Source organism: Zalophus californianus, chromosome 11, assembly GCF_009762305.2.
Source record: "Zalophus californianus isolate mZalCal1 chromosome 11, mZalCal1.pri.v2, whole genome shotgun sequence".
Taxonomy (NCBI): domain Eukaryota; kingdom Metazoa; phylum Chordata; class Mammalia; order Carnivora; family Otariidae; genus Zalophus; species Zalophus californianus.
Window position 1 is genome coordinate 88,557,198 of NC_045605.1, and position 144,179 is coordinate 88,701,376.

The 144,179-nt window shown below is 41.1% G+C and overlaps 4 protein-coding genes across 8 annotated transcripts; 3 read left to right on the plus strand and 1 right to left on the minus strand.

Annotated features, from left to right (window-relative positions):
• Positions 1-182: 182 nt before the first annotated feature.
• RAG1 (recombination activating 1) lies at positions 183-3,314 on the plus strand. The gene has a single exon (XM_027581138.1). It carries the CDS (start codon positions 183-185, stop codon positions 3,312-3,314), a length of 3,132 nt encoding a protein of 1,043 aa, XP_027436939.1.
• An 11,994-nt stretch (positions 3,315-15,308) lies between these two features.
• RAG2 (recombination activating 2) lies at positions 15,309-16,892 on the minus strand. The gene has a single exon (XM_027581310.1). It carries the CDS (start codon positions 16,890-16,892, stop codon positions 15,309-15,311), a length of 1,584 nt encoding a protein of 527 aa, XP_027437111.1.
• Positions 16,893-17,209: 317 nt separating this feature from the next.
• On the plus strand, positions 17,210-85,799 carry IFTAP (intraflagellar transport associated protein). Of its 4 annotated transcripts, none has more exons than XM_027581392.1 (7): positions 17,210-17,337; positions 33,766-33,921; positions 62,246-62,403; positions 64,012-64,083; positions 65,456-65,522; positions 76,779-76,918; positions 85,561-85,799. In XM_027581392.1, exons 2-7 carry the CDS (start codon positions 33,789-33,791, stop codon positions 85,723-85,725), a joined length of 735 nt encoding a protein of 244 aa, XP_027437193.1. In that variant the 5' UTR covers positions 17,210-17,337; positions 33,766-33,788; the 3' UTR covers positions 85,726-85,799. The 4 variants fall into 4 exon arrangements, with proteins under 4 accessions (XP_027437193.1, XP_027437196.1, XP_027437197.1 ...); XM_027581393.1 differs by lacking the exon at positions 17,210-17,337 and adding an exon at positions 17,453-17,584; XM_027581395.1 differs by lacking the exon at positions 64,012-64,083.
• Positions 85,800-120,215: 34,416 nt separating this feature from the next.
• On the plus strand, positions 120,216-136,764 carry LOC113914968 (developmental pluripotency-associated 5 protein-like). Of its 2 annotated transcripts, none has more exons than XM_027580596.2 (2): positions 120,216-120,337; positions 135,770-136,764. In XM_027580596.2, exon 2 carries the CDS (start codon positions 135,791-135,793, stop codon positions 136,310-136,312), a length of 522 nt encoding a protein of 173 aa, XP_027436397.1. In that variant the 5' UTR covers positions 120,216-120,337; positions 135,770-135,790; the 3' UTR covers positions 136,313-136,764. The 2 variants fall into 2 exon arrangements, with proteins under 2 accessions (XP_027436397.1, XP_027436396.1); XM_027580595.2 differs by lacking the exon at positions 120,216-120,337 and adding an exon at positions 129,765-130,053.
• Positions 136,765-144,179: the final 7,415 nt, after the last annotated feature.

Below are 144,179 nucleotides of genomic sequence, written 5' to 3' on the forward strand. Positions count from 1 at the left end.
TGTATGCTCAGCACCTAACAGAGTATATTAAAATAGGAGGTTTAATAAGTAACTTTTTGGATCAATGAATGAATGAATAATTGAATGTATTAATATGTATTCCTTCCAAGATGCATCCGTGGGCTATTAAATGTTTTTCTTAATCTGACTTGTTTTCATTGTTCTCAGGCATCTCAATCAGCATGGCTGTCTCTTTGCCACCCACCCTGGGACTCACTTCTGCCCCAGATGAAATTCAGCACCCACATATTAAATTTTCAGAATGGAAATTTAAACTGTTCAGGGTACGATCTTTTGAAAAGGCACCCGAAGAAGCTCAAGTAGAAAAGAAAGTTTCCTCTGAGGGGAAACCCTCTCTGGAGCAATCTCCAGCTGTCCTGGACAAGGCTGATGGTCAGAAGCCGGCTCTGAGTCAACCAGCATTAAATGCTCACCCTAAGTTTCTGAAGAAATCCCATGATGATGGGAAAGCAAGAGACAAAGCAATCCACCAAGCCAACCTTCGACATCTCTGCCGTATCTGTGGGAATTCTTTTAAAACTGACGGGCACAATAGGAGATATCCAGTCCACGGGCCTGTGGATGGTAAAACCCAAGTCCTTTTACGAAAGAAGGAAAAGAGAGCCACTTCCTGGCCAGACCTCATTGCCAAGGTCTTCCGGATCGATGTGAAAGCAGATGTTGACTCAGTCCACCCCACTGAGTTCTGCCATAACTGCTGGCGCATCCTGTACAGGAAGTTTAGCGGTGCCCCATGTGAGGTTTACTTCCCAAGGAATGCAACCATGGAGTGGCACCCCCACACACCATCCTGTGACATCTGCCACACTGCCCGCCAGGGACTCAAGAGGAAGAGTCGTCAGCCAAACGGGCAGCTCAGCAAAAAACTCAAAACTGTGGTTGACCGAGCGAGAAGAGCCCATTGGCACAAGAGAAGAGCTCCGGCAAGGATTAGCAGCGAGGAAGTGATGCAGAAGATTTCCAACTGCAGTAATATACATCTTAGTACCAAGCTTCTTGCAGTGGACTTCCCAGCACATTTTGTGAAATCCATCTCCTGCCAGATTTGCAAACACATTCTGGCTGACCCTGTGGAGACCACCTGTAAGCATGTATTTTGCAGGATCTGCATTCTCAGATGCCTCAAAGTCATAGGCAGCAACTGTCCCTGTTGCCAATATCCCTGCTTCCCTACCAACCTGGAGAGTCCAGTGAAGTCCTTTCTGAGCATCTTGAATTCCCTGATGGTGAAATGTCCAGCCAAGGAGTGCAACGAGGAGGTAAGCCTAGAAAAATATAATCACCACGTCTCAAGCCACAAGGAATCCAAAGAGACTTTTGTGCATATTAACAAAGGGGGTCGGCCCCGTCAGCATCTCCTGTCCTTGACCCGAAGGGCTCAGAAGCACCGCCTGAGGGAGCTCAAGCTGCAAGTCAAGGCTTTTGCCGACAGAGAAGAAGGTGGAGATGTGAAATCCGTGTGTCTGACCTTGTTCCTGCTGGCGCTGAGGGCAAGGAATGAGCACAGACAAGCGGACGAGCTGGAGGCCATCATGCAGGGACGGGGCTCTGGCCTGCAGCCAGCTGTGTGCTTGGCCATCCGTGTCAACACCTTCCTCAGCTGCAGTCAGTACCACAAGATGTACAGGACTGTGAAAGCCATCACCGGGAGGCAGATTTTTCAGCCTTTGCATGCCCTTCGGAATGCTGAGAAGGTCCTCCTGCCAGGCTACCACCCCTTTGAGTGGCAGCCCCCTCTGAAGAACGTGTCCTCCAGCACCGACGTGGGCATTATTGATGGCCTGTCCGGCCTGTCCTCCTCGGTGGATGACTACACTGTGGATACCATTGCGAAGCGCTTCCGCTACGATTCGGCTTTGGTATCTGCTCTGATGGACATGGAAGAAGACATCTTGGAAGGCGTGAGAGCCCAAGACCTTGATGACTACCTGAATGGCCCCTTCACCGTCGTGGTGAAGGAGTCTTGTGACGGAATGGGAGATGTGAGCGAGAAGCACGGGAGCGGGCCAGCCGTTCCAGAAAAGGCAGTTCGGTTTTCGTTCACGGTCATGAAAATTACTATAGCCCATGGCTCAGAAAATGTGAAGGTGTTTGAAGAAGTCAAACCCAACTCTGAACTGTGTTGTAAGCCCCTGTGTCTCATGCTGGCAGATGAGTCTGACCACGAGACCCTGACGGCCATCCTGAGTCCTCTCATTGCCGAGAGGGAGGCCATGAAGAGCAGCCAATTAATGCTTGAGATGGGAGGCATCCTTCGGACTTTCAAGTTCATCTTCAGGGGCACCGGATATGATGAGAAACTCATCCGGGAAGTCGAAGGCCTCGAGGCTTCTGGCTCAGTCTACATTTGTACCCTTTGTGACACCACCCGCCTAGAAGCCTCTCAAAATCTTGTCTTCCACTCCATCACCAGAAGCCACTCTGAGAACCTGGAGCGCTATGAGGTCTGGCGTTCCAACCCATACCACGAGTCAGTGGAAGAACTGCGGGATCGGGTGAAAGGGGTCTCATCGAAACCTTTCATCGAGACTGTCCCTTCCATAGATGCACTCCACTGTGACATTGGCAATGCAGCTGAGTTCTACAAGATTTTCCAGCTAGAGATAGGGGAGGTGTATAGGAATCCCAATGCTTCCAAAGAGGAAAGGAAAAGATGGCAGGCTACATTGGACAAGCATCTCCGGAAGAAGATGAACCTGAAACCCATCATGAGGATGAATGGCAACTTTGCCAGGAAGCTCATGACCAAAGAGACAGTTGAAGCAGTTTGTGAATTAATTCCCTCTGAGGAGAGGCATGAAGCTCTGAGGGAGCTGATGGACCTTTACCTGAAGATGAAGCCTGTATGGCGATCAACGTGTCCCGCAAAAGAGTGCCCAGAATCCCTCTGCCAGTATAGCTTCAATTCACAGCGTTTTGCTGAGCTCCTTTCTACCAAGTTCAAGTATAGATATGAGGGCAAAATCACCAATTATTTTCACAAAACCCTGGCACACGTCCCTGAAATTATTGAGAGAGATGGCTCCATTGGGGCATGGGCAAGCGAGGGAAATGAGTCTGGCAACAAACTGTTCAGGCGCTTCCGAAAAATGAATGCCAGACAGTCCAAATGCTATGAGATGGAAGATGTCTTGAAACACCACTGGCTGTATACCTCCAAATACCTGCAGAAGTTTATGAATGCTCATAATGCGTATAAAAACTCTGGGTTTACCTTAAGCTCGCAGTCAGGCGTAGGGGACCCATTAGGCCCGGAGGACTCTCTGGAAACTCAAGATTCAATGGAATTTTAAGAAGGGCAGCCACTTTTGAGCTGGTTTTGCAAATAAGTTTTCCTCTGGGTTGCACTGAGGCCTTCTCCTCGCGCACCCTTCACTCCTGTGTGTGGGGTTTCGCCACCCAAACAGTGGCAGATGGGAGAGGCCCACGGTGCTGAATCCATGTCAGGAATGGATAACTGATGAGCTGATTGCTGGAGCCGTTTCGGGAGTTCAGAAAAGCAACAGGAGAAATCAGTTATTTGAAAGCTCAATAACTCAGAACAGGAGTAACTGCAGGGGACCAGAGATGAACAAAGATGTGCATTGTGTGTAACTGAGTGACATGGAAAATCAAAGCCAAGGTTGTCAAAGAACAGCCCTGGAAGCCAGGAAAGGAATTTGTCTTGTGGTTTTCATTCCCCACCCCTTCAGTTTATTATACTTTGTATTGAGATATACATGTTTTTTTTTTTATACCATTTCTGTAGAATTCTTTATTTTGTAAATTTCACAGATCTGGGCTCATGCCATATGATTCAAAAATCTTTAAAAGCTTTTCAGATTTCTCTAATAATAACATCTTACACACTTGTATGGCATGATGACCTTCACAGAGTGCTCTCAATGCATTTTCTCACTTGGTACATTTATGCAGAAATACCCTACTTCCAGGAAAATTTTGGAAAATCAGCCCTCTTCTGGGTTTCAATGATGTCACCATGGAGTGACCTTGAGAATTTAGAAGGTCATCGGTGACTATGAATTTTTCAGTAATAAAGTTGGAAGAATAAAACTGTTATCTACAGTTATTTATTAAGTCTTCTGATAATACATTTTTACTTAGCTATCAGTAGCCAAGTATGATTTTTATTTTTACTTTTTAATTTCAATTAATTTAGTGTCTCCAATGCTTTTCTATAGAATCTTGAAGCCACAGAGGCTTTTAAGATCTGGGTTTACTCACTGTGTAAAAACAGATTTAATGTCTTAATGAAAATTTCTGTGAGCTTTTCTCCATATGAAACCTGGGTCAATTTTACTAAATCCAGATTTCATGGAGTCTTTCTCTCTGTAAGATGTTACTCTTTCTATTAAGATCAGTTTATTTTCAGTGTTTTCAGATTTTTGTAGCAGGATATGTATTCAGATTTTTGTAGCAGGATACCTTTGTAATTTTCTCACCTGCTAAGTTTAGATGAAGCCTGTTCATAGCGCAGAAGAAGAGTTAACATTTGTAGAGTGTTTTTTTTCCCCCATTTTAAAATATTTTCACATTCATTTTGCCTCATTTCTCCTCACAACAACTCTGTGAGGGTAGACGTTGTTACTATTCCCACTTGATGGAGGGTTAAATAATCTGCCCAAAGTTACAGTAATAATAAATGTCTAATCTGGAATTCGAACTCAGGTCTTTTGTCTCCAAATTCCATATTCTTTCTACCAAAAAATTTAACCACCATCTTTTTTTTTTTTATAAGGCAGTATCATAATTTGTTTAGAATCTCAAACTAATCACTGCAGTTTATAATTCTTGGGAGCAGGCATGGGTGGGTTTTGTAAGTCATTATTGTGTTTTGGGCCCTTTGATAGAAGAAAGTAATGGTAAAGCTCCCAAGAGCCCCCCAAAATCTCCGGTGGCTCCAGTTATTTGGAAACTATTGTCTTCATCTTTACGAATTTGGGAATTGCCAATTGCTGGCAATTTAGAGCAGGCATAGAATTTCATATGCTAGTGAGTCATAATGATATGTTAGTGTTAATTAGTTTTTTTCTTTCTTTGATTTTATTGGCCATAATTGCCACTGTTCATACACAGTATATCAGAGAACTGTGTAATTTAGTTGTCAAACATGTGTCAGTGACATTATCCTAAATGATATGCATTTGGTGCTTTCGCAGGGATCGAGCCCCGTATTTTCCATTAAAAAATACAGCAGTTTTTCCTTGCTTTTTATATACAACATATATAGAAATTACAAAGACATTTGTAATTTAATTGTCAAAAATATATACACATTTTAATTGTATTTTTTTCTTGGAAATGTCGAGTTTTGTATTTTGCAAATTAATGGGCTTCTGTGTCACCCCTTCCCTTCCTCTTATTTAATCCTTACAGCATGCCTCCGCACTAATAAACAGCTAAATTCATGTAATCATTCATTTCTGGAAACATGCTGGTGCTGGTTATTTGTAGATTTTCCTCCCCCTCCTCCCCATTTCCACTCTGTTACTCGATTGGTGGCACTGTAAATACTTTACAATATTAAATTCCCCTTTTCTAGCATTGTAGGGACTATTTTGAATGCATGTGATGAACAGCATGATTTATAACACAACCTTCCCAATAATCTTAATCAGATCCCATTTTGATAAGCCCCAGGAACATCTGGCTGCGGACATTTCAGTACGTAGAAATTCTGCCTATGGTTATGTTAGCCCTCATTGTTGAGATTGCAATATCCAAGGCCTGGTTTTATTCTCGAGTTTTATTTTTGACAATGCCCATTGTGAATATGGTCACATACTCTAGGGAAATTCACCACACTGAATGCATCTTTTTTTTTGGAGTATAGACTTCAGAAGGGCAATGTATTTTCCTCCCATGAAACCTGATTCTACAAGTTTTCCTGCCAACCCACGGAGGCACACTGCAGGGACCAGTGATAATAGCTGATGAAAACTGAGGAATGGGCCAGGGAAGGTCAAAAAGTGCTTTGGGATTCATAAACATGCACTGAGAAACAAGAGCAGGAGAAAAGATGTCTTTTCCTTCCAGGTGAGCTGGAATTTAGTTTTGCCTCAATTTGTTTTCACAAAATATAGATGAAGATAAAGATTTTGTTGATTGAGTATGTAGGTCTCACATGACATCAAACAGAATTCAAATTCCACACAACCAGGAGGCAGGATTTGTAAGCACCAGTGGTGTTTGGGAGGAACGAATCATCGTGTGATGCAAATAATTTTTGAGTGCAGATTTGTATGTGTCTTTAGTTTTTGTATGAGAGATGGTCCATTTTTTAATGTTAAGAGATTTTAAGTAAGGGTGGATATTTTGTTCTATTTTATTTTCTTCTCTTGAACTATAGTAATCTACATAAATAAACCCTGGAAATCATTTTTGGTAAGATTTTTGTGCAGAACTGCACTTCACTTTGTTTTCTTAACAAATAATCATAAAGTTTGTTAATGACTCCCAAGAGCCTTATTTTTTGTGTTTTAGGGAAAGTTCAGGTCCCAGGATGCAATGGAATTTATTTGATGCAGATGACCTATGTTTCCACGTCCAACGTTTTGAGATGAAACAAAGTATGTGTTTCAGTACTTACTTTTACATTTTAATATTTTCACTTCTTATTAATATTGTGGTTATTGTTAACAAGTTTATGTTTAAGTGTTTGAAATAAAAGTTTAAAATTTGGAAAAGAACATGTATTGTGTGATTATTGTGATAATCCTATTGAGTGCAACATTTGAAAAAATGAAGTAACACATATTTCTTGAGGGAAATACAGAATAAATTTGGTGGCCTTTAGAATAAAGGGCAACAGAATAGTGATTAATAGGTATCATTTACCCTAATATCAGCTGAGACCATTTGTTTCTGGATATTTGAGGTGAATAGTAAACCTTTTGAAAATGTAGAATTTGAAAATCAGTAGTTTTTGTTTTGTTTTGTTTTTAAAGATTTTATTTATTGGGGCACGTGGGTGCCTCAGTGGTTAAGTGTCTGCCTTCGGCTCAGGTCATGATCCCGGGGTCCTGGAACTGAGTCCCGCATGGGACTCCTTGCTCAGCAGGGAGCCTGCTTCTCCTGCCTCTGCCTGCCACTCCCCCTCCTTGTGCGCTCTCTCTCTCTCTTTCTGACAAATAAATAAATAAAATCTTAAAAAAAAAAATCCTAGGATCATGACCTGAGCCGAAGACAGACGCTTAACCAACTCAACTACCCAGATACCTGAAAATCAGTAGTTTTTTACTCTTTTTGAGAATCTGATAAAAATACAGGTCTGTTCCCCAGAAAACTCACATTTTGATATACTCAGAATTTTGATCGGAGTGGTTGACTTGTCCATGGTCACAGAGATAATGGCAGCACTGAGCTGGATGCCAGGTTCTCTTGTCTAGGGCAGTTCCTGATGGTGATGATCACAGTGATAATAGTATTACTACTAAACCAGCAACACCTGCCACTTAGCAAACAAGGTGGAAGGAACTGCCCATGGCTTTCTCACTGGGTCCTTTCGGAGTGGGTACCGCTATTACCTCCGTGTTGTGAGTCTGGTCACTGAAGCTTAGCTCAGCCAGCGAAGGGCAGAGGCACTGCTCCACAACTTCCCCATTCGGCCCTCACATGACTGGGTGGCCTCCTTTTCATCCATGAATTTTCAAGCATCTCAGCACCACCTTTGCTAGAGAGCTCTCAGCTCCCTTCTGCTCAGAGCAGAGATTCAGCCTGGTGCTTCTGTGCAACCGTACCGGTTTTTTAAATACTGAAATATGTTTGTACTTGTAGGCAAATAGCTTGTGTCCTGAAGGCCCCAGGACCCTTTCCATTCTGGCAGCCTGCCCCATCCTCCAGGAACTCATGATCCAGCAAGTAACAGGTTAATTCCCAGCACCTCAAGGAGCCTTAAGGACTGCCCCCACACCATTGGTTTGATTTCTTTTTTAACTGTTACCCTACCTTGTTTTATTGTTTTCCAACTTCATTGAGATAAAATTGACAAACAGAATTGTCTATCAAGTGTACCACATAATGATTTGATATACATTGTAAAATATTTACCATAATCCAATTAACACATCCATCATCTCACATCCTTACCTTTTATTTTGGTAAATAAAAGGACGTAGCCTGTGGGAAGACTGAGGTGGAGAGTGATTGCTGGAATCTAAGAACAGAAGGAAGGTCCCTCTGGCAGGAACAGATTGAGTGAAGTCAGGAAAGGGTTGTGTGTGTCTGGAGAATCAGGCAGAGGCCTCATTATGCAGGACGTGGTGGGCTGGGTAAAGACTTTGAGCCCTACCCCAGTGCAAATGGAAATCTCTGAAGAAGAGTTTTAAGCAGACAATGGATGCCATCCATGCCAAGTCGGGGGTGTGAGAAATACTTTCAGAAGGTATAAATGTGAGGGGATTTGTTCAAGATAGAGAAGGGTCACACATATATATTTAAATGACAGAGTAGCAATTTCAAGCATTTTTTGATGTCAGTTATACAGGGCCTACTAATTCACGTCTCACTCCCTCAGACAACTGTGGCCAACCCTAGGCAGGAGGACAGGAAGGGAGGTTCGGCTGTAGCATCATCTTCTCATAAATTTAGCATTTCTTCCCATGAAGAAGTTTCCCTTTCTCATGGGAAGTTCCTTTTCTCCTTGGCTTCTATATAATCCTTTTTTCCCCTCCTCATAGTGACAATGTATCTCTGCCTTTACCAAATACACACTGAGTTAGTTGCAGGCCAAGTATGCGTATTTTTATCCTGAAGTCTGATCAAGGTCTAAATAAATACCTAGCGCTCCGTTAGGCATCTTTCCATTTTTGTCTTCAAGAAGTTCATTGAAAAGGTTTTCCCCACAGTGATCAATTCTCCAGCTCTCTAATATCAACTGGATGTCCCATAAGTCCATTCAATTCTGACATTAACTATTCAAAGTTAGCCCAGACTCCACAGGCGAATGGCTCAGTCCCATAAGACTCCCCCACCCCAACACCAGCCATAAATGAGGTGCCCAGGCTGCCCACACTTCTGCCTGGTCGGCTATAAATCTGGGGGTCCCACAACCCTCATTCCCAAGGTTGATAATTCATAGGAATGGCCCACAGAACACAGGAAGTCACTTTTTTTACATTTACTGGTTTATTATAAGGGATGCAAATAAACAGCCAGATGAGAAGGTCTGGAGGTGTCCTCAGTGCGGGAGCTGCAGTCCCCATGGAATTGGGGTGCACTATCCTCCCACTCCAGAAGACTTCTGAACCCTGTTGTTTAGGGGCTTTTATGGAAGTTTCATTATGTAGGCATGATTTATTAAATCACTGGCAGAAGTTGGGAAATTTGGGGGGTGGGGCTGAAAGTTTGAAGCTTCTCATCAAGGCTTGGTCTTTCTGATGACCAGCCCACACCCTGAAGCCATCTAGGGCTGTCAAGAGTGGCCTCATTAGAACAAAAGACTCTCAGGGTGCCTGGGTGGCTCAGTCGGTTAAGCGTCTGCCTTCAGCTCAGATCATGATCCTGGGGTCCTGGGATGCAGCCCCACATTGGGCTCCCTGCTCAGGGGGGAGTCTGTTTCTCCCTCTCCCTCTGCCCTTCCCTCTGTTCCTGCTCTCTCTCTCTCTCAAATAAATAAATAAAATCTTTAAAAACAACAAAAAAAGAACAAAAGTCTCTCCTATCACCCTTATCACTCAAAAAATTCCAAGAGTTTGGAGGGTATTATGCTGAGCGAAGTAAGTCAATCAGAGAAAGACATATATCATATGACCTCACTGATATGAGGAATTTTTTTTTTTAGATTTTATTTATTTATTTGAGAGAGAGAGAGAGAATGAGAGAGAGAGAAAGCACATGAGAGGGGGGTAGGGTCAGAGGGAGAAGCAGACTCCCTGCAGAGCAGGGAGCCTGATGCGGAACTCGATCCAGGGACTCCAGGATCATGACCTGAGCCAAGGTCATGACCTGAGCTTAACCAACTGAGCCACCCAGGTGCCCATGAGGAATTCTTAATCTCAGGAAACAAACTGAGGGTTGCTGGAGTGGTGGGGGGTGGGAGGGGTGGGGTGGCTGGGTGATAGACATTGGGGAGGGTATGTGCTATGGTGAGCGCTGTGAATTGTGTAAGACTGTTGAATCACAGACCTGTACCTCTGAAACAAATAATACGTTATATGTTAAAAAAAAAAAAAAGAAAAAGAAGAAGCTAGCAGGAGGGGAAGAATGAAGGGGGGGAATTGGAGGGGGAGACGAACCATGAGAGACTATGGACTCTGAGAAACAAACTGAGGGTTCTAGAGGGGAGGGGGGTGGGGGGATGGGTTAACCTGGTGATGGGTATTAAGGAGGGCACGTTCTGCATGGAGCACTGGGTGTTATACGCAAACAATGAATCATGGAACACTACATCAAAAACTAAAGATGTAATGTATGGTAATTAACATAACATAATAATAATAAGAAGAAAAGAAATTCCAAGAGTTTTAGGAGCTTTGGTATGCCAGAACCAGGGACAAAGTCCAAATATCTTTCTCTGACACTACATTCATGTTTTTTAATGGTTCAAAACTGGTGATTTGGTCATCTTTTACATACACACCCAAATCCCTCCTCTTGTGAGTTATCACTCTACATTTTGCATGGCACTTCAAGCCATCTTTTTTACATTTTACAGTTGTCTTGGACACAACATCTCTTCAGCAAACGTCAGTATAATGAAGGAAACGTAGAGATATTTTAGTCCAATTTCTTAATTTTACCAATATCTTCCAGGTTAAAATAAGAGAGGTAAACTGTTATTGCAGGGATAGCTTGCACTACACTATTTCAAATTTGTCACCAACTGCTTTAAGTGTACGATTTCACTTTCTGTAAGTCTCCTGCCCTGACCCTGGCCCCATTCCACAGTAAGACAGTAAGTTCCCCGAAGAGGGGGCTCTTCTTTGTTCTTTTTCAGGTCCCATAATATTTATTGTGGATCTTGGACTTTCAATCAATGTTTACTGATGGGTACCCTGAAGAGGCCCACTAATAGAGGAAGTAAGCCAGAGATTTGAGGGATCTTTATCCTTAAGCTATAATTACTCATCAGCCTTTTTTTTTTTCAGTACAGGCAGGGTGGAGGAGACCAGGGAAAGGGAGAAGCACACTCCCCGCTGAGCCCAGATCCTGATGCGGAGCTCGATCTTGCTACTCCAGGATCATAACCTGAGCCGAAGGCAGATGCTTAACCAACTGAGCCACCCAGGCGACCCTCATCAGCCTTTTAAAAGGGGGGTTATTGACAACTTTCCTTCTTATTCTAAAAATTATAATGTAAATGAATACACATTTACTGGATTAATATCTAAAGACAGAATGAGGTATTAGCTCTCTTAGTAATAAATGTACTTTATTAGATGTTTTCTGACAGAACTAGGTTTGGGGAAATATGGTATCATTTATGTTAAATTCCAAGTCAAAAGGCAATATTCTATGCTAGAGTGGAATTTGGTGGCATATATATAATGTGGAATTCTTGTCACTGTATATTAGAATGGCTGCTTATTCAATCTAAATTTACCATGAAATGCTCAAGAGTGGTGCAGAAACAGACAAGTTGTAGGTGGCCTCACAGAGAGAACTGTGGCCACGGTCGGAGAGGAAGGGCCTGAATGATCTCCTCCTCACCATGTGAGAGCCCACTAGGGACCCAAAAGCAGCTGAGAGAGAGCTAGATCTAATGATGTCTTGTAGTTAAGGCTGAGATACAACTCAGGAGTCATTAAGCTGATAACCTCAGGCCCCGTGGGAGCGTGGATGCTGTAGCAGAAGCTAGTGAGAAGGAATGATGACCTTAAGAACCAGATGCTTCACTCCCACTCACTCCTACTCCTGGCAACTCAGCATTATGTTTCTCCCTGGAATTTGGATAAAAAGTTGGGTGAAGAGGGAGGACCCTAAATCTATCAAAATTAAATTTCCAACACACAGTAAAAAGGATGCATAATACAATGTGAGTTATTGAAAAATACAGTTTTGTTTCTTGTACTTCTGAGTATATATGCAGAGATTTGTAAGTGCTATAGCCATCAAGGAGGGGATGGGGTTCAGAGCAGTCTTCCCGGGGGGAGCAGGTATCTGAACTGAGATGTAGAGTGGATAGGAATGGGCCAGATGGACGAGGTTATTAGCAAGAGTGATAAAGCACAAGAGGAAAGCTATGCCCAGCAGAAAGGATGAGCTCATGAAAAGCCCTGAGTACGGAGACAATTAGGGGTTCTCGCTAGAAATATTATCATTTTAGCATTTCTAGAAATTGAGCACTACGTGTGAAAGGAGTAGTGAAACAGGCTTTAGAGGGGACAGGGCAAATAGTAGGGACGAAGTTGTATGTGACTTTGTTTTACTAATGAAGACCACAGGGCGCCGGCCCCTGCTTATCTCTTTAGGCTCCTGACATTCCATACTCCTCTTGTTTCCTGTGCTTTAGCCAGATTACCTTTCAGTTCCTCAAAGATGATAAGCTTCATCTCACCCCAGGGACTTTAGACTATTCCTTTTCCTTACACTTCCCTTCCTCCTGACACATTAAATGCACTCGTACTTGTAGACTAAAATGATCACCTTGGGAAGCCATATACTTATTTATTGATATTATTCGGTGTAAACAGTTTCCAGACTTATCCTTAGAACCTACTTATGAACCCTATCAGAAAGCCCATCTTGTAGCTTGTACCCAGACTTCCTTTTTTTACCTAAGTGGTGATATAACACAGAGCATTATACCCTACCAGGCTTTGGTTGATGTTTGTCTGTTTCCAGAAACCAACTCTATCTCTGATGGTGGAAGAGGGACAGTTGTTAAGTTTCTTCAGAGAAATGAACCATAGGCCCTGAAGGTGACTGAAATGTGAGTCATAGAAATATTTTAAGCATGGAGCACCTGGGTCGCTCAGTTGGTTAAGCGCAACTTGGTTGAACTTGGTTGAACTCTTGGTTTCGGCTCAGGTCATGATCTCACGGCGGTCGTGGAATGGAGCCCCACATTGGGCTCTGCGCTCAGTGTGGACTCTGCTTCAGATTCTTTCTCTCTCCCCCTCTGCCCCTCCCACTCACTCTCACTCGCGTGCTCTTTCTCTCTCAAAGAAATAAATAAAATCCTAAAAAAAAGAGAAATGTTTTAAGCAAAAGCAGTATATCATTGGAGTGAGTACTCTTCTAATGTGGTTCATTTGAATGTTTGCATATGCTTATTAGAACAGAAGCCTCATTATCTTTAATGTCATGTCTGATGGACTCACTGGTGAGGTGACTTAAAAAGACCTATTTACTCGAGTATGTGGTGAGCAAAACCAAAATACTTGCTTTTGTAACACACACTCATATACCACACACACGTACACACCACAAAAATAGCTATGCTGGTGGGATTCGAGTTTAACTATAGAACCCAGTGAGTTCAGAATTAAATCACTTAGACTATCATATCTTAATCTCACTGACTACAAGACAAATGTGGTAATAATTCTTTAGCCACTCAGTCACAATAAACAAGTAAAGATAAGGGAATGTATCTACCTCTTGAGGAAATAACTCTTTTGAATTCTATGAAGGATATTTCAGTTTTAACGTATACCACTTCCTGTTAACAGAAAAAAAGAAATCAAAGTAAAATGATCCTGAGAAAATTAAATAGTAGGGCGCCTGGGTGGCTCAGATGGTTAAGTGTCTGCCTTCAGCTCAGGTCATGATCCCAGAGTCCTGGGATCGAGTCCCGCATCGGGCTCCCTGCTCCTTGGGAGCCTGCTTCTCCCTCTGCCTCTCTCTCTCACTGTCTCTCATGAATAAATAAATAAAATCTTAAAAAAAAAAAGAAAATTAAATAGTAAAATTTTGTCCCTAATTGGGGCAATTAATAATTGGAGGAAATCAATATCAACAGAAGACATTTTAATGTTTTATTAGTTTTACATACGTGACAAAAACAACAGAGCAGTGGTACAGTAAATTGTTCAAACGGAATATTCATTAAGCAACATTACTGAAATGAACTGAACATGATTTAATTCATCCAAGTTACTTTTAGTATCTAAGACATGGAACTGGTGCAGACGAGCTTGTGTTCCAGGGCTTTATCTCCTGTATAGTCACATTTCCCCTAAATCTGGCCATAGTAGTTCACACACTGTGGACTCTCAGTGAAAACTGATGGATAAGAAGCTATGGCTTAAGCTCTTAGGATAAGGCGAGATGCTTTGCCAGAAAAATATTCCAAAAGGAAAGACATTTCTCTAAGGTCATCTTATTATCAGTTGATGTCTTAAAGCCTCAAAATTAACAGTATTTTTAACTTTCTTTCTAGAAAGTATCTAAATGAACCTTTGCAATCTCATTGATTTTATAATTTTCATTGGCAGCAAACTCCATGTATCAACTAGATGCATACACGCACAAATTTATTTTTCCCCATTTAAAATCTTCTACCTATTAACTTTAGAAAATCCTTTGAACTTTTTTTATTTGGGGGAAATAATACTGTTGTTCTTTATGAGATTTAATCGGTGGTCCTTTCTTAGTGTGCTCTCACTTATCCTCTTTCCCCAGAATGCTAAGTAGCAGTGGACTTCAGTTTTCATTAAATTTCTCAAAGAACTGGTTCAAGTGAGTGGACTTGGTTCATCATCCATGAACTAGACGGTGGGGGGATCCTCTGAAGAAAGTTCATGCAGGTAACTTGATAAAATACAACAAACTTGATGTAGATTCCTTTTCTTTTCCTTCATGTCAATGGAGACTGTCTTATGGTTTAAATAAGCTATAGGGAACTTTTTCTGTTCGCAGGCATAACCAAGAGGCCAGTTTAGAGTTAGAGGTGTACAAAGAGCACTAGCATGGGGTACAAGTGATCTAGGTTTTAACTTTTGGTCAATCACCAAGTTGTTATATTGTGCAAAAATAATTCATTCAATTCCTTTGGGTGTTAGTTTCTTTATCAGTTTAACTTTGTCTTAAGTAGCTTATTTGTAACCAAAAATCATATGAAAGATATAAGTATATCTTGATTATTTTTACTGCTTCTGTATTTAAGATTCCTTGAATGAAAAAATTCAGGTCAGAAATTCTCATTTAAGATACCTTTGAGTAAAAGATTTTCAAGTATTTAGCATTGTATTATGAGCACTTTTCCTTGGCACTTAATTCATAAGATTAAAAGAAAACATAGACATTTTCAATAAAAAATAGGAATACAATTTTCATCATTGTTATGATTCTTTAAAACAGGTTTAAAAATCTGATGCACTTGAATTTGAAAGGCTTTTGTGAAACTAATCAAACAACCTTCTAAGAAAAGATTTCTTGGCAGGAGTAAAAATTTTCCCAGAACCTTTTTTGTGGAGGGATTTCAGAGGAGGCTTTTTTAAGGGTAGGACTCTTTTGGGGGTTTGCAGTGCTCTTGCTATCTTCACATGTTCATTGCAGTAATATTTGTTGCTTCCTTCTGACAGATGAATGAGCGTGTCTTCTGCCAGATCCATGCACTGAGCATGGACCCAGTGCCCGTCTCCATGAGAACAGTAGATCATGGCAGGTTTGTTGAGCTCAGTTGAATAAAATGGTACCCAAGTGTTGATATCCACATCACAAGTGGGGCAGCATGTAATCCAGTAGCCTGTCTCAGACTCATCTTCCTCATCATCTTCGTTATAGGTGTCAAATTCATCATCACCATCAAAGCTATATGCTTCTGCACTGAAACAAAATTCTTCTGAGTCTTCAAAGGGAGTGGAGTCCCCTGGGTCTTCTGTTGATGTCTGACTATTTGTGAGCGTTTTCTGATCTTCATTCACATTGTCTTCAGCACATTTCAACATATAGAAATAGAAGGCGTCTGAAGTAGCCTGTTTATTGTCTCCTGGTATGCCAAGGAGTACAGTTCCATTTCCCATGTTGCTCCCAAACCAGATCTTGCTGTGCTTAAGATCTGGGGTCCAATCTGGGGTCTCCATCTCACGAATTTCTATCTTATTGTCCTCTAAAGAGACGATGTTACAGACCATTCTCTTTTGATTTTCAAGCTGATAGCCACCAACAATAACAAACTCATCATTGTTTGTTTGCGTCAGGATTGCACTGGAGACAGAGATCCCTCCTGGCAAGACTGTGCAATTCACAGCTGGGCTACCCAGTGGGAGATCAACCTTTATTCTGTATAGGTTGGCAGGGCGGGTGTTATTGGCAAGTGAATGTCCTCCTAAAATATAAATGGTATCATTTCTGGCAATAGAGACATGAAAAGATAGCCCATCCTGAAGTTCTGGAAGTATGTATGATGTAGAGCACCCAAATTCAAAATCCACCAAGAAAACATGGGGCAGACAGTCAGCTACACTATTCCATTTTTCTGTGGTTCTTTGGGAAGAAGGAATGTATGACCGTCCTCCAAAGAGAACACCTATACTTTTCCCTCGACTATACACCACATCAATGGAATGACCATATCTGGCTTCGGGAACATCTCCTACCAAGTCTTTCTCCGTGCAGCGAAAAGTAACTTTTTTGCTGTTCTTGCCAGCAATAGACATGACATAAATCTTATCTGAAAGCTCATTGTTTGGTGTTTTCCCTCCATGGATGATGTATTGATGTTTTTCAGACTCTAAGCTGCTTCTGAATATGCAAGTGGCCGGGTAACGAAGAGGAGGAAGGTAGCAGGAATCCTTAGAGAAAAGTGCGGGCTTCAGTTTGAGATGGTTATGCTTTACATCAAAATGGAAAACTCCAGTGGGGCAGGACCTCTTTGGCCAGCCTTTCTGGCCAAAGAAGAAAACTTGCCCATCAAAATTCATCAGTGAGAAGCCTGGTTGAATTAAGGCTATGTTATTACTGACTGTTATCATCTGTAGTGACATATTTTCTGATCCTGTGTAGATCTTTTATCTGAAAGAATTTAAAAAAATAACATATAACTCTTCACATAAATCACTTCACAGGTAAAAATCTTGTTAAAAAAAAAGTTCTTCCACAAGCTTGTAGTGGAACTGAATTAGCAAAATCCAGGCAGCTACGTTAGCGACGAGCCACAGAACTTTCCTTCCCAGTAGGATCAAGCAACTGGGACATGTTTTAGACAAGGACTATCCTCCCTTAGATTTCTGGGAATTGTAGTCCTTTTCTCCTCCCAGATTCACCGCTTGTCGGCGGAAAGAACTACGTTTCCCAGGAATCCGTTCTCTATGTGTGGCTCATGTTTTTCTGGTACAGGAGAGGAGACTCCTAGGATGCCTCGCTGAATAAAGACGCTCAAAGTGCGAAGTGACTAGATGGGAGCCAAGGCGGAAAACTAGGAAATGGGAGGTGAGAGTGGCTGACGCAGACCCAACATCCGGGTTACGGGAAGGCCGCAGCACCAAGAGGGGCGTCAGGCGACCCGCTGGGGACTCTTAAATAGGTGACCCAGTAGGAAGCACAACTGCTTCTGGACCTAGTGGGGTTGCCTGGAAACCGCAGCCTAAAGGGACGTCCCGGTCGAGAAGTCGTTGCAGACTCCTTCCGCCCGGACGCTTTGGGGGACTGGATTCAGTTGCACCTCTGCAAACCCTAGGTTGCTGGGACGGGACGGGACGGGACGGGGCGGGGGGGGGAGGGAACACCAAGGTCGCAAAAGCTGTGACTATTTGACTATTTTACGGAAGCCAGAGATCGGTCTCTGAATACCTGGAGTAGAGGGAAGAAATTATCTGATAATGATTTAGTAGTGGAAACACTGTAATTAGATCTTAGAAAGTGTCACGTCAAAGGCCCCCTGTTTTCCTCGATCGCTCTTGCTCACGTTTTTAGGGTTCTTTTAGGGAGGCAGAGAAGATTCCTAAACACCTCCCTGCCTCCTCCACTCTCTTTTTCTTCTCCTGCCCCTCCCTTCTCTCTCCCTCTCTAGGAAAAATACAGTTAGTGGCTGTTTTTCAGATCTCTCTTTCCAGCCCAAGACATTTGAAATAATTCCTTAGTAACTCTGTAGTAAGCAGACGCTAAGCAAAGAGGGGCCAGAATTATTCAGGATTTAATCCTAGTATTATATACTTTTTTAAAAAAGTTATTTACTAGATGAAGTAAGCTTGATCAAATTTTATTATCATTACTTACCTTAGATTCCAGGAGCCTTAATAATGTACTCCCTGTTTGTAGACTGAAGTCCTAGGCACCAAACGTTAAAGGAAACAAAGTAGTACAGATTCCTGACTGTTAAGAGTAAATTGTTAATATGCTTCAAAAACAGTTTGAAACAGTGTCTCTGAATATGACTCTCAGTTCTTCAGAGTCTGGGCTCTGAGGGCTGAAGGGCTGTATTCAAATCCTGTCTCTGTCACCTACTAACTCTATGAATTTGTAATTTAATATCTCACTGTCTCAATTTCCTCATCTGTAAAAATGTAATTACCTACTTCCTTGGTCAATGTTAGTTATGATTAGTAAATTAATAAATGTAAAGCACTCAGAACAGGGCTTTGTACACTGTGATAGTTTTTATAATTATGCTCGACCTTATCAAAAGTAGGGTTGTTAGTACACAATTACCTGCCAGTCACGGCAGATGATATTTATAACATTGGAGATGGTGAGATAGGATTTAGGATCTGGGATCTGATCAGTGGGTATAGATTGGTTAACTTTTTAGACTAATGAGAATTGGAAAAGCATATCAATGGAGGTGGTGAGTTCATTTTAAATAACAGGAAATAATTCATTTATTCTTCTGTTTCCCTTTCTCTAAACCCTCATTAAATATGCAGATTTTGAAGTCTGAGTCCAGGTCTGGGCTCTGAAACTTAGTTGCTGTGTAACCATCTTGGGCAAGCTATTTTTATTCTGTTCTTTTCTGGAAAATGGGAATCGTTTTAGTACCTATTCATTGGGTTGCTTTGAAGGATAAATGGGATAACACATACAAGTCACAAAGCACAGTGCCTGGCATATAATGAGCATTTAATAAATGTTTGTTGACACTATATTTTTATTCTCCCTGCAAAGATTCCCTGGACCATTTAGAATCTATGGTCAGTCTAATGAGATGTTGGGCGGGGGGGAGCGTTTTGCCTTGAAGCGCTTCTGTAGATCAGGTGTAATTAATTGCTAAATGTTCTCTTCTTAGTTTTAGTTTACTTGGGAGATTCCTTAAGGGGTGATATTTTAATAATCATCTTGTGGGTTATTAAACCAAGTGAGGACATAGTGAATGAGAAGCATTATTACTGAAGTTATGAAGGCAAGCCTGTCACTTCTTCAGACCATGGTGGTTTGTAGGTTCAGCAACTTGCCCTACTTATGAAATAACATGGGTGTTTTCTTTATTCATGGCCTATCGAAATATACATAAAAGAAGGCTTATGGGAACTAAGAAAATGCTCTCCATAGGAATTAAAAGGAAATACTGCTAACCCTCAATTCAATAAATGAAAACCGTAAATGATTACACTCAGCATGATATGTGGTGATTGTCAGAAAGTTGTCCATTTTTGGGTGGAGGGAGCACTAAAGCCAAAGTCTGTTTGTTTTAAAAACCTCTGGAGACTGTTACTGGGATGTAGAGCAAGCCATACAGGGGTAATGGATTCCAGATCCCAAGGGATGAACATATACCAACAACACTTGCTTTTAAACAGCAAGCTTTTTTTTTTTTTTTTTTAAGTTTTCATTGTAGCCTGTTGGCTTCATTTTAAGGTTTTCATAGGGAATTTGGCTTCTCATAAGTGAAAACATGATTACTATAGATTAGCAGACACATATTCTTAGGCAAGGCATAAGGAATACTACCCATTTTTTGTAGCTTAGTTTGGGTCCCTAAAGACTTCTTACCTGTCCTCCCTTTGATGCCCTGCTCTTGGTACACCTCATGATTGCAGGGTCCTAAAAACAGTGGTGAGGTTTATTACTGTTGGGATGAATTAGCTCATCTTGTAATACAGTTCCAGTATTTGTGCATTTAATTTTTAGAATACCCATTTTAAACCATGACCAGATGACTTAATGTATTTAAAGAATAAACAGGAACATTGAAAATGTTTTCACAAATTTTGCCATATTTATTTAGTTTTTGAAATTTGCTTTATTAACTTAAATATGTTTTCACTGGAGTAGGCTATTGTATACTTTTCATGGTCTTAATATGCTTATATTAGTCACATCTTGATTTTTAAGAGTTTTTGAAAGGTTATACTAGAACTAAAATAATCTACTTTCTTTAAATAGGCTGGATAAAAAAGGCAAATTTTGAAAAAGAAGACACTGTTCTTCAACCGGAGGAAGTTTCAAAGTCAACACATTAAAGATTCTTTTTAAAAGATAGAAATAGAGGACCAATAAATTTATACAATTTTCCCAACCCCATGGTGACATTCCTCAGCAGGGAGGTTTTCATTTATTCACTGTGAAGCTAGGACATAGCTGAGAATCAAAAGAAGACTAATGGTGTGAGGTCTGGGTTTGTAGTTTCCTGTGTCTGAACTCTTTTCCACCCAAAGAAAGGTACTATACTCTGAGGCATTAAATCTTACTGATCAGTGTTGCTCATGTTTTCCTGATTGCTCCAAAATAGCAGGTAACCTCATGTAATTGCAGTCATTCCATGCATGAATTAATGCTATCTTGCACAGCTAATCAGGTTCGAGGCATACATTATTTGATTTTTTTTTTTTTTTTTTTTGCTGGCACTGAAGCCAGGATTAGGTCTTTTTTCTGACACTTATGCCAGAGAAGCATTTATATACTAAGATTAACACATGGGCTCTGATGCCACAGGAATTAAATCCTTGCAGCAGCCTGACACAAGAAAGCCCTATAGTTTCCAAATTTTATAGCATCCCCTCCCCATCCGGACACCCAATCCATCTGTAACTAACACACTGCTAAAGGGGAGCATCACCTTTCCCTGAAAGTTGACAAACGTGGGTGCCCATCTTTTAGCTTTGGTAGAAATGAAGGTATTGGACCTACCTGAAGGCCAGAGGGGCTGCTCACCCCTCTCTGAATCTTTGCTGCTAAACCAGGTATTAAATGTCAGCACTTGGGGAAGATTCACTGACTGCCCACTCTGACCGTGGCAAGCGGAAGGCTCACAGTAAACAGAGTGTGTATATGCGCCTACAGATGTTCCAGTGAACACTGATCTAACGGGAGTAACTGACTGTGACCTTTTTTTTTTTCTTGTCTTTAGATGGTTGAGGGAGATATCCACCAGGGTATACACTCAAGATTTAACTATTTCCTTACCAATCAACAATAGAAACACAATCCACTATTTGTAAAGACCAAAAAAAAAAAAAATCTGGCTGAAACTTGATTTATATATTTATTAAAAACATTTTAGAAAAATATAGAAGAAAATGAATATAATTGCTATGACTTAAATACTACTATTAAGAATCCAATGGTAAAGTATTTTTGCTAAAGCAGAGACCACTAATACCAATGCCAGTCATTTTGATCTTGAATTGCTCTTCAATAGTCTCATTTTCTTTTTTTTTTTTTTTTAAGATTTTATCTATTTATTTGATAGAGAGAGACACAGGGAGAGAGGGAACACAAGCAGGGGGAGAGGGAGAGGGAGAAGCAGGCGCTCCCCTGAGCAGGGAGCCCGATGCAGGGCTCGATCCCAGGACCCTGGGATCATGACCTGAGGTGAAGGCAGATGCTTAACGACTGAGCCACCCAGGCGCCCCATGGGTCTCATTTTCTTTAACGCAACTCTCAAAAGTCATTCTAATTATTGGAGGCCTCCTACCAACTTGATATCAGGAGCTGCGGTGTAATACCACACAGCAGCATGATTAAGAAAATGGGCTTTGGAGTCAAACTGACCTGGTTTTCTTTGCCAGGTCTGCCATTTACCAGTGGAGTTATCTTAATCTCTAAGCCTCTGTTTCTCTCTCTCTGAAATGGGGATAATAGAAGTCATCACCTCAAAAGATTATTGCAAAATGATTAAGTCAGATAATATCTTTAAAGTGCTCAGTGCCCAGTAAAAGTAATGAATGAGAGTTCCTGTTGCTGCACATCCTTGTCAGCATTTGGTGTTTGTCAGTGTTCTGGATTCTGGTCATTCTAACAGCTGTGTAGTGGTAGCTCACTGTTGTTTTAGTTTGCATTTCCCTGATGACATATGATGTGGAGCGTCTCTTCACGTGCTTTTTTTGTCATCTGTATATCTTCTTTGGTCAGGTGTCTGTTAAAGCTTTAGCTCATTTTTTTAATCAGGTTGTTTGTTTTCTTATTGTTGAATTTTAAGAATTCTTTGCATATTTTGGTTAACAGTCCTTTATCAGATGGGTCTCTGGCAAATATTTTCTCCCAGTCTATGGCTTTTCTTTTTATTCTCTTGTCAGTGTCTTTGGCAGAGCAGAAGTTTTTAATTTTAGTAAGGCCATCTTATCAATTATTTCTTTGATGGATTGTGCCTTTGGTGTTATATCTAAAAAGTTGTTGCCATTCCCATGAACTGTGAACTTTATGGTTTTGTAATTTTTTGTTTAGGTCTGTGATCCACTTGAGCTAATTCTTATGAAGGGTGTAGGTCTGTGGCTAGATTCATTTCTTACCTATGGAGATCCAGTTGTTCCAGAATTTTTGTTGAAAAGACTGTCTGCTGTACTGTCTTGCCTTTGCTCCTTTGTGAAAGATCAGTTGATTGTATTTATGTGGGTCTATTTCAGTGCTCTCAGTTCTGTTCTATTGATCTGTTTGTCTGTTCTTTCACTAATGCCACACTGTCTTGATTACTATAGCTGATTTAATTTTAAAACAATTCATTAAAAACATTTGCTTCAGGAAAAATACATACCACTCATGAGCCCATCACCCAAGCATAAAATTTTTTATTGATCTGGCTCTATTACAGTGTTTATCCAAATATATACACATTTTACCTGGTTATAATTTAAATGCATTTAAATTTTGTTTTATCTTTTTAATATAACATTTCATATACACTATAAAATGTATATTTTATTTTTACCTTTGTAATTTTTAATAACTTCCTAAAATTCCATTAAGTAAATGTAACATAATTTATCTGACCATCCACCACTGTTGTTCATTTAATCAATTTCCATGTGGCTTAGATGATAGAATGCACGATCAAAGGTAGACAGGTCTGGATTTGAGTCTCAGTTCTGCCACTTACTAGCTAAATGATCCTTTTGAGCTTCAGTTTCCTTATCTCTGAAACAGAGATGATACCTGCCTTATTGTAAGGATTAATGGATATAAAATGTCTGGTATAGAAGAGTGTACTCAGTAAATCTTGTCTGATGATGATGCTACTATAAATATATTTGTACAAGTGACTATTTTAATTCTTTGCAAAATTTTAGGATATATTTTCAGGGTTGACTTTTTAAAAACTGTTGAGTAGCTCTGTTGTTTGGCTGGTTTTCATCATTTGAAGTGTTGGCCCATCCTTTAAAAAAGCATCATCATCTCTTCTAGTTACTTCCATGATGATTTTTTTCTTCATCTGCAAAAGAGTATTGGATTATTTCCCTAACCTGTTTATGGTGTTATATAATGATTATAGTACTTGAAATTCCAGCATCAGTGACAGCTCTCATAAAGTTGACATATTGGATATCTCCACAGTAAATGCAAAATAAGAAATGTGACATAGAAACCATGGGTATGTTTAGGCAAGTATTTTCGTCTTTGTATTTTACTACTAACATCAGAAAACAGGCAGTTTTTTGCTGAATGGGTTATTTGTTTCCTGAAGCAGTTGGAAATTAGCAACACATTTGGAAATGGGTTTTAAAGCCCTCAGCCTTTGCCACACCATTAGGAGGGCATTGAACTTGCAGTGATCTCAGTCAAGATCCTAGTCTGCTAAAGTGCTCAGCATAGAAACTAAATGTGAAGTAATCAACAGTATTTACTGATCATCCACTATGTTCAGAGGCATTGGAGAATTAGAAAAATTATCACAGACACAGGGCTTGCTTTTAAGGAACATACATGGTAATAGGACGAAGCAACTTTACATGCTTCTTACACTCACCCTTAAAATTCTTAAAAGTTCACTAAGAAATAATTGTAGGTTGCTCAGCCCATTCTTAAACCTTGAGGCAGAATCAGATTCAAACTTCCACTGAAATATGTTGATTTCTCCTACCTTACATCCAAAAACAGTGGATAATTAAAGAATGCAAGTCAGTGCAATTCCAGAAGAAAATAATTTTTATTTAGCAGCCGGAGATGAAAGTATCAGGCTGTCCTGACATAGTAATTGAACAATTAGGAAGCATAATTGGAGAAAAACAGAATGCCAGTGATGGTAGACAGCTTCAAATCCAGTCCCTTTAGTTTTACATTCAAACAGCTTAAGGCCAGAGAAGTTAAACCGCATGACAAGGGTAACACAGCTGTGGGGGTGTGTATACATGGTGGGTTGAGGGGAGGCAGGAGAGAAGCAGTCTTGTGTGAACCCATGACTGTTTTTGTTCCTCTCAAGCATTTCCATCCCCATTTTATAAATGGAGAAACAAATTACATGGTTGCTTAATGAATTAATAAGTGTTAGTGACAATTTTTCATAGCATTCTGATAGGAATAGACAGTTTTTACTTTTTAAATAAGTGGCTAATTTTTAAGGAAATAATATAAATAGCATAGGAAAAGGAGATATTTGACTTGAGTGAATCCCCTAATGGGAGCTACAACTGAAACTGGCAAAGAGGGGAAAAGAGGAAGGAAGAGGAAATATATAGAAGGAAGCAATCTACAGTTAGTATGATGGATTGTCAAGAGAAGAACATGACAAATGACTTGTCACTTTTTATTTAGGGCAATTAATTAAATATGGTGACCTGACTGGGATGACTGGTATTTTCCTATGTTTCATTGTTCTGTGATTTAAGGTGGACTCTTTGCCGTAAAATAAAATGGAGAAAAATTTCAGAGGTGATTTACAATGTTGTACTAGAAAAAAAATTCACTTCAAAAAATTTCCCCTATAGGAGGGATTTGGTGTTTCTTAGTTACTATCTTTGGATATAGAAGCCACGTTGGTGTATATATGTTATGTTGTATACATTGAGGCAGAGTTGCAAATGAAATGCTGAGATTAATTGGAAGCTGGGAAAGCACTGTACTGGCTCTTAAAGCTCATTTATTATTCCACAGTCATAGGAATTTAGAATAAAAAATAGTTGGGAAATGCATCTTTAAAATCCTATTTCTTTTAAGCGAATGTCAAATGAAAAGGTCGATTTTATTAGCAAGATCTGGCATTTTGAAACACTTAGAAATGAATTTCTGCAGAGTTGATTTAGTTGGGTTTGTCTACACCTGCTCCTAACTAGCTGTGTGGATTTTGCTTTAAAGCAAGCTTTCTGGTGTTGTAACAGTGCTGTGCACTGTGCAGGTGGCTGACAGGCTCAGGAAGCTGGAGAGAAGGGGATAACTCTAATTAAGAGCGAATGCCTTTGTGTTACAGTTGTTCTGCAGTAGAGAAAACATAAGCATTAATAGGACATTGCATCCCAAGTGAAGGTGGGATTACAATTGAGCTAAAAAATCTCTTATGATTGAAATATTGTTGCATGATTATAGAGCTATAAAGTTGACTCAAACTCTACTGCCTCTACTGGATTCACAACTTTATTAGGGTCCTTGAAAAAAAAAGTTCCATCAGAGACTTAACTGTTACCATCTGTAACTCACTGATGTAGTTGATTACATTTCTGAAGATGGGAGATCAGTTTTGAATGTGGTTGAAAGACGTGTATTGACATGTATTTTTTTTTTAAACACAATCTTTTTTTTTTAAAGATTTTATTTATTTATTTGACAGAGAGAGACACAGCGAGAGAGGGAACACAAGCAGGGGGAGCAGGAGAGGGAGAAGCAGGCCTCCCGCAGAGCAGGGAACCCAACATGGGCTCAATCCCAGGACCCCAGGATCACGACCTGAGGCGAAGGCAGACGCTTAACGACTGAGCCACCCAGGCGCCCCATGTATTGAACATTTTTCTTGATAAATGTACTAGTCTAGAGTTAATGTACTTGTAGGAGCTTTATGTACTTGTAGGGGGTGAAGGTAGGGTATTCACTTGTGATCATCCATAACTTGAACTTTCCCCACAAAGGGGATAAACAAAAGTGGTAGAGAAAAAGAAGTCTGATTTCCAAAATAGTAGATTTTCTGAAATTTGTCTTGTGGGTATATCCTCCAGATTCCATGTCCACTGGCAATCTGCTTTTTAAAAAGCAATAGGTAGTGAGTGGGGAGAGGAAGTTTGAATGCTTAACTGTTTGCATTTTCTTTGTTTAATGGAATTAATAACTGTGTAATTGAAAACAGTCTAATACTCAGTTGACCTGCCTCGGTAAGTCAATGCAGACATTTCTGGATTGACTTAAACAGCTTGAAGGAAGAGTATATTTTGGGGAAATAAAATTGATTTTAAACAATCTGCTGATGAACGGCAAGGCTTAATGAATGATAGCCTCAAGAAACCTCATTACAGTAACTTGGATGGATGAGTCGGAAAGGGAAGCAAATTTTTCAAGAGGAAAGTTTCTGCTTAAACATGTAATTTTATAGATTAGTGTTATTCCCATCCCCCCAGAGCTTTCTGCGGGGGAGGGAAACAATCAACATGCATGAGTTCCAACATTCTTGGTAAACTTTTAGTGATAATTTTCTTTTCTTAAATCTTTTTTGCCTTAATTGGTTTAGCCTTCTTTTCCTGTTCTTTTTTCCCCCGCTTCTAAACTTTTAACTTTGAAATAATTATAATAGATCACAGGATAGACTTAAGTAAAGTTGCAAAAAAAAAAAAAATGTATAGGGAGATTTTATGCACCCTTGTTCCAGCCTTTTGCAGTGTTAACGTCTTGTATATCTGTAGTACAATATAAAAATTAGGAAACTGATATTGGTGCAATCCACAGAACATATTCAGATTTCACCAGTTACATATACACTGATGTGTGTGTGTGTGTGTGTGTGTGTGTAGTTCAACTGTATCACATGTGTAGCCTTGTATAACCACCACCACAGTCAAGATACTCAGCTGTACCACCACTGCAAGACTCATGGTCTATTTATATCCGAATCCACCTCTCCTCCATCCCTAATCCCAGCAACCATTAGTCTGTTGTCCATCTTTACAATTACGTTGTTTCATGAATGTTACATAAATGGAATCATGCAGTATGTATGTAGCTTTTTGAGACTGGCTTTTTTCACTAAGCACAGTTTCTTTGAAGTTCATCCAAGTTATTGCATAAATTAATAGTTTTTCTTTTTTATTGCTGAGTAGTATTCCATGATATGAATGTACCATGGTTTGCTTGACTATTCACCCGTTAAAGGACTTTTGGGTAGTTTCCTGTTTTTGGCTGTTATGAATAAAGCTTCTGTGAACATTCATATACAAGTTTTTGCATGAGAATAAGACTTTATTTCTCTGGGATAAATACCCAAGAGTAAGGTTGTTAGTGTGTATTGTAAGTCCATTTTTAGTTTTGAAAGGAACTGCCAAATTACTGTCCAGAGTGGCCGAATCACAGCAGTGTATGAGTTACCCAGTTTTTCTGCATCCTTGCCAGCATTTCATGTTCGTACAATTTTTTCTGATGATTTTTCTCACCTGCTCTGAGGAGTGTGTAGGGATAGCTCATTGTGGTTTTAATATCTATTTCTTTAATGGCTAATGATATTGAATATCTTTTCATGAGATTATTTGTCATTTATATACCCTCTTTGGTAAAATGTCTGTTGATGTCTTTAGTTTTTTTTAATTTGGATTTTTCTTTAATACTGGGTTTTGAGAGTTCTTTATGTTTTATGTGCTAGTCCTGTGTTGTATGTGTAATTTAAACATTTTCTCCCAGTCTGATTTTTCTTTTCCTCTTCTTAACAAGATCTTAACGAGATCTCTTCTTAACAAGATCTTTCACAAAACAAAGTTTTGAATTTTGATGTGGTTTAATTTATCACTTTTTTTTTTCTTATAGAGCATGCTTTTGGTGTCAAGTCTAAGAACTCTTTCCCTGGTCTTATGTCCTAAAGATTGTCTATATTTTTTTGTGCTTCTTTTATAAAATGCACTATTTTGCCTTGAGATGTTTTTATTGTTCTTACTCCTATCACAGCCTTCATTTAAAAATACTTTCACCCTATTCCATATTGCTCTATTTTAAAAAAATAATCACCACACGGGTCATCAGAGTCATTCCTGTTCCAAAAATGGAGTCCTATATAAAATGCATAGATTATAATCCTCTTTAGGAAAGGAACTAGATCTGTTTCTCTTAAGGCAGCTTTTGTGGTATCTGTATTCATGGTAAGCATGTACTTAGCCCACATTTTTAATTAGATGCAGTTTTTAGAATGGGTGTCTCCTTTTTTTCTTTTCCTCACGGTGAGATTTTGTCAAGGAAAAAAATATAGCTGAGACATGCCTACTACTAAGACCTTTGCGTGGTTGACAATACAGCTTCTGCCTTTGTAAGCTCTGTAGTCAATAGTAATCCCCAAGCTTTTCCCAACTCTAAGGGTTTCCTTTAAAATTCACTGCAGAAGTGTACCTAGAGGAGGTGTTTGTTGTTGTTGTTTTCAGAGTGGGAGGGAGAGAGAGAGAGAAGGGAGAGAGGAAGTCTGGAGGGACAGAGGGAGAAGGAGAGAGAGAATCTTAAGTGGGCCTCAATCTCATAACCCTGAAATCATGACCTGAGCCGAAATCAAGAGTTGGACAATTAACTGACTGAGCCACCCAGCTGCCCTGGGGAAGTCTTTATGTAGAGGTCTAGGTGCTTATACCATCAACATTTTGGTGATAATGAAGAGTTTTGTGCCTTTAAGTGTTAGGAAAGGTTCACTGGGAGAAGTTTATAACTTGAAGTGCAGTGTATTCTTTGACGCTAGAATTGTATGTGTTTTTCTTTTAAGATTTTTATTTATTTGACAGAGAGAAAGACAGCCAGAGAGGGAACACAAGCAGAGAGAGTGGGAGAGGGAGAAGCAGGCTTCCTGCTGAGCAGGGAGCCCGATGCGGGGCTCAATCCCAGGACCCTGGGATCATGACCTGAGCCTAAGGCAGCTGCTTAATGACTGAGCCACCCAGGCACCCCTAGAATTGTATGTTTTTTTCTCATCCTGATAAAACACAGTAGAAGAGTTACTGCGCGCACACACACACACACACACACACACACACACACACTTTGCCTTGCTTTGCCTCAGGGTGTTTTGTATGTTACGGGGTACAGAGTGTAGTTGGACGCCTGGGTATACCCATCTGGGTGAGATTGCTGCCTTTTCCTTAATTTCCTGCTGACTTCATGTATGCCTTGAAATTCATAATCAAAAGCATGTCTTTACTACTTTTGGTATGAGAACCACATTACTGTTCCTCATCAGTAGTCATTACTTGACAAAAACCTACCTAAAGTGTCTTTCCCACATTTATTCATTTATTCTCTATCACTGGACTAGATGACCTTCAGTTTTCTCTCAACCCTGAGAATCTGTGACAATTTCAGTCATTGGATTTCTTTCTTTCTTTTTAGTATGATCTAAAAGACATGAAAGATATTAGAGGATGCAAAATCGGTGTAGTTCAGTCAAGGAAGAGGAAATCAGTTCATACTGAGTCTCTTCTATCACATAAGTAAATCTGTACACTTACCATGTAATTTGGTCTTTTTGAGATTTGCCCATTTTCCAAAATATAAAAGGAGACCCATCCTGTGAAATACCAAGGTTGATGGTTTCATTTCCGGAGGCAAGGTGAATTCTTTTGATAATATTCCGTCTTACCATTCAGCATAGCAGGAGATTCTTGTTGAGCAGAACTATGAAAAATTGAGAAAGTGGATTTTGACAGCCTCTGCACAACTCTTTAAAAATGTGTTAGTTATTATTTTAGAATATCAGCAGTAAACCTCACAGTTTAAAAAAAGACAACTCTATTTTTACCAACACACAACTCTCTGTGCTGTTAAAAAGCAGGTTACACACTTTGAGAGACTAGCTCATGGTGACTTGTTTCCGAAGATTTAACTACTCTTGCCTCTGAAAGTTGCATTTTGTTTAGGTAGGTTGCATTAAGCAGAGATCTGAAGATAAACATCAAAGATGTGCTAAATCAATGGTGAGAATTCCACATGCCATATTTCATAATAATATCCTTTCAGAGAGCACAGAACAGTAACTGGTTTGGGTGTTTGTTTCATTATTTGGTGGTAGAAAACAGGACTCCAGGAAGGTTATATGATTTTTCTCTCCATTTCTTAGTGACTAGAGAGGAAGAGAACCAAGCCTGTGGTCTTCCTGTGAAATTTAGTAGTCCAAGCAGAGCAAAACATCCTCCCTGTGTTTCCTCCTAGCAGCTGTGATTGTGGAAGTGTTGTGTGTGATTTACTGGTCAGTATTTCTGCACGTTTACTTATTGTCACAATGTGTTCTAGGTCTTTCATGCAGAGCTCTAAGCCTTAAAACAGAAAAACCAAACCAAAACAACCCTATTATGGGCAAGTGTCTCTCTCTCTCTCCCTTTTTTTCTTTTAGAAAAAATACTTCTTGATAAAAACACAAATGTACATGAATTGCAACTGAAAAAGCATTGCTTCCTTCCAGAAAACCACTAGGATTTGCATAAACCACTTGACTGGTAAATGATTATCTGCTCTGTCAGTCCCTGGGGACTTTTAACATTAGGTTATTTGTATTTTTATAGATAAGGTAAGTTCTGAATTTGCAGGTGGGTATTTGTTAAACTCTTCAAATAATGACAGTTTAAGAAACTGGATTTTCCAAAAGTCTTTTTTTAAAAAGTCAATGAAAACATTTCCTCTCCTGGGTTGTGATAACCCCATGAATAAAATTAAAGGCCTTGAAGGAGTTTGAATTTATGCTGTGCATAGCCTGTTAATTATTTCCCTTTGGTAAAACTGAGATGTGTTAAGGCTAAAACCTCAAAATATACCACTTTGAGAATTGGAAAGGAAGTTTAAAAGAATTTCTATTATCACTTTTAAAGCATCCACAAGGAGACATTTACAGCAATATAAAACACAACCTGGCTGCTTCTGTTTGGTATTTGCTCGCTGAAGTAGATTACCCAGGATGGTTTGAGGAAGAGATTGATGTCATTCAGAGCTGGAATTTTGCTGGGGTCCAATTCTGGAAAAGCAGATTGACATGAACATTCTGGTAATTAAGTACATGTCCTACTGACAGTGAAATAATAGCCACCTTTGAATTTATTTATTTTATCTAGCAACTGCAGCATAATTTATTAAACTTTGGCTCGCCGAAGCCTGGCAGTGTTACAGGTAAATTTGCATAAACCCCAACTGATGCTTTTTCCTATATTTAATTTTCAGGTACAAATAGTTTGAAACAGTTTCTTTCATTTTGAGTTCATCTACAGCTACATTGAAAATTTTCATTTTATTTCCATTTTATTTCTTGTGGTTTTCGGTCTTCTACAACCCTTGTTTTTATCTAGGGGTGTAAAGCATGAGGGCTTATCTTGTTTATCTTTAGGTGACATCAGTGCCTTCAGAGTCAGAGGGGTCACTGTCAAAGCAGGTCTTTGTGTAGGCAAAAGACAGAATACTAAGGCTGATCTGTTACCATCACGATCATCATGGCTGCCATTTCTGAGGGGCCATGTGTGTCCATTTGATTCTCAGCGATCCTGTGAGGTGTGTGTAGATTCACAGTTCCTTATTAAAAACGCTTAGGGTCAGATGTGTTTCAGAATTCAGAATTTTTTGGAGTTTAGAAAGGTAATCAGGGATAATCCCACGTATGACAAAATCTCCAGTGGGGTCTGGGAAAGCACCTCAAAAGCAAGCCCGTTAATATTTCTTCAGGGAAATGTATGAGTAGTCACACTGAGTAGAATAAATAAAAGCCATAAATACTTTCATGTTAATTCAGATCAGGTCTTGCCCCCAAATGAGGTTGGGCATCGTCTTATGAAAACATTTTTGTGTCTTTCCAAACTTTTGATAAATACCAAATAAATAAAGTTAATAACAGGTAACAAAATATTACTCTTGTTTTGGAAAAATAGAAGAAGCTTGGTGCTTTCTCTTCCTGCTGTACACTGTTGGAGAACCCCCTTCTTTTTTGTTATCCCCCACAAATTATACTGACTACTTAGGCAGTAATTACTCTTCTGCTCTCTGTAGATAGTAAATTTCTCAAAGCTATGCAAGAATGGTATTTCCTACAGAATGAATGGAATTTAACAAGATGAAATATCACAAGGAAAAACAAAGTTCAAACTGCAAGGATGGAGGCATTGTGTCTTAGCTGACAGGCAGTTAGCAGTCTGTTAAATGAACTGACAGTGTGAAGAGGCTACCAGCAATGTGAATGCACTTCAGCTACACAGCAGGAGTGCCATATTTAGGATGTAAGAGTCCGTCCAGTCTCACTGGATCCAGACCATATCTGGGGTCTTGGCTTTGTTTTTGGATGGCATATTTTAAAGGGGGATGCAGGCAGTGTGAAACCTTTTCCAGGTAGTTTGAGCAGGAGGGTGGAAACACTTGAAGCTATGTCATGTAAGGCACAGGTGAAATAAGTGGGCAAGTTTGGTTGAAAGTTTTGCCAGCTTCTAGCAGTGTTGGACTACTGTACCTGCTCAAATGAGCAATTTCAGCTTCGTATCGATTGGCTGCCAGCTGTATATGCCACATCCTAAGCTGTTAAACATTTGGGATACAAAGATGAAAGGACGGGGGCCCTGCCTTTCATGGGCTTCGTGTCTACCAGGACACAGAAGTGTATGCAGCTATTTCCAGTACAATCTGTTAGGTGGGACAGTAACCACAGTACAAGGGGCAGCACAGAGAAATTACAGTCAGCTCCCTGTGGTGATGGGAGATGGAAGGCTGAAGCCTTCAGAGAGAAACTGAATTCTGAGCTGGGTTTTGTAAAAGAAATTTAAGTGAGTGAAATAAAATTGAGACGGGACAGCATAGGCTTGTTCAAATATTTGGAAAGATGTCCTGTATACGAAGGATTGAAATGATTCAGTATGATCTCAGGGGCTCAGGGACCAGTTGGGGAAGTGTACAGGTAGAGCTATTTAAAAGAGGTCTTGGATAGAGCTGTCCAAAGGTTTCTTTGGAATGTTCGGAGTTCCTAGTCCCTGTATATACTTAAGCACAGACAAGTCAATTGTTTGGCTACAATAGTACATGGTGGGGGCAGAGTGTCATGCAATGGATAGAGTGAAAAACATAGTGAAGTGCTTAAGGGCATGGGTTCTAAGGATCCGGCTCTAGAACCTGTTACTTGTACCAACTAGCGCTCTGACCTGAGCTCAGATTGTTATGAAGTTAACATTAGCATGCTCAGAACAGCCCTTGATACATAGTAAGTGCCAAATAAGTAGCTGATAAATATTAGCTATTATCGGGGCGCCTGGGTGGCTCAGTTGTTAAGCGGCTGCCTTCGGCTCAGGTCATGATCCCAGTGTCCTGGGATCGAGCCCCGCATCGGGCTCCCTGCTCTGCGGGAAGTCTGCTTCTCCCTCTCCCACTCCCCCTGCTTGTGTTGCCTCTCTTGCTGTGTCTCTCTCTGTCAAATAAGTAAATAAAATCTTTAAAAAAATATATTAGCTATTATCATTGTCATTGGATGGGTGCTTGACATACCCTTTGAAGCCCATCTCACCTTGAAAGACTGAATTTCTGCAGATTTCTGCAGCATTTTCAAGGAGGCTGGCATTGCACAACTCTCCCTAGCTCCTGTTTTTCTTTGTCTCTTAGATAAAGTGGCCTCCTGAATAGGAATGCCTGCCCAAATATCAGAATTGGAGATCATGGATGAAGATCAGTTAATTGAAGAAGTCTTGGATAAGTTTGTTAATTGCCATGAACAAACATATGAAGAATTTCTGAGCACTTTTACTCATCTTTCAAAAGGTAAAATGGAGAAGTAAACTTTCTACAGCAGTAGAGATAAAGAATTTTATTATGATTTTATGTCTTTGCTGCCTTTTCAAAAAGACTGTGCAATAAGCATCCATTCATTTCTTTCTTTTGATCAGCTAATCAGGTGTTCGAGACCAACGCATGTAAATACCAACATTTTTATATGACCAAGAGTTGTATTATGGAGTCAGAGCCATTGCTTTTGAGAATTAAAAGTGACCTGAGAAACCATTTTGTATAATTCTTTTATTTTTGAAGAACTGTAAATGCAAAGAGTGGAGGTTTTTTAAAGCATATTTAAAACTTTCAAGAAATATAGCATAGTATAGGCTATGGAGTCTCACTGCATCCATTTGGATCCTGCCATTGCCACTTTTTGGGGTAGGTGGTCTTGGGGGAGGGGTTTGAGTAAAGGGGAGTAATAATAGTACCTTAAAGGTTGATGAAGGTTAATTGAGGTAATCCAAGTCAAACTCTGAGCATAGTGGCTAACACATAAATACTTAATGAATGCTAGGTATTGTGTTGTTGTCATTGTTATGACGATGATGCTAGAATTTCTGTAGAATGAAAACAACCCTTCAGATGGAAGTGATAAACTATAAAGCCTAAAGGCCAGGCCCATGTTGTGTGTTTCGTTATGTGTCATGTGTTTTTTCAATTGAGCCAACATTTAAAAGTTGGGAAATTTTACATAAAAATATTGACTTTTTTTTTTCTTCTGATTAAGAGAGAAGACCTGTTACTTCTTATTTCCCTGATGGCAATAGCAGCTAGAGCTCGGGAGCCCTTGCCCTGTGAGCCCCCTGTTTGTCACACCGTATGGCACTCACACATTCTAAAAATGTGTGCATATACCTTGCCTGCTTCATTCACCCAAGTGGCTCCTGTAGGCATTTGAGTTTGTAATCTTTGTTCTGGGTTCTGCTTCAGATGGCCTGCCGCTGGCTTGCTCTCAATTTGGTCCTTTGTGGGTCATTGATCCACATTTGTGAGGCAGTTGGTTCTCCACCTTACTGCACTTTGGACTCATGGAGGGTATTTTAGAGCATGGTGATTCTGGGGCCCCCCTCTGAATCTTAGCTGGGGCCCAGGAGTCCATATTTTGTAAAAATTCCTCTGGTGGTTCTAATGTGTACCCAATTAAGAACAGGGAGTTTCATAATCTCCCGGGGTGATGACACTTGTCAAGATACTTGACTTCATGATTTTAAGTCATGACTCATGTGTCCTTAACAAATGTGTAATAAGGGTATTTAGAATGAAGAAAAGGAAAAGTGATTCTACCCTGTTTCTCTTGCAAGATAGTTGGAATATCGATATTTGTTTTGTTTACACTTTTAAACTGTGGACTGTTTTTGTTTAGACTTGTTTTTTTTTTTTAAAGATTTTTAATTTTTTATTTGACAGAGAGAGTACAAGTAGCGGGGAGTGGCAGGCAGAGGCAGAGGGAGAGGGAGAAACAGACTCCCAGCTGAGCAGGGAGCCCGATGAGGGGCTCAATCCCAGGTTCCCGGGATCATGACCCGAGCCGAAGGCAGATGCTTAACTGTCTGAGCCACTCAGTGTTTTTGTTTACACTTAATGGAAAAATATTTAGTGGAAATATTTAATGGAAAAATATTTAATATTTCCATTAAAATGGAAATAGCTAGTTTACTTTGGGGCTGTGAATGATCTATTTTGACAGGATATGTGGATCAAATTAATCTTGATTAATGACCAAATCATCTTTTGGTCTATGAACTTGGGTTTGGGAAGATGTTTGCCTTCTCTGAGCCTAATGATTTTGTTCCATGCTCTCTGTACGTAACAGAGCAGTGTGAATGGTTGGGGTGGGGTGCTGGAAACAAGGCTAAAACTAGCAGGATTAATACATTCTGGCATTTTGATAATCCAGATTATTTTGGAAATTACTTGTAAAGCTGACTTTGTTTGCATACTCTGAAAAAGTAAGAACTTCTTGCAAGCACTTGGATATTTTAAAGAGGTTCTGATAGGTTTTTTTGAGGGTAAGGGGGATATTCTGTTTTCAGATTTCTGTAAGGTCACTGCATGCTGAGAAAGAAACTGTTGCAGATGTGATGACTTCATTGCGAGTTCAGTGTTGGGCCCCAAATTGAGCTGAAATGATAATGCAAGTCACATAAACTGCATGTCCAAGCACACTTTTTTTTTCTCCTTTCAAAATATCCCTAGGCGCCAGTTCACATTATAAACTAATGACCTGAAAAAATTCCTCTTAAAGCACAAAGAACTGTGAGTGCAAAAAATGTGTCTTAAATCAGTAAGCATCCTTGGGTCCCCCCTCCCCCTCCTGAAACATTTAAGTACTTTCTGAAAAACCAAACAGCACTTAGGGACAGCCTAGGCATTGAGTGATAGCCCCCAGAACTGATCAAAGTGAATGTTGTTAGCTCTGTTTTACAGAAGACATGAAGGCTGTTTCTTCAAATTTTTCCCCTTCTTTCCAGCCCTTCATTTGTCTTGGTGGGCTCAGTTGTTTTGCTGATGCATAGAATCTTCTCTCTGTGAAAGTGGTTATCACCACGCATGCTCATGTACATTTCTTGAGTGAGTTTGGTTTCTCAAGTCTATTAAAATTTCCCCAATCGATTGTTCTATTTATTTTTATAATAGTTATATGCCAGAATGCTTATAGGATTCATTTTCTTTCCAAGAGTGTTAAAAGGGTCAGTACTCCTATTAATATTTCCCTGGAAAAAATTAAACTACAGCCTGATTGAAAGAAATTCACATCACTGCTATAGACTGTTAGAAAATCGTTGGAAACTGTAAATATTGTAGCAAAATTCTCGCTCCAGTACACTGATGTTGATCAATTGTTGCTGTTTTTTTTTAAAGCAACTCTGTTTTTTTTAATCATGATACACACTTGATAATAAATACATACTTGATAATAAATACAATGTTCTATCAAAATGTTTAAAGAGACAAATTAATTATTTGTTTTAAACAGACAGTTATAATTGAATTCTCAGTAGTGTCATCAGTTCAAGAGAGTAAGATCAAGTCATGAGATTTGTATTAGAAAATCAGTGTGCAGATTTTGGTTTTATTCATTATTTGGTGAAGATGTTATTATATTGTTGATATTATTGTGGGTAAAGATAAGAGGCTAAGTTTCAGTCTTTGGCATTTCAGTTTCTTTGTGAAGGTGATTAATTTACAGGTCTTTCTAAACTATCCATCTAAAGGAAAAACATGCTTTTCTCTCCTTGTCTGACATATTTCTATCATGCTTAAGTTATAAAGACACAGATGTGAAAACATATTTGATTTTCTGTTAATGGATTTATTCATTTATTCGTTCATTAATTCTGTGTCTCCTAATGGTCTGTGTATTGTTTTAGGTGATCAGGATCCAAAAATAAGATATAGCTTGTGTTTTCAAGCTCATAGTCCAGGAGGAAAGATAAATAAGTTAACAAAAACTTACTAGCGTATGATAAGTACTGTAATGGAGGAAAGCACAGTTCTGTGAGAGCTCATAGGAGGGCCATACAGCCCCTACTTGGTTGGGGAGGGCAATAAAATCTACCCATTGGAGAAGATGTCTGCGGTGAGTCTGTGGTAGCCACTGAACCAAAACTTGCCTTGGGTCCTAAGACATAAATAAAATAGAGTGCAGGAAGTTTTGACAGATAAGAGCCAAATTGAAAGATGTTAAAAATGCCTCCATTGTTGATTGTCCTTTGGATCATGTTTCCATTTGTTTTTTAGTACTAATACATATATTCTTTAAAATAATATATGGTGGAGATGGAAATGTAACCTTGTTTTAGTAAGGGTGAGAGTTATTTCTAATTTCCTTCCACACCAAGATTACCACATGATCTGATTTGGGAGCCATCTGCTCCCATTTTTTAGGGTGTTAGTTACTGCTCATATTGCTGTCACACAGAAATTATATATTTAAGAAGCCAGTGACTTAGAAATGGACATTCGATCTTTTCAAGTCCATTTCGTTACATATAGTAGAAACTCTAGCGGGTGGTTATAGTAGTTATACGCAATTCTCAATCTCTCTCTCTCTCTCTCTCTCTCTCTCACACACACACACACACACACACACACACACACACACACACACACACACACACACACACACACACACACACTGTTATTCTGATTTTGTTCTTCAGGCTACACGATTAATTTTCATTAAAGTTACCCATTTTACCAACTGTTTAACTTAAAATAGTTTAGAAATTGAAATGAATCTACTGAGGGGCGCCTGGGTGGCTCAGTCATTGAGTGTCTGACTTTGGATCGGGTCATGATCCTAGGGTGCTGGGATCAAGCCCCGCAGCGGGCTCCCTGCTCAGTGGGGCCTGCTTCTCCCTCTCCTACTCCCTCTGCTTGTGTTCCCTCTCTCGCTGTGTCTCTCTCTGTCAAATAAATAAATGAAATCTTTTTTTAAAAAAAGAATCTGTGATTTTATGATTAACTGTTAGATAAGTCTTTGGTTTTCATTCTTTTCTTTTAATCTTAAAACACGTAAGATCCAGTTCCCAAGTGATTCTACTGGTTTTTATATTACCACATAACAGCTTTCTATGCACTGCTATATTTATCTACTTTAACCTGTTTTCTTATATCTAGATCAAAGATTTTAGTTTCTGATTTTGATGTGTGAGTTCGTTTCTAGTTCTCTTTATGCTATTCTCATTTCATTTGCAATACTTTGTGCTTTTAGTGTTTTATTATTCGTTCAACATGTCTTTGAAAAAAAATCCCATCAACTCAACCTCCCTCTCCCTTCATACTTGTTAATATAAGAATTAAATTCCCCCTGAGGTAGAACATTCAGGACAAATAACCAATGCCTGTGGCTTTATAAACTGGTGGTGGAGATTATTCCAAACTCTTAGAGTTTCAAAACCTCTACATAGGTTTCAATTTTTCTTAGATTTTAGTAATCTTATGTAATCATAAGAGAGCTTAATCCATATTTTTTACTTCATTCACATTTAGTTCTTTAAGGAACTACGCCAATGCTTTATCACCATTGCAAATTTCAGGAATGTACAGTTACCAGATGATGTGATCATTAGGTCTGCATTGTCCAATTTGGAGCCATTAGCCCATGTGGCAGGCAGTTGAGTACTTGACTTGTGGCTAGTGCAGCCCACTGAGTTTTAAATTTCACTTAATTTTAATTAGTTTAAGCTTAAATAAAAATATTGCTACTCAGTTCAGTTATTGGAAAACTTTTTTAAAAAAATTTTTTATTATGTTAATCACCATACATTACATCATTAGTTTTTGATGTAGTGTTCCATGATTCATTGTTTGTGCATAACATCCAGTGCTCTACGCAGAATGTGCCCTCTTTAATACCCATCACCAGGCTAACCCATCCCCCCAGCCCCCTCCCCTCTAGAACCCTCAGTTTGTTTTTCAGAGTCCATCATCTCTCATGGTTCGTCTCCCCCTCCGACTTACTCCCCTTCATTCTTCCCCTCCTGCTATCTTCTTCTTCTTTTTTTTTCTTAACATATATTGCATTATTTGTTTCAGAAGTACAGATCTGTGATTCAACAGTCTTGCACAATTCACAGCGCTCACCATAGCACATACCCTCCCCAGTGTCTATCACCCAGCCACCCCATCCCTCCCACCCCCCACCACTCCAGCAACCCTCAGTTTGTTTCCTGAGATTAAGAATTCCTCATATCAGTGAGGTCATATGATACATGTCTTTCTCTGATTGACTTATTTCACTCAGCATAACACCCTCCAGTTCCCTCCACGTTGTTGCAAATGGTAAAATCTCATTCCTTTTGATGCCTGCATAAGATTCCATTGTGTATATATACCACATCTTCTTTATCCATTCATCTGTCAATGGACATCTTGGCTCTTTCCACAGTTTGGCTATTGTGGACATTGCTGCTATAAACATTGGGGTGCACGTACCCCTTCAGATCCCTACATTTGTTATCTTTGTGGTAAATACCCAGTAGTGCAATTGCTGGATCGTATGGTAGCTCTATTTTCAACTGTTTCAGGAACCTCCATACTGTTTTCCAGAGTGGTTGCACCAGCTTGCATTCCCACCAACGGTGTAGGAGGGTTCCCCTTTCTCCGCATCCCCGCCAACATCTGTCCTTTCCTGACTTGTTAATTTTAGCCATTCTGACTGGTGTGAGGTGGTATCTCATTGAGGTTTTGATTTGGATTTCCCTGATGCTGAGCGATGTTGAGCACTTTTTCATGTCTGTTGGCCATTTGGATGTCTTCTTTGGAAAAATGTCTGTTCATGTCTTCTGCCCATTTCTTGATTGGATCATTTGTTCTTTGGGTGTTGAGTTTGATAAGTTCTTTATAGATTTTAGATACTAGCCCTTTATCTGATACGTCATTTGCAAATATTTTCTCCCATTCTGTCGGTTGTCTTTTGGTTTTGTGGACTGTTTCTTTTGCTGTGCAAAAGCTTTTTATCTTGATGAAATCCCAATAGTTCCTTTTTGCCCTTGCTTCCCTTGCCTTTGGTGATGTTTCTAGGAAGAAGTTGCTGCGGCTGAGGTCGAAAAGGTTGCTACCTGTGTTCTCCTTTAGGATTTTGATGGACTCCTGTCTCCCGTTTAGGTCTTTCAACCATTTGGAGTCTATTTTTGTGTGTGGTGTAAGGAAATGGTCCAGTTTCATTCTTCTGCATGTGGCTGTCCAATTTTCCCAACACCATTTGTTGAAGAGACTGTCTTTTTTCCATTGGACAGTCTTTCCTGTTTTGTCAAAGATTAGTTGACCACAGAGTTGAGGGTCCATTTCTGGGCTCTGTATTCTGTTCCATTGATCTATGTGTCTGTTTTTGTGCCAGTACCATACTGTCTTGATGATGACAGCTTTGTAATACAGCTGGAAGTCCGGAATTGTGATGCCACCAGCTTTGCTTTTCTTTTTCAATATTCCTCTGGCTATTCGGGATCTCTTCTGGTTCCATACAAATTTTAGGATTATTTGTTCCATTTCTTTGAAAAAAGTGGATGGTATTTTGATGAGGATTGCATTGAATGTGTAGATTGCTCTAGGTAGCATTGACATCTTCACAATGTTCTTCCAATCCATGAGCATGGAACATTTTTCCATTTCTTTGTGTCTTCTTCAGGTTCTTTCATGAGTATTTTATAGTTTTCTGAGTACAGATCCTTTGCCTCTTTGGTTAAATTTATTCCTAGGTATCTTATGGTTTTGGGTGCAATTGTAAATGGGATCGACTCCTTGATTTGTCTCTCTTCTGTCTTGTTGTTGGTGTATAGGAATGCCACTGATTTGTGTGCATTGATTTTATATCCTGCCACTTTACTGAATTCCTGAATGAGTTCTAGCAGCAGTTTTGGGGTGGAGTCTGTTGGGTTTTCCACATAAAGTATCATATCATCTGCAAAGAGTGAGAGTTTGACTTCTTCTTTGCCAATTCGGATGCCTTTTATTTCTTTTTGTCTGATTGCTGTGGCTAGGACTTCTAATACTATGTTGAATAGGAGTGGTGATAGTGGACATCCCTGTTGCGTTCCTGACCTTAGGGGGAAAGCTCTCAGCTTTTCCCCATTGAGAATGATATTCGCTGTAGGTTTTTCATAGATGGCTTTTATGATATTGAGGTATGTACCCTCTATCCCTATACTCTGAAGAGTTTCGATCAAGAAAGGATGCTGTACTTTGTCAAATGCTTTTTCTGCATCTATTGAGAGAATCATATGGTTCTTGTTCTTTCTTTTGTTAATGTATTGTATCACGTTGATTGATTTGCGGATGTTGAACCAACCTTGCAGCCCAGGGATAAATCCGACTTGGTCATGGTGAATAATCCTTTTAATGTGCTGTTGGATCCTATTGGCTAGTATTTTGGTGAGAATTTTTGCATCCATGTTCATCAGGGATATTGGTCTGTGATTCTCCTTTTTGATGGGGTCTTTGTCTGGTTTTGGGATCAAGGTAATGGTGGCCTCATAAAACGAGTTTGGAAGTTTTCCTTCCATTTCTATTTTTTGGAACAGTTTCAGGAGAATAGGTATTAACTCTTCTTTAAATGTTTGGTAGAATTCCCCTGGGAAGCCGTCTGGCCCTGGGCTTTTGTTTGTTGGGAGATTTTTGATGACTGCTTCCATTTCCTTAGGGGTTATAGGTCTGTTCAGGTTTTCTATTTCTTCCTGGTTTAATTTTGGTAGTTGATACCTCTCTAGGAATGCACCCATTTCTTCCAGGTTATCTAATTTGCTGGCATAGAGTTGCTCATAATATGTTCTTATAATTGTTTGTATTTCTTTGGTGTTGGTTGTGATCTCTCCTCTTTCATTCATGATTTTGTTGATTTGGGTCATTTCTCTTTTCTTTTTGATAAGTCTGGCCAGGAGTTTATCAATCTTGTTAATTCTTTCAAAGAACCAGCTCCTAAGTTCATTGATCTGTTCTACTGTTCTTTTGGTTTCTATTTCATTGATTTCTGCTCTGATCTTTATTATTTCTCTTCTCCTGCTGGGTTTAGGCTTTATTTGCTGTTCTTTCTCCAGCTGCTTTAGGTGTAGGGTTAGGTTGTGTATTTGAGACCTTTCTTGTTTCTTGAGAAAGGCTTGTATTACTGTATACTTTCCTCTCAGGACTGCCTTTGATCCCAAAGATTTTGAACAGTTGTGTTTTCATTTTCATTGGTTTCCATGAATTTTTTAAATTCTTCTTTAATTTCCTGGTTGACCCATTCATTCTTTAGCAGGATGCTCTTTAGCCTCCATGTATTTGAGTTCTTTCCGACTTTCCTCTTGTGATTGAGTTCTAGTTTCAAAGCATTGTGGTCTGAAAATATGCAGGGAATGATCCCAATATTTTGGTACCAGTTGAGACCTGATTTGTGACGTAGGATGTGATCAGTTCTGGAGAATGTTCCATGGGCACTAGAGAAGAATGTGTATTCCATTGCTTTGGGATGGAATGTTCTGAATGTATCTGTGAAGTCCATTTGGTCCAGTGTGTCATTTAAAGTCTTTATTTCCTTGTTGATCTTTTGATTAGATGATCTGTCCATTTCAGTCAGGGGGGTGTTAAAGTCCTCCACTATTATTGTATTGTTGTCAATGTGTTTCTTTGCTTTTGTTATTAATTGCCTTATATAATTGGCTGCTCCCATGTTAGGGGCATAGATATTTACAGTTGTTAGATCTTGTTGGATAGACCCTTTAAGTAGGATATAGTGTCCTTCTTCATCTCTTATTACAGTCTTTGTTTTAAAATCTAATTTGTCTGATATAAGGATTGCCACCCCAGCTTTCTTTTGGTGTCCATTAGCATGGTAAATGGTTTTCCACCCCCTCACTTTCAATCTGGGGGTGTCTTTGGGTCTAAAATGAGTCTCTTGCAGACAGCATATTGATGGGTCTTGTTTTTTAATCCAATCTGATAGCCTGTGTCTTTTGATTGAGGCATTTAGCCCATTTACATTCAGGGTAACTGTTGAAAGATATGAATTTAGTGCTATTGTATTGCCTGTAAGGTGACTGTTACTGTATATTGTCTGTGTTCCTTTCTGATCTATGCTGCTTTTAGGGTCTCTCTTTGCTTAGAGGACCCCTTTCAATATTTCTTGGAGGGCTGGTTTTGTGTTTGCAAATTCCTTTAGTTTTTGTTTGTCCTGGAAGCTTTTTATCTCTCCTTCAATTTTCAATGAGAGCCTAGCTGGATATAGTATTCTTGGCTGCATATTTTTCTCGTTTAGTGCTCTGAAGATATCATGCCAGTCCTTTCTGGCCTGCCAGGTCTCTGTGGATAGGTCTGTTGCCAATCTAATGTTTCTACCATTGTAGGTTACATATCTCTTCTCCCGAGCTGCTTTCAGGATTTTCTCTTTGTCTCTGAGACTCATAAGTTTTACTATTAGATGTCGGGGTGTTCATCTATTTTTATTGATTTTGAGAGGGGTTCTCTGTGCCTCCTGGATTTTGATGCCTGTTTCCTTCCCCACATTAGGGAAGTTCTCTGCTATAATTTGCTCCAATATACCTTCTGCCCCTCTCTCTCTTTCTTCTTCTTCTGGGATCCCAATTATTCTAATGTTGTTTCGTCTTATTGTATCACTTATCTCTCGAATTCTGCCCTCGTGATCCTATAGTTGTTTCTCTCTCTTTTTCTCAGCCTCTTTATTTTCCATCATTTGGTCTTCTATATCGCTGATTTTCTCTTCTGCCTCATTTATCCTAGCAGTTAGTGCCCCCATTTTTGATTGCATCTCATCAATAGCCTTTTTGATTTCGACTTGGTTAGATTTTAGTTCTTTTATTTCTCCAGAAAGGGTTTCTCTAATAACTTCCACGCTTTTTTCAAGCCCAGCTAGTATCTTTAAAGTCATGATTCTGAACTCTAGGTCCGACATTGTACTAATGTCCGTATTGAGTAGGTCCCTGGCAGACGGTACTACTTCTTGTTCTTTTTGCTGAGGTGATTTTTCTCGTCTTGTCATTTTGTCCAGAGGAGAATAGATTAATGAGAGAACAAAATGCTAACAGGTTAACAACGTCCCCAGCAAATCTACTCTATACAAATCAGAAAAGACCTGAAACCAGGGGAAAAGAAAGAGAAAGAAAGAAAAAAGAAAAAGGAAAAAAAAAAGAAAAAAGAGAAAAACAAACAAAAACAGAACAAAACAAAAAAAACAGAATATGATCAAATATGTTCAGACTAGTGCATAGATCAGTGCCACACACTAGATTTTGGGCATATTTTGGTCTGTTAGAAGAATGTGCCTCCTAAAATTTTAAAGGGAGAAAGACTTATATATGTACAAAATAAGGTTTGATACAATGAAGGGATGGAAGATGACTGTAAAGATGAAAATTATAAAAGATTTTATAAAGGAATTGATAAGATGAGAAGTTGTTTGAAAAAAGAAAGAAGAAGATTTAAAAAAAAAGAAAAGGAAAAAAAAAGGGAAGGAATGTGATCAGGCAGGAGACTAGAACAAAGCCGTACACTAGTGATTTAGGGTATATTTTGATCTGTTAGAAGAAACTGTATCTCAAAATTTTAAAGAGAGAACAACTTATATATATATGCCAAAAATAAGGGTAATTACTATGAAGGGATAAAGTGTGACTCTAAAAATGAAAAATAAAAAATATTTTTTTAAAAAAAGGGATTGATAAGATGTTGGTTGAAAAAGGGAAAAAGAAAAATTCAAAAAAAAACCAGCTAAAAAAATATTAACTTTGAAAAACTAATGAATCATGGTAAAAAACCATGAATTCTATGTGCAGTATTCCCCTAGCGCTGGAGTTCTCCCGTTCTCCTTGATCGGTAAACTTGGTCTTGGCTTGCGGGCTGTTGTGTTGATCTTCTGGGGGAGGGGCCTGTTGCCGTGGTTCCCAAATGTCTTTGCCAGAGGCGGAATTGCCCCGCCCTTGTTTGTCTGGGCTAAGCAATCTGCTCGGGTTTGCTCTCAGGAGCTTTTGTTCCCTGCAAGCTCTCGGTACAGCTTTGGAGGACTAGAGTGAAAATGGTGGCCTCCCATTCTCTGCCCGGAGGAGCTGAGAACTCGGGGCCCCGCTCCTCAGTGCACCCCCAGAGAAAAGCTGTCAGTCACTCCTGTGTCCCCGGTCTCCGGCCGCACTCCACGCTCACCCGGCCTGTGACCGAGTGTTTCTATCTCTGGCACCCAACCCCGTGTGGAGTCTCCAAACTCAGCAGATCCCTGCGGTGGGCTCCTTCGCCACTCCTCCCGGGGGAGGAAGGGGAGTCTCCCCAGCTCTGCTGCTTGTTGGGTCCCTGCTGGAGGAGCAGTGGCCTGACTGGGCCGCGGATCACAGTTTATGGCAACCCCGAACTGAGAGCCCGCGCCTTGGCTCCGTCTCTGCAGCCGGCTTCCCTGCTCTGATCCCTGGGAGCTCTGCCGCACTCAGGCACCCCCGGTCTTTCTGTGACCCCGAGGGTCCTGAGACCACACTGCCCCACGAGGGTTCCACCCTCAGCTTAGCCACTGGAGCGACGTCCCTCAGCGGAGCCGACTTCTAAAAGTTCCGATTTTGTGCTCCGCGGCTCTATCACTTGCCAGAAGCGGCCGACGGAGGTCCCCTCCCCCGCCGTCTATCCTCATGATTATCACCTCGGATTCACTTCTCCGCACATCCTACCTTCCAGTAAGTGGTCGCTTTTCTGTTCAGAGAGTTGTTGCTATTCTTCTCTTCAATCTCCTGTTGAGTTCGTAGGTGTTCAAAATGGTTTGATCCCTATTCAGCTGAATTCCTGAAACCAGATGAAATCCAGGTCTCCTACTCCTCCGCCATCTTTGCAGTTATTGGAAAACTTTTAAATGTGTTTGGGACAACTTGGGTATGTGAATCAGTTTTTTCAAATGTAAATTTTATGAAATACAGAGTAGTCCCCCCCAACCCCCACCATTCGTGGTTTCACTTTCCGTGGTTTCAGTTACCTGTGGTCAACCAGGATTTGGAAGCAGATGGTCTTCCTTCTGAATTATCATCAGAAGGTCATAGTAGGCCAATGCTAAATCACAATTCCTGCCTCATTCACATCACTCCTTCTCTTCCAATAGGCATTTTATCATTTCACATCATCACAAGAAGAAAAAGGCTGAATACGGTATAGTAAGATATTTTAGAGAGACCACATTCACATAACTTTTATTATAGTATGTTGTTATAATTATTCTACTTTGCTATTATTCTTGTTAATCTCTTACTGTACCTAAATTTATAAATCAAACTTTATCATAGGTATGTGTGTACTGGAAAAAACCAGTATAGATAGTGTTTGGTACTGTCTGCGGTTTCAGGCATCCACTGAAGGTCTTGGAACAAATTCCTCATGGAAGAGGTGGTGACTACTACAAATACAAAGCAAGTATTTCTGATTAAAAATTCACATCTGAATTGAGATAAGCTCTAAGTGCAAAATATGCACAGGATTTTGAAGACTTAGTATGAGAACAGAACGTAAAATATCTCAATAATAGTTTTATTTTTATCTACATCTGAAATGACAATATCTTGGAAAATTGGCTTAAGGAAAATATGTTATTAAAATTAACTTCACTTTCTAAAATTTTAGAAAATGTGGTTGCTTGAAAATTTAAAACCACATCTGTGGCTTATGTTATATTTCAACTGGGGAGCACTGCTGCAGACCAGTAGTTCTTAAGCTTGGCTGAATATCAGAAAAACTTTTATAATGTCAACCTTGTATAAGACTAAAGATTTCCAGACACTATCCTGGGCTTATTAAAAGAGAGGCTCTATAGTGCGGGGTCTAGGAAATTTTACATTCATAAAGCTCTTAACTAATAATTTGGATGTACCAGTAGTTTTGAGAACTGCTGGTTTAGACTACAATTCTGATAATGCAGTCCCCTACACAGAGAAGCAGACATTTTTGAAAGTCAGAGGCAAAGGAGGGGAGAAACAGTCAGGACCCTGAACAGAAATACCTCTGTAGGGGTATGGCCCAGGGCCGGGGAGGGGGACACAGAAAGCAGGGAAGGCTAATGAGACCCTGAGGGCACTTGGCAACCTGTGAGTGACAGAGGATGAGGGAGAAGAAAAAGTCAAAGATGAGTCGCATGGGGCGCCTGGGTGGCTCAGACGGTTAAGCGTCTGCCTCCAGCTCAGGTCATGATCCCAGCATCCTGGGATCGAACCCCGCATCAGGCTCCCTGCTTAGCTGGAAGCCTGCTTCTCCCTCTCCTACTCCCCCTGCTTGTGTTCCCTCTCTCTCTGTCTCTATGTCAAATAAATAAAATTAAAAAAAAATCTTTTAAAAATAAAAAAAACAAAGATGAGTCGCAGATGTCTTGCCTGGGAGAGGCCGAGGCCCACAGAGGCTGAGGGACTTGTTCAAAGGTACACGGTTCTCGTTTCAGGAGGCTTTTGCTTCTTTCCTTATTGAGTGCCTGTTCTGTCAAGAGCTTAGAATCCTGGGCTTGGATTTGCTTTACACTTCCAGACTGGTAAGTTTTGAGTCGTCAGTTCAGCCAAAGGAATAGCACTACTCGTACTTGACAACTTCTAGAAAATGTAATTAAAAATGAAAGTGGTGACAGCGCATAAAACAACATACTTCCGAAGTTGACATATCATTTTGGTCCCCAAAGCTGTTTTGAATTGGAACGTTAGAAAAGCACATCTTTAAACTTCCGTAGGGGTACAGAGAGTCTTTTCCCAATCTGAAGGATGCGTTTAAGATCTGCTGTCGAAAAATACCGCAGAGAAAAGAATAGCGAAAGCAGCTAGCCCTCTCACCAGTCTCAGAGCAGGAAAGGAATGTCAGTGGAGCATAAAAACAGCTTTCTCTCATAAAAGAAAATACCGCAACAAAAAATAATCCTTGCTGTGTAGCTTTTTGCGGTTGTTTTCAGTCGAGTATTAGACGGAGACCGGTGGGCTTAACGTTGTTTTGATACCCTTGCAACTGGCAGATTGCCTGCCAGAGGAAGCTGGAAACGAACGGCCCGGCTTTCTGCTTCCAGGTGGCACTCAGCTCCATTTTCGGCACACTTGTTATCAGGCACTTTAATTCCCTACTGAATATTGAGTGGTGTTTTTATTTCACAGGCCATTTGCAGTGTCTTTCTGTTACTCCTTTTTCTTTTTCTTTTTTTTCCCGTTACCTACACTGAGGGGAAAAAAAAGGCAGCTTGGGAGCACGTTTGCAAATGTAAGTTTTAACAGTGAAGTGCAAGGTGGAAAACAGCCCAGCAAATAGCACTAACCTTCCTTGGACTTAAGACATAGGCCATTGGGATGTTAATCTCAAGAGAAAGTTGTAAGAGGCATCCTAGGAGGACTTGCTAATGAAAGCAACCAGGCCATTAAAAAAACCCCCGTTAATTAGTCTGGCATCCCAAGGGAGAGAATAAGGAAGCCCTGTCAAGGCTTTTCATTTTTTTTTTTTTAATTGCTGGGAAGAGTAAAAAAAAGAAAAATGTTCATGGTTTTATATTGATTTATATTGGTTTTATATCAGTAGCCATATGTATGTGACTTCTTTGTCAAAACAGTACCAAATATCACCTGGAAGGCTGAAGGAGGAAAAAGTGTTGAACCAAGTGAAATCATATCTAGCAGAGCCCGGTGGAAGAAACAGCCCCAGCAGCATTACCCTATTCTTTCTCTTTGGGGGAACACCTGTAAATTGTAATTAAGCAATTTTCATTTGTTTCTCTATTCCTTTTGTCATCACTAAATCACTACATTTAGGGAACAAATTGACAAGTTAGGAAACAGAAATCTGCTGGTTCAGTGGTGGAAGGAAATTTCCTCCCTCAAATTATGATGCATTTTGAGCTGATTAAGCTATTTTGTTTTAGATATATAAGCGTAAATGTTCCACTGCAGTTGTTACAATTCATATTCTACCCATGAATATTTGGTCCATGGATAATCGTTTGTTTTCTGTGCCTGCTGTAGTTCAGGTGTAATTGGATAAAGGAGAGAAAATGTGTTTATGTATTTACAACATTTTGAGTTATAACCATTAAATTTATTTTTGGCAGTGTTTTTGATGCATAGTATTTTGTTGCAATAAGTTTATTTCTCAGTGAAATAAAATATGAGCTTTTTAATTTGGTGTACAAATAAATAATTTTCTTCAAATCTCTTTATATGTTTTGAGCATGTATATGTTATATATATTTCGTGTGTGGATATAAATGAGAGAGGTGAATTTTCTTAGGCAAATGGAATCTTGAACTTTTACGAAATGTAAGCAGAAAACTGCTAGTGGCCAAATAAACTTTTAAGATGGTCACGGTCACCTTTAAGTGGCTGAAAACTTTTAAGATGGTCACAGTCACCTTTAAGTGGCTGATGAAAACAATATTGAGTGAGTGCACAGTTGTTTTGTATGCATTTGACTTTAACTTGAGACGTTATTTTTACTAGTCATTGTTAAATGTACTATTATACTTGAAGAGAAAGAGTAAATTACGTAGCTTGAAACTGAGGTGTTCTTAAGACTGCGTCCTTTGATTCAGTTGAATGGGTCTGTATTCAAATCTGGGTGGCTTTCAAAATCTGGAACCTTTCAGCCATAGAACAATAATATTTTCTTTGAAATGGTCAGCTAAACCCAAAGGAATACAAACAGGAAACTTTATCGCACTCAAACTCATATCTTCTTTATATGAAAATCAAACCACAGTCTGTCTAGTTTGAGATTGTTAGTGTCTTTTTTTTTCCCCCTACTTGGATTCCCTCCAGATGAGATAGATTTAAGTGGCACCAGTTAGCTCATTCTCCTTGAAGCCCACTACTTCTTTAGCACAGAGAAGAATCATACCATTTTCATGTGTTTTTTGGGCTTAGCCCGCCTTTGCCTTAGGTTTTATAGTGTATGGATTGCTGATTAGAAAAAAGGGATTGTGGATCAAGTGCCACATTTTCCTCCTCTTATCCATCAATTATGCTTTGTGTACTTGTAGCCAGTCATCTAATTTCTGAGTATTAGGCTTAGTCCCCAATTAAAGTGTTGGTGCAGTTCTTCTTGCAAATGTTGAGATCATGTCAGTATTGACTATGTTCCTGCTATATTTTAGGCATTGAGCTAAAATCTGGGAATATAAGATGAATGAGACAGAGTCCCTCATCTGATATGTCATTCTTACTTATTTCGGTGTGCTGTGTTTCACATGCTCTAGATGTGTGAAGGCACCTGAGCAATCAAACAGACTGTATAGTTAGAGGTCAGTTGGTAAGCTAATACTGACTACTCTTTACAGAGTGCTGATATAACAATATGCAGACTATTGCCTTTGGTCTGGGGGACTCAGTTTTAGATTAGAATAAACCCTCTGTATGAGTAGAAAAGAGCAATCAGAATGATTAGAACAGTGGATTTTTCAGACCGCTTTATCTCCTTTTTTGACTTCAAGCCTTTTTTTTTTTAAATTTTTTTATGAGGGATGCCCTGAAGTGCCCTGAAAAAAAAAAATGAGGGAATGTGAAAGAGATGTACAATTTAAGTGTGTTCTTGTGTTGCTCTAATGCTTTGTGCCAATGAGTGAGTCCTGGATTATTACAGATCTGTGCAGAAGATGTTATTCCACTTCATAAAGTTTGAAAACTCCTAAAAAGCATTTATTTGTAAAGGGATAGAAAAAAAATCACTTTCCCTGACTTTCTCCAACCTGTGTAAATAAAAGACAACGACTTGTCTTAAGTCGTTGCATCGTTGTATAGGCAGGCAAAGGAGGGCATGACTGATCTCAGGGTGAAGGAAAATTTTTTAGGTTGATGGGATTTAGTTTTATGAGTTTAGTGTGCTACCCTTATATTTCTCACTTTGTCGCGAGCAGGGCCAGTGTAATGGAAAGGGTTCTATTCAAGTTTAGGATTCAGAAGACCCGGTCTAGGCATTTATTAATTCTTTGACACTGCAGGCCTTCCACTTAATCTCTCTGAATCTGTAAAGCAGGGATAATTCTGCCTGCTCAGTGTGTCTCATATGGTTGTTATGTGAATCCGATGAAATTACATGAAGGTACTTTGTAGGTTTTAAAGATGTACCCCAGTGTAGTTTTATTTATGGGGACTAATTATGATTTAAAAGAGAAATATCAAAGTTAAGTATTAAAGAAATCTTGAATCTACAATATAAAAAAGGTAAAATATTGTTTATGGTGTTAGCTGTCCACATCCTGTCCCTTGATGGAGTCAAAACCAGCCCTGTATGGTATATATTGTGTAGTGTCTATGTATAGTGTAAGACTACACAGTTCAGGGCATAATGCTACACTGGCCTCTGGTGGATAGATTAAATAGTATGTTTACACAGAACCTTTAAGCAAAGGTATTTATATACTTGGACAAAGATATCAGATACTACATCTTTTTTTTTTTAATTGAAGTATAATTGACACACAGTGTTACATTAGTTTCAGGTATACAACATAGTGATTCAACAACTCAGTACATTGTAGTATGCTCACCACATGTGTAGCTACCATCTGTCACCATACAACACTGTTAAAATTCCACTGACTCTATTCCTCGTGCTGTACCTTTCATCCCTGTGACTTACTCATTCCATAACGAGAAGCCTGTACCTCCCTCTCTTTTTAAGTCTCAATTTTTACGTTCTACTCCAAGGAATCTTTACTTGGGAGTCTTACCTTAAGTATCACCGGGGAGGTGCTTATTAAAATGTGAATTCTTGGGGAATCAGTCCCCAAATTTTGGTTCAGCAGTGCTAGTGTACGGACCAGGAGCCTTGACTTCTGGACCAACTTTCAGAAATATGCCCTAAATGAGGAGGACATCTGCCCTAAATGGGGAGGTGTGTGTATTCCATAAAATTCTCTGCTTTTGTATATATTGCATTTTCCTAGGAATAAGGTCCACAGCTTTCATGAAATTGTCTATACCCCCTGCCCAGAGGGTAAGAACCATTATTTTTCTTTAACCATAATTTTTTTGTTTAATGTCACCATTTTATATTATTTAAAAGGCACTTTGTAAAAAAAAGAACAGTGGGTTACAGGAAAATTTTACTGTGATCTTGCTGATCTCTGATACAGTGGCTAGGGTATGCTTGCTTACAGAATTTTAGGGTGGGCTTTGGTTCAGCATACATTCTGTCCCAAGTCTGAAGGATTATGTACAGGCCAGAGTTAACTTCATCACAGGGAAATGTGGCTCCTTGTGTTATTGCCAGAAGAACTGTGTTCTTTATGAGCATTTCGCGATTGGCAAGTGCACAGGCAAGAGTCTTGGGAGACCACATGGGCATAGAGGCATCTTGTCATCTGTACTTCTAGGAAATGCGCCTCCAATAATTTTGGTGGCTTTGGTACCTTTTTTGCTGTATATTTTATATATGAAGGTACTTTTAGAGACTTATTCAAGTGTAAAATTTTATGATTAGGTAACTAGGATTTAAAAGAGGGACGTCAAAGTTGAATATTAAAATAATCTTGAGTCTATGATATAAAAAATGTAAATGTGAAATATTATGTATTCACATGTATTTTTTCCTTAGTATTTCTAGGAACGACTTTTTAAGAAGGAAGGAGATACATATAGGTATTCTCCCTAGATTACAGTTTAGAAGAGACTTGGTTAGATAAAATGCTTTTTGCCTCTATAGATAAGTTTATTTTTTTGTTCACGTAGGAAAGTTAGAAAATACAGAGGCATGAACACACACACACACACACACACACACACACACACACATACACACACACACACTTCGGGAAAACGAAAAATACACTCTTTCTGTAGCAGTAACATTTTTAGCTGCTCCATGGTCCCTCAGAATAAAGATGACATTTCCCAGCCTCCTTGCAGCTGGGTATAGTAGCTGTTTTCCTAAGTTTGTGCCAGTAAGACGTGAGGGGAACTGATATGTGTAACTTCTGGGTGATATCTTTAAGAAACATGTCCTAGACTCTTTTAATCCTTTTTCCCCGGCTGGAAATAGGCAATTGTCAGAGTGGTTCTTAGATACAGAGATGGAAGCCATGTGCCGAGGATGGCAGAACATCCTGCCAGCCTGGATCCCTGGACCATCTCATGGAACAGAGCCTGCCCACTTGCCCTAAACTGTTACATGAGAGAGAAATAAAATTCTTGTTTGAGCTGCTCTATTTTGGTGCCTCCTTGATATAATAGCTTAAATCATGCCTTCACTAACGACAGAAGGGAACAGAGGTACACACTTTCCTCTCTTTTTTTATCCTCTTGCCTGGAGCAAGAATATGTTGTGCACCATCGTGGACCATGTTGGAGAAGGGTGGTGCCCTAGGGATGGCAGAGCAGAAAGGAAGAAGGAGCCTGGGATCTACAATGATTCCGTGAAGCAGAATTACCATATTATTATGGATTATCTGCATCTCTATTAGTGCATGAGAGAGAAATAAACTTCCATCCCATTTAAGCCATGCTTACTTAAGGTGTCTGTTTCATACAGCTGAAGCTATATCCTTAAAGTTAACTAATTAATAAAACTGTAATCCTATGTCTTAGAGATAAACCATGGGTGTATACCTCCTTGCTGTATTGTTCTGTTTTATTAGTTTGTGTATAGATACAATTATTAGCGACGAACATAGGACTTAGAGACAGCCAGGATTTGAATCTGAGCTCTGCTGCTTCCTAACGAGGTGGTCTGGGAAAGTTTTTAAAATCTCTGAGTTTCAGTATTATCATCTGTAAAATGGATATAATAACCTCTATCTCACAGATGTGTTATTAGGATTAAATAATTATATATACAAAAACTACAAATACATATTTATGTTTATTTATATTAACAGACCTAAATTAATAGTAAGGGCTCAACCTAATATTTTCATTCATGTATATATTCAGCAAATTTATTATAATTATTTTATAAAAGTGATATCATACTATAATACTTTTTGTAACTTGCTTTTTCACATAATGTATTATGAACTTCCCAGTTAATAAATATGATTATTTAACAAAATTCTTAAAGACTGCATGGTATTCAGTTGTGTGGATTTGCTATAATTTCACCATTCTCTTTTTTGTTGGGCATTTAATTATTTCCAATTTTTGGCTATTATAAATGATGTTACATTGCACATCCTCATTCATTCAATAAATGTTTATTAAACACCTACTGTATGCCAAGTACTGCTCACATAAGTGAATGAAAGAGACAAAGGTCATTACTTTCAGGGAATTTGCATCCTAGAAGGGGGAGAGAGCAGCAAACAGTAAACATAATATATAATATAATATGTAAGAAAAATATTTGTGTTAGAAGATTGTAACTGCTCTGTTAAAGAAAAAAAATACACAGAGCAGGATATGGGGATCATGAGTGCTGGTGGGGGATATAGGGTTGCATTTTTATGTAGAGTGATGTGGTTAGGCCTCCTTGGGAAGGTAAAATGTGAATGAAGATGGGAAGGAGCTGATGGAGGAAAGCCTGTGGATTCTTAAAGGAAAGGTATTTGAGGCCAAGGGAATAACCAGTGTGGAGGCCTGGTGACGGCAGCTGGGTCCTGTTGAGGAGCAGTGAGGAGGTCAGTGTGGCTGAAGTGGCAGGAGCGAGGGTGAGAGGGGGAGCTGAGGTAAGAGGTACGGAGGTGGTGAGGCAGACGAGGCGTGGCTGTGGATAGCCTCCTAGGTCCTCGTAATGCCTTTGGCCTTATTTATTTATTCTTTCAGGAGCTACATCTTTGTACCCTTCTTATTTATGGCCTTTGGGTACATTTTTACACATGGAAATTCAAAGATATGCAAAAATTTAAGGCCTCGATTCAGTAAAAGTTTCCAAGGGAATAGATAGACATTTTTGACTTTGTAGTGAAATCTTTGCCCACATACCTAATTATTTCTTTTGGATAAATTCTTAGACATGGAAATGCTAGCTGAAAGATATGCAAAATGTTGTGCCTTTGAGTGAGTAAAAGTTTTAAGAGAATGAATTATATGTTTCTCACAGGCAGAGGCCATGTCTTATAACTTTCTTAACTCCTCCTCGAGTCTTCCAGCTCAGCATGCGGTGAACTCACTGGTTGAAGGGTTGAGCATCACTGTACGTTCACTCTTAAATGTTACATGCCCTTTGGAGTGGAGAATGAATATTTTCCCTTTCAGGAACTGTGAGTAATTTCCTGACAGAGAGGTCCCTGCTTTCTTTAGGCTTACATTTTAGTGGGAAGAGGTAGGCAATGAACAACAAGAGAGGTAGTTTTAGTGATTTCAGATAAATTTGAAGAAAACAGGACCACGTAATAGAGTGGCCTCATGCTAAGGCTGTGACCATGTGAGGAGATAAGATGATCAGAGAGTTTTAGCCTCAGTAAGTATGTGCATTCTTCCCATTGTCTGGGTGTGGAGGGAAGCTAGAACTCTGTTCTTGTCTTTTGCTTTGGTTTCATCCTGTTGTGGCACTGCACGGAATTGGGTTAGCAATGGTGGTCCTTGGATCAAACTCAACATCAGAATCAAGGGGGTACAAGATGTGGAAATCACCCAAATGTCCATTCACTGGTGAATGGAAAAACAAAATGGGAGCTATCCAGACAATGGCTAAAAAGGAGCGAAGTAATGAAGCTCAAAGATGTTGTGGTAAGTGAAGAAGTCAGGCACAAAGCTCACATATTGTATGATTACATTTATATGGAATGTCTAGAAAAGGCAGATCTATAGCCATAAAAAATAGATTGGTGGTGTGGTTAGCCTGCACTCAGACGTAGGAACAGGGAATGACTACAAATGAGCACCAGAGACCTTTTTGGGGTGATGGAAAGGACCTAAAAATTTAATTGTGGTGATGGTTGCACAACTCTGTGTTGACTAAAAATCATTGAATTGTGCATTTAAAGTTAAGTGAATTTTGTAAATTATACCTCAGTAATGGAGAAGTAGAGCTACTATTCATGGATACATAGATTTTTATCGTATGTTCTTCACTGGATGAGTATACAGTACAGCCTTGTGACTGGATTTGGCTCAAGAACGAGGAGAGTCCTGTTTGTCTCTCTTAATATTTCCTACTAAGAAAATAAATTGTATGTGCATAGACTTGAAAGTTTTAAGTAGGTAAGGACTGTGATACAAAAAGAAAGGAACTTCTTGGATGCAACAAGATCTACCTTGTGTAGACAGTGTCAGCAGCAGGTGTCACCCTTTTAAGGGTTCTGGGAGCTAAGGAAAGCTGTGCTCAAATGTGCTCTATCTGCTGCTACTGTGGGCCACCTCCCTTCTGTGGCCTTGGCTAAATCTGTTGGGAAGGTGAGCTTATCTTACGGGGTGACATGTGTAGCCTCTGCACCAAAGTGTAATCCATTTCACAGGTTGCAAGCGTGCTGTATTATCTACTTCCATCTTCACAGAGATTGTTAAAAAAAAAAGAAAAGGGAAGTTAACAGGGCATGCCAAATTAAATTAAAAGAATAGTACAGATTGCAGTGGGAAGATAAGGTGAATATTCTGAGTTATCTAGAGGGAGGAAATATAACCACTTGGACATAGTGTCTTCATTTCTGTTTTAGAGACAAAAAAAGAACTCCCTTTGTGAGCTCTTTTCTCCTTCCTTAAATCCTTTGCTGAGGGTTCCTTTAGTTCCTACCTGGATTACTACCTCTACTTTCTACAGCTAGCTCCAGTGTCTGGTCTACTCTGCTCCATTCTACCCATTTCCTCTCCTTAGAGCGCACCTCTAGTTGTGACTCCCAAGGGCCTAGGTAAACTATAGAGTTTTTGTCAGGCCCTCCAAATATCAGCCCTTCCACATGTCACTGAACGTACGCTCCCATCTTCCTGGAATACTCTTGTGACTCTTCCTCAGGGGCTTTGCTCATGCCGTTTTCCTTCTGTGGGATAACCTCAACAGTGCTCACCTTTTGAAATTGTCACTGCCTTCCAAAGCCCAGCTCAGATGCTCCATGCCTATGTGAAGCCTTTTATGATTCTCCCAAACCTATTGTGATTTTGCCGTTCTCTTACTTTGGACTCCCTTCCATTGTCTGCCATAGTTGTGTTCTCTTTTGGTGGTTGGCATACCGGGCTTAACTTCTTAGTTTGTCAACTCTGTAAGGGCAGGGACTGGGTCTTGCCCATCTTTGTTGCCTTGCATATCGTTGATGCCTGGAATATAACTTTTCAGATTGAATGGATTGCATAGCTCAACTGCCACTTGGATTTTCTTCCCGTAAATCAACTTTCAGCTACTTTACTCTCTCTTCATATTTTTTTCTCTGTGAGTACCTAAAACTGGATGTTTCAAAAATTTCAACTTATTGCTGTTGTGTCCCTCATCTTGGGCTTTGACACACGTTTTTTTCTGGGCCAGGGTTGTACATTTGTGTCTTGGCAGCTTGAGAGCTATGACTGTGAATAATGAGTCAATTATCATCCAGCCTCGGGGAAAGCACAATTATTCCTGACTGGCCAGGCTGAGGTAATCCTCTCCTCCCTGTGCCCTTTCAAATGAAGAACATAAAACAGTTGGAATTCAGAGCACTGCAAAGGGAATTTAGACAAAACATTTGTCTGCTGAATTTAGCTTCTTTGGATTTATTCTGATGTATGATTGATTGGTTTTTAAATTGCTTATTTAATCCTAATGACTGTCGCTCCAGGGGAGGCCAGATACCAAGGAGCATGTGATCAAGAAGCAGTGGAGTGAAGTAGTTTTAGCTGGACAAATCAAGAACAAATATTATTGTCCAGAGAAACATTGCTCTAGGCTAGGAATATAATGTGAAAATCACCCCCTGACTTTCAAACTACCCAGCCTTGTTACAAGCATGATTGCTTATCCCCTATTCTCTTTGCAGAAGGCTTTTTGCAACTACCCAGGGTTGTACAGAATTTCCCCCCGTGAATTTTTCTTTCCTTCTAGCAACAAGTCAATATCTCTTCTCGACTGAGAACATGCTCTTGATTTATATTGCCATTGACCATGGTGCAGAAGTACAGACACTTGAGGTTGTTGTCAAGATTTGGTCATGAATTCTGATGTTGGTTGTGTTGATCTGTGAAAACTCTCCTGCCAGTGTGGTGATACTTCTCAGCACAAGGGGTGTAGTCTCCTCTGGCTTTTATGTGGACGATTTGAATTTGTAAAACATTTTTTTCAAAATGGAGTTCTCTGAAAGCGATCACTTTCATCCGGATGATGTACAATCAGAATGTGATTAATGTTTAATTTATTGAGGCATCTGTGGTTTCCACCTTTTCAAGGAGTGAAATATTTTTCTTTGACCTGAAATTAGACATGGTAGGTCTAGTGAGTGGCTTTGTAAGGGAGATCTGTTGGAAGCTTGTCTATTTGGTATCAAAAGAAAATTGAAATTCCATTGCTTCAGAATAATGCAACCTTTAGGAGAAAAACAACAACAACAACAACAGTAAAAAGCCTTTGTTTCATCTGTATTGAAGTTTTGACTCAGAAATGTCCAAAGAAACTCTCTTTCGGGTCTCAGTAATCTACTTGTGCTCTGAAATATTGCTGCTAGATTTCTAAAGTGTGTTATGTCTGACACGTATTTCAAAGCAAGAAACGTTAGGGATGAGATGAAAGGGGGAAAAGGACTCGATGGAACACAGAAACAGAAGGAGATGAGACAGACACTTGGGTGGCACGTTTGGCTTGCCACTAGGATAACTCTGGGAGGCTTTAGGTTACTTTGGATTCTGGGCTGTGCCAACATCTGTCATTTTGACATTATCATATTGAAAAAAGAACTTTTTTCCTATCTTATTCTGCCAAGAGATTTACTTTTTGCTGCTTTTTCAAAAAATGATAAAAGCCTTTATGAGAAGCACTTCTGGGTCTTTGGAGTGACAGAGTATATATTCTTGTGAAACTACTTTCAAGGTTCAGGAAGAAGGCCTAAACAGTAGGTTCCATCAGAGAGAGAACAAGTTCTTTTCTGAATCTTCTGGTATTCATTTCATAAATGAAAGGAAGTTTTAAAAGGATGAACAAGATATTTTGTTCAATTTGAGACCCCAACAATAGCTCAACATCAGATCAGAACCTGGGACTTTGTTATATATTGCTTTTTAGTTTGAAGGAGTTTCATCTGGTTACCTGTCAGATCACCTGGCGTGTGATTGGAAATGGCAGAGGCATACATTGAGTGATTATGAGAATAAATAGAACTTGTCCTTACAGAGCATCAGTTCTTCCCAAACATCACTGTGCTTTTGAGGTTTTTAAGTCAATAGACTACTACAATAGTGTGCCGGGACATAGTATTTTCTCAGTCAATACTAGATTTACATTGTGCTAGTCTTAAAGGATAAGCAGGGAGAAGGGAAACTGTTCCACCTCCTGTTAGAACAGTGCACTGAAGAATGACAGGTAGTCACAGGAAGTTTTCTTGCCTCTAACTTTGACAGAGTTTGAGGAACTGTTTCATTCCTCACATAACTTCTGTGTCCAAGCATTTCTATGTGTATCTCACTCTACCCTGCTACCATTGCTTATTTTTGCCCTAGGACTGATTTAGGACCCTTCTGGGGGCGGTGAAAGGGGAGGAAGTCCAGGAGGAGACGTCCTAAGACCATCTTTACCTCACTTACCTGATCTTTCATAGTGCTGGTTGGTTACTCCAGCAGTATTCTTGGCAACCCTCCCACTACCTGACTCATTCTCCCCCCTCCCCGCCTCCCTGCCCACCATGCCAGCTACCAAGGCTAATGCTTTAAATCAAAGTTTCTTCTCTCCCCGTGGAAGCTAGTTAGGAGCCACAGATGCTGGTGTAGAAGTCAGCAGGAAGAGCTGGCCTGAACTTGTGTTATTTATTAATACAACCCTTTTAAAGAGAAAGTGATACAGTACTTGCATTTTCCCGCTCTGGCTTCTTGGGTATTAATAACATGTTATAGACTAGGTTACCTTATCTCTCTGCTCCAACAGTAATCCTGTGTTAATGTCCTATAGATACCCCTACAAGTCTTAACTCTGCCAATGATAGGGTAGAAGGAAGCAAAGAAAGGACTCTGGAGTTGCAGCTGACTGTGAAAAAGAATCTCATTGACTCTGATGCAACTAATAGCTCAAGAGAAACAAAGCATGGCCACCACTGGGCTGGGTTAGGCTGTCTCGTAACCCCTTTAGTTAGATACCTGCCTACAAAGCTCACAGGTCAGACAGTCCTTGTGACTCTGGAGCCTTTTCATGGCGGAGCACCATAAGGGGATGGAACAGGGTTCTCCAATCTGCCTGATTTCTGCCCTTGGCCTCTTTTGAATCTCTTTGTCACTCTTCTGTTGATCACTACATAGATTCCTGCATTTGCTATTGTCATTTGCAGCAAGTCACTTCTGGTTTTGGAATGTACTGTGCACCCTTGGTTCTTCTTGTGCTATTGTAAACTTTTCTTCTTTGTCTCTTTTCTGGGATTTTTTTTTTCTTTTTTCTGCTTCATTCTTCTGTTCTCTAAGGACGTGTTGCCTTCATTTGCTATATTACTCTAAGTGGCATAGCACTGTGGTTGGGAGTGTGGATTCTGAGTCAAAAGGCCTGGGTTCAAATCCCCACTGTGCTGTTTACCAGCTGTGTAACTTTGAACAAGTTACTCAATCTCTTTGTAGGCCTTGGTTTCCTCATCTGTAAAATGGGGATACTAATGGTACCTACCTCTAGGGTTGTTGTGGGCTTTAAATGAGATTTATGAGATGCTCATAAAAGAGTATCTGACACTCAATAAATGTTAACCCTAATTATTAATTCTAATATAGAAAGCAATTTTATGGCTTAAACGATTATCCCAGTGTAATTTTTACCAGATACTTACCTATTGCTGCGATATCTCTCCCGCATTTTAGCCTACACGTGCAGCTGCCTCTGGGACATTTCCCTCACAATTTCTACTGACACCTCAAATGAACATGATCAAAGCTTAATTCATTATCTCTCATCCAAATTTATCCCCCACATTTCTGTTAATGGCATCATGTTATCATTATCTTCTCAACCTCTTAATTTAGGATTAATCTTAGGCTTTCCTTATCCTAAGAAGATAATCATGAATGTGCATAGATTTAGTACAAAGGTATTGTTGATAGTTTTAAAGATTTTATTTTATTTTATTTATTTATTTTTTAAAGATTTTATTTATTCATTTTGACAGAGAGAGAGAGACAGCGAGAGAGAGGGAACACAAGCAGGTGGAGTGGGAGAGGGAGAAGCAGACTTCCCGCAGAGCAGCGAGCCCAACGTGGGGCTTGATCCCAGGAGCCCGGGATCATGACCCACGCCAAAGGCAGATGCCTAACGACTGAGCCACCCAGGCGCCCCTTGTTTATAGTTTTAAATTGTCAAGAATAGTCAAACATTGCTTTTTAGAAGTATATGGATTCACAGATAAAATATGAGAAAAATAGCCATTGAAAACAATTGTTACAGCTTTTCTGTTTTATAAGATTATGAGTGATTTTCTAATTTTAATTTTTTCTCTTACAAATTTTCCAAAATCACCCATATGTTGCTTCCATATAAGGAAAACCTCCCCTTAAATTTAGAAAAAAAAGAGATAGTTAATGTCTAAGAGTTTTGCAAATACTGTACTTTATTGACCTTTTAGCAATGGCTGAGAACAGAGCTGGGTATATAGTAAGCACTTAATAAGTATTTGTTGAAAAGTGAATGAAACAGTGTTATCTTTGTGTGCATTTTTAGAAATAATTTTATAAAATTCAGAGTGCTCAGTACCTCAATTCAGTTTGTAGATTTTGAAGAACAGTTTTTGTTGTTGTTGTTGTTGTTGTTGTTATTTGGAAGAAAGACTCTCAGGAAATGCAAAATAAACTAGACTGGGTGTGGCATATGTTTTCTAATATGTAACTTATCATTTCAGAGGATAATGTGACCAAAAGAGGAGCATTTGAAACCGATTCTTCAGAAAACATATTTCCTTCAATAAAATTTGCTCGTGAAAATGAACCAAGTGATCATCATCATAGAAATAAAGCCATCTTTCTTCGTACTTCATCACAATGTTCAGAAGAGGAACAGGTAATACCATAGGACATTTATAGAAACAGGAAAAAAAGCATTCTTTATGAATTAAAAAGAGAAAGAAACTGTAAAAAATGTAAGAAACATTGGACAGTTATTGGATCAGTAACTCAGACTCTTAATTCTAGAAGGAGTGCCATTGGGAAACTTTATTAAGAATCATCATTACATTTCTTTCTCTCTGTCTTTTTTAAAGATTTATTTATTTGAGAGAGAGAGAGAGTGTGTGAGTGTGAGAGTTGGGGGAGGCAGACTTCCCACTGAGCGCAGAGCCCAATACAGAGCCCCGCCCCAGGACCCATGAGATCATGACCTGAGCCAAACCCAAGAGTCAGACGCTTAACTGATTGAGCCACCCAGGCACCCCAAAAATCATCATTACGTTTCATGATTTCAGCAGCCAATGTTTATGATGGTAACTTGGTTAGCCCCAAATTTTTAAGTTCCTTTAAGGAACTGCCATCTAAAAATTCTTGAAATTATTTACATATTTTAGCTTGTCCTCTTATTTGGGACAAAAGAATTCCTTTTTATAGTTCTGTGTGTAAAATGGGAGTTTCTTTTATCTGCTCTGGATTCATCTCTTAAAGTAAAATCTGTTATCTTGTTTTTTCCAAGATTTAGTCATTAAATATTGGATGCACTGTTCCTAATCTTTAAGACTTAATAGACAATATTCATATTCTCCATAGCTATGGTTTTTAACTCTCAAGGAACTGTAGGGGAAGCTGTTCTACTTTTTACAACATTTGAATTTCTACTTTCTAGCTCATCATGTCTTCCTTGTGTTATTGTGGACAAAACTGTATATTAGATTGTGGTTTCAAATGAGGGAACAAAATTCTCTGTGTTAGGAAAGTGTTTATATACGGCAGAGGCCTACAATTCTTTAAATCCAGAACTTGCTTCCAATGAGATGATTATGGGACCAGAACTTTTTTTTTTTAAGATTTTATTTATTTATTTGACAGAGAGAGAGAGCATAAGCAGGGGGGAGCAGCAGAGGGAGAGGGAGAAGCAGCTTCTCTTCTGAGCAGGGAGCCTGATGTGGGGCTCGATCCCAGGACCCTGGGATTATGACCTGAGCCTAAGACAGACGCTTAACAACTCTGCCACCAGGCACCCCCAGAACATTTTTCCCCCCTTGAGGATTCACTTTCTACTGGCAATCACTAGCTATTGGAATTATATTTTCTACTGAGTCTTTAACCAGCATGTGGAGAGGCATGATCAATGATACTGTTTCCTAATAATTTAAAAATGTTGTATTAGCACTCTCGGGTTTGTCCTTGAGAGGTTCATTGGGTTGGGATGGGAGGTGGGGTAATGAGGTGGGGAGTGTTCCTATTTTACACATGAGAAAACTGAGGTTAAGTAATTTACTCTAGGTTATTCTGTGGATGAGTCTAGAGGCACAAGTAGAAGTCAGACCTCCTGAGAACTATTCCCTGACCACTTCTATGGCTTAGTGGATCTGGTCCATCATGCATAGCTAATTAACAAAAACCGGAAGGGGAGTTTTATTGCCTGAAGGGCTACAAGATCAGCTCCTTTATTTTTGGTAGTTTCATTTTCTCATCAAGATGCCCCCACTGTTTTTTTCAGATAGTGATAGATGAAGGCCAAAAAGTTGGCAGTTCCTTTCAAGGTGATCTGAATCGGGCAGGAAAGGTGAAGGTAAGGCATGATTCAATTTCTTCCATAGCAAAAAATACGAAAAAGTAAAAACAAAGCAAAAAAATCCCAAAGGACCCATTTGCTGTCTCTCATACAAAATTGGAGAATTCAGCAGATTTGGTCCATATATATACATATATATATATATTTTTTTTTTTTAAACTGGAGTTTAAATATCTTAAGGCTGGGTTCTAGATCTTTCTTCCTCAAAGCTTAGCAAATGAATGGGTGCTTCAGTAGAGAAACATGACTCTAGTCCCCCTGAACAATCACCATTAAGAGAAATGACAATATAACAGCTTTAGTACTGAAACCATCGTGGGAAGATAAATTTTTGCTGTCACTTGGATGCCAGGAAAGAACTGCAGTTATGTACTTACAAACAATGGAAGCTACCATTTTTAATTCACACATAAAAGCCATGGTCTGGGACGTAGAGCTAGGGGAAGAAAGACCCAGGCTATGTTTTGAATTCCACTTATGAGATCTAAATTTGTAATTTTATGTTACTTTGTCATGAACATGTTTTAGGTCATGAACGTAAAAGGCATTTCGACATTATGCCTTTACTCTACGAGGTCTCCTTTGTGCCAGTGGTGAAATCATTTTCTTATTTACACTCTTTGATATTCACCTGAGATGAATTAGTTCGTGTCTGAAATGTTACCATTTTGTTAATCTGAAATGTCTCATTGTCAGCTTGCTGTGGAAAGCAGTATTCCATGTGGAATAGTCTTTCATTGAAATGCTGCTATTGTGTCTGTAAAGGTCATTTGCTCTGCTTTTTACCTTTGAAGTAATTTTCGGTTTTATTTGCTCGAAAGAGAGAACACTTGATTTTTGGCCCTGCTCACCTCTCTTGTGATTTACCTGGGGCAGGATGATTTTGTTTCGAATGAACCTTTCTCTTTTGCTTTCTTTAGTTTCTTCTTTCTGGCTCTTTAGAGGGAAAGACCATTATGGTAATAGCCAGACCTACCACCATCATTTACTTGAGAAGCAAAAGCAATAAAACAAAAACAAATAACAGAGACACTGTTTTGGACTGTCACGGTGGTGGTATATATCCTGGGAGAGAATCTGGGAACAAAGTCCCTTTTCAAAAACTCCTCAGACTGTTCTTTCCCTTTCAGTATAGAGATCTTACTATGGCGCCTACAAAATCCAGGCCAACTTCCAAATTTACCGTTTCTTTCAGATGTCTCTGGGAAAGCACAGTGAACACAAAGACCTTTAGCTGGGACTCAAAAGTTAATTAGAAAAGTGGATTCAGTTGCTCACTTTGAATGCTGTGGAAGTGGATTCATTGATTCTTGATTGCAGTTTTTCATTAGGTCTAATATACATAACAATGATGTTAATCCTTTTCTAGGTAGACAATTTCCTAGATTTAGAAGATTTGGATGTGGATGAAGAGACTCAGCCCCAAAAGAGCAAGGGTATGCTTTCTATTTCCCCTCTATACTGCCTGATCTCTTCCCAGAAACTACAAATAAGACTTTAGACAGCTTTTTTTTTTTTTTTTTTGGCAAGCCCTACTTGCACCTTCCCTGACTTAGGGAAAACTATAGTCCTGCAATTTCTTTTTCAGTAACAAAGATTTCAGCCGAAAGGTCAAAGCCTGTTGAAGGTTGTAAAGTCTTTGGTCTAAAATGAAATAAAGGTGCCCTCCCCCACATCCCCATATGGTTGAATTTTGGATAATTTTCTCAAGTAGAGCCATTTGAGTCAAACCCCTGTTTCTTAGAAGCACCATGTAAATTGAGTTATTTTTGAGTGATACATAACATATCAATTGATCATAAAAATAGCAGAATTTATCATAAAATAAAAAATAAAATCAAAATTTTTACTTTCATAAATATTTATTAAATATGTAAGCCAAACACTTAAGACTAAAGACATATTGTAAATGTTTCTTTGGGGCATTTTTCCAATTGAGCTGGGCTGGGAAAGGCTTAATGCTAGTCCAGTGATGTTTATGCAGATGAGGCCTTTTCCCTTCCTGCTTAACATTACTGTGTAAACATAGGTATCCTTTGTTGCTCAAAAGACCTTTGAAATATGTTCAAAATTAGAGTTGTTTGTTTTGAAAATTCTCATTCCTAATTTAATATGCAAGAGTATCTCAAAGTTGATACTGAATGTTAGGGAAGGGGCTGTTTCCTTGGGGGTTTGGTTGCTGGTGTTGAATTGTTGTTTACAGTCTTTAGGTATCCATAAACATGGGTGATGGTCTGATTGTTGGGGAAGGTGATTTGTTTATAATCACAAAAAGTGACAGTGCTGGATGTTGTCTCCGTTTGGGGGTGGCTCTGGCTTCTCTGGTTGCCCGAATTTGAGAGGCTTTGGTAATTCGAAGCAATTAACATTTTTATTTGGCTTCCAGACATCACAGTACTCCATCGAAGGGGTTGTTTCTCACGCACTGTATTAACCAGTAGACTTTGCGTGGATTTTTTCCTTACTTACTTGGTTCAAGTGAGATCAGAGATCTAAAGGAATCACATGCTCCAGGGAGAGGTTCTCTTAACTTTAAAATCCCAGGCATCTCTGAGTTTCTCTATGTGAGCAGCTTAGGGGGTCCGATTGGATCAGAAGGGGTAGCTAAGGACTTATCAGGAAGCCGGGTCTGTAGAGCAAGCACACTATTTTGGGGGAAAAGGAGATTTGAAAATGCAGGTTCCTGGGTCCTATTCCTTTTTCTTTTTTTAAAAGATTTTATTTATTTATTTGACAGAGAGAGACACAGCGAGAGAGGGAACACAAGCAGGGGGAGTGGGAGAGGGAGAAGCAGGCTTCCCGCGGAGCAGGGAGCCCGATGCGGGGCTCGATCCCAGCACCCTGGGATCATGACCTGAGCCGAAGGCAGCCGCTGAACGACGGAGCCACCCAGGCGCCCCTCCTGGATCCCGTTCCTAAGAGAGAGTCTAATTCAGAAGGTCTTTGGTGACAGCATTTTTCACCACTATCTCAGGGGATTCTGATATAGTTGTCTGTGGAAGACACTTGGAGACAAATGGTTCTGGTCTGCATGCAGTACATTGGCAGTATAAATTTAATTTTATAGGAAGGCACAAAAGTGTACGGGTTGGACATTTTTTCATGGCTTACATTTCTTGCTTCCTGCCATTAGCGAGAAAGTCTGTATACTGGCATAAACCTACATAGGTAACAAATCTGATTATGGTTATATCAGTCTTTCAAATTAACCTTTTTACCTTTTCCATTATTTTCACATTGTTTTCTTTAAATATTTTTCCAAGTTGTGGTTTTTTTTATTACCAGATCTATTTCTTTAGTTAAAAAAATAGCATAAAAACATCTCACTACTATGATTTTTTCCAGCAATCAGATAACAGGCAGTGTTGCATTTGTAAGAGGTTGCTGAGGCGGAACCAGGTCTCCGCAGACTTGAATGAGCTAGTCAAGCCCATCCCACGTGTAAAATAAGGTGGACAGACCGGGCTGGAAAGCAACCGAGGCTTCAGTGATCTATTCCAGTTACTGAAAAGACCGCCAGGGCTTCACAATTTTTATAATGTAAGATCTGGGTCATTTGAAAGGAAAAAAAATACTAGTTTGTGCCAAGGTGAATTTTAGTTTGGGCCTAATTTGTATTATACTGTAGGAATGTGAGCAGACAGCAGATATTTGTATCAGATGGGAAATGTGACATTTTAAACAGGCAAGTTGCTTGTATAATTTTGGCAGCTGAGAGGTTTACTGATTAGATCCTGTTGTTATTGTTTAAGCAACAGATTTGCCCAGGGCAACAAGGAAGAGAGCCATGTATTGTTTCTCTATCACTGATTTTATTTGTTCACGTATTTGCTTTCATAAATATTCTCCAAGATTCAGGAGCATGATTCTTTCCCAGGATTCAGCTTATCATTTTGGCGGCCCAGGCAGAGACAAATTTTCAGAGGAGCCAACGCCATGCAGCTGAATCAAGCAGTTGTCTGAGGGTAACATTTGCCACGAAGTTTGGTGCCCTGTGTTTATTTGACATCAAGTTAACCACTTTTTCCTCCTTTGAATTCAAGATAGGGTGGTTAACCTGATGGTTACTGTCAGGCCCCAGACTCTTATCCAGAAAAATGATTATTTGGAATAGGTATTAGTTATGCTGAGGCCTTAGAGCAGGAAGAAACTTCTGGTTGTCTTTATTTATGTTTTCCCCTCAGTTGGCGGAGCCTGTGCTCTGGCTGAGTGCAGTTGACTGAAGAGAGTCTTTTGAGGTCTTAGTCTCAGAATCATACCGTCTCATACAGGTCTCTTGACTGGTGGTGGGTGTGCTTACGCTGTGGTTGATTGTGTTGGGTGAGAACAGGCAACTGACACCTGTGTGAAGATTAGCAACCTTATTTGATTTTCATTTTCAAGCTGTCCAGTACTCCCAATTCTAACAAAAGCATCAGTCACCTCTTTCTTAAAAAATTCTTTCCTTATTTGCAACTTTAAGCAGCTTTTTGCAGCCAATGAATGGCCTGGGACTCTTATTCAAGAGACGTGTAACAACTATGACTGGAGCCTGGAATCTAATGAAGAATAAACAGATCCAGCTTCTGTCCTCATTGAATTCATTAACCAGACATTAACCAGATAATCACTAATATAAGATTATAAATTGTTCTAGATCTCATGAGAACATATGGCAGGAGAACTTAAATTTGTCTATGAGATCAGAGAAAGGTCCCTGAGAGCCTGAGATCTAAAGGAGAAGTAGCTGAAGGTCCTGAGCTCAGAAACACATATTTCAGCCAACTTATAGTTTAGGCATTTTGTTTATTTTATACTTAGTATTGTTAAAAATCATTCTTTCAGGGATACCTGGGTGGTTCAGTCGGTTAAGAATCCAACTCTTGATTCAGCTCAGGTCTTGATCTCAGGGTCTTGAGTTCAAGCCCTGCGTTCGGCCCCCCACTGGGTGTGGAGCCTACTTAAGAAAAAAAAAAGAAATCATTCTTTCATTGCCCAGAAGATCATTAAAAACATTGAGAGAGAAAAATCCTTTCTTCCAAATGTTCTTTTATCCCTCTTCCTCCAATTTTTTTTTCCTGTTCCTCCAATTTTTATATGTGCAAACTTACCTATCTATGAAGGCCCAGCTTGAAAGCCACATCAACCACAAGGGCAAACCTGTTGCCCGATCCTCACAGTTGTACAAGGAAACTTCCATTCCATTCTTGAGAAGAGCATAGGACTGGGAAGATAAGTCCGCCCTTTCCAAATCCTCCATCTCTTTCTCCCCAAGGGAAATGTAAGGCTTTATCTACTTAGAGAGATTGAGAAAAGAAAACTATGTATTTATGGAACAGCCCCTTTGTTTCTTCTTTTGAGTTCATGCTGTTTGGAAGATGTATGTCTTCTCCTCTGAGTCTGTGCCACCTTTCTTATAGTAGACACACTTTACATGGGGCCCTTGCCAACCTTACTCAGTGTTTTCAACCTTAGAGACACAGTGGAATCACTTAAAAAAGAAGTTAGATATCTGGATCCTGCCTTTGCAGATTCTTTTTCAGGAGTCTGGTCTGTGTCCATTTTAAAGCTTCTCAGGTGATTCTCCTGTGCAGTTGAGGCTGGGAACCATCTCTAGGCAGACATCTGGAGGCATTACTCTCTGAGGCCCAACTTTAAGGGCTCTAGTGATGTGAAGCAGTTCTTATACCCGGATGGATCCGGTGTCAGCTGTGTGGACTTTCTGTCAGGTGGGATCCCAAGGTCTAGACTTGTAGGAAAGGTTGATACGTAAGAAGCCCAAATGTGACTGCAGGACAAGCTCTATTTTCAAATTCAGCTATATTAATTGTAAAGCTCATGTTTTAGTCCTTATCTTTCTGACTTCTGGATATATTTCTCTTTTGTTTCTATACTTGAAGATAGAGGGATCTGATTTATTATCACTGTCAAATGTCAACCCCACCCAGTGAAGTAAGTCTTCCTTCATCTTCCCGATCTTCTCCTCCTTTTGCACTTCCGTTTTTATTTATTGTGCAATTTTTTCCTCAAAATAGGTGTTAGTTAATGTGTCCCTTGAAAGCAGCATATGGTTTATATATATGGATCTATACCTACACATTCTAAAATTTTGTCTCTTATTGGGAGTATTTAGTTCATTTACACTTAATGTAGTTGCTGATACATTTGTCTTTAAACCTAGTATCTTATAATTTTGTTTTCTACTGTCCTGCCAGTTTTATGTCTTTTCCCCCCCCTCTCATTTCTTGCCTATTTTAGATTAATCAACTATTATTGTATTATTTCATTTCCCGCTATTTTTGGCCAGTTGAGAATTCTAGGTTTGTAATTATTTTCTTTCAGTATTTTACAGATGATATTCTCTTCTTTTTTGGTGTTAATTGTTGAAAACCAGATGTCAATCTGGTTGTTGTTCCTTCGAAGATAACATATTTTTCCTCTCATTTGGCTGCTTTTATAATTTTCTCTTTTGTTTTTCCAGTAATTTCACTACTTGATTTTATTTAATTTGAATTTATTTTCTTTGGGGTTTGTAGAGATTCTTATACATATTGGGAAATTCTCAACAATTGTCTCTTCAAATATTACTTGTGCTTTGACCTTTTCATCATGTCCCATATATCTATCTTTTATATTCTTTTCTGCATTTTCCATCCTCTTTAATTTCCTTTCTTGCTTCAGTTAGAATATTTTCTACCATTGGGGTGCCTGGGTGGCTCACTCAGTTAACCATCTACCTTCGGGTGAGGTCATGATCTCAGGGTCCTGGGATAGAGCTCTGAGGCTGGCTCCCTGCTTAGGGAGAAGTCTGCTTCTCTCTCTCTCCCTCTGGCTTACCCCCCCCACGTGTAAGCACTCTTTCTCTCAAATAAATAAATAAAATCTTGAAAAAAAGAATCTTGTCTACCACCTATGTTCTAGTTCACTAATTCTTTTTTGAATTGTGTCTGTCTTCTGTTACAACCATCAATATTTCAGTTATTTTAGCTTTTTTTTTTTTTGAGAGACAGAATGGGGGCAGGGAGGGGCAGATGGAGAGGGAGAGAATCCTAAGCAGCCCTGCTGAGTGCAGAGCCCAATGTGGGGCTTGATCTCATGACCTTGAGATTGTGACCTGAACTGAAATTGAAGAGTCCAGCATCTAATGTACTGAGCCACCCAAGTGCCCCTCAGTTATTTTAACTTTTAAAAGAGATCTGGAATATCTGTTTTGAGAGATTTCAGTTCTGTGCTGAAATTATCCATTTTTAATGTATTTTTGGGGGGAGCATATTAATCAGTTATTTTAAAGTTCATGTCTTTTTTTTAAAGATTTTACTTATTTATTTGCCAGAGAAAGAGAGAGAGAGCACAAGCAAGGGGTGCAGCAGGCAGAGGGAGAAGCAGGTTCCTTGCTGAGCAGGGAGTCCAATGTAGGACTCAATCCCAAGGCCCTGAGATCATGACCTGAGCCTAAGGCAGACGCTTAACTGACTGAGCCACCCAGGTGTCCCTAAAGTTCTTGTCTTATCATGCTAATACCTGGGATCTCCTGTGGGTCCATTTATATTATATTCATTTTCCTTTTGATTTCATGTCTTTGTATATACCTGGTAATTTTTGTTTAAATGCTGAACATGGCATATAAAATATGTAGGGTCTGGATGATGTTATCTTTTTCTAGCATAGCTTTTCCTCAACATTTTGCTAGCAGTTAGAGTAGTAATAGATCACCTTCATCCAATCTGGGGTTGGGCTGATTTAGGACTGGGTTTAAGGCCTTGTGGGGGCTGCTTTACTTCTAGTTCTTGCTTATTCCTAGTGTGTAGCCCTTCAGGGTAAATCATAGCATCGCCTTCTTGGAGGCCCTGAACTCTAATTTTCGTCTTCATAGCACTCTGATTCTGTTGGTAATTCTGCTAAGCTTCTCAGCCTCTTAGCTTCTCTCATCTTTGCATTTCGGCTTCTCAGCTTCTCCTTGCAAAACAGTAAATGCCATGAGTTGAAAAGCATCTTAGACTCTTGGACTCACTTCTCAGTACTTTCCATCTCTCTGGGATCTTGGCTGCTCAAGTCCTGGGCTGCCCTGCTAGCTCACCAATGCCTTTAAATAGTTGATTTTTTGGTAACTTATCCAGCTTTACTATTGTTATTGGTGGGAGGGTTAGACTGATATTAGGTAGACCAGCAGACCCCTGGGGATGTGGTCTCGGGACTCCTAGGGAAACCCCAAGGTCTGGAGGTCAAATGTGTTGATGTTTGTACTGATGTAGCAAAAGCAATGTGGGTAAAGATGCTGGTAGCTTAGTGCAAATCAAGGTAGTGGCACAAAACTGTACTAGTAGTCATTGTAATCTTCACTGTCATGAATTTGTAATTAGAATGAATGCTGGAGGGGCACCTGGGTGTCTCAGTTGGTTAAACATCTGACTTTGGCTCTGGTCATGATCTCAGGGTCCTAGGATAGAGTCCCACGTTGAGCTCTGTGCTCAGCAGGGAGTGTGTTTCTCCCTCTCCCTCTGCCCCTCCCCTCACTGGTTCCCTCTCTCTCAAACAAATCAATAAAATCTTTAAAAAAAATGAGTGCTATTTTCCACTGAAAATGTTCTTGATGAAATGGTAGAAATTATTAATCTTACTAAATCTTGATTCTTGAGTACACCTTTTTTAATGTTTTCTGTGCTGAAATCCTAAGTATGCACAAAGCACTTCTGGGGCATTCTGAAATACAGTGGTTGTGTCATGGAAAAACACTTATGTGATTGAGTGGTATGCTGAACTAGTTTTTTTTCCCCCCTTACTTTCATGGAATAACATCTTTACTTAAAAGAATGACTGACAGACAAACTATAGTTCTCAGAATGAATCAAGTAAGCCTGTCTCTTCAAGAGAAACACTGGTGTGTTCATTGCCAATGATAAAATTGGCAGTGGATCAAGTGAAAATTCATTTTTGGAAAACTTGTATCCAGTCCTGTGAGCTTGACAGCTTCCCAATATTTAATGACTTTTCTGATAAAATTGGTGATGTTAACTAATGTGATCTTTATACTGTATAATGAAATGTGTCAACATTTGGAAGAGCTACATAAAACAGTGAACCAATATTTTCCAAATGACCAATTTATGATGTTACAAAATTATGCATAGGAGAAAGATCCATTCTATGTGTAAGATAGACCAATGAATTTTAATGTAACAGTATGAAAAATTCACTGAAATGGCTTCAGGTTGCACATTGAAACTATTTTTAAAAACTTTATCATTTGTCAAGATCTGGTATAGCATCAAGAAAAATATCCACAATTATATAAAAAGACTATTAAAGTACTCCTCTCTTTTCCGACTGCATTTCTGTGTGAGACTAGATTTTCTTCATTTACTTCAACTGAAACAGCATATTCCAAAATTGAATGCAGAAGCAAATATAAAACCTAGCTTTTTTTCTCCTAAGGAAGACATTTACAAAAATTTTAAAATGTAAAACAGTATTTCTTCCCCACTATTTTCTGTTTTTGGAAAAGAGATTTTTCATAAAAATATTTATTTTAATATATAATGGTATTATTGTCAATGATTCAATAACTAAGTGTTTGCAAATTTGTCAGTTTTAATTTCTAATATGATGAATATTGATTGATATAACCCAAATAAACAAAAGCTCTTTGGGGTCTTCAAAAATTTTTACGAACAAGAACCAGTGAGATGGACTATCATAGCAGAAAACTATGTGCTGAAGAGGCCTTATTACTAAAGCAGTTCTTATCTATATTCTTTTTGGTCTTGGGGAGGGCCCAAAATTTCAGGAAATTTTGGCCATTTCAACATGGCAACAAAGGAACAGATTGGTTAATTTTTTATAAATATGCCAGGCAGATTAAATATTGCTCTCTAAATTATGAGATGTCAGGTAGATTGCTTACTTTTTGATGTTATATTAGATTATCTGATTATAGCTTTGACTTGTGATTATTGACTTAATATGGAAAGACAAATGGCATAAACACATAGTTTGTAAATGTTGAAATTCTTATGTAGTTGAGAAAGAAGAGATTGGAATGTTCTCAACCAGTTTTGCCATCCAACATGAAGATTCACTTTTGAGAGATACCTTGACTCTGCAGTGCACATCAGCCAAGATAGTGGTATTTAGTTAAGATGAAAACAAGGCCTTTGGTTATTTCAGAAACAACAATTAATAAGATCAGATTAAGTTTCATAAAGCATTTCAGTTTTGGAGAATTTTACAGAGAACTTCAGAAATTCCATCCCCCCCATCAATGAATATAATCATTTTTCTCTCTGAGAGAATGTGAGTATATAAATAACTTACATATGATTTTAAAATGGCTGAAAGATAAGGTAGCCTTCTTCATAAAATATGCCTTACCAGACTATTCCTGTTCATATTAGTTTCACTCTTTTATAAATCTGTCCTCTTTAGGGCTAGAGCTGTTCAGTTTTATTCTTGATTATTCTTGGGTTGATTTTATGTGTGAAAATCCTACCCCTGGAACAGACTTAGTGTTTGAGGGTAAGGACTATATATAGTTTACTTCATCCACAATATCGTGTTGGTAGGTAGACTCTTGATACTTGCTGTGGAGTTTAAAAGGCAAGATGTGGGGAAATCATTTCCCGTCTCAAATATTTGTTCAGAATTTGCTATGTGTCAGGTGCTGTGTTAGGCATCAGTGAATATGCATTTGTGCATTTTGCTTTTACACTGAAGAAACATATGACAAGAATTTAAGGTGCGGAGGAAACTGAATCTTATTGTTTTGAGGGAATTGTTTCCATGGCAGTAAAATCTTTATGAAAGAAACAGTTTTTGTTGAAAATCCTACCTTCTCTGCAAACACGTCAGGGAGCCAAAGAGTTTCAGCATAGGAATAAGAGAATTGTCCTCCTCACTGCATAATATTGTCAATCAGATTTTAAATAGCTCTGAAAGCAAAATTGATTTTGATTCACATTTGAACTAATGTTGGAGCTGGCAGCCAGTGGTCTCATAGGTACGGGCTTTCCCATGAAGAGGCGTGAACTTTTCTCTTCTTGCTTTTGTTGTTGGCAGGCCCCTGACCAGGCTTGTATCAGTCCCAGGCAGTTACACCAGGGAGCTCAATGAGGGAGGTGGATTTGAGCTCATGAGTAGATGTATTAGAAAGCCAATCTTTCCATCAACCTTATTGAGTTTAAAAAAAAAAAAAATTCCTTCTCTGGGTATAAAATGTTTAAGCGTACTTAATACTGATTAACCATGCTAATGTGCGATAGTTGTGACATTTCTTGGCTCTGAGTTTGGTTGTATAATCTGATAAACTTCAATAAGTTACGTAATGAAATTGCTTGTTTAAAAGAAGTTCATGATGTGACGTCGTGGGCAGAGTATGGGCTCTGCTGACAGACTTCCCAGTTCTGACACTTTCTAGCTGTGGCCCCTTGAATGAGCTTACTCTCCTTGCTTAGAGCTCCTTGCCTGTGAAACAGGACGTAATAGCACTGTTGGGAGGTTGAGCTGAATTGATGCCTATAAAATGTCAGCTCATAATAAGTGTTGACTATTGTTTTTATTTCTGCTAATTAAGTCATATCTTAAGGTTCCAATAATTAATCATAGTAGAAGTATCTATTCCTCGCGATACCCCTACCCACACACAGGTTCAGTTTCTAGGCTGACTATGTTCTGTTGCTGGAGTCCTAAGAATTTTGTAATTTACGTGTTTTGTGATGGTGTTATCTGTAGTGGTGAGAGACATATTTCAAGTAAGTTTCAGTGTTTGAATATCAATACCTGCTTAATTATCTCCCTATATACATGCTGCTATTGGCAACAGCCAAGGCGGGCCTGTTGTTAATTAATTACTTCCACTGAGAACTTAATTAGTGTCTTCATTAGGATCATCATTGAGGAGCAAGCAGCATCGTCCTGAGCCAGCTGCAAGTTACTGGCTAGCTCCAGCCACCCTTCTGGTCCTAGGAAAGCTTGGATTGATGAGGAAGCCTGTTGTGCTTCTATTTGTTTTTATTTTTTGTCCCCCTTAAAGAAAGCTGTGGAAGATATGATGGTGATGCCCCCGTGTTCTGTCACATATACAAAAATAAGGCAACAGATCCCACTTACAATAGACGGATCAGAAAACCCAGATTGGTTATTGAATTCTTGTCATGGTGCTAAACAAGCTGGAAACATGTTGTTTGCAGCGTCAAACATCAGACCATGAATTCTGCATATGACAGAGTGCTTCATTTTTCCGCTGAAAGTTAAAGTTCTTTCCTTCTGGCGTCACTGTTTTTTAATATATGTATATTTTGAAATATTGCCATAGTGTTTCAGGATGAATTCAGCACTTCATTTCCTTTTTCTCCATCCCTCCGGAAAATATGGGAAAATGAGGCAAAGGTAACATCTTGCCTTATTTTCCTACAGAGGTAGAAATTGGGCTGGGGGTGAGAGGCATGATCAAGTCAGTCCCTAAATGATCCTTCTCCCAGACCTTTTGGATGGAATGTGACCTTGAGACAATAAGATAAAAATAAATGCACCACTGACTTCTATTTTATGGAAAAGGGAATCCCTTGGGTAAATCCCCAAATGAGGACAGGCATTGTCGAACGAACCTACTTTCCTTGAGCATTTTTACTTCACTCTTTCGACTATTGTGGGCTTTTAGGTGATTTAGGTCAATTGTGAACTTGGTGAAAGGATCGAATGAAATATTTTGTACCCAACAGATTCGCTGCTGCTTCCAGGAGAAGTGGAGGAGGACCTATGCACGCGTGTCCCTTCCTACATTCCTTCTGTGGCCCAGCCCTTTGCTCCTGGGTTCAAGCCGGGGCCCGCTGTGGGAGGAGGAGACAAACAAACAGAAGAGGTACTCCATAGGGAGTTCAGTCAGTTTTGAAATTGCCTTGACTTTGTAACTTGTCCTTTCAGAGAAAGGCTGCTATATCCTTGTGTTTTTTGTTTTGTTTTGTTTTTTCTTAGCTTTGGGAAAATTTAGAATTCATGTTGCTTAATTGAGTCCCCCTGACTGCCATTTATCTCTAATGTATAGATTTCTTTTTAAACACGGAGAGCAGTTATGTTTTTACGTGGAAACTATTTTTGTTTCATGAGGTATGCCATGCTACAGGACAGTGTCATCTGGGGACTATGCAATAGATTCTCTCTTTTTGCCTGGACTGGCCATTTTCTTTTTACTCGTGCTTCCGAGGTCCTATAAACATCTTGTATTGGTTAAGGTAAGGCCAAGCTGTTGCTGGAGAGAATCCCAATAGTAAGTCAGTGGCTGAAACGGAGATAGAACTTTATTTCTCTCATGTAACAGTCTATGGAAAGCCTCTATTTTTTTTTTAAAGATTTTATTTATTTATTTGAGAGAGAGAGAGAGAGCGCACACACACATAAACAGGGAGTGGGGGAGGGGCAGAGGCAGAGGGAGCAGCAGACTCCCCGCTGAGTGGGAGCCTGACATGGGGCTCAGTCCCAGGATCCTGACATCAGGGCTTGAGCCAAAATCAGATTCTTAACCGACTGAGCCATCCAGGCGCCCTATAAAGTGAGCATTTGCTCTGTTCCTGGGGTCATCAGGGCCCCAGGTTCCTTCTCTCTGGATCTCCACTGTGCCTCAGGACATTGTCCTCCTGTGAAAGTTCCAGCTCAGGTCACCGTCCTACCTGGAGGGGCGGCAGAGAAGAGCGTGGGAGCGGCATGTTTCTCCACAGCTTAGGACTCAGGACTCTTCATTTCTGCTCACATTCCACTGGTGACCACTTAGTCACATGTCCCTGTCCAGCCACCAGGGGCGCTGGGAAGTGTCATCTAGCCAAGCGCTTCACAATCAGGGGGCACGGAATCTCTGCCACGCCTGCACTGTCCCAGCGGCACATGTAGAAAGTCACAAATGCACACTAACCAAGGCTGCTGGTGGTGTTGGGTAATGACTTTGATCACCCTGTTTACTCCCAACATTAAAAGCATATCAGGTACAAGAAGTGGTGAAGGGCTCTTTATTATTGCTTCCTAATAAACCCCCTAGGGTTTGCTTGTTTGATCATTTGGGTACTACCGGTCTTGTCACTTAAAGATATTCTGTTACAGAAGCAGTCGTTCAGTCAAAGGTAATCCATACGTTTCAATTTTAAATTGCCTCTTTCTCATAGAACTTTTGTTTACAGATATCACAGAAATGTGTCTAGGAGGCTTGCGGGCTTATATTAAACCCCTGAATTGGTTACCAGATAAACTGGTAGGGACCGCCGTTCTTCAGTGTGCTCTTTGAATTACAGATTGCTTTCTCCGAGTAATAAGAAACTAAAATTGCAGTGTTATTTCTAGCAGGAATCAGTTTCTTTTAAAGACTTGTTCATGTTCTTGACTCCCATTGTGACCACACAAATTGCTGGACCAGCCAGTGGTCATGGCACTTAGTGTCATTATAGGAATTGTTATAAAATCGTTTCTGTTGATGGTTTAAAAAAACTGAATGATTCCTAGAATCCATCAAGTAGCCAGTAAAAATGCAGGTTAAAACCTTGGATATGATTGTATCTTTAAAAGGAACATCAATTTCTTCCCAGAAAATGTGAACATTTTTTAAATGTTGGAGTCAAAATGATATGAACAAATTTTCTGTTGGCAAACTTAGGAAACATAGATGAAGAACTTTTGCTGTTTTTCGAATACCTAGACTATCTTGGTTGGGATTTTTATTTCTGACCACAATTTGTTAGAAAAACTTCTCAGAACTGTCTATAATCCTAATACTATACCAACTGCGCCTTGGTTTAACAGTATCAATCTTATTTTAAAGCACTCACTGCCAGTAAAAGATCATAATAATCAATTTCTAGCAAATATGTCCTGTAAGGACCAACCAATGGGCAATTTTGGGCTAGATATGGTAGCTGCTTTCCGGGATATCAGTCTCAAAGATGAAAATGTATCCTGGATGTCTTGACCTCCTCTTAATTGCCTAAGAAGAGGCTATGAGTTCCTGATACAGATTAGACCAATTTAATTTTTTTCCTAATTTTGTCACTGGGGTTTTATATATGTGTATCTCCCCCTTAGAGTCAAACATTTGCCAGGAACCTTCCATTTTTCCGTTTGTGAATAACTTCGTGCCTTAGTAATTCTGTCTTGATGAATTTTATGACAGCTTTATAGAACAAAAAGAATCTACATTAGGAAGATGAAAAATGGTGTTCTTCCTCCCATTCCTTTCCCCCAACCACAAATCATAGAAGAAACTTTTGTGGTATTTCAGTGGGAGATCTCCTGTTTTTCCAATTCGTAATGGGACTCTAAATTTTTTCACCTATAAAGATGGTTTATTTACTATATTACTTTGTAAGGTAGCCTACAGCTAAATGCTGCTCTTACTGATTTGAGCATTAGTTCTGTTTTCTTTAATTTGCCTGTGTCGTACTATGAACGAAAATGATTTCTCTGGTAACAGGGTCTCTCTTTGAATAAGTCACATGAACAATTTTAAGGAAACTAGCCGTTTTCTAACAGTGTGCAAATTCTATTCCCTGAGAGGCTATGAAAAGATTTCAGTTAGATTTGAAATGAGACTCCTCAAATCCACATACTTCTCTCAGCTCTGTAGGCAAAAATAACACAATAACTTAATTCACAGTTGTTTTCTTTTTAGTAGCAGGGGATTTGGTTTTCCATTGCACAAATTCTTCTCTTTGAAATAAATCAGAATTTCAGTTTGTAATCCCAAAGCCTTGGAGTCGTATAGCTTAGAACCCTGGAATGAACCCAACCCGAAGGAAGAGAATTCCCAGCATGTGCCGCTGTAGCCAAGAGCCGAAATACATAAATAGAATTGCAACTTTACTGTATTTTAAAAGCTGCCATTTTGAAGATCATAGTGATGTCTTCTGAATTGCAGTGTACATCTACTTTGGATTACATATGTGGCCCTTGTCTTGGAGGACCCTGAATTCACTGATGTGTGTCTTCATGAGCTCACTTAATTAAAAAGCAAAAATAGTAGGAATTAGTGCTAAGTTCAGTGCTATATGCATATGGTGGACATGCAATAAATATTGAATGAACAAATAAATAAATGAAAAACCTCATTACCCACTGAGAGTGTTTTTCTGATATGATAACACGGTCAGGGTCTTTCTCTCTTTTCCTCTCTATTGGTTCTTTCTCCTCAACAGGTAAGCATGTTCAAGTCTCTCCCATCCTTAATGAAATGGAGTAAAACAAAAGGAAAGGAAAAACAGCCTTCTCTTTACCTCAGGCCCTGGATGTATTCAGAATAAGGGTACCAGTTACTCTGTAACTGTCAGATCCCAGTGGACACTTTCCAGGTTTTTGTTTGTTTGTTTGTTTTTTTGAGAGAGAGAGAGAGAGAGTGAGGGAGGGACAGAAGGAGAGGGAGAGAGAGAATCTTGAGCAGGTGCAGCGGCTCAGTGCGGAACCCTATATGGGGCTCGATCTCACGACCCTGAGATTACAACCTGAGCTGAAATAGGACTCTTCACTGACGGAGTCACCCAGGCGCCCCTCCAGTCATTATTTTAATGGATCACTCTACTCTGCCTGACCCTCATGGTCCACTGGTTCTCGTTTTACTGCTCTGCTCAGATTCTTTGTGCATTTCTCTGTTGGTTCTTTCCCTGCCTCCTTTGGGGTTTTCCCTCCATCCAGTCCTTAGGAGTTGGTGTTGCTCAAGATTCCAGCTAAACCTCTTCCCACTTACATACTTGGATCCACTTTCATCTCTAGGTTACTACCTTTTCTGCTTGTGTTCAAATCCATATCTCTAGCTTCAGATCTTTCTCGGAGCTTCAGGTTCCTGTTTTCAATTGCCTGTTGTTATCTGTATCTGGATTCCTTTGGGTACCTTCAGATCAACATGTTCAAAACTGAGCTTGTCTTTCTTTACCTGCTTCCCTTCACACATTCTTGCCTTTCCATATCCAAATCAGTCATCAAGTGCTGCCAGTTTTACTTTATGATATTTTCACATCTCTGCTTTCAGCTCCCTGTTCTCATTATCTCTTGCCTGGACTGCTCCAGCAGGCTCCTAACTAGTCTCCCTGACTCCAAATCTACTCTCTTTTTACTCTTCAAGTAACTGATGTAGATGTAATCTCCAAGAGGTAGGGCATCTTTCTGTTTTGTACAAAGCTACCTGTCCAGCACCTGCCTCATTGTAGGTGCTCAGTTAAAATTTGAATGAATGAAGGAATTTACCTGAAATGCAAAGATGACCAAGTATCTACCTTCCGTTCAAAAAATCCTTCAGTGACCTCATCATCTCTAGGATAAACAGCATATAAGACCGTCATGATCTGGCACCATCTTTCTCTCTTGCTTCTCTCTACCTTAACACTTAACTACTTGCAAATCCTCACACGTGAAACTTTGCATTTTATTTCCTTGGGCTGCTCGCTAGAACTCCCCTTATCTGCAAAGTTCTTCTTCCCTCAACTTTGTTAACTAATATCCTTTAAGATTCTGCTTAGAGGGGTGCCTGGGTGGCTCAGTTGGTTAAGCGACTGCCTTCAGCTCAGGTCAGGATCCTGGAGTCCCAGGATCGAGTCCCATATCAGGCTCCCTGCTCGGCAGGGAGTCTACTTCTCCCTCTGCTCCTCCCCCCTCTCATGCTCTCCCCTCTCTCTCTCTCTCTCGCTCTCTCTCAAATAAATAAATAAATAATCTTTAAAAAAAAAAAGTTCTGCTTAGATACCACCTATCCCAGGAAGCCCTCTCTGATTCCTTCCCAGTACTTTACAGTCTGAGTGGGGTTAGGTATCTCTTCTCTGTTCCCATCACCCCCTAAGTATACTGTTTATACTTACTCTGTTTTACTGTACTAACTTGTTTATATGTCTATCGCCTTTCTCTATGATGTCAGACAAGTCTTCATCTTTGTCTCCTTAGCACCTAGCACAACGCCTAGAATTTCATAGGAACATAGGGTTCGTGGAAAGAATGAAAAGTAACTGAATGACTGCAGGAGGCTGCCTCTCTGACATTTGGAATCAGGGATGTACTGGCCACATTACAGGGATAACCCCACATGGTTTAAAATGTCTTGAGTATCATCACATTTTGGCATTGCAAATATGAAATTACTGCTATTCTTGGTTTCTTGCTTTTATAGTTCAGCATTGAACTGATTGCCTAGGGAGTTAATCTAACAATAGCTGCCATTAATAATTCCATTTCCAAGTGAAGAAATTTATATTTTTAGGTATATTTTTTATAACTCTAAGTGTATTATAAATGAGTAACTCTTGTGTTGGCATCAAATTTATTGACCAGCTAGGGGCTCCTGGGTGGCTCAGTCATTAAGCGTCTGGCTTCGGCTCAGGTCATGATCCCAGGGTCCTGGGATCGAGCCCCACATCAGGCTCCCTGCTCAACAGGAAGCCTGCTTCTCCCTCTCCCACTCCCCCTGCTTGTGTTCCCTCTCTCACTATCTCTCTCTCTGTCAAATAAATAAATAAAATCTTTAAAAAAAATTTATTGACCAGCTAAAAACTTTATTCCTTGCTCTTGTTTCGGTTAACACCAAATGACCGATGAAGGGGATCATACTCCATAACCGAGAAAAATTTAAGTGTATTAAAAAAAAACTTAAGGGCGCCTGGGTGGCTCAGTTGGTTAAGCGACTGCCTTCGGCTCGGGTCATGATCCCGGAGTCCTGGGATCGAGTCCCACATCGGGCTCCCTGCTCGGCAGGGAGTCTGCTTCTCCCTCTGACCCTCTTCCCTCTCGTGCTCTCTATCTCTCATTCTCTCTCTCTCAAATAAATAAATAAAATCTTTAAAAAAAAACTTAAAGGAAAATAAGATTTTTCCACTTAACAATAAACTTCTGCAACTTTAGTACCATAATTTGGATATTACGGCTACAAGGTATGTTGGGACCTCAGACAAGGAAGAGGAATGAGGACATGATGGGTTGGGCCATATGTAGAGCTAAGTTGGCCATGGGAGTGAGCCCTTATCAGAGAGTCTAGAAGTCCAACACACAGCTGTACTCTTGTCTGGGTTGCTAATACAAGGTGGGTCACAAGTGGGTGCTGAGTGGGGAGGCAAGTAGGATTTTCTGGAGAGTGGCAATGCTTGGCTGAGGGTAAGGCAAGCTTCGGCACACCCCCTCTGTGCTTTTGCAGTCCCTTTTTGCATTTCTCTATTGGAGAGCATGGCACACGATGTGGAAATTGTTCATTTACTCTGTGTTCTCCCTGAAGTGAGGAAGCCTGGTGGACACAGATTTGCAGTTTTCGTCCCTGTGTTCCCCATATCTAATACATGTTAAACACTCGGTACATGTTTATGGAGTGAACAGGTAAAGGGGAAGGAGGTGGGAATGTGAGGGTTGTTTGTGTTGTGTAGAGGGAATGTGAGGACGATGGTCTGGTATCACTGGGCTTTTAGCACAGCAAAGAGATTTATCTCCTTGGAAACTGCATTCCAGCCCCAAAAGGAGGTGTGTGAAAGCAAAGGGCCTGCATCTCGTGAGTGGCTGGTAAGGTGTAGGTAAGGTTTGAGAGACCTTCGGATGGGGGTGGGGGTTCAAATTTCTAGTGCAGTGGGCCCACATGGGTACTTGTAGCCTGAAACTTGGCCGACAAGTGGATGCCAGGCCTTGAACCAGGCATAAGAGGGCAATAAGAATCCCATCAGACCGGACGCACTGGTAGAGAGGGGACTCCTTCTGGTCCTCTCCCAGGATCCGCTGGAATCAGCTCAGGATGGGGGTGTGGCCAGGCCTGCCAGCCACAGTGCTTCCTACTGAGTAGAGATGGAGATGGCAAGGATGCTTATGTTCAGGAAATGAACATATTATGTTATTGTTTATGTTTCCTCATCTGAGCTGTTCTTGACAATATTAGCACTCTGTCACTTGCACTGTGGTAATAAATTTAATCTTAGAAAGTGACCAAAATGGACAGATCGGTTACTCTGCAGATTGGCTTCCTGTGTACAGCCGCTCTTTTAAAGACAGTCATGGTGTTACATGGAGCCTTGGATATGTTTTTTATGATAAGCTATGGGAATTACTTAGCTTATTTAAAAAAGGTCTTTTCTCCCCAAGAGCTGTCTATGACTTGGCTTAGGGAAAAGCTCAAGGTTGATTTTTGCTGATGTTTTTGTTGAGAAGGTAAAGCTTTATCTGAAGCCGATTGCCCTGGATTCCAATCTGGCTTCTCTCCCTTACTCATTGCACAGCCTCAGGCCAGTCACTTAACCTTTCAGAGTTCCAGAAGAGGGGTTGTTTGAAGATGACTGCTGATGCCCACACCGTTCCTTGTACTGGGCCTGACACGAGGTGGGCGCTCACTCAATGGCAGCTCCCCGCATTGCTTTGTCAGGAAAGCACGCAGACAGTTTCAAATAAAGGGGAAATGAACTAGTCTCTGACGTCTGTTCTCCTGCTGGTTTTACTTAGAAAGGATGGCAGATGGCTGCATGTTGGCTATTAGCACTGCACACCTAACTGCAAGATGCAACTTGCCAAACAGATAGGAGATACCTACTTTTCATGTTTCCCCCCCACCTTTAATAACAGCACATAGTTTCTCAGCTACATCGTCTATTTTTAAGAACATTGCAAAATCCACTCAATGAGATAATCTTGAATGCAAGAATGTTTAAAGCCGATTATAGCTTCAGGGCATTTTTTTTCATTCTTCCATAAACCATAGTTTTCAATTATTTTAGCATCACCACACATATCATATAGCTACATAGAGGTGCCGGATAATTTCATTGTATCACACACCATTTGCTTTAGGAGAGGCTCTTTCAGGGGTGAATACAATGTGATTTAAGGTGTTCTCTTTTTGTTTATTGGAAAAATACCTACCTTCCTTTAGGAAGTCTTTAAAACTCACAGATTATGAATAAATAGGTACAGAATTATTGGGTCGCTTTGCAGCTACTCTGACTTATAATATTTTTAAAATTCTTGGGAGGAGAAAGAGATCCTGGACTTTTTGAGGTGATGTTGTGTGTTTTACTTCCCACTGTTACTGGGTGGGGAGCTATAGGTATTATCTGAAGAAGTAAGTGCATTAAGTGTAGAGTATTTTTATCTTTGAAAATTGTTATAGTGATACAAGTCTTTTTTAGTAAATGGTGAAGGTGTATTGAAGGTTGATCAAATATCAAGATATGTTTTCTCACATTTTAATGTAACTCTCAGTTTCTCCATATGCCTCGAGCCCTAACACTACAAGTGGTAAAAATGTAATGAATGTGTGCAAGAGATACTCTCTGATTCTTGCTGTGGGCAGAATTAGTTAATGATATTCATTCAGATGCAGGATGGTACAAATGGGGCATATTAAGAGACTTAAATTAGGTCAGATTGAATAATTGAATTTATTCCTTTACTTAAAAACAGCTTAATCAGCAGAGAGTGCTGAAATCTAAAAAAAAGTTGAATTAAATATTAATAGGGAGTTTGTTTTCAACTTTTTCTTCGTTTACAATGATTGTAGGATTTTTTTCCTTCTACCTTTTACAGACACTCGGAGATGAAGTTCAGCCCTTCTCACTTGATGAAGAATTCGATTATGATGTTGTGACACTAACCCCCAAGTTCACTCCTGCAGAGATAGATGCGATCACAGAGCTATCCAAGCAAAAGAGAGAGATCACCAACACAGACTTAGACGAACCCCACGGTTGATTCACTGAGACATCTTGGTGTTAATGTTTACTTTGTTGTTATGCAAGCAACATTAGAATAAAAGGTAAAACTACTATAATTCCCTTTGTCGAAATTTACTTGTGCATTAATTGATCAGAGTTATTTGTCAAGAGGGAGATGTAACTAACAAGACCAAAGAGATCTGTACACTTATAGGATTCTCCGCTGTCATGTGTTGTGGAATCCCATGGGAGGCGAGGGGAGATGGAGGTGGCAAATGGGGACAGGAAGCAACAGCTACAGAAGGTCCATTTAAAAAAAAATTTTTTTTTTTTATCTGAGTATAATTCACACAAAATGTTACATTAGTTTCAGGTGTACAACATAGTGATTTGACAAGTTTATACCTTATGCTACGCTCACCACAAGTGTAGCTGCCATCTATATTCCCTAGGCGATGCCTTTATTCCCCTGACTGGAAGCCTGTTGTCTCCCACTCTCCTTCACCTATTTTGCCCGTCCCCTCAACCCCCTCCTCTCCGGCACCCCACTTTAGTTTCAGCTATCCCACCAGGGCCCCCTCTGCTCGGAGAGCTCAGGGACCTCCCGGCCCGCACACTGCCTCAGCTCCAGCCTGCCTGCCAGGGCACCCCCTGTGCAGAATGCCCTGGGACACCCTGGCTTGTGCCTGTTTCAGCTTCAACCGTCCTACCAGGGTGCCCATGGGGCACAGAACAGAAGGGTCCATTTTGGTGACAGCACAGCAACTAGGCAATGTGGGGTATTGCAACAAAGACTGGAAACATCGTCCCACCTACTAGGGGGTAAAACACTGAAGCACACAGAGATGAACTGACGGTGCGGGTGGTCACTGGTCCCAGCTATCCAGAGACTGGGGTGTGCATGTGCGTGCTGAGAGGTTGGGCTTCTAGAATTGATTGGGGAGAGGCTCCGCTGAAAAAGAAGGCATCTGAGAATTGATTATATGTCGTATATTAAATTCTTGTACTTTGTGTATTGCCATTAAGCCATGATAGTTACAAAGTACAAGGAATGGTGTCTGTCTCCAGCAGCTTAAAATATAATTTAAGAAGGCAAGGCAGGTAGAGAAGGTAACTGGAGAATGTGGAAGCATATTATAAAGTGCTCATTGTGAAGAATACCCATAAATGTGTTAACAGAAGGAGAAAAGAACAGTGAAGGCACTGAAAAAGGGGGAATAGTAGGTATGAAGTAATTTTCATTATTAAAGGAATCAGCAACAAGTCAAATGTGCATAGGCTTAATGAGTTTTCATGCAGGCCTGTGCTTGTGTGTGCCACTTACATTCCTTACAAAGGACATTCTTGATTTAATGTCACAGAGTCAGGTGATTTCCACATCTCTTTTTCTGTATCTTAGTCAACAAACTTTCATAAAACACTATTTTCGTGCCGTACCTTAAACTAGGCAATGGGGAAGAGGTAGTAAATTAGACATGGTCTGATTTAGTTCGGAAGACAGATACATACACTAATTTCAGCAGGGCCATGCTGTCCGAAGTAACAGCCACTAGCTGTGATGGCTGTTGAGCACTTGACATGTAGATAGTATGACTGAGGGACTAATTTTTAAATGTTAATTTTACTTTGATGTGAAATAAAAAGGTAATCTATTGTACAACATGGGACATATAGTCAAAAACATTCTATTATCTTTGTAAGGTGACAAGTGGTAGGTGATTAGACTTATTGTGATAACCATTCTGCAGTGTGTAGGAATGTCAAATCCCTATTTTATACACCTGAAATTAATACACCGTTTGCCAATGACAAAGAAAGAAAGGGCCCAAGTCTTTTTTTAGAAAGCTGATATTTGATACAGTTACTATAAAACTTTCAAGTATGTATTTGGAACAATGTGGGTCTGGGAATCTATTTTTTTCATCTACAAATTTTATGACAGGTAAATACAGATCATTTATTTTTGATGACAACTTTAGTACCTAATTTAAAATATGCTATAAATGTGAAATACACATTGGATTTTGAAGAATTAATATGAAAAATCGTAGACTATCTTATATTTTTTGTGTGGATGACATGTTGAAATGATATGGATCAATGATTATGGATATATCTGGTTAAATAAAATATATTATTAACATTTACTGATTTCTCTTTGCCTTTTTAGTGAGGCTCCTAGAACATTGAAAATTCCACACATGTGCATATTTGTATTTGCCAGCCCCGCCTTAGAGGGCAGCCTGTGTTGGAAGAGTGGTGTGCACCGAAAGCTACTGGGGCAAAGTGTGTGGAGTTATTTAATCATGAACGGAGAGCTGGGGAATCTTCATCGAGGGGGTGATATTTGAGCCGGTTCAGGAGCAATCAGTAGGAGTTTTTGGTTGGACGCTGTTGGAATAGTTTGTGTGGGAGATGATAAGAGCTCCAATTAAAGCAGCAGAGGTGGAGGTGGAGGGCATGGATCTGATTAGAGATTTGGAAGTAGAACAAGCAAGGATTATTGATTGATACGATGTGGGAATGAGAGAGCGTCTGTGAGGTTAAGACAAGATTTTAGCACACGATCTATATACACACTGCCTTGAGGACAACACATTGTGATCTAATTGTTCACAAGACCAGGGACTCTCTTCTCCCGGCATATATGCAACATTTTGGTATTGCGAATAAAGAAGAGACTTCGCCATTTTTAAGACATCTCAATTTTATGGACTTAAATAGTTCTTTAATAGAGAAAAACACACAACTATCTTTCTAAGTGTTTAAAAAGAATTACATTTTAGTGGAGCGTTGTATGAACCAGCCAGGCTAAATGGCCGGCGGAGGACGTTACTGCAGAGCATTCTGTCTGTTTAGCTTCTGCACTAGATTTTGGCTTTATTCCTTTTGGCATTTTGATTCCTGCATTACTTGGGGCAACTGCATTACAGCAAAAGTGACACTGGAAAATGGGCTCCTTAAAGCCTTTGAATGAACTAGTTGTGTCTCAGTTGTACCGTTAGTCTTCCCCTAACTAGCTATGGACCCATGGACTTTCAGCTCCATGGATCCCTTGAATCGATGTCAATGGTTTGTCTTACACTGGCTGGCAAACCCTAACCAAGAGCCTTTAGAGGAAGCCTGCACTTATATTGATGGAGAATGCTTACCTGGATTAGGTAGTCGCATCAGAGGTAGGATTAATAAGAGCAAAGGATAAGGAGAAACGCCTGCCGGAATGGGAGGGAAGGTGAACATTTTAAAAGTGTCTTGCAATAATGCAGCAGTGGCAACACAAACTAGCTTGAATAGAGACAGTTTCCCCTCACGCCTGCAGCACCCGTCCGGGCTCTTCAGTGTGGTGGCCGGCTGAGCAATCTTCCTCTTTCAGGATCCGTCTGATGTGGAGTGGCACAAGGAGAAAAAAATAGATCTGATCTTGAATTTCCTTGATTCCTTCATCAAGAATTCTCTTTTCTTTTGCCATGAACGTGATAGAACTGTATCCTCATTTAGAAAAAGAAATTTTCCGTATGTGTTCAGTGACTGTAAGGTTGAATCAACGCAGAAAAAGATAGTTGAAAAAAATTTCATTTCTTTTGTTTGTTTCTTGGCAGTTGATGGTGAGTGAATACAGTAGCATTTTATTAAGTCTTATTATTAAGTCTTATTAAGAATTTTCTAGAAAAACATTTCTCCATAGGTGAAGGGGAATCCATACTCCTGACCAAGGCCTCTCCAGCCCTTACATAATATGGCCCGTGCTTACCTTTCCGATCCCATCTTGAACTATCTTCCTCATTTTTTGTTATGTTATGACCAGTTGCTATTCTTTTTTCTTTTTCAAACACACCACCTTGTTTCCACCTCCAGGCCTTTTACTCTTGTTCTTCTTTCTGCCTGGTCTCCCCTGGCCTTTGTATGGTTGGATCCTCTCATTATTCAAGTCTCAGGTGAAATGTATCTCCCCCAGAGTCGCTCTCTGACCACCCAATCTAAAGTAATTCCTGTCTCACAACTGCCACCCTGTCACTGTGTATCCCCTCACCTTGCCTTGTTTGTTATCAGATGCTCCCAGGAGGACATAAGCTGTAAGAGGGTATGGACTTACTCTTTTTATTGATGAAAAGGGCCTGGAGGAAAGTAGGTGTTCATAAACATTTATTGAGTGAATCAAGCCTGAAAGGATAAGCTTATTAGTTTGAATAACCTGGAGGTCCATTTCATTAAATCAGTTCGGTTAGACATATGTTGAGCAATTTTTATATATACCTTATCAACTTATATATGGGAATATACAAGTTCTTACTTCCTAGACTCATGGTAATCTGATGGTTACTGCAAATTTGGGATGCCTAGCTTGAGTGAACAGAACTGTTCCATGTTCCACATCCCTTCTTTTTTCCTCACCATAACCCCGTGGAGAGTTGAGAGAATCCTGGTTCACATGGGAACTTCACCTACTTCTCAGCTACTCTTTGGAAATTTTGTTATGATTCCTTCCATGAAAAATCCCATTCAGGAGCAATTCATGTGATACTGATATTGCCAACGATCTGCATTAAGAAGTGTGGACTGATGACTAAAGCCAAACTGGGAAGGGAAAGGAAAATAAGCCTGGAAGAGAGAGGTAGGAAGAGGAAAATTCCATTTTTATATTTGTAAAGCAGAATCCTTTATCCACTCATTCAAAAATGTTGATGCTCCTGAGAGTTATAAAACTTTAGAGTGTCTTAAAGTCCAATTCCCCTGTTTTCTTTATATTTTCATTTATTCTGAGAGCAGTGCAATCCACAGAAGCGTTTAAACAGAGGAAGGACATGGTCTGCCTTAGGTTTGAGGGGAGATGGGTGGAGAGGGGGCTGGGCTGTATTGTCTTGGGGAGGGGTGGCCCTGGAGGGAGGGGGGATGCAGGGCCGGGCTCTGAAGGGCCTCTTCATGGTTTTCTCTCTGGAAGTGTATGCAACCTTGTTATCCCCAGTTTTCTGAAAATGTAGGATGATGTTTATTGACATAGGTCTCTTTTCATCCTTTGATCCTGGGCACTCAGTAGCCATTTAGTTTAGAAAACTATGTCCGTAGTTCTGAGAAATTGTCTTGCATGATTTTTTGATTATTCTCTTCCTTCCATTCTCTTCCTCTTTTTTCTTCCTAGAATGTCCACATTTCAGATGTTGAACTCCTTAGATTGCCCCTCGAATGCACTCCCGTCTCTCCTGTTTTGTACTCCCGTCTCTCCTGTTTTCCTCTTTTTGCTCTCTTTTCTGAGATTCTTTTCAGCTTTATCATCCACATCTTTTATCGCAGTGGGTGTATCATTTTCTTTTTTGAATTTTATACTATTTTTAAATCCATAGAACAGTCAAACCATTTCCATGAACAACAAAACGAAAGACAAACACCAAGAAAACACACCGTGCTCTGCCAAGAGTTGCATCAGGATGAGACCATCAGAACCTGGAAGGTGAAGGTGGCGTGTCTTACCCTCGATCACGTCGAGAAGAGTGCTTCTTGATGGGGACCACTTGCACTTACTATGTTGAATGAATGAGCAGTAGGAGATGGCGTGAGATGTCAAGAGGGTCTTGGATATTCCTGTTGTGTGTAGCAAGCCTCAGGTGTGGACATGCGGTGGCTAGGATTCCTGTTCTAGGATCCTTGACGCTGAGGGAGGGGAGAGATGCCTCAGGGTGGTGGATCTCTTGGCTGCTGGCCTTCAGTGTGTACAAGGCATTCGTGTGTTAGGCACCGCATCCTCTAAAGCGGCTCCTTTTCCCCTTTCGGATGCTCCTGTTCCTGTTTATGGCACTGCACTGGTTGCCAGAGTTTATGCCTCTGGCTACCTTTTGATTCCATTCCCTCTCCACTTGCTGTTATTCAGGCCTGCATTTTGTACTTGTATTCTCCTGGAAGCCTTCTTCCTTCCTGGTTAGACCCGAATTGCCTCTGTTCCCTCCATTCTGGCTTGTTTTACACATTGCTTTCATGTCCACCTTCATGGCGCTTATTCTGTTTCAAAACTACCTCTAGCTGCTCACTGTCTACTTGCTAAGAACTCCTCACATTAGTATTCAGGCCATGCGCCTATGTACCCCCAGGAAGCAGGCAAAACAGACCACACGTGGCTGCCAAGTGTTTCCTTCCACCTTCACGCTTCCCTTCCTACTGTTCTTTCTTTCTGGATGGTTACCCTTCATTTCTGCGCACTGAATTTCTGCTCGGCCTTGGAAGATGTACCCCAGAGTTTACCTCCTTCATGAAGACTTCATTCTCCTACCCAGGTATAATTCCATCTTCCCCAGAACCCTGGTATCATCTGTCACATTCTGCCCTGTATTGGTCGTGTATACATTTCCCTCCCATTCCTGAGGGCAAGCACCAAATCTCATCATTCTTGCCTCTTTAGGAAGCACTGTCTCTTGAACATCATTGTTCTCCTTACAGGCATCATGGACTTATAAAATCCCGGTTGAGTGCCCTAAAAATGTATCAATTAAGATTTATTCATTCAGCTAATATTTATCTAGTATCTGCTTCCTTTGTTGCAGTTTGCTATAGAAACATGTAACCAATGTCATGATTTATTAACCCATTGAATTTACGGTAAAGGAATGAATGCAAAATATCTGTACAAGCAAGGCCAGAATGTTGAGGTACTGAGATCACTAGAAAAAGTAATTCCATCCAGTACAAAAGTGTGTGTGTCGGGGGGCCACACCAATATGATTCTAATGTAAGTAAATTTTGCATGAAGGAGTCTAAGAGGACACTTTAGTCTCAAAATAATGGCAAGCCAGTAATAATGGTTATGGTACATGATATATAATTATAGTACTTTTCATGTCTATAAAAATGGGCAGTCTTACCAGAGAGTTTTGTTGTTGGTTCTACTTTAGATGCCAGTAGATTATCTTCATTTTGTGCACTTAGTATATTGACATCCCTGTTAAGATTAAAAAAGTAAATCCAATAACTCTCCAAATTGTGTTAATATTGGCTATATTCTCAGAATAAATTAGCATCAATTTTAGTTTAGATTGAAAAGTATTTTCAGAGGACGGCTTATGTGCAAGTGGTGGTAATGACGCTTGAAGTAATTAGGGTGTTTAACAACCAGGCAGAAAAAAACCACTAATTATTCTCCTCTTCTTCCCCCTCCATCCCCACCCCCACAAGAATGGGCAAACCTGGGAAGGATTTGAATCCTACACAGATTGGGGCATTTTTATTTGAAACCGTGGTTTCAGATGCCTCTGCAAAAATGATTTCCTAAGTCCTTGGGTTTAAGAAGGTCGGTGTCTTGGAAAATAACGGTCAACTGACTGCTAAAGAGGCTTGAGTTCCTAAAGAATAGTTTATGCCTCTCTTTAAATCATTCGGTTATAGTGTCGTCCTGTAATTGATGCAGATTTGTATATATTTTCTATGTCCATGTATGTATGTTATTTTGCAGTGAATCCGACTTACTTTCACATGCCAACAAATTCCACAGATTAGTCTATGTTGCCTTTTTGTATTGCTGAAATGGAGTTTGTTAACCTTTTTCAGGGAAAAAACACCACAAAAAACCATGCAGCATTTGTTTTTATTCAGTTCTCTTCCTTTCTATTGTTCTGGCCTGTGGCTTTGCCTACAGCATCTGTACCTGCTTACCCCAATCCACCAAGGGTAAGCGTAAGGTAGACAGGTGCATGTTGCCGGTTGTGTTGTGTTTTAACAAGCCGAACAGCTGGCTGCTTGAGTGCAGGTGCACAGAGCTCTGGAGAAGGGCTTGCAGTTTAGGCCCGGCAGAAGGTTATATGCAAGTTGCAGAGGAGGTCTGGGGTGTTGGCCTTGAGATGCTTTTGTGTGCAGAAACACTAAGGACATGTGAGCTTCTTACATGTCAGTGCCCGCGTAAAGTGCTGGTCATAGTATTTCTGGAACGTGTCATCACTTACATAATGGCTTCTGTATTTGTCAGCCCGAACAAGTCTTTTATATCTGATTTAGTCCTTGTCTGCAATTTTCAAGGATCACAGAGAGTTTTACACAGATGGCACCTGAAGGGGTCCCTTCTCATCATGCTGAAATTAAACTCTAATAGGCTATATGTCAGATAAATAGCCGGTTGAATGCTGTCACAATAGTTCAGAATGAGAAATGAAATACATTTTGCTAAAAGCGTGCTCCCATGTTCATGTCCCCAAAATATGACAGTCACTACATTTTAAACAATAATTGAGCAAAATAGAAAGTATTAAGAAAATACTAAGTATCACTTGAGTGTCTACTGCATGTCCAACGTCATCTTAGGTGAGATGTAGGAGAAGGAAAAAAGAATGAATATATACTTTATAACATCACAGACTGGCCCATTTTGACACAGGAAAGAGAAGTGGATGCCGTATCCCAGGAAATCCAGGGGTGACCAAGTGCTATGCTAGCTAGACTCATTGCTTCAAATCCTCACTTTATGCAGCTAAGAGCAGAAATACAATTACTTACTTTATAACTTTCTAGAAGTTGAGCTCAGTGTTCTTTTTTTTAAATGTTTTATTTATTCATCTGAGACACAGAGATACAGAGAGAGAGAGAGCATGAGCAGGGGGAGAGGCAGAGGGAGAGGGAGAAGCAGGCTTCCCGCTGAGCAGGGAGCCCGATGTGGGGCTTGATCCCAGGACCCTGGGATCATGACCTGAGTCGAAGGCAGACGCTTAGCCATCTGAGCCACCCAGGTGCCCCAGCTCTGTGTTCTTTTGGGGACAGATGGCTCATCTCGATTATGTAGCATCAATGGCAAATAACATTTGTATTCTGCCTTCTGCCTGTATTATGGTTATATTTTCTTAGCCTGTCCTGCTTCCCTGTTGGACACTTTACTAGACCACAGATGGCACGTGTTCATCATGTGGTAATGGAGGGTTGACCTCAAAGGCAAAGGAACCCTTGAAATCCATCCCTCTCAGCCCACAAGAGCGGCTTCTTTCTACCACAGCGATGAAAGCCCACGATAACAGGGGTATTCCCACCACTGCACCCGCTTTTGTGGGCAGCTGACAGTTAACACAGGTGGGCGTAAGGTCCTGCCCATCTTTTGAAGGTTGTCTGTTGAGGGGAATGCCGCCTCTCTGGGACCAGTGCCCTGCTTTGGCACCGGGAGCTGCTTCCGAGAAGTCACCAGGTGGTGAATACCTGCCCGACTTTTCAGAAAAGCACGGGCGGCTGTCAAGAGACCCGTGATCCTTCCAAAGGCTGTCAGGCAAGGTGGTGAATCTTTGACGAGTGGCCGTCAAGGAGGAGCCTCCTTGATTCTCACATTTTTCAGAGGTCAGATGAGATTGCTGAGCCACTGACTCATCTACCTCCTCCCATAAGTAGATGGGAGAGAGGCTGGGTCTCTTCAGCTTGGGGAGTGCATGGCTGTTGTGCATAAAGAAGGAAGCAAATGTTAAATGAGTCTGCCATTCACCAAATAAACATCGTTTCATTTAAATTATACTGTGCTATTTTATCTTGACCCACAACCAAATGGAACTCATTGTAATACATTATCACATACAAGATAGTGGCTCATTAATAAAACCCTAGGATGAAGACAGGGGTAAACAATGAAAACTCCCACACATTAACACCATAATGTACTACAGTATTTTTCCTTCTTTTCATCAAAATCCTCTGTGTAATTAAATCTCAAGTTAAGTCAGCAAACAAATCCCTCAGCTTTTTTCACTGCACTTTTTTTTAATGAATTCGTTATTTTTCATACTAAGTAGCAACTCAGACAATAAATATTTATTGAGTGCTTATTATAGGTAAGGCACTGGCATTCCTCAGTGAAAGCACGGAATAAGACATAATGCCTATTGCTGACAAATGCTACCAGGAGCATCAGTTTGGGTGAAGTGGCAGAGAGCATTTAGGTGGGAAGGGCATACCTCATGAAGGAGGTTTGAGGGGAGCTGGGAGTGGACCAGCAGGTTGGAGCCAGCTTGCAGGGACCTGGAGAAAGCATTTTCCTGGTTGACCCAATTGTCAGGCTAAAACCCTCAAGGGAGAACAAACTTGGTGGTCAGAGGAGCCTGAGGAAAGCCCGTTGTGGCTGGAGTGGAAAGAGGGGACGCAGAAGTTGTTGGAGATGAGATCAGACAGGTAGGGGGGATCCAGAGACTGTAGGTCATGGTGGAGGGTTGGATTTTCATCTCAGTGCTATAGGTAGCCACTGGGTTGCTTGTTAAACCTTTAATGTGCTTTATAGTTTACTAGATCAATTCTGCCTGATGGGGTTTTGATGGGGTTGGGAGAAGAAGCAGGGAGACCAGCTAAGTGGCTGGGATTGCAGTAATCCAGGTGGGAGGTGATGGTGGCAGGTGGAAGGATTCAGGACCTGCTCTGGAGGCAGAGATGATGGGGACTCGGTGAGGGCTCAGCTATAGGCAGGGTGAGTGGGCGAGAGGGCCGGAGGCTGAATCTTAAGTTTTTACTTTACAGGTTTCTCTTTCAACCTCCCAGGGTTAAAGCCAGAATAAAGAGAAACGTGTTGATAGGGGGTTGGGATTTGTCTGAACTTCCAAAGACAGCACTGCATGATATAGGAGGTTTTGTTCCCTACTAAACATCATCTTCTCTGACTTGGATGTGATATTTCTCAAGCCACATGCAATGTTCCCTCTTTTCAGGTTAAAACCCTATGGATTATTTAATAACACTCTCACTTTGAATTGGCCCAGCCTCATTCGGATTCATCTCAGCATCTGAAAGAGGTTTTAAGCCAGTCATCTAAATATCACTGGTGCCCACAGCACCTAGCACAGACATCGAAATGGCCTAATATATGTCTGGAATTGAATTGAAAAGGGATTTAGGGCAATACCACTCGGTGTGGGCTGCAGTCCTGTGTGGTTCTGTGAACTCTTTGTTCTGAGCCGTTTGCTACAGGTGCAGGGCAAGACAAATTTGGAAATGAAGAGTCAACATTTAGAAAGTTTTATTGCAATTTGAAATTGCTGTGACACCCAAGCAGCACTTATTTTTTTTTCAGTAGTTTGCTTTCATTCTATTTTATAAAATATCCAACTGAGATGAATGGGAAATTAAACAGACAAACAAAACTGGTTTTCTCCCCGCTGATAGTTTAAGAAGCACTGGTCGAGGCCATTAGACAATGTCATTGTGTTTCCATGTGTGAAAGTACGGGTGGCAAGATGACATGACATGACAGGTGGAAGGCATTGCAGGGAAATAGAGCTGGTTCTTTCTCTTTCCTCCTTTGGCTTGTCCCCATCCCAAGTGGGTTATGGGGAGTCCAGGGCTCTTGTCTTGTGTGTAACCCCTGTGGGTCTCTAAAAAGCAGCAACAAGAAATGACTGGGAATTCCAGGAGTCCACATTACAGGGAAGCAGGAAATTGAGCTTGAACAGATGATGGAAAACCCATGTGTGGAGAGGACCGATTTTATCTACATCTTCCAAGAAATGTTCTATAAGTTGCTCCCGATGGGCCATTTGAAATTGGTTTTGCCATTTCAGAGACATAAAAGTTGGAGTTGGAAGGCACTTGGAGACTGTTTAGTTACATTCTCTCACTTTACAGATGAAGTAACCGATATTCTAAGGATATCTTTTGAGAGGAAAAAGGCCTCTAAGGTCTCGAAGCCCAGGATAAAGGACCCTCGCTTTTCTTTTTCACCCCAAAGCGGGCGGAGGCTGTGCGTGGTTTTCCACAGTCCCCATTTTTCAGTGTTGTGATTTGATGAGCTTTCTTTACAAATCCACATCTCTGTGAAATTGGAGCTTGTGCACCCATTTTTAGCCTCTTGTTTTGACATAAACCAAAGTCCCGTTTAGTGGTAAATTTGGGCTGGAAAAATACAATTGCATGTTATAGCAGCCTTCCTCAGTTTGCACAACTGTTGTTGGAAATATTTGCCAAGAAAACTTCATGAGGAAAGCAAGCAACACGCACCATTTGTCTGTGCCCCCTCTTAAATCTGCTTCCAGTAGGATTCTCTGAGCATTTAACTGTTTTATTGAGGGTCTTCAGGCCTTAGCAGGCAAGAGGATGAGTTTTGGGGTCAGGAAGAACAGAGTTTGAGTTCAGCACATATTAGGGGATTGTGTGAATAATGTACCCTCTATGGGCTTACTTGACTCTTCTTTGAATGGGGGTAATACTACTTCATGGTGCTGTTAGGGTTACAAGAGATACCTGAAAGCACTTAACAGGGTGCCTGGTACAGAATGATTACTCAATAGTGGGATGTTGTACGGATGTTGTATCTGTTGGAGGGAAGGGTAATGAGCATAGAAGATCAAGTGACAAGATCAGCTGCCTAGTCAAGTCCAGTGTGAGGACCACCTGTTACTCTAATGTGACAACAGATGCCAAATCTCCAGAGTTTACTTAGTACCAAATGGGGTGAGGGGACACCCCAGACAGTAGCTGTCCATCTGCTAATGCCTTCATCTGCTGGGTGGGCATCCTCTCAAGCTAGAAGTGGTGACATAATCCACCTAGGAAATCTGAGAGTGAGCCTGAGCTCCAAGGTGGTGGATCTCCATCCCAGGGGTTCATTTGTGGGAAAGAAGGAGTTGGGCAAGCCTGTAAAAGGATGAGGGAGATGTGGGTTCAAAATCCAGACAGAGGGTCAGGCCATTTACTAGCAGAGGGGGAAGTCGGGGCTTCAAGGAGAACAGATGTCTATAGCCAGATAGATTTGAATCTGGTGGGGGGCTCTTGGTTTTTTATCCCTATGCCAGAACACAATGTTCCATCAAATGGAGCTAAGTGAGCACCTCGAGCTTCGTTAAGATGCATGGATCTGAGTAATTTTCTCAGCGTCTCCATGTCTTATTTTTCCTATGGAGTAAATTAAGTTAATTCCTGCCTTGCAAGGTTGTTGTGATGACCAGAGAAAATGCATATCGGTGTCTAGTACGGTGTCTGGTGTGTGCTTGATAAAAATGGTAGCTGCTATTTTTATTATTAGTGCCTCTTCTGGTTCCTAAGGGGTACACAGTCCCTAGGAGTTGAGTGGTCCAGGAAGACGACATGGCCGTCCTTTCCATGCTCAGGTAAATAGAATGGTTTACTTAGACTAGCATTTCCAAAGGTGAGTTCCTCAAGGCTTTGAGACACTCTGTAGTAAATAGCTTGTACGGTTGAATGTTTAAAATATGTTCCTTTGAATTTCCAATTGCACATTAGAACATTAAAGACTCTGAGAAGTCCTGCAGTAAAGAAGACTTTTTGTTTAATCTTGTGTGGGGCCTATCGCAAACCCCGAGGTCTCGTTTTCTTTTCCTTCCTCCTTTCTTTCTTCTTCCCTCTCTCCCTACCTTTCCTCTTCCTCTCTCTTTCTTTTCCTCCTCTGCACTCCTTTTTTTCCTTTATTTTTTCCTTCCTGCCTTCTTTCTTTTCCCCTCTCCTTCCCTCCCCTCTCAGTTTCCCAGGGCACCCTTGCAATCTGTAGGGCTTCGATTAAGACCTACTCTGAATATCTGAATAACCCAACACAGGGACTCATCTAATGAAATGCCTACACTTCTCCATCATATTTAAATGAAAGAAAAATCGCCTAGAGAGTAAGTTTCAATCTTACTCTTTGTCAGTATCTGAAAAATAGCTTTCTCTTTTGTGGATTAGTACAAATCTGATTGGATTTTTTAGAGCAATGTTTCTCAAACTCTCTTTTGCATGCAGGTCCTCTAGAGAAACTGTCACAATACAGATGCCGATCCAACAAATCTGGGGTGGAGCTTGAGATTATTCTAATAAGCTCTCTGGTGGAGCTTGTTAGAAGAGAGACTCTCAGGCCTCACGCTAAATCTCTGGAGTCAAAACATATACTTTAACGAGATGTCCAGGTAATTTAAATGTACAGAAAGGTTTAGATCAGGGTTTCTCAAATCTTAGCTCTATTGACATTTTGGGGCTGTCTTGGGCATTGTAGGACGTTTAGCAGCATCTCTGGCTTCTACCCACTAGATGCCAGTAGTGCTCCCCTTCCAATTAGGACAGGCACAATTCCTCCAGAAATTGACATGAGTGCCCTGGTTGGGCGGGGTGGGGGAGAGGGCAAAGTTGATTCCAGTTTAGAACTGTGGGTCTAGATCCATCAAACTGTCTCATATTTCTGTTTCTGGGCCATTTGGAGATATTTTTTCCTTCTTTCTGTTAAGTGCCTTGTTCCTTTAAAATGTTTTTTTAATCAAGGTATAATTGACATATATCGTTAGTTTCAGGTGTATAACATAACGATTTGATATTTGTATATATTATGAAATGACTACCACAATATGTCTAGTTAATATCCATCACCATACAGAGTTACAATTGTTTTCTTGGGATGAGAACTTTTAAGGTCTACTGACTGTCTTGGCAACTTTCAAATAGGCAACACAGTATTATTTACTATGGTCACTATGCTGTACATTACATTCCCATGACTTACTTATCTTACAACTGGAAATTTGTAACTTTTGACCCATTTGGAGATATTTTAATTTAATCTAATTTTTTAAAAAGATTTTATTTACTTATTTATTTGACGGGGGGGGCAAGCACAAGCGGGGGGAGTGGGAGAGGGAGAAGCAGGCTCCCCACTGAGCAGGGAGCCCGACTTGGGGTTCCACCCCAGGACCCTGGGATCGTGACCTGAGCCGAAGGCAGGCGCTTAACTGACTGAATCACCCAGGGACTCCCCTTTTGGACTTATTTTAAATGAAATAACCAAATGATCTTTCATTTAAAATAATAATTAACTTGCCAATCTGTAGTTCCCAAAGCTGCTCCCCATCAGAATCACCCAGGGGAGATTTGCAGATTCAGTTTCACTAGAACTGGGGAGAAGCCTAGAAACCTGTATTTTTTAAAAAATAAATGTAATAGTTTTAGACTTAGATAACACCTAATCTGTGTCAGGCACTGTTCTAGGAGCTTTACATACATTAACTCATTTAATCCTTATAAAACCCTATAAAGTAGGTACAGGTATTATCTCTATTTTACAAATGCGGAAATCAAGCCACAGAGTGCCTTCTTAAGAATACAGAGCCAGGAAAAAAAAAAAAGTTTACAGAGCCAGGATTGGAAACTGATAGGGGCAGGGGGTGTCTGTCTACAGTCTGTTCCCAAGTGCTGGTGGCCCTGAGGATGGTTGGTATGGGGATTGCACAGCCCAACTGTCTCACCCTCTGGATGGTTATCCATATCAGCACTTAGAAAGATAGGGCCACTGTCATTTTCAGAGATCTTTCTTTATGCCAAGATTACTGGATACTTCATTTTATTTGGGCATAGTAACATAGTTTACCAGTTAGGACATTTTGACCTATTTCCCCCAGAAATCTGATCGAACCAATGGACTTTTCCTGCCTTTCTATTACTGCCCCCTCTTTCAATTGCTTGTCTTCTATCAGACAAAAGTTCTTATCTTGAGTTTCCAAATGAAACAGGGGGAAGAAACAATGGGTACATCCTAGTAACACTTTATGAATGAAGAAGTAGTCATTTTTAAAAGACCTAGAGTTTAAATGATTAACAGCATTACTGACACAGTCCGTTACAGATAACTTGTATTTATTTTCACCTCACCTGGGGCAGAGAAATGGTATTAGCAGTTTGATTAATTATAGTGGTGAGAGTCACATGAAAACAAGATGAATTATTATTTTTTTTTAAATGTTTAAAAGATTTATTTATTTATGAGAGAGAGAGCCCTCACACCCGAGCTGGGGGCAAGGTGGCAGAGGGAGAGGGAGAGGGAGAGAGAAACCCAAGCAGAGTCCACGCTAAGTGCTGAACCTGTCACAGGGCTTGATCTCACGACCCTGAGCCAAAATCAAGGGTCTGATGCTTAAATGACTGTGCCACCCAGGCGCCCCAAGGTAAATTTTTAAAAGACCTTTATGTAAAGTCCTTCACTTAGGTCCAAATATCCAGGAACACAAGTTTCTAGGAATATTTCCTGGAGATATTTCTAGAAATAAAGTTGTTAAAAAAATAAGAGCTAGCATAAATTAGCATTTACTATATTTCAGTGTTACAAGTTCTTTATATTAACACATTTAGTCTAACAACCCAATTGACTAGCAGCTTACAGATGAGAAAATTGAGGCACAGGGAGGTTGTGTAACTTGCCCAAAGTCACACAGTTGGCAAGTGGCAGAACTGGAATTCTAACCCAGGGGCTCTGGTCGTGGAGTTTGGGCTCTTACTGGATTTTGGTTGGGATTATACCAACTCACTGTAGTATGTGGGTAGCTCTGTGCTGACCACAGCTTACATTGCCATTTTCTTTGTCCTTTATTAATTAAAAAAATAAGGAACAGAGGGTTGTTAATAAATGCTATTAGTTTGATTGGCAAGATCTTTCAATACATAGACTCCACAGAGGTTTGTAGAAGGCTATAATAAAAATGATCCTTAATCGTGAAGACATCGGGCAAACGTGCATGATGACTGCTCATGGTACTGTAATGCTGCCCTCCTGCAGTATTTGTGTCAGACAGGGGGCTTCACTGGAGTGACTCAGGAGTAAATTTAAGGGGCCGTGGAAATGCTAGCTAGAGATTTGGGACCAGGGAAACCTTTTCGAATCCCCATTGCAATGGCAGTGTGTCTACTGTCTAACTAAGGCTCTTACTTGGCTCTCAGTAGAGGGTACCGATCCTCCTGATTGTTGCAGGTGAACAGTTTTGTTTTTTGCCCCAGAGAATTAAGAGATGAGCAAACATGGCTAGCGGTTTCCCCCCTCGCCTTTCTTTCATTCTAAGAGCTGCTAAGTGTCTCACCCCTACCTGGACTGTTCAAAGACAGAGCTGCAAGCTTTCCTGAGAGGATATGTTTCATTTTCTTCCTGCCCCTTTCTATGTATTCAGAAGGAATTCTGACCAAGGGTTCCAGGAACCCTGAATGTAGCTGCTGCAGGTCTGTGACCAATTCACTAAGTGCCCCAGTGTCCCCATAGCTTGGGAGCTCTTTTTGGTGAAAAGTGTGATCTCCTTTGAAGAAGTATTTCAAAACTCTGCTGAGTTGAGATATTTTAGAAAACCCAGTCTTTCAGAATCCTTATTTGAAACATTAAAAAAATATGAAAATCAATTAACTTCACACGAAAAAATTCCTCATATGGTTAATCTTCCTTTACATAATTTCTTGATTATGTTTGGAAGTAAATTGCCTTGATTATACCTTGGATGGAAAGGAATGTCTTTTAATTAATTTGAAACATGCCATCGTGATGCTGATTTGTACCACAGAATGACAAATTGGGTTGAAAGCAGTAAGTTTCTCTGATAGGACTGAGCTGCAGTTGAGTTTTTATTTTTGGCTGCGTGGTGGATCCAGAATTCTGATTTCTCTCTCTCGCTCTCTTTTTTTTTTAAGATTTATTTATTTATTTGAGAGAGAGAGAGAGAGAGAGAGAGAGAGAACACAAGCAGGGAGGAGGGGCAGAAGGAGAGGGAGAGGGAGACTTGCCTGATAACCAGACTCAATCCCAGGACCCCAGAATCTTGACCTGAGCTGAAGGCAGAGGCTTAACCGACTGAGCCACCCAGGTGCTCCAGAATTCTGATTTCTTAAAGGGACAAATTAAAGGATCTGTTTCTTATTTGGAAGCCAGGCTGAGGTTTATTGGCTTTTGGTTGTACGATAATTTGTGAGAGCATTTTGGCAACTTCTGTTTTCTTTCTTTAAAACAACAAATCACCAAGGTCATGAACAGAGACTGGCGACTGCGAAGCTAAGAACTCTGATACCTTTGAATGACAGAGCTGGATGGAGCAATTATATAACAATACTATGGCTACTCTTTACTGAGGGTAGTAGCTCCTCTGATTTTAACTCACTTTCACCTGAGGAACCTCTGCAGTGACGTTAACCTGACCAAGGTCCCACTGTTAGTTAATGGTTAATCCTGGTTTTCAAACCAGATCTGTTTGATTCCAAATCTATGGTCTTTTTGTTCAATTCAATTTAATTCAGTTCAATTTTATTTTATTTTCAAGTTTTTATTTAAATTTCAGTTAGTTAACATACAGTGTGATATTAGTTTCAGGTATAGAATTTAGTGACTCAACACTTCCGTACAGCTCCTGGTGCTCGTCAGGACAAGTGCACTCCTTAACACTCCTTAATCCCCAACACCTGTTTAACTACCCCCCCCCCCCCATAACCATCAGTTTGTTCTCTATAGTTAAGAGTCTGTTTCTTGGTTTGCCTCTCCTTTTTTCTCCCCTGCATTCACTATGGTTTTAATTGTTCAGGCCTTAGGATCTTAGGAATTTGGGGGCTTTTTGTGTGATCAGTGGTAGATACTAAATTGCTAAAATTAATCTTGGTTTAAGCGATGTAAATAACAAAATATACCTTATAAGGTCTATATGATGTTTAGTCAAATAGTGTATTCATATGACTTTTTTGTGTGTGTGTGTGTGAGAGAGAAAGAGCCTGCTCAAGCAGGTGGGTGGGGTAGGCCAGAGGGAGAGGGAGAGAATCTTAAGCAGACTCCACGCTCAGCGCAGAGCCTGACTGAGGGTTCCATCTCATGACCCTGAGATCATGATCTGAGCCAAAATCAAAAGTTGGACCCTTAACTGACCGAGCCATCCAGGGGCCTCTCCATGACTTTTAATGTAGGGATTTATTTATTATTTTTATTTTTAATGTATTTATTTGAGAGAGAGAGAGTACAAGTTGGGGAGAGGGAGAAGCAGACTCCCCTCTGAGCTGGGAGCCTGACATAGGGCTCGATCCCAGGACCCTGGATCAGGACCTGAGCCAAGGCAGATGCTTAAGCGACTGAGCCACCCAGGTGCCCCTAATGTAGGGATTTAGAGTCCAGATAGCCTATTGTTTCTTTTGCTCACAGTTATCTTAGCATGGCTGTGTTTGGATTTAGGGTTGATAAAAGGTTTAATGTAAAGAAAGTATTATTGATCTTTGTTATGAGGTCATTATTCATTGCTGTGGCATTCCTTAAATGTAAATAGAGTATAGGAAGTATTTATTTCTAGGATTTAAAATACATTGCATAGTTAAAAAAAACCCTGAATACTCCTAATGAGCAAATCTCTGAATATTTTCCAAATAAAAATACAATAGATAGGGGCACCTGAGTGGCTCAGTCAGTTAAGAGACTGCCTTCGGCTCAGGTCATGATCCCAGGTTCCTGGGATCGAGCCCCATATCAGGCTCCCTGCTCAGGGGGGAATTTGCTTCTCCCTCTGCCGCTCCCCCTGCTTGTGCTGTCTCTAATAAATAAATAAAATCTTAAAAAAAAAATACAATAGATAATGTGATGAGGTAGGGTAGTGGTTTATACTAATGTCAAAGTGACCCATTTCTTTACTTTGTGTATCCTGACTACTTTAAGTCACTGGATAATTCCTGCACTGTGTTGTTGTTGTCATCTTTCCCTTAACAGAAGGGCCATAGTTTCAAAAGAAGCAAAGCTTTATAGATGGGACGGCTTATCTATAGTCTGTGTTTGGTCAAGCTAGATGTTTACTATACTTTGGGACATATTGAGAAGATGTTTAAACATCTTCTGAAACCTGTAATTGATTAACATAAGTTGCATAATCCTCATGGTTCTGATGGAGAAACCAAGGTCTATAATAATCAGTCGTGTTGAAGATTATCCAGAATATTCCAGAATTATCCATCCTTCCTGATTTAATTCCTATTTGTTTGTTAATCCAAGACAACTAAATAGCATTCAGATGTGTTTAATTTTTATATTAATTCCATGGTATAATATTAAAATATTTTAAAAATCACAAACATGGTAAGTATTCAAAACAGAGTTTGGAACCTTAAAAAAAAAAACCACAGGAAAAACAAAACCTCCTGGCAATCCAGAAACTTCTCCACAAAGATAAGAGAAAGAAAACAGTTTTTTTAAAAATGAGTATTAAACTAGAATGTGATGTGCATCACAGACAATCTGCTAAGAAATTACAAAGACAAAAAACTCATTCTTCATTTTTTAAATCTTTTAAAAGATTTTTTATTAGAGCAGAGTGTGCAAGAGAGAACATGAGTTGGGGGGAGGGGCAGAGGGCGAAGGAGAAGCAGTGTCTCGGGGCTTGATCCCAGTGCTTAACCGACTGAACCACACAGGTGCCCCGAAAACTCATCCTTTAATATAGCCAAGCAGATACAACCCATTACATACATGTTCTCAAGATAAATGATAACTAGTCCTCAAGTAAGAGGATGTGACAGTACTATTTGTCACTCATAGTTCATCCCAAATCCACCTGATAATTGGGATGGCCATCTGTATTTGCCAGGTGTCTTTATTCAAAGGAAAAGTAAATTTCCCACAGGAGGTGGGCTTGTAATATGGATCCAAGAAGTTAGGCTCTTACCCTTCCAGGAAACTGAGATGGGGCCCTATCTTTCTTGATGATTACCTTTCCAAGAAATGACTCCTTGGTCCTTGAGGAAACATTTCTGGATTGTAAAATTGGCAAGAACCTTGTTTAGCTTTTAAGAAGATTTACATGTATTTCAAAGAGGCAGAGAAAGAGCCTACAATGACTACTTTTTAAAGGTAGACTCTCAAAGAGCAAGGGAGTAGGGGAAGGTCTTTTTCCATTTTCCTTACCTCAAGGAGAATTAATTTTTTTTACTTTGAATTCATATTTACCCTTACAACAAGAGCATCAGCATCACCTAGGAACTTTAGTTAGGGATGCAAATTCTCAGATCCCAACCCAGATCTACTGAAACAGCAACTCTGGGGATGGACCCAGCAATTGTTTTTATAAGCTCCTGAGCTTATGAAAGCTCAGAAGCCTGAGCATCTTCGCAGAGAACTGTCGACATCAGGTAATATGAAAAGGATGTGGGGATGGCGAAGGATTTTATCTTACTTGAATTATAATTCAAGTAAAATATAATTCAAGTAAAATTCAGCTGCACTTTGCATTAGACAGCTAGTCACTTGTTCTGCTAGCATGTTACCCTCAATTAATTGGCAAGAAATTAAGACATCTGACACAAAGATGTTAGATGAACTTTAACCAAGATAGTCAGATCTTAACAACTTGAAAAGTAGAGGGGAACAAAAGCAAAAACATTATTAAAAAAACACCAACAACCAATATTTATGTTCTTTTGTCTGTAGAGTGCATTCTCTAATTTAATATATGAAGAGTTGCCTGATTTTCTAGCAAATCACAAAATACTTAAATGAAGTAAAGCCATAAAAGCCAAGCTCAAGAGAAATGGGACAACTGTGTAAGTTTTTTATATACACCCCCTCTTCAATTCACCTGGCTTTCTCCTGGGGACCAGATCTATTCTTCATTAGTCTTTGCAGTTTTGGATGCAAATTAGAATCACCTGAGGATGTATTTAAAGCCAAAACAGCAGCAGAGGTTAGAAGAGCATCAGGGGAGGTGGGAAGTGAATTCTTCCAGTTCCTGAGTTCCCGGGAGCAGTCTGGGTAGTGAGCCGGTGTCCCCCTTTCTCAGCAAGGGCCAATGTCTCCATGGACCTCAAAGAGAAGACCTTCAGAGGCTTTGTTGATGTTCTAGGCACAGGACCCAGGAAGGCTATTTGGAGCAGTTTAGAACTTTCTCATTTAAAGAGTCTGCCCTGAGCAAATAGTTTTTATACCTCAAATGTGACCGATTCCCAAAAGACAGCTCTAATAAATTGACTCTTGTGGCCACTGAGACAAATTCGGGTTGCAAACCAGCCTCCTGCTGGAAGTGAAGCTGATGGAACTTAGTTCCTTAGGAGCGGAAATTGCTCGTGTGGGGGACCTTTCCCTGGGTGCCCTGAGACCGCTGTCCAGCTCTGCCTGGTGGTCCCCGCACAAGGACGTGCTGCCAAGCAGCCAGAGGCCCCCGATGCTCTGGGGAAGGTCCTGCAAAGGGAGAACTTGGAACAGAGAAGCAAGTATGAGCAGCTCTGGGAGAAACGCTTGGTGATGGGAAGATTGCAGAAGGGTTTGAAGGGATCCTAACCCAGGTGACGGAGGAGGCACTTGACAAAGTCAAAATTCCTTGCCTGAAAGAAAAAGGTCCTCTTACTACAGATGTGAGCTCCATGGACAAATCTGTCTCTGATCTTTTAAAGGAATTTGAGAAACAGAAGTTGATCAAAGGCCATCCCATGAGTGAAGAATTGCTCGAGCAGTGTGTTGAGAATTACCTACGAAGAATCTAAAAGGAAGGCCAGAGACGCCAAGCCCTGAGGCCCGCTGAGAAGGGGGCAGCCTCCTTTGATGAGGACATTCCAAACTGGCCCAGTCTGGCCTGCGGGGCAATCATGCAGGTGTGGAGGAAGTCCGGCGTGCAGGTGTTGGCCTGCCAGGTGAGCCTGATGAAGCAGCAGGTGTGGCTTCGTCTCAGTGCTGGCTGCTTTAACAAACTCCCATAGACCGGGGGGCTTGTAAACAACACAAATTCACTTCTCACAGTCCTGGAGACAGGAAGAGGTCAGGGCACCGGCAAGGTTGGGTTCTGGTGAGACCTCTCTTCTCCGTTGCCCACCTCCCATGGCATCCTCATGGAGCAGGGTCGGTGTGGTCAGGGGAGAGGAAGCAGGCTCTCTTACAACTCCTCCAAGGGCACTGACTCCATGTATGAGGGCGACATGATGACATCCAATCCTAATCACCTCCCAAATGTCCCACTTCCTAATAGCATGACATTGTGGGGTAGGGACCAGGACATTGAGACCATTGCAGGATCTGTTTGCTGGAGAAGGTCATTGAGCAGAAGGATAAAGAAAACCAGGGGAGTCTGTGATGGCCAGAGTTGGGGGATAGAAAAGCTGCTGTGGATGTCACTGATCAGTGACCTTCCCTTCTTCCTGTCTGTCCATCTGTCCGTGGGATCCTGTCAATAGGTCTCCTGTTCTTCTCGTTTTTGTTTTTGTTTTTCCTTTTGGTGGAAATCTACGTGATCCTCAAAACAACTGTGGAAAATTCAGTAGAAGATATTTTGACTTCCGAATGTGAATTTTCATGCTCTTTGGCTTATTACATGTTGATGCTAATCTTAAAAAAGGCACAAAGGAAAACAGACACGAGCCAGGATAACTCCTGGCAACATTTAGTTCTGTCCTTTTAAGTCTTCTATATACCAAAGTTGATTTAAAAAAAAAAATCGATCTCTACCATTCTCTTAAGGGATCTTGCTGAAATTAAAGCAGGTCAGAATCACTAGATGTAAGACTTCTCTTTTCGTGGACTCTTTCACATATGCAGGGGAACGAGACATTTTGCATAATATTTAATTAGTGGTGGTTTGCTTGGTAAAGCCTTATGTGACCCGTGAGGTAATCAAAATAATTATGGGCACAAACTGCATATGCAGACCTGATACGGGGTAGGTGTCCTCAGCCGCTCAGCTTCTACCCCAGGGAATTGCTGTTCCTGATGCAGACATGCACTTGAGCAGTTGCTGGCTTTCTCTTTGCTTCAGCGCTTTGCTTTCAAGAGCGACATTAAAAACATAAAGAACTTCACAATAGCAGAAATGGAAGGGAAATCGGGGGTTGGGGGTCGGGAGAGTGCCTTTTGAACTGCTAGTTAGAGCTTTTATTGACTTTACCACTCATTCAGACAAGTCAGGTCTTACCTTTTATTACTATTAAAGAGGATTTCTTACTATTAGATTGAAGTTTCCTTGAGGCTGGGACCATGCCTTCTGTTTCTTCGGTGCTTCTTGTAGCACTTTTTCTAATCTTGAGGAAGGTAGCAGGTACTCGGGAAAGATCTGGAGAATTTAACTGAAGAGCTGAAGAATTGCGGGTGGGTATTACAGGGTGATGTTTTGAAATTTGTTTTAACTTAATTTTGCACTTCTCTATGCATAATCTCCCTAGATTACCGAGGCATCCTCTTAAACTCTTAGAGGGGTTACCAGAGGTATGCAAAGGGAAAAAATTAATATTCTGGGTTTGGTATTTAGAGTAGTATTTTTGATTCTGCAGTAAGATAAGGCCTCTATCAAACCTCTATAAGGTTTCCTGAGCCCTTCTTCCTCCCCGCCACCCCGTCAAAAGGAGGCCTCAGTGGATTAAAGCACAGAGATTTCCACATGCAGGGGCTCCTCCCTCTGCCTTGGACAGGTAGGGCAGACTTGATGTCGGAAAAGAGAATAATTTGCCGAGAACGTGGAAAATCTGCTGTCTACCCCTCAGGCATGGGGTAGAAACACATGGTTTTGAATTCCTGGAGACCTGGGTGGGGGCAGGGAGAGAGAAAGAGAAAGTGTGTGTGTGTGTGTGTGTGTGTGTGTGTGTGTGTGTAACACCTGCAGTGGGTTGGGGATTCTGGGTGTATCTGGGTGATTCTGAGTTTGCAGGAACCTGGGGCTATATTCACTAGAGGACGATGGTCAGCACATCCTGGTTAGGTAGAGGAGGGCCTGGCTTTTCTGAACCAGCCTGAATTCTCAAGTGGCTGAAAGGGGACTAAGAATTACTCATGCCCTCAGAGCGAGCCACTGAGTTGGCCCTGGGTTACAGAGCCAGACTATGGAGGTTGGCAGAAAGGGGTTGCTTCTGTGGGCAGGGGAACTGGTATTGCTGAGGACAGCAGATCAGGGCTCCTCGGCCAGGCCTCAGGGGTATGTCCACCATGCCAGCAAGAAGCGAGGTCAGGCTAGTCTGTAGATTGTCAGGCCAGCCATAGACTTCAGAGATACCAGCAGAATGTCCAGGGCACAGGGTCATGCCTCAGTGGTCTCCATCCAGGGGTCAGCCCAGCCTGAGCCCTTGGCAGCAGAGGCCAAGCCACATCTTAAGGACTCCAACCACTTCCCCTCTGTCCCTGTGAGGTCACAGGCCACATGGTTCCCATCCTCAAAGGTGCCATCCTAGGAGGAAAAGGGGATCAGACGCTGAAACACTGAGCATCATCCAAGTCCTCCAAGCAGAGATGTTATACCCAGTCTAGTATACTAGATTACTAGGCTGGACAAACATTTCATTTTTTTTTTCCTCCTGCCATAACTGGGTGCAGGCCTGTGAGGGAAGCCAGATCAATTACAGAGGAATAAAAAGTCTATTTGTTTTCGTACATCTGAGTATAGTGTAAGTGAATATTGATCCTGCTACAGTATGTGTTTTATCTTTCTTAAAATTCTTTAGGAATGAATATTTCCCAGCTTTCTCTGTAAGCTCCCAACTCAGACCTCTGTTTATAAAGGTGTCAGCAGGAGGCAGTGCCTCCCAAGGTGGAGGGAATGTGGGAGAAAAGCTTCCCAGCTGCTTCAGAGGGTCTGGGAGCCTGGGACGACCGGCACGAGGTTTGGCCAGAGCTGCTAGCAAGCAGATTCCAGCAAACGGATATGCTTATCGCCATAGAACCGTCCCCTACACGGCCTTCTCCTGGTCAGCCCAAATGTCTCAATTTACATTCAATGCCAACTCATCTCCAGGGATGAGGATAAAAGCCACTTTGAATTTAACTTTTTTAAAATAGGAAACACTAAAGCTGTCAGCCGTACTCTGGGAGTGAAAGAGATTCTCCATCTCCTATTGCCAATAATGAACTCTTCCAGATACTGGGAGTGTGTGTGTGTGTGCGTGTATTTAGCTTTGAAAGCAAGTATTTTGAGAATGAGAAATAGCATGGAGAAGGAGGACCTAGCCAGGTCCTTGCATGCAACAGGGTTATTAATAATATGGGGATAGCTGTAAAAATGTGGGATGACCAGATTTTTCTTGGGTGGATATTCAGTTAGTCTTCAGCTGGTGTACACACCAGCTGCAAGATCAAGTTGTGTGAGAGTGCTATCAAGTGACTCTTGTCATCAGAAGTATGCTGTTTGAAGTGGGGGAGGGGGCTACCATTTATCCTGTGCCAAGAACTTGTGCATGCTTTCCATGCAATATCACCTTTAATCTTCTTACTATCCCCCCACAGAGTAGAGACTTATGCACTGATTTTGTTGCTAGGAAAACCGAGGCTTCAAGAGTTTAAGCTACCTGCCCAGGTCCCCAGCCGATGGGCGGGAAGGTTTGAATTCAAATCTAGGGCTGATTTAAAAGCCATGCTCTTTGGGCTATCCTTTACTGCCTCCTCTTGGGAGAGATGAGAAAATCCCCCAGAGGGAGCTAAAATTGTATCTGGTATTTCTCCTTTGTGGAACAGATCTCATCTACGATTTTTTAAGTTAAACATGTGTCTTTCCTCCTGAGTGGGGAGCAACATGAGAGCCGGGGCCATGTCTGTTTTTCTCATTACTTGTAACACATACGTGGTACATGGTACATGCTCAAGGTTTTCAATGGCTGACTATAAGTCATCATATGATATTGGAACCCTAATGCAAGTCTTTGCAGATAAATAAGCTTACCAATATAGGTCTTTGATTCATTTGGAAAAATAATTCTTTTTCTCCAAAGTTATAGGTGGCTTGTGAGATTCTTTGATATTTATACTAACTCATAAAAGGGTAAGAAATGTCAAAGAACAGGCAGGTTAACTTGGAGGGATCACTGTTTTCTGAGTTTTCTATTTTTTCCTCCGCCTCCTTTCCCTCATACAGACCAGGGTATGGTTTCGTTCCTAATGATCGGGCACAGACTTCGTGAAGCCTGGAGGATCAGAATGGTTGTGGGGCCCATGATTTGAGCTGGGGATGTGTGTGTGTGTGTGGGGGGGGGGGCGGGGGGGGCGGGGAGGGAATTAAATAACCCGCAGCTGAGATTCAGGAATGGCACGGAGGTTGATTAAGCTGGAGTCCTATAATAGCTACTAACAAGAAAGGAACAGAAGAGGGAAAGAACAGAATATGTTGAACAAGAGGTGAAAATGAGAGTTCCTAAGGGTAAGCTGATTACCCAGTACTAGTGCACTGTCTGACTGATGCCTTGTGTCCATCTGGAAATAAGTCTCGTCTCTCCTCATCTCGCTGATTTCTGAGCTGCAAGCAGAAAGGTTAAGCATGTCCGGAGGACTGGGAAACAGTGCATCTATTTTAACGGGGGTGGATCTTCTTTCTACCGTTGCCATTTTTAGCCAGGGACCACATGGTGGCAGTGTTGCATCATTCCTTGCGAAACCTTCACCCACAGCTGGGCTCCAGGTAAATTCAATTGCTAAGCAATAAATTGGGAGATGCAGGACGGTGTTGGTTTAACCAGCGAACATTATACTTGTATTTGGTACTACTGATTGTGTTTTCCATGATAAAATATAGCATACTCCAGGAAAAGTAATACATTTTCACCCCTTGTTAGAACACTCTTGTAATTCAAGCAAATTACAAATGCAGACCCAGTCTGAATTCCAGGCATATAGGCTCGGTTTTCCCCAAGATCAAACTAATTAGTTTTATTCCATCCACAGCCAACACCTGTTTGAGAAGAACATTTAGTGTCATAAAACAAACCACCCACCAAGAAATAAGGAAACTGTGAAAGGCCCACATACCAACATCCTGTTGCCAAGCTCAGCTCCAAAACAGAGCCTTACAACCTACCCTGCTGGTTTCTTGGAGGAAACTATTTTCTAATATAAACTGCTCCATAAAAAAAAAAAAAACAAAAAACTGGCGTTGTGAAATGTTTCTAAGCAAATGATATCGCTGGGAATTTTTCCTCTTTAGTAGGAAGCAATCTCTGGGACATGTTCAGGATTGAATTCTTTGAACCATTCTTGAGCCCCCTGAGTTCCGAGTGCGTCTGGGGGAAAGGGACTAAATGAATGATGTGGTGCAATCAAATGCCACGGGGTTTGTAATCCTGCAAAGTTTGAGGGACTTAGAGTAAATACTGAAAACCTTTTGACGATTCCTACGGTGAGGTTCCAGTGTTAGAATTGTTCTAGAAAGGGTTTAAGGGTAAATGAGTTTCTTTTATGGAGGGCATGAAGGGAAAGTACGCCGTTAGGTAAGTGGTGCTCAAATCATCTGGACGATTTGGTCAAACAGCGTTGGGAGCCACACCCCTGGAATTTCTGATTCAGTAGGTCTGGGGTGGGCCTGAGTAGCTGTCGTTCTAACAAATTCCCAGGTGTAGTGAATGCGGTTGGTCTCTTTGAGAATCCCTACTCAAGACCTGTGTTTCTCAAATGGGCAACTGGGTGGTTCTCGTTTAGGTGCTCCGCACGCTGGGCTGGGAAACATTGACTCCGTGGAATCCATGGCTTGCTGTAGGACATAAAGACGCAAGTTTTCAAATATAGGCTCCAATATTGAGGAGCTGCATGAATGAGGGCAGCAACTTAACCTTCTAGAACCTAAATCTGTCGTCTATAAAATAGGGGTCTACTCAGATACCAGAATTTGAATCCTGGATCTGCTAATTACTCTGTGGCTTTGTACATTACTTAACTACTCAAAGTCTGATTCTTCATGGGTTAAATAAAAGAGGTCTTTATTTTAAAGTTGTTTTGGAAGGAAAACACTCAATATTAAGGATTTGCTGCTCCTTCCCTCCCTTTTATTTGTCCTTCTTCAGTTGATTTCTGTACCCGAAAGCACTTTATGAAATATAAAACCTCAAAGACACGTTAGTTAATATTTTACAGAGGAATGGCTTTAGGAGAAGCCTTCCTGGGTCCCTTAGATGGTCAATTTTCATTGACCAGCCTAGTTAGTTCAGAGAAATTGGCTATTTTCTTTCCAGAATCTCACATTTGTTTGACTGAAATCACTGGGCAAACCAAAAGTTTGCATGATGTAGCTCCGGTTGATGGAGGAAGCTCTGATAATTCCTGGGTTCTTCTCCAGGTTGGCTTGGCCAGCTCTGCTTCCCTCCTTCAGCTCCCCTTTTTTTAAAAAATATGAATGAAGACTTAAGAATTGGTAACTACATGGGGCACCTGGGTGGCTCAGTCGTTAAGCGTCTGCCTTCGGCTCAGGTCATGATCCCAGGGTCCTGGGATCGAGCCCCGCGTCGGGCTCCCTGCTCCGCGGGAAGCCTGCTTCTCCCTCTCCCACTCCCCCTGCTTGTGTTCCCTCTCTCACTGTGTCTCTCTCTCTGTCAAATAAAAAAAAAAAAAAATTGGTAACTACATGCAGCGTGGCTTAGAGAATGGGGATTGGCTGGGTGAGGAGATCTTTCCAGGTCCCTTTCCAGGTCCCAGGATAGGCTGGTGCCCAAGCAGAATGTACTGACTGCTTTCTGCATTTGACTGTGTCTACTAGATGTCAACAAGCCTTGTTATAAAGTGAAAAAAATAATTCGTCATACCAACGTTGATTTGAAGATGTTAAAGACCTCATTCTGTGTCTGCCTGTAACTAGTCGTGTAATTCTTGAATTAGTCATTTCCCTTCACTGAGCTTCAGTTTCCCCATCTACAAGATGAAGGGTTCCCATGAGATCAGGCTTCTTAAGTCTCTGTATAGATGGGATTGGTGGACCACCCCAAACTCCAAATCTTGTGATTGCTCATTTCAGTGGAGAGAGGGCCCATAGCATTTCTCAGATTCTGTGGCACTAAAAAAGTTTAAGCTTTGGTGTTATTGAAAATCATAAAGTCTATTCTTGCCTCTCAGCCTGTGCTGCTCCATAACCATCTCGAATAGGTTTTTTTTTAATCACATAATTAAAAGGGATCCACTAGCTCTTTTGGTATTGGATAGTTACTGTGTATGAGCCCTACCATTAAAGGAAATTAGCCTTTTAAACAACAGTGGAAGAATGGAAAAAGATCAGCGGGAAAGGAAAGGATAGAGTCATAAAAAAGTCTCCTTGGCAAAATGAAGCAGCAGCTTTGTAAATGTACCACTGTCCCTGGACTATAGAAATTGGGCTTTATCAATATACTTAGATTTGATCAGATTTAAAGCAGTGAATACACACCAGTCAATTCACAGGAGATTAACAGATAAACTCGAATGCCAAAGTGATTGTTTACAAGAGAAAACTCCTGCATGTGCCTGGGTGGCCCCTGTTCTGGGCATCGAGCTATATTATTAATCAGTAGATAGCTGAATGAAGATTCAAAGCAAAAGGATACAGATTCCTTTTGAGGGATATTTATTTGGGGTCCAGGTGGGTCCCAATGTGCCAACATCATTGATTATGTTTCTGGAAAAGCCTGGTAGACTTTTCCTTTCTCCTATTCAGTGATCCCTTTATTTGGTTGGTCTGTCAGTGGACACCCTTGTTTCCAAGTTCTTTGGGGGACCGGCTTCACTTCGCCCCCAGGTACCACCTTAAGCCAATTATTTTTGTTAGTGAAAATATTCTTAAGGATCATCATGTGCAAACCAAGTTATGCTGTTGAGATACAAGGTGTGCTCTCCTATTCACAACACTCTTTATATTGTTGACCCGTGTTGGAAGAAACTTGAGTGTCTAACCTTGCATAACACCATGGTAGACATAATGATTCTTGAGTTTCCATTAACTACTTCAATGAAACCGAGGCTTTTGTTCAAATACCTTTTTATCAGTTGTTCTTATGATAAGAGCCTGTAGCTATAAGGACTCTCTTATCTAGTTCCTGGCATTCCCTGTGTTTCCCAAGAGAAGAGTCTGTCTGCTTGTTCCTCTACCAACTTGTCAGGTGAGCAAATCTCTTACCAGTTTGGGGATGATCATATTTATTCTGCACATTCCACACAGGCATACTGAGATCACCAGGACTCTCCTGCAGAACCTTGCCCACCGGAGCAGGCATTTTGTAAATTAAATCAGTAGTTGTCGTAGAGTTCTAAACATTCTGCCTTCTAGAGGGAAATGCAGCACGCACTCTGAGTGTACCTCTTTAGCAAGCAAGCCTGATGTAAAAAAGCATGCATTTATACAAAATAGTCAAGACATATTCATTTTTCAAGATGATCTCACAAATTCTCTCCTGGAGTACCTACATTGTGATTTGACTTATCAAAAGTTATTGACCCAGAGCTTGTCAGAAACACATACACCGTATACAGTGAAACACGAGCTGAAATTCAGGCTCCCTCATTCTTTGGATGCTAGTGATGCAAAATTAGAGGCCGCAGATTTCAGTAACTCAATCCTGCAGAATAGGATGCGAGCTATAGTCAGACCCCTCAACCTCTTATTGCCATAGAATTGTCTACATACAATTTTATCAACGCTAAGCAGGAAGTACATGCGTGAAACGAGTAAGGATTGCTCTCTCAGCACCTCATTCCTCTTCATCCTTGTTTTCAATACATGATGGTAGGACTGCCCTGACTACTCAGGTCACTGCTTCCCCGTATTCTCTCTCAATCCTCTATAAACACCAGTGCCTAGAAAAATGGCTAAATTTAGATTTATCTAAGACGTAAATGATTGACCATGGTTTGATATGTGATCTACCTATATGGTATTTGCATTTTAACAGAAAAAAACCAAAACAACCCAAAGGAATACATTTCTGGTTCCAGAACTTCAGACCATAGCAGAATGGTAGGTTGAGTTTTGGGAAGTAATGGGGGAGGGAGGCGCAAGCAGCCCATCCCATTAAATCAGACTTCGTGCCATATTTCTAGGCCTGAATTCTCTCTACTTGTTTCTCTCTTGCTGTGCAATTGATATTAATAACATAATGGTTACTGCCACTCCTTTGAGATCAAGCATGCATTAACCTGTGGGGTTGTTTTAGAGTAATTAAGTGATAAAACCTTTCTGAGGTTGGTGTGTGTATTGAAGGCTTTTGTAGTTGATTAGCAAGGGAGTTAAGATGAAGAGTTTAATCAGCCACCAGAGTTGTTATGTTCTAGTTTATACCAGCACATTTGCTATTCCGTATGAAAAGAAGGAAGGCAGAAAGGCAGGCATGGAGGTAGGGAGTCTTCCATCCATTGACATGGAGCACACATGCTTTTTCAGTTTTATTACAGGTTAGAGAAGATTTGTCCTTACGTTTCTCAAACCTGCTGTCAGACTATGCTGTAAGCTAACTTCATGCAAGGGCCTGGGTTCAGCTGGGGAGTGAGTGACGCTGATAAGGAGGCCAGGATCAGAATTTTCTTCAAGGGTAGAGCCAGTTGGCTTTGTCCCTAGTCAGAGACTGTTGAAGGCTCTCACTCAGCCATTCTGTAATCACTGGGCCCAGAGTACCAAGGATGAGGGAATATGGACATATCCATATAATCCATCCCAATGTTGGGAAACATGGACAAAAGTGAAGTCTACTGTTAGGGTTGTAGTGATGTAATCTTTGTATGTAAAGAATAGCACCTTCCTCCTCTGTCATTCATTCATTCATCACATCTTTCCCACAACTCATACTCTCCTCTGGGCTTGATGCTGAGGGAAGTACCAAGATTGATAAAACATGATTCCTGACCTCAAAGAGCTTACAGTAAAGTGGGGGGTGGGGGGGGGAAGCTCCCTACTGTTTCCGTAATGGCTGTACCAATTTACATTTCCACCAACATAGTTCCTGGATTCCTTTTTCTCCACATCCTCGCCAACACTTGTTATCTCTTGTTGTTTTTGATGATTGGCATCCCCACAAGTGTGAGGTGATAGCTCATTGTGGTTTTGACCTGCATCTTCCTGATGGTTAGTGATGTTGAGCATCTTTTCACATACCTGTTCGCCACTCTCATGTCTTCTTTGAAGAAATGTCTACTCAGGTCCTTTGCCCATTTTTTTAGATTTCTTTGTTTTTTGCTATTGTGTTATAGGAATTCTTTATGTTTTTTATATGTCAGTAGAGTGTTTTTTTTAAAAGGTGGGAGAGAGTCTAGAAAACTAATATTTAGAGCACTTTGTCATATATATCATATTAAGTGACTAGAAAGGAGGGCATTATTGATTATTTCTGGGGAGACCCATAGACGGTTTTTAGAGGAGATGTCTGCTGAGCGGCAGCTTAAAAAATGGGTAAGAGTTAGCAGGTAGAGGAGTGGAAGGCTAGAATATTCCTGCTGGAGGAAACATACAATACACAGAATGGCAATGGCTCCTGATTTCCTGTGGCTAGAGTGTAGGGTGGTGGGGAAGTGGAATGGTTGGAGAATAGACTGAAAATGTAGGTTGGGGCTAGAAGTGGGCTTCTGGGCCATGCCAAGAATTTCGGAATATACCTCTTACATAATAGGAATCTTTAAATGTTTTTTATCTGGAAAAGTATTTAATTTGTAATTAAGTGTTTAGAAAGAGCCTATGTCAGCACTATTGTTGCAGGATTTCTTGGTCATACTGCTTCAAAGAATGAAGAGGTAGACCAGACGAAGAGTGGTGGGCAGCCAAGCAAAGTTTATTGAGCAAGAGTATAAAGCTCCCGGAGAGGGAGGGGGCCTGAGAGGGTTGCCGTTGGCGTTTCTAAGTTTAATGGTTTTTATGAGCTGTTTTGCGGAACTATCTTAAGCAACCAGGGTGTGCTGAGTCATGCCAATCAGGGCTTTGGTCACGCATCTGTGTACCTATTAGGTTAATGTCTACGTGCTGATGGTCTTTTTTGCTGACATCTGGGGACTTATGTCTTAACTGCCCCTTGGCCCGTGATGGTAACAAATGCTTTGTGGTTAATTGTCTTATTTTAGGACGTTTTGCAGAAGTTATTTCTGCAAAGGCTGAAAAGCAAAATGCTAGTGTAGTCCCGTCTAAGCTGCAAAACAGGATGTCAGTGCTGTTTCAACTGTCCTGACTCCATATTTTCTTGTTGGAGACCCTGGCCCTGACTGCCTAACTGTCCAGCTCACTCCTAACACTATGGGAAGTGGACTGGCTAAAGTACTGATGGTGTGACCAAGTAGGAAGGCTGATGTCATGGTCCCGTGAGAGATGAGGGGGTCCGCACTAAGCTGCAGTGAGTATGGAGGGCAGGGACAGCTTGAGGAGGTTGGCATCTTACTACTCCTTAGTGTAATTGGTATAACTCCACTGGCTATAGATGCGTGCACACTATGGGAGAAAAAGTAGAAAAAAAAAACTCTAAAAAAAAAGGAAACAGAAGGTAGTGAAGGTATTTTTCTCAGAGAAAATGGAACTGCTTCTCAGACAGTACTCTCAGAGAGTGCTGCTACCTGGGGAGTGAGTTCCCAGTGGGTATTGATGGGGAAGGTTGCAGGAGGCTCCCAGATGCTTGGGTTCTGGGGCAATGCAATAAAAAGGGGGGGGGGCAGGAGGGCAGAGCACACTGAATGGGGAATGGAGAGGCAGTGTCCCTCTGTTTTGTCAAAGACCAACTCTAGTTAGCCCTTCAGGCCAGATTTGTTATTGTAACCGTAGTAATAGTAATAGCAATAAATTGCATAACTCTAAACACTTTAGGTACAGTAGCTCATTTAATGATCCCAACAGCTCTGTGAGGAAAGTGAAGCTCCGAGAGGTTAATAACTTGTCTAAGGTAGAGCTGGTAAGTGGTGGAGTAGGGCTTAGAACCTCGACAGCCTTGCCCCAGGCTCCACGTGCTCCTTACTGAGCTGTCTCCCAAACTATTGGTAAGAGAGGAGCTGAGCTCTTAAAATCCCAGGTTATGTCTGTTTCTTTATCTCAACAATTCCAAAGTGAGTGATTCCAATTCTATATTGAGTTCTAGGTGAGAGGCGATTAATGAAGAGGGAGATCATCCCAGGTTCTGGGATGCCTAACAGGCTGGCTGGTCCTCTAGGGGATGAACTGGCCAAATCTGAAGGAATGTTGTCTTTTTAGATCTAAGGGTGGTGTTATTAAACCTGGGTCGTTTCCCGTCAGCCCGCTTCTGGAAATGGTGGGCAGCTGAAGCCAAGATAACAAAGACGATTAGAGGCCACTGAGACCTAACCAAGTCACAGACCTGAAGATGAAAAGGTGAGTCTTGTTTGAAATTGCATCTCCTGGGTCTACTTCGATACCCGAGCTTTCAGACAGAATTGTGGCACACACACTTCTCTTTATTTTTAAAAGGTAAAACATTGATTGTTCTGGAGACAAGAAACTCACCTTAGCTGTGAACCAATGCCCTGGTCTAATGTAGGGATCAGTTTCTCCATGGCTTTCTAACCCCCGGGCGATGTTTTATAGCAATTACCTGTACAACCAGTTGCTATAGTTACCTCTTGTCTACATGTCAAGAGGAGAAATATCTAGCTAGGCTAGTTAGCAGGGAAGCAATATGCACTGGGGTCTGACAAAAAAGAGAGGGACATGCAGACAAACATCCTTACCCACACAGCAATAAGTGTTGGAGCATCTGGCCTATTCACAGGCCCACGGTCATGTATCTCTACCTCCCTGCCCCCCTTTCCTACAGAGATCACTCCAGTTCATGGGGGTAAGCTCAGAACAGCCACGTTTGAAACAGGTGACCACATCGCCGGGTCGTAGCTGGACCATGGTGAACACCTGACCCAAGCTGGGGCAATCAGAGTCTCTCCCCTGGAAATCAGGGCTGGTTTTTCTAGCCAATTTATCTGGATAAATGGTAATACCTGTCCCGTGTAGGCTTGGAAGCCTATGGACCATTTTCTATCCTGTGGAATGAGGAGAAGGAAAAGGAGGTATGTGGACAGAGAAGAAACCTATTAGCAGAAGGAGTAGGCGGGGGGAGAAGTTTTGAGAGTTTTTCAGTTCTTGGTTCCTGTCTCTTTTTGAGTCATGATTACATTCCTGCCTTAGAGTTTTTTTCTTTCTTTCTTTTGCTGCTGCTTTGCACTTACTGGCAGGAATTAGTTTCTATTGCTTGTCACTAAACACACAGTCTGCTCTAATATACACTATCCTCAGGATCACCATTACAGGTTGAATTGGGTGTCCCCACCCCCCGCCAAATGCATATGTTCAAGTCCTGATTCTCAGTATATCACAATGTGACAGTATTTGGAGATAGGGTCTTTAAAGACATAATTAGGTTAAAATGAAACCCATTTGGGTGGGCCCCACTCCACACGTCTGGTGTCCTTGTAAGTAGAAGGGATTAGTATGGATGTACACAGAGGGGAGACCACATAAAGACACAGGGAGAAGGCAGCCATCCACGAACCGAAGAGAAAGACCCTCAGGAGAATCCAAATCTCCTGATACTTTGATCTTGAACCTCTAGCCACCAGAACTGTGAGAAAATAAACTTCTGTTGTTTAAGGCATTCCATCCGTGATACTTGGTTATGGTGGCCCCGGCGAACTAATGCAACTGTGGTCCAAGGTCTGAGACTATAATTCGTGTTTCCTCTTCCCCTGACAAAGAAAACTCAATAATGCAGTAACTGCTGCCGGTTTTCTTAATGGTGATCATTAAAGACAGCAGCAAAAAGATCTTTTACTTGGGCTAAAAAGTAAGCCAATAACTGGCATTCAAGGACCCTGAAGGACTACAGCTCCAGAGAAATACATCTTCTTAATGCTCTTGTTTGCCTTAAAAGTGTTCAGCTTCATGTCTTCCCAAAGAGAGGTGCCTGCTAAGCTTTAATTTTGCATGAGAAAATTATTATTTTTTTAACTAATTGGAAAGAATGGGAGCTCTTCCTTCCATTTATTGAAACGCAGGTGAAAACATAGCGAGTTGCTTTGCAGGAAGTACAAGGCCTTGCAGATCCTTCTCACTGCATTTGAGTTCTGAGGTCAGTGTATGAAAAGGCTTTTCCATCAATTATCATCACATCAGAGAACTATGCAGAGAAAAGTGTCCAGGTCTTGCTTTTAATCAGGTTGAGGTGTTTAGAGAAGTGCTGTAGAGACTTCAAAAAAAAAAAAAAAAAGTTTCGAGGAGAGGTGAAGGCCAAGAGTGAATAGAAAAAGAAAAAGATGTTGACTTAGCTGAGCTACAGTGGTGTTAAAAGGTCATGAGTAGAGACAGGCTGCAAAAGAAACGGGGGTACATCCTTTGTAGGCTCAGGGAACATGATTTGTGCTAATAGAAATGGGCACCAAGAGTTCTGGCATTTGTGTGTGCATGCCCCAAGGCAATTTGTCCCGAAGAGAGGCGAGGAGAGGGACGTTGAGGGCATTTTGTGATGTCTTCACGTTTCTGTGGAGCAACATTGGTTACCGCTAGAATATACGTGGCCGATAAGTTTCAACTCCCACAGCTCCGAATGTTTTGGAACATCCTCATCTCCCTTGGAGGGTTGTGTTGAGATGGATTCTGACGATGCATTCAGACTCAGTGGGAAAGGCTATCAGTTAGGGATGATTAATGTGTGGACACATGAGTGCTATGCAGGTGCCACCCCTGAGAGAAAGTCACAAACTGGTGGCCCATGGGATAAGTGCAGACTGAGAGATTTTGTTTGGCCCAGATGGTCTTCTAAAAAAAAAAAAAAAAAAAAAACCACACATGAGTGAAACATTTGGAAGTAGAGATTTAATTTAAGGGGCACCTGGGTGGCTCAGCTGGTTAAGTATTTGCCTTCAGCTCAGGTCATGATCCCAGCAACCAGGGATCAAGTCCCGCATCGGGCTCCCTGCTCAGCAGGGAGTCTGCTTCTCTCTCTGCCCCTCCTACTGCTTATGTGCTCTCTCTCTCTCTCAAATAAATAAATAAAACCTTAAAAAAAAGCCCTCACGTTTTCAACTTCTCTTAAAAACTTGTAAATTCCAGTAATATTAATTATTCCTACATAACAATAGGATGGAGCTGGGTAGTGGTTCAGTTCAAGGCTGACCCCTATGGACTCTGGAGTACGTCACCCAGGGTGGGCAAATGTGGTAAAGGCAGATGATCATTTGACAGAGAGTGTGAGGACTCGACCATGTTCACGGCATTTCCAAAATAAATTTTGAATGCAGTCTTTCCTGGAGGGGTTAGCAGCCTGAAGTTCTATAGGGATGGAGTGTGGAGTCCTCCTTGGTCTACTTAAGCCTAAGGGCGACTTCTGGGCATCATCTTTTATGAGTTGAAAAATGAGACATTTCATCAAACTACCAACTTATCTTTAAAAAAAATGGAATCAGCTGTATTGACTAAACCATTCCTTTGAGCTCTAAAGTCCCATAGCTGACTGTCTACTTGCCATCCTAATTGCGTCAAAGATAATGCAAAGATAAGTGTCCAAAACGAAACTTATGTCCTCCCTCAAATCCGGTCCTTTCTGACGTCTACCTCAGGGAATAGCCCCTCCCTCCATTCAGCTGTGAAAACTGGGAACTTCTTGCTCATTACCTGCTTCCTTTTTACCCCTTGCCAATTATTATGAAGCCCTGTAATTTTGCTCCTAAATATCTGTTGACGGTGCCCCCTTCTCCTTGGCTTTGCTGCCCAGACTCCTCAGTTCTATCACTTATTTGTTTGTTTGTTTATTAATTTAATTTCCATTACTTTTTGCCGTAACAATGGCAAAGACCTCCTCACTGGTCTCTCACACCCTGTTGCTCCACTCCAGATGCTCTTTCTTTCTTTCTTTTTAAAAAGATTTTATTTATTTATTTGACAGAGAGAGACACAGCAAGAGAGGGAACACAAGCAGGGGGAGTGGGAGAAGGAGAAGCAGGCTTTCCGCTGAGCAGGGAGCCTGATGCGGCGCTCGATCCCAGGACCCTGGGACCATGGCCTGAGCCGAAGGCAGACGCTTAACGACTGAGCCACCCAGGCGTCCCCAGACTCTCTTTCACACGTCAGCCACCCACTGCCATCTTTGCAAATCCCAGAATGGATCATGTCTTCTCCCTGTTGCACATAGATGGCTTCCTACTGTTCTCAAGATCCAAGGCCCACATTTCTTTGTACACACTTGCCTTCCCACAAAGCGTTGGCATTTGCTCTTAACATGCCTTGTGTAGCTTATCACCTTCCTCTCTTCCCTAGCAAATTGATCTTCATAGCAAAGCAAGTCACTCCAGTTCCCAGGCCAACGCATGGCTGGGGATATGTTTCTGTGAGGGAGAGAGAATACAGACAAATTATTTTGCTTTTCTTTGGGTGATTCTTGATTTTTAATTTCTTCTTTTGGGACTTGCTGTGATTGTAGCAGTCAATTCTGGACTTTTCCTGCCACTGAAATGTTAATCTTTCTGCAAAACTGATAGAAGAATAATTGTTTTACAGTCTTGAACTGAATAATGATGAAGTGGCACAGGACAAATTGGAGAGTCAGGCCTTCTAGTTCTGAAGGCAAATTTTAGAAATACTTGGTTTTGGGCTATAGCTCTATATGTCATCATGCCTTCAGGGGACCGGCCTCCTCTGAGTTGATTTTTTTGGTCTTAGGAGGTCAGATCCTGAATTTTGAGTAGCCCATACCACACTGATTAGAAGAGGTGGATAATGGTCTGTGGAGTTGCTCTGTCCAATATGGCAGTCACTCCCTAAATAATGACTATTTAAATTTATTAAAAGTAAATTGAATAAAAAAATCTCTTTCCTTAGTTGCAGTAGGCATATTTCAAAAGCCCAATATGCACATGTGGCTAGTGGCTGTCATATTAGACAGTGAAGATAATATCCTTGTGGAAAGTTCCATTGGACAGCATGCCATAGAGCTTTCCAGAAAGGGGGATCTTACTTGACATATATGATATGCTTACAGCAACAAGTTTTCTTTCAGTTAAAGGTAATTAATCTGCTACTTTAAGGGACAGTTGTCAATAATTGGCTTTCAGTGAAAACATGAGGAAGGGAAGTGAACCCATGTGGTCTGGAGGGGAGAAAATGGGTCAAATAATAAAACACGGAAAGCAGTTGATTTGAAGAGGGAGCCCACTTTAGGGATTCTAGGGGAATGGACTGAGGAAGGCCGGATTTGGGTTTCCCTGTATCATGCTGGTTCCCATGTGGACACAGACAAGATTATCATGTGATTTGTGTCCGCAGGAAACCACAATCTAGGGCCCTATTCCCGTTTCCATAGGATTGGGCTGATTGTCAAGGAGGAAAATGAGCAGTCCCCATACTGGGAACAGGACAATTAAATGCTAGTGATGTAGCATCATTCCAAAAATTCTTGCCTCTGTCATAGCACCTCCATTCACTTCTGAAGGACCTTTGACTTGTAAGTCGCCCTTATATCTACACTCTTATTTTATTGCTCCCCACTTTGTTTTCCTACTGAGGCTGTAGAGAAGTGGATAATTCTATTTTGGTGCTTGGTGTAGGCAGGTGATTCGATTACATTATAGTTGAGTTGAATGATTGCTATTGTCCTCCTGGCTAATAGGAATAGGAATAAGAACAGCCAATGTTTATTAAGGATTTACTGTGTGCCAGGGTTTGTACTGAGGGTTGCATAGGCTTGATCTCTTTCAGTACTTAGGATGAAATCTCTGATGTGGTTTCCATGGTGGGTCAGAATACAGGTCCCCATCCTGGCCTTACCATTTACTAGCCATGCCTGTTTCCTAATTAAAGGCAGTTCATGGTATTTAATTCACTTCTTATACAATTAAATGAATTATATGGAAATCACTTAGAATAGTGTTTGCATATAAGAAACACAACGAGACAGCACCTCACACTTCTCAGAGTGCCTGTTATCAAGAGGTAAGGTTGGTGAGGGTGTCAAGAGAAGGAACCCCTTAAACTCTGTTGGTGGGAATATAGATTGGTTCAGCCAGTAGGGAAAACAGAATGGAAGTTCCTCAAAAAATTTAAAACAGAATTACCATGATTCAGCAGTCCCATGTTCCAAAGGAAGTATACGTCTAAAGGAAATAAAATCGGGATCTTGAAGAGATACTTGGCACTCCCATGTTGATTGCAGTATTATTCATGGTTCCAAAGATGTAGGAACAATCTAAGTGTCCACTGATGGATAACTGGGCAAAGAAAATGTGTTATATATACAATGGACTATTATTCAGCCTTAAAAAGAAGGAAAGCCACCTTTTGTGACAACATGGATGAACCTGGGGGACATTATGCAAAGTGAAATAAGCCAGACACAAACACTGCCTGAGCTCACTTACATGTATAATCTAAAAGTCACTAAAATCTGAAACTAATGTAACAATCCTTTGACAAAAAAGTCAAACTCCTAGAAGGAGAGTAGAATGATGATTGTCTGGGTTTGGGGAAAAATGAGGACATGTCAGCCAAAGGGTACAAAGTTTCAGTTACACAAGATGAGTGGGTTCTGGAGATTTGATGTGCAGCACGGTGACTGCAACAACACTGTGTTGTATACTCGAAATTTGCTAAGTGGTTAGACCTTAAGTGTTCTCACTACCCCCCCCCCACTCTCACGCATGCACACACACATACACAAATGGTAACCATGTGAAGTAATGGACATGGTAATTAGCTTGATTGTGGCGATTCTTTCACAATGTACGTGTATGTCAAAACATCAAGTTGTATACCTTAAAAATATGCGATTTGTCAAGAAACAACACAAGAAACTTCCTTGAAAATACAATAATTATTTTAACTGGTATTTAATTCACTTCTATTAATTTCAATTCAATTTAATCTTTATTTTTTGCTGGTGAGGAAACATGGCTTTAAGGAGGTTAAGTAATGTTCCCAAGGCCAAATATTTAGTAGGAGGAGGTGCTGGGGCTAGATTTTGTCATTTTGATGCCAAAGTCCAAATGACTCCTTGCTAATGAATTTGACTATTACCTGGCCATGTCAACATGTTATCAAGTAAGATAATGTATATAGAAGTGACTTGAAAATTATTTAGTCAAGATGAAATTATCATGATCATCTTTAGCAAAAAGGACTACCTATGTGCTAACTTTGTCTCAGATTTATCACCCCAGCTACTTTTTTTTTTTCCCAAATAAGTAAATCCATTTTCTTCAGCTACTTAAAAAGGGATGTTATCATGTCTGTGACTTTGAGCAGAGGTCCTGGAGGGTTTCCAGCTTGTACTAAAATAATACGTTTGGAGAGCCGTCCTGAAGAGCAGGAATACAGCCTTTATAGAACTGAAGATACCAATTAGGGTTTCAGAATACTAAAGACTCCTAGATACTGGTTGGCAATTACTCGTCACGAAGATTTGTTGATGCCGATGGTGTCAGAAACTGTATTAGGCACCAGGAGTACAATAATAAATTAGACACGGTCCTTACCTTTGAGAGGCACAAACTTCAGTGGAAGAACAGGATCTGTAAGCCTTGATGGATGAGCAGGAGCTTTCTGAGGAGAGTAGAGAAGGCATTTTAAATGGAAAAGAGAAAAGAATAAAATACAGAGCCCTAAAGGAGTATTTCTTGATTAAATGATGAGTTGTTTGGAATGCTCGAGCTTAGGACACACAGGGTCAAGTCTCTGGAAATGAACTCGGACAGGAAGCTGTGTTGAGAATTATGCTAAGAAATTTGGACCCTATATGGGGTGCTAGGGCACTATTGAAGGTATTAGACAGAAGGATAACTAGATTAGACTTGTGTTTGAGAATGGTAACTTCGCACCTCTATGGGAGGGCAGGTGGAGGAGGGGGTGAGCCTGGAGTCAGAGAGAAGAGTCAGTGAAAGATTCTGGATAGTCCAGGTGAGAGTGACCTGGGTGTAGATATTCCGGGAGAGGATGGACTCAAGAAACATTTCGGAGAAAAAATGAGCAGGACTTGATGACTAAAAATAAAGAGCTAGGGAAGAGGAAGAACTAAAATTCATTTACTTGGTGCTTACTCTGTGTAAGCACCACGCTAAGCACTAGAGATCCAAAAACAAGTAAGGGAGGGTTCCTGTGTTTAAGGAGCTGGAAGGAGAGGCAAGGGTAATGATAAATATGTATAATGCAATGCCATGCACTGAAATCATACACAAGAAGCTGCCAACAACATTTCTAAGTTTTTTTTTTAGCTCCAGTGACTTGGTGAATGTTGATGTGTTCTTGAAGAAGAGAGGGAAAATGGAAGAGAAGTAGGCTTCTGGAGGTCTTTAATGCATTGGTTTTGTTGTTCATGAGTTGGTTGGAACTTACGATTTTCCAGCAATAGTCAGTCACAGTCTAGCTCATCCTGGATGTGCAAGAGTTACACAAAAAGAAAAAAAAAATAGTAGTTGTCTTTAAAAAACCCTGCTGGCATAATGCTTTTCCTTTTAAATGTTTTTGTTATGAATATAAAGAGAGAGAGAGAGAGAGAGAGGGAGAGAGCAAGAGAGAGACAGAGAGAGAGAGACAGACTATTAATTGCCTCTTTACCTCCCACAGTCCTAGCTTGGGTTTAAAACATTCTTCCTGCATTAATTAAGGGTTCTGTCTGTTCACCCTGAAAACTTCTGGTTCAATTATTTAAAAAAAGTAGAAATAGCACTGGGGCGCCTGGGTGGCTCAGTCATTAAGCGTCTGCCTTTGGCTCAGGTCTTGATCCCAGAGTCCTGGAATCGAGCCCCGCATCGGGCTCCCTGCTCGGCGGGAAGCCTGCTTCTTCCTCTCTTACTCCCCCTGCTTGTGTTCCCTCTCTGTCTCTCTCTGTCAAAAAAAAAAAAAAAAAAAAGTAGATATAGCACTGAAGATGCAATTTTCATTTTGCAGGTAAGAGGGTGATATCCTCCAGGCCTCATGATCACTGTCGCCCTCTAAAGGTCAGATTACGTATATCTCTACAGTGATCTTCCGTAATATGGATTCAACAGCAACGTATGGATAGGTGGAGTTTATTATGCAAAACATTCCATAATTTGCAAAGATTAATGAAAGAGCGTAAGTACGTTACATAAGTAGGTTACGTAAGTACGTACGTTAACCACTTGGACAGCAAGTTTAACAAAAGGTGGAAACGAGTACAAAACTAACTTAGAGCCTGTTCTAAACTCTGTATTCTTCTTCTTTTTTAAATAGAAAATTTCTTATAGGGAGCTCAACGAATTTGGCCACTGCTGTTCCAGTTTCAACACTCATCTGGAACTTCTAATATAGTAGTTCACTAAAGAACAATTATAACCCCGATGTTATAAATCAAGGATGACGTATGATTGTAGATTTTCCATACCAGAGTGGGAGAGAAGTTTTACGCATCACTGTGCCCAGGAGGAAAGAAAGTAAAACTTGGAAATAAACCTAAACAGATCCTCTGTGTGAGCATAAAGGAGGCAACTGAGAGCAGGTGTTATGTCCGGAGAGTGGTTCTCAACCTTTTGGATTTCACTGACTTACTGCGTGCTGGGGCTTGGGGGACAAGTATCCACTTATTTTGGCGATATGAAAACCTATCCTCTACTAGCACCCTGATTCACGAAAGGAGGTTTTCACACCAAGTGTAGGCAGGACTTTGAGGCAGGGATTGCCGCGCTGGCCACAAAAGCTGGACTACATTTCCCAGCTGCCCTGCAGGTGGACCTCCAGGCGAGGCGGAAGTGAGGTTCTGCGCTCGCTGTCCTGGCCCAGAAATCCCGCCTGCCGTCCTCTGCTCGTGTGCGGCAGATGCTAAGCCTCCCGTAGAGGCCCCGAAGCCCTAGTGGTGGCTGCGTCTCAGGGTGGCGGCAGCCCGTGGGCCCAAACGGCCACTGCCACCCCAGAACATCCTCACTCGACTCGACTCCACGTGAGCCGGCGCAGGGCTGAAACAGACCCTAAGGAGGGGACATTGGCCGGTGAAGCGGTGCCCACGTCTCTGGGAGCTTGATGAGGCTCATTCTGGGAAAGAGGGGAAAAATCTGGAAACGGGAACCAGCTGCTTCCAGATCAGCTGAAGCCTCCAGGTGAGGAACTGGTGCCCAGGTAACATCAATAGTTGTAGCAAAACAAAACAACCCTCAAAAACACAGACGAAAAAACAAAACCGATTTAAGAGAGAGCATGTCCCTAATCCCTCCTCCAGTCTTGCAGTCTCCTTGCGGCACTCCTTCCTGGCAAAACCTCCAGGAAACAGCTGGAAAAAGGTGAATGTGGTTTGCTGAATTCCAGCCAGAGCACCATAAAGCTGAATATGGAAAGGTGGGTTTTGAGAAGAAAGACAATAGCTTAATTGTCAGCACGGTAAGAAATATACTTTTATTGTATTGCACAGCTAAGATATTTGGTGGTTGTTACAATAGCTAATCAAAACAGGTCCCCAAACTAAATTTAAGTGGAATAAATTTAATTTCATGAAAACCCATTGTACTTCACTTTTTTTTTTTTTTTCTTATTTCACTAAGGATTTAGTGAAAAATCAGCTCTTGGCAGGGTTCATGGGGAGGTGTGTGAAAACCATTGGTGTAGATAATTCCATCTTTTCTTCTAAGTATGTTTGTATTCTCAGACATTTACAGATTCCGGGGTGTGGGTGTGGGAAAGGAAGGCATTTTGGTTGGGGGCAGGAACAAAAGGGGGCGTGGAAAATGAAGTGATGGTTTAGTACCTGCTTCCTTTGGATTCCTTGGATTGGGTTTAAGTTCCTCTGATTAGGGGAGTAGGAATAAAAAATGACCTGTTTGTTCGGAGAAATCTGGTGGAGGTACTGTGGTCAGTAGCTGGCAGAACAGTTCAAGAGAAACTTTGGATCCCAGAAGAGCTGCTTTGGGGTCCGAAATGTGGCATAGAGATGGGGCAGAGTTTATATTCTGGGTACTTTTTCATGGGCCTCAGCAATGCTCTGGCAGCCCAAGAATTGAGGGTTTTGAGTATATCCCGAGAAGCCACGTGAGCTGTCCTCTCTGGCATCAGCTCTGCACCTTCTCTCCCCTCTCTCACGGTCTCCTGTTTCTGGGACAGACCTGCTCCTACCTCAGGACCTTTGCCCTGCTATTCTTTTTCCTGAGGTGGTCTGACCTCAGATTCTACCAGTCTGTTCCTCACTTCCTTTAGGTCTCTGCTCAAATGTCATTTTATTAGCAAGTTCTTCTCTCTATAACCTGCTTACTCACACTCATCCGGGACTCCAGTTCCTATCTGCCACATTATATATTTCTTTATTTAGGGATTGTGTCTCCACACTAGAATACAGGTGCTATGAGAGCAGGGTGGTTTTTTTTTTTTTTTTTGTCTGTTTTCTTCACTTCTATATCCCTGGTACCTAGAAAAGTTCCTGGCCTATAATAAGTCCTTAATAAATATTAGTTGAATTACTACTGTTGCTGTTGCTGAAGGCACCCCTGACATGGACATGCTGTTTATTTCCATGACTTTTCTAAAATATACTTCCTATTTGGTTAGTCCTTTGTTTAAAAATCCTCAGGTGGTTTCTCTTTGCTTTCAAAATAAATTTCAGATTCCTTTACATGGCCAGAAAGGCCTTCTCAACTTGTCCCTGCTAATATCTTCAGTCCCGCTTTTGGCCACTCAATTCTTTCCACTCTCCTTTCCTGCCATATTGAAGTACTTGTAGTGCCTAGTGAAACCATGGTCTCTCTCATCCTCTGAGTTTTGCACCCTCAAGGCCACTTCTTCTCTGAAGATACTTTCTACCCCTCTCCTTTAGGCTTCAGCTTTAGAATATCATTTCTTTTGGAAAGATTTCCTACCCTCAAGGCTGGGTTATTTCAACACTGCATGATACTGATTTGTATCCTAGCACCCATCATGGTATATTTTGTTAGCCTAATCTATTATAATTTAGAATAAGACTGTCTTAGTCAGCTTGGGCTACCATAACAAAATATCATGACTGGGTGGCTTAAACCACAGAAATTTATTTTGCACAGTTCTGCAGGCTGGAAGTCTGAGATCAGGGTGCCAGTGTGGTTGAGTTCTGGTGGGAACTGTCTTCCTGGCTTGCAGTTGGCTGCCTTCTCTGTGCAGTCACATGGCCTTTCCTTGGGTCCTGTGCATGGAGAGACAGAGAGAGACATGACTTTCTCTAATAAGGCCACCAGTCTTATTGGATTAGGATCCCACCTTATGACCTTATTTAACCTTAGGAATTTTAACCTTAAACCTTAGGAAGTTCAACCTTTAACCTCCCAAAAGCCTATCTCCAAATAGAGTCACATTGGAGTTGAACATACGAACTTTGGCGGTGGGCATAATTCCGTTCATAGCAAAGATCCTACTTTAAATTGTGTTAGTTAAAATGTCAGACATCCACTGAATAGGGACTAATATATTTCCAGAAAAGGCATATGAGGATGAAATGGGAAAGAAAGATGAAGCTGAGTTATCAGGAACCCTGGGGGGGGTGGTTGGTGGGGAAGAGGAGATTCTGGGCATATGTGCCCACTGGGATGCCAGAGTCTCATGGGACTCTCTGAGGATAAGGCTCAGGATGTGATGGCTTTAGCCATCTTTGGCATGTTTCAGACAATGTTTGATACTGGGAGTACCTGTCTAGATCAATAATAGTCCAGGATGCCATCAGTTAAAAAAAGGAACAAATGAACAAGACCAGCGCTGAAGATCTGTAAGGAAGCGTAAGATCCAACTGTCAGAGGGTGGAACCAGATGGAGATCAGGACTGTGACCAACTTTATACTGAGGTGTTTGGCAGAGAAACAGGGAACCTGGGTCTTTTGTACCAAATACTTTGTTCCAAAGGTACTTGGTGTGGTAATGGGAAATAGGAAAAGCACAGCTAGGAAGGGCCCAGGGAGTGCTGTGTGTCATGGGTTCTGAGGACACTCCTGGGAATTTGGCAGTGTGGGAATCTCAGGCAGCTCCAGAGGAGTGTAGCAGCTGTAACTGAATCCTGGGTCCCAGGACTGGAAACCTTAGTTAACTCCTCATGATTATTCCTATAGTCCCAAGAGCCTTCTCACAGCCATGGCTGACTGGAGTTTCCAGAATAACCTCAACTACAAAGAAAAAGCCATTTCATAATAACTGGCAATTTTTATTATCAGAATGTCAAGAGCCTCCAGGGGAGAGAGCCGTGTAATGTCTCAAGCTTTGCACCCAGGCGTATAGCAATCACGGAAGTGCCTTCTCCGCAGGAGAAACCTTTCTTCCCTACTAGGAGGGAAGAGTTTTGATATCAAAACTTAGATGACCAAGGCAAATAGTTCTCCAGATTCCCACTGCCTCAGGCCTTCCACAGTCAAGGCTGGCGTCAGGTTTCCTAATATCTGAATTGTCTAACCTTTACATACCATAGGAGGATTGCCAGGATGTCTTAACAGAGCCCTCTCTCCTAGCAAAAGGAATCAGGTATTTATCTGCAGATGTGTAGGGCACTGAAGTAATTCTGCCTTCTAACTACCAAAGCCCAAGCAGTGGAAAAGATATGGGTGATTTCAAGATTGTTCCAAAATCACTTCATGGTTTAAATGGTTCCTCCTCACTTCATGGTTTCTGCCATTCTGATTTCCTCTTCAGCCCTCACACCCCAGGTGCCTATAAATTGTGACCAGCTTATGTTATTCTGCAGGATGCAGGAAGGCACAGAGGTTAGGAGTCCAGGGTTACTGACATTGGGGCTTCAGCTTCTTAAGCTTGAGCTCAACTTTCTTGCATGGAGAATGACTTTAATAAGAGTCTGTCTTCTTAAAGGGTCTTTAATGAAACAATGCATGTAAATGGTCACATAGTAAGCATCCAATAAATGTGAGATGTTATCACATTTACGTTTCCCGTTCTGGAGTGTACACTCCACGAGGACAAGAGAGGCTCTTAATTATCTCCAGGTCTTCATACAGTCTGTAGCACACGACAAGTGGCCAGTGTGAGTTCCGTGAGTAAGGAAGTAGACTATTGCACTTATCTGGACCACATCAGGCCACACCTGTCCCTTAGCTCCCTACGAAAAGGCGGAGATTCAGGGGCCTCTCATCAACAGTAATAGGCCTTATAAAATATATAATAAGTTGTGAAAATGCAACCTAGAATTTTAGTACAACATAATATTTCTTCACATATACTACTAACACAGCACTACTGTTTGCAGTGATCTCAAACATTTTTAATCTGAGCAATAATATAATTGTTCTAACTTGTAGGTGCCCAGGAGCCACCTGACATACTTCTTGCAATGTAGACTCTTGGGTCCCGTTACTGAGATTTTGAGTCTTGGGTCTAAATGGGGAGCCCAGGAATATGTATTTTTTTAAAGATTTATTTGTTTATTTATTAGGGGGGAATGCAAGTAGGGGGAGGGGCAGAAGGAGAAGGAGAATCTCAAACAGACTCCACCCTGAGCGTAGAGACTGACTTGGGCTCCATCTCATAACCCTGAGATCACGACCTGAGCTGAAATCAAGAGTTAGATGCTTAACCAACGGTACCACCCAGGTGCCCCAGGAATTTGTATTTTTAAAAAGCTCTTCAGGTAGGGGCACCTACATGGCGCAGTCATTTAAGCGTCTGACGCTTGGTTTTGGCTCAGGTTGTGATCTCAGGGATGTGAGGTCGGGCCCCTGGTCAGTTCCACGCTCAGTGCGGAGTCTGCTTGAGTTTCTCTCTCATCTCCCTCTGCCCTTCCCCACCATGCTCTGTCTCTTTCTATCTCTCTCTCTAAAATAAGTAAATCTTAAAAAAAAAAAAAAAAAGCTTCTGGGGCGCCTGGGTGGCTCAGTCAGTTAAGCATCTGCCTTCAGTTCAGATCATGATCCCGATCCCGGGGTCCTGGGATCGAGCCCTGCATTGGGCTCCCTACTCAGTGGTGAGTCTGCTTCTCCTTCTCCTTCTGCCTGGCACTCCCGCTGCTTGTGCTCGCCCTGTCTTTCTCTGTCAAGTGGATGAATAAAATCTTCTAAAAAAAAAAAAAGGTCTCCCAGTATTTCCAATGTATGAGGGTCTTGGACTAAACTTTGAGAAATACTGCTTGGTTCATTAACTGACAAGTTGAGTTGTGCTTGGGAAAAGCCACCTCCTGTGTATCAGTTGGGCCACCAAAAGTATTGTGGGAACAAGGGGTTGGCCACAGCAGTTGGAGCTGACACAGCGTGGGAGGAGCTGAGGAAGTGAAAGTGGGGGAGGGGTCGGAGAACCAGAGAGACAGTCACGGAACATGATGGAGACAGGTGAGCAGGTCACAGCTTGCAGGACATCACACAGCCTGTGCGTGTTGGCTGCCGAAGTGAACCTGCAAAGGAGGCCGGTAGAGAAATCAGGGGGAGCTGTTACCTCTGGAGGTTGGCTAGGGGCTACTCTTGTTTGGGGGGGAGCAGTGTGAGAAAGAGGAGCCAGAAACTGGGAGGTTGCCAGTCACCTCTGCCTGCATCTGTCTGTCACCACGTCTGTCCACTATGTCCTGAGAATGACTTCTTCCTTTCTCCTGCAAGTTCCTCCTTTGAACAGCTCTCAGCCAGATCCATACAGGGAGGAAGTTACTTGGGGACATAGTTGCTGGCTTTGGTAAAATGGACATAGCACACTCTGACATATCTCGATGCCCTAAAAATCACTGCTGTCGTGTCCTCTCCATCCTGCTGCTTCAGGCCTCGGAGTGCCAGACTGACCTTCACTCTTCCTCTTGAGTTTCTGTGTATTTCAGGAGCAGCCTGCAGGGAATTGAGAAGTTGCAAACCTTTATTAGAAGTTGCAACTCTTGCTCTCTTCCTGCAGATCCGGTCCTGAGTACGAGCAATGGCGCCCTTCAGGGTTAAGACCCAGCCCGGACCCCACAGCCCAGGAGCCAGCAAGAAGTGTTCCCTTTCCAGGAGTTGGCTCCTTATACACACTCAGCAGTCCTGGTGTAAGTTTAAGCACTTTCTGAAGCCATCAGTGCTTCACGTAGAGGCACGTCTGCTGGAAAAGATTTTCGGTCCAAGCAGAGTCCTCCTCCCGGGATTCGAGCGGGAGTTCAAAGTCCTGCTCCAAATGAGACAGCGCAACTCCGAGGGCAAGGTTGAAATCTTCATCATGGGGAGACGCCGGTACCGCAAGCGTGCCAAAAGGCTGATTCGCTTTTTGGCCGTGAAGCCGCGAAGGAAGCCGTGCGAAGGCACAATGATGCTCAGCCTGGAAACCATGAAGTCTCTTGAAAAAGAGAATGTTCATTCCAGTGCTTTCCTCTCCACCAAAGTGATGAGCAGCCTGGATGAAGCCATGCAGTCACTGGAAATAAGTCAGGAGACTGTCCAGGAACCTGTTACCAAAACAGTGTGATTTTTGTGATTAGAATCTTAGTGCAAGGGGTTCAGTCTGGGTCAGGAGCCTTACCCTTAGAGCCCATTCTGTACTCTGCCTTTGTTCCTGTGGCTAAGGGGAAATAAGTATTGTTAGTGGTCTATACACCTTTTTCCTTGCTAAACAAATAGACAGTTGTTTAAAGATTCAAAAGTGAGTTATAATAAAAAATAAACTTTAAAAAACATATATAGATAGAGATTAGTATTGTCAAGAAAGGCAGTCTTGCTTTGCATGCTCCAAGAAGGGAAAGAGCTAAGAATTAACAAATGGTTGGTTCTGCTTTTTCAGTGTTTTGTACTAGGTGGGTATAGCTAGGACCTTTAATGTTCCAGGGAGCTTTTGTAGATAAGGAAGAACTTTACTGTTTATTCTTTCATTAATGCTAATTTTGAAAAAAAATGTTACATTGATATTAAACAAGCTTTATAAACCCCCCAAAAAAAAAAAAAAAAGTTGCAACTCTTTGCATACCTGAGCGTATTTGGTATACACAGTGAGCTATGTCACAGTGAACTGCATCCTATAGCCCACCTGCCAGAGATAAATAATTAAAAGGTGGAAGATGTAACATGAGTGAAAGATATTTAGAATAATGTCATTAGGAAAATTAGCATTTTGGTGTTCCACCAAACATATAGGCAGACAGAGAAATGTGCCAAGGAAGGTATTCCTCAAAAATGGCTTTTCCAGAGCTGGTAGAATATTGTTTGCCAAGCAGAGGTGAGGATGCCTGTAGTAGGCTGAACTATGGCCCCCAAAGATATCAGGTTCCTACCTGGAACCTGGAAGTGTTATATTATGGTTACAGTTGGATTGTGTTATAAAATATGTAATTTTTTTATATTTGTAAAATACATTACAAATGGAAAAAGGGTCTTTGCTGATGTTAAGGACTTTGAGATGGGGAGATTATCCTGGATTACTGGATGGGTCCTAGATGCCATCATAAGTCCTGGTAAGGGAGAGGCAGGGAGAGATTTGACCTAGAGACAGAAGGGGAGGAGGCAGTGTGACCTAGAGGCAGAGATTGGAGTGATGCAGCCATAAATCAAAGAATGCCAACAGCCATCATTAGCTGCAAAGTCGAGGGACAGATTCTCTAGAGGCTCCAGAGGTCCTACACCTTGATTTCAGCCCAGTGATACTGTGGACTTTTGGCCTCCAGTCCAGTGAGAGAGTACATTTCTGTATTTCAGCCACAGGAGCCTGATTCAGTATTCCATTTCTACCATCAGTTTCCTCTCCACCTCCCCTTTGGAGTGGACCTGCCTACTTGCTGTGGCCAGTCGTGGGGCTGGTTGGTGGCAGGGGGAGGTCAAGCCTCCCTGAGCCCGTATCAAGGCAACGTTGGTTTTCTGGCACTTCACACTCCAAGGTGGAACCGTGAAGTTATTTCTTTTGTAGAAGCAAGTGTTATTGGTAGGATTCCCCACTATACTGGAAAAAAAACCCTTTTGTTCCATATTTAGCCAAGGTCCTCAGTACTCCAGTCCTCGGCTCGCAGGCCTTTCTGCCCTCTGATGTTTTGGGAGCGGTTTCTTGTCTCCCTTTGCTCTGACAGCTTAGATCGCTCTCAGAGGTTCTTTTTACTGTCCGGTATCTCCTTTGGAAGGCCATGGTTTTCTCTTATGCTTTTAGGGAAGAACCACAACAGTCCCTTCATTCCTAAGGCAGCTGGCAGAGAATGAGGTGAGGTCCCATCCTGCTTGATGGTATTACTGCCGCTAGCCTCTGGGACCTTGGATTAGTTTGGTAGGGCTGCCATAATGAAGTGCCACAGACTGGGTGGTCTCACCAAAGGACATTTATTTTCTTACAGGTCTGGAGGGTAGAAGTCTGAGTTCAAGGTGTTGGCAGGGTTGGTTTCTTCTGAAGTCTTTTCTGTGTCTTGTAGGTGGGCATCTTCACGTGGTCTTCCCTCTGTATCCGCCTGTGTCCTACTTTCCTTTTCACCAGTCACAATTGGATTAGGGCCCACATAATGACTTCATCGTAACTCCGTTATCTCATCTAAAGAGGTACCTATCTTCAGATAGGGTCACATTCTGGGGTAGTGGGGGTTAGGACTTCAACATATGAATTTGGGGGCAGGGAGTGCAGTTCAGTCCATAACAGAGCTCAGCCTCCTGGACTGAGGTAATTCTTGTGAAGGGCTTAGTATAATGTTGGGCACATGGCAAGCACTATATGAACAATGAGTTATTCAATTACAGTACAGTTGTTTTTGTTTTCTCATGCAGCTACAAAAACCACCATATTTATCTGCACAAAAGTGTGTCTGTTATACATGTATGAGTATAAATACACATTTTTGTGGCACCTTCCTGGGTAAAATGTTAGTGATTTCACTCAAGTGATATTTCTGGGTAGTTTGTTTTCTGTTTCTCAGAATCCTTGGGATATCTAAAATATAAGGAAAGCCCTCTTAATTGTCATCCATTCATTCACTCATTCAGCAGAACTTTTTTGAGGGTGTCGTGCTGGCCTCGGGGGTTATAATGCTAAGATTGGCAGTTACAATTCAGTTTCCAGGTCATGGGGAGGCAAGTGCCATGTACCAGTGGAGTCTGTAGGAAGGGCCCTGTGATGGAGTAAGTTTGTCCACAAATTCTTTGACTCTCTAGCCCACTGAGAGGAAGCGTCTCTATCCCCTCCCTTTGCATCTTACTCCGTGCTCAGACTGGGTTGACCAGTGCAACCTGGCAGACATGATGACTCACGCAGGCTTTAAAGAAGCAGCAGCATGTTTTTTGGAATGTTTGCTCTCAGGGGAGCCAGCTGCCATGTCAGGAGTGTGAGTGCTCTGAGACGGCCATGCTGTGAGGAAGCCCAGGCCCCCGCAGAGAGGTTCTGGGGAGAGAGCTGCCCGGTGAGTGCTGACTGTTCAGCCATTCTGCCAAGTGCCACTCTCTGAGCAAAGAAGCCATCTTCGGTATTTTAACCTCAGCTTGTACAATGTAGAACAGAACCGAGGAGTTCCACTGGAATCCAGAACCAGGGCCTCAGACAGGTGGCCCCAGGCAAATCGTCCTGGCCATCTCCAGTTATTCGAGCTACCCCAAAGCCGTTCCAGCTCTGGGGTGCACAAAGTCTTAACTTACGAAACTGTGAGCTTCACGAAATGGTGGCTATTTTACTACTTAGCTTTGGGGGGGTAGGTTATGTAGCAATAGGTCGCTGGAACAGGACCTAATCTAGACTTGGAAGATAAAATATGTCACAAATCCAACATTAAAGCATAGAACACAGTAGACACCGAAGTCTCAGACAATGCCTACAATGCCTATCTGCAAAATCCATTCTCTTTTTTCACGGGTGGGGGCTGGAGGTGAGTACCTCTTTAGGCCTTAGGTCTTACAGTCCTTGCTCTGTTGATAAACTCCATGGAAAGTGCTGATTTTGAACCTTACATAAAACGGCTACCTGTGTGGGGCCCACTGACCTCCTGGGGGCCGGTACTGCTGTTTGCTACAGTGGTCAGCCTCCAAAGGCTCTATGGGTCATTACCACAGGCTGCTTACTCAGCCTTTCCTCAACCCTTGCTTCCATGCCAAGGAATACTCCCTAATTCTGCCACCCAACGTGCTTTGCCAGGGGTCCTGCCCTCTCTCTTCTCGCTAATTAGATTTCTCTGTCCAGTGCTACATCTTTGCATTACTGGGTCCAAAGATCCCTCATACCTGTATTCATCCAATTGTTGTTTGTGTTACATTGCAGACAAGCAGCATAATAGAGAGATTCAGGGTGCAGACCCTGAGGTTAGACTGCCCGACTTTGAAGTCTGCCCTTGCCTCTTCCAATATGACCTTGCAGTCTCTGTGCTTCCATGTCCTCAGCTACAGAGTGAGGGAAATGGCAGTGCTTGCTTCATAGGATCAGTGTGAGGATAAAAGAGATCATTTGTGTAATGCACACCACAGTGCCTGGCATGTAGCCAGTGTTCAGCAAGTGTCGCTGGCCTTCATTCAGAGCGTGTGTCTTGCAGTATGGTAATAGCCTACCTGTTTATGGGTCTGCTTATCACATTCTGAATTCCTTGAGGACAGATAGTGTCTTGAGCACTATCACCTGCCTAATGCCCTGCACAATGTGGGACATGTATTAGACACTCAGCTGCTTCTTAAGTGAGTGAATGCCACAAAAACAATGGAAAGACTGTGTTCTATTAATGGAAGATCAGTCATGTCTTCATAAGAGAAAGGCAATGAAACCCGGATAGCACACTCTCCATCATTCCAAGAATCAAAAGGACAGAAAGTTGGTTGGGAGGATAAATGTACACACCCATATTCTTATGTGTTCTTCTCATGTCTGGTTTATTACTGAGGCTTAAGATGCTTAAAAATGTAAAGCAATAATGACCAGATTCCCAAAGAAGTTGGGGTGTAGGGATCTTGAATCCAAAACACCTTGATTATTCATGAAGAAGCTGCATAAATGAATGGAGAACTATTTTTTTATGCACAGGATTCGCCTTGTTTAAGAATGTGGTATAGAGAATCATATAATAATTCAGTAAGACAAAGTGAAGTGAGGGAATGGAGTCCTAAGAAAAATACAGGTTAAAAAGTGAGATGAAGCTGGGAGTGAGGTTTGTTCCTGAAATGATGGCTCGCTGTGCCATCCTATACATTTTTCAGAGGTGACACTGAACTTTCTATCGGTTTTTATGTGAAAATCATAAAACAACCAAATACATGAGTCACACTTTGGAATAATAAGGCTAACAGCTAGCATTTATCAAGTGCTTACTGGGTGCCAGCTGCGGCTCTCAGTGCTTTGCTTGTATTAACTTTTAATCCTCACATTGATTCCAGGAGGTAGGTACTAGGCCAAGGTCATGCAACAGTTTTGAAGCCAGGCATGTTGGCTTCATGCTTTTAAAACATACCAGTTGTTTAAAACAAGAAGTAGATCTCATATTAAGAAATGTGGAGGAGGTGCGCCTGGGTGGCTCAGCCGGTTGGGAATCTGCCTTTAGCTCAGGTCATGATCCTAGGACCCTGGGATTGAGTCCCATGTCCCCATGTCGGGCTCCCTGCTCAGCAGGAGGTCTGCTTCTCCTCCCATCCCCCTAACCCCCTGTCACTAATGCTCTCTCTTTCTTTCAAAAAAATAAATAAAATCTTAAAAAAAAAAAAAAGAAATATGGAGGAAACAGGTGAAATTTTTCTTCTGGTTCTTGAATTTTCCTGGGAATCTCATATGAGAAGAATAGGAGACCCTCCAAGCAGAAAAGGCAATTGAGCGTATGCTCACTCAGTTCTCAAAGTTGACCTCACATCAGTAGCTTCAGCTTCACCTGGGCACTAGTTAGAAATGCCAGTTCTTGGTTCTTTTTCCAGATTGACTGCATTGGAAGCTCTGGAGGGGAGGCTCAACAGTCTGCATTTTACCAAGCCTTCCAGGAGCTTCTGATGCATGTTCAAATTTGAGAACTGCTGCTCTAAATGGAAAGGGGCTTCTTGTGACTGTGATGAGGAGCTTCAGTAGGTAGCATGGCTCATGAAATCATGGTGCTAGCTTCAGGGACCAGAGGGATTGGGCTCATGTACTCACTACCCTAGAACACTGGAAGATATGATGAAAACCAGTGACTGTGTTTCTGATGAATCCTTCAGGCCCTTAGGGAAAGAATGGAATAATAATAGTCCTGCCTCTTCACATGAGTTTGCAACACAGAGTTTGACCAAGTGTATTCCTTATATTTTTTCATGAGATTCTCACACCCATGTGAATTAAGAGATTTTTGTATTGAGAAGCTTTTACAGGTGAAGAATTAGAAGCGCAGGGAGTCTGATTTGCTCAAGGTCATATAACTGATACATCTCAGAGCCTGAACTTGAGTCTTATCTCTTCTACCTCTATTTCCCAACACTTCCCTCTTCTTTTCATCTCCAGCCATGGCCACTGTCTTTTACCTGGATTATTGCGTAGCTTCTCTACTGGTCTCCCTTTATTTACTCTTACCCTCTCTAGTCTACTCTTATTAAGGCATTCATTTAGCATTTGTTTTTTGAACACCTTCAATATATACTATTCTCAGTACTGAACTATAGCAGTGATCAAAGGCACAGAGCTGGAACCCACAGAGCTAGCCTAACAGCAGCAGGGATCCTCTGAAAAATTTAATATAGATTTTGTTGCTTTTGTGTTTAGAATTGTTTAAGGCACCCCCCCGCCCTTTTTAAAAAAAGATTTTATTCATTTATTTGACAGAGAGATAGCGAGAGCAGAAACGCAAGCAGGGGAGTGGGAGAGGGAGAGGGAGAAGCAGGCTTCCGCCAGGCGGGGAGCTAAAGGCAGACGCCTAATGACTGAGCCACCCAGGCACCCTAAGGCATTCCCTTTCTACTTAGAACACAACTCAGATACCTTGCCATGGCTGACAAAGCCTTCCCGGTCTGTCCCTGTCCTCTTGCCAGTCTAGTCTTCAGCTCTTGACCTTGCTCTTGTGCTTCTGCCCTAGAGGTTGAATCTCAGCTGCCTGAACACCTCAAGAACTTCCCCCATTCTGGAACTCAAATATCTCTTTCTACTAGTTGGAATGCTCTTCCCCTTGGTTCTTGTATGTCAACATCTTTCTCATCCCTCGGATTCAAACTAAATGCCACATCTTCAGAGAGGCCCTTTCCACCTCTTTTAGTGCGTTTGGGATGCTGTAACAAAATACCACAGACTGATCAACTTATAAACAAATTCATTTCTCACGGTTCCCGAGACTGGAAGTCCAAGATCAGGGTGCCAGCAAGGTCCAGAGAAGGTCTGCTTCCTGGTTCAGAGCTAGTTCCTTCTTGCTGTGTCCTGACTTGGTGGAAAGGGCTAGGGAGCTTTGTGAGGTCTTTTTTATAAGAATGCTAATTACGGGGCGCCTGGTTGGCTCAGTCGGTTAAGCGGCTGCCTTCGGCTCGGGTCATGATCCCAGGGTCCTGGGATGGAGCCCCGCATCGGGCTCCCTGCTCGGCGGGAAGCCTGCTTCTCCCTCTCCCTCTGCCTGCCTCTCTGCCTACTTGTTCTCTCTCTGTATCTCTCTGCCAAATAAATAAAAATAAAATCTTTAAAAAAAAAAAAGAATGCCAATTACATGCTTGAGGGCTCCACCCTTATAACCTAAGCACCTCCCAGATGTCCACCGCCTAATACCATCACATTGGGCATTAGGATTTCAAGATACGAATTTTAGGAGAGAGAAACATTGAGACCAAAGTCCCATCCAACGTGAAATATCCAAGATGGCTTCTTCACTTGTGTTGTCACCTGGCTGGAATGGCTGAAGAACCATGGCTCACTGGGCCTCTCTCTCCCCACAGCCTCTTTGCATAGCTAGCTTGGGCTTCCTCACAGCACGGCAGTCTGAGGCCAATCAGGCCCATTACATGGCAGCTGGCTTCCCCTAGAGCAAGCATTACAAGAGAGGATACTGCCACTTCTTTAAAGCCTAGATGAAGCATCCCTTCTGCCATATTCTCCTGGTCAACACAATCCCAGAACCAGGCCAGATTCAAGGGGAGAGGACATTTTCTTTCACTGGGGGGGTTTGTAATCTCAAAAAAATTTGTGCAGAAACTTATTCTGTCACAGGGCCCTTCCTACAACCACAACCGGCACAGTGTGTTTACCTCACCGTGACATTTAAGCTGAATTATAACTGCCCAATCCCAGTCAACATTGTAACCCTAGAGACCAGCACAGCACCCTCAATAAATCTTTGTTGAATGAATGAATGAAAATGAAGAAGGTACAAGAAGTATCTGTGTTTTAGGTATCTCTGTGGGTCTGGGAAACAGGAGATGACACACAAAGCTTCACGAGAGACCACGCCCTGTCTCTGTTACTGTTGCTT

Excerpts from the sequence above, each read along its gene's own strand:
- RAG1 (XM_027581138.1), top strand. The coding sequence starts at position 183 with ATGGCTGTCTCTTTGCCACCCACCCTGGGACTCACTTCTGCCCCAGAT.
- RAG2 (XM_027581310.1), bottom strand. The coding sequence starts at position 16,892 with ATGTCACTACAGATGATAACAGTCAGTAATAACATAGCCTTAATTCAA.
- IFTAP (XM_027581392.1), top strand. The coding sequence starts at position 33,789 with ATGCCTGCCCAAATATCAGAATTGGAGATCATGGATGAAGATCAGTTA. Across the intron at positions 62,404-64,011 it reads AATGTTCAGAAGAGGAACAG|ATAGTGATAGATGAAGGCCA; the intron begins GTAATACCATAG and ends TGTTTTTTTCAG. Across the intron at positions 64,084-65,455 it reads ATCGGGCAGGAAAGGTGAAG|GTAGACAATTTCCTAGATTT; the intron begins GTAAGGCATGAT and ends ATCCTTTTCTAG.
- LOC113914968 (XM_027580596.2), top strand. The coding sequence starts at position 135,791 with ATGGCGCCCTTCAGGGTTAAGACCCAGCCCGGACCCCACAGCCCAGGA.